The sequence below is a fragment of the Colias eurytheme genome, chromosome 11 (genome assembly GCF_061535395.1).
Source record: "Colias eurytheme isolate Ceu_HAF_F1 chromosome 11, ilColEury1 Martin Lab GWU primary, whole genome shotgun sequence".
Taxonomy (NCBI): Eukaryota; Metazoa; Arthropoda; class Insecta; order Lepidoptera; family Pieridae; genus Colias; species Colias eurytheme.
In genome coordinates, this window is record NC_142990.1 from 10,619,656 (window position 1) to 10,755,654 (window position 135,999).

The window sequence follows — 135,999 nt, forward strand, 5'->3', positions numbered from 1 at the left end:
TAGTTCCCGAGATTAGTGCGTTCAAACACACAAACAAACAAACAAACAAACTCTTCAGCTTTATAATATTAGTATAGATTAAGTGGTCGGGTCACTGATATTACAATTTAAGTATTAATCGCTCGCTCGCGGAGAGCATACCAAAATTATAGAGTTCCATCACAGAGTTCCATTGTTACAATTTTCTACTTAAAACATAAATATAGAGCATCAAAATTATTAAGAAAAACGTACAAATAACCAATAAAAACCAACACGTAATTGAATACATTAGCAAAATATTAAAAACCGCTTCACTGAACATGCTGAAAATGAATTGTAGGCGTACGGGAATCATTGAATTATTCATTATATTTATTCATCAATAGGTAAGATACGCTATCGACTGGAAGCCTATATTCCTTTGACACCGATACGTTTAATATACTGTATTTACATTTTTATAACGCAATATCTTAATATATATACAATTTAGACAAACATTTATATATACATATATAAATGTATATATATATATATATATATATTTATATATATACATTTATATATATATATATATATATATATATATAAATCTCGTGTCACAATGTTTGTCCTCAATAGACTCCTAAACCACTTAACCGATTATAATAAAATTCGCACACCATGTGCAGTTCGATCCAACTTGAGAGATAGGATAGTTTAAACATGTAGGTACCACGGGCGAAGCCGGGGCGGACCGCTAGTTTTAATATAGATATAGTAAAGTTTTATAGAGGCTTGTCATATTTTTCACATGCTACGACTGCTTGCTATTGACGAAAATTATGAGAAAACAAATATTTGGGATAAATTTGGTTGATATCGAAATAAAAACTGAAGCAATTATTTTTATTCCCCTCTATAAAAATTAAATTTCATCCTTGCTTTGTGAATTCTTTGGCATAATCTCACCTTTGTTAATTTTATATATAACTAGCGGTCCGCCCCGGCTTCGCCCGTGGTACATATTTACGTTTTCTCTACATAAGAACCATCCTCATACTTCAAGGAATATAATAAAAAAAGAATTATCTAAATCGGTTCAGCCGTTCTCAAGTTATGCGCTTACCAACACATTTTGGGATTCATTTTTATATTATAGATGTTTATTCAACAACATTCATAGACAACTAATAATAAATTTTTAAGCCGGTTTTTTGCATAATTTTTTAGATTATAAATTACGAATTATTTTGAAAATACACTGCAATCTCTTCTAGTTTCCCTTAGGCAAAGGACTTATAACAAAATAAAATACACATTAAAAGGTAGACGAAAGTTAATTGAAATTCCTCGGGACCTCCTTCAAACTGGCGTTAGAATGACGTGCACTTTATACCATAAAGTTTTTCAATTAATTGTTATTTAAAGTAAAAGGTTATTGTTGTGCGTGTGCTTTATTTTGTTTACAGTATAATTAATTAAATAAAAGAATAATATGTAGGTATTTAACTAATATCTATATTTTAAATATTAGATTTTAAAAGAGCAACTACGAAGTTTCATTTTTGTTCTTCTCTGTAGAAACTGCTTTGCGTATCGGTGGTAAATGGTAAAACTGTGTTATGACGATTCAAAAGTGCTACTAGAAGAAGTTTTATTGAATAATATAAATGTTTGAATTGATTGAGTTTGTATTTAACATCATGTAAAATCATGAGTGATGAGTCTGTGTAAAAGTGCACATTTTGTTTGTAGGCGTGAGTAATATGCATAAACGTTCTATGAAAATTTGCAAAGACTCTGTTATAATATACTTCTCAATTTCTCTATAAGTAATTCTTAAGCTCTTTTATCGATTTTTGAATCTATCGACACTTATAGGTAATATTTTTTGCTTAAACCATAGATTTTTTTCGTCTGACGACATTGTAACGTGATGATTGCTAATAGGACAGATTCCAAATGAATAATGATATGATGTCATTCACCCCTGTTTGTTTCAGGTTCAAGGACCATTAAAATTGTGGCAAATTAATGAGATACCCCGTTGAAATTTATGATGGCATAGTGTCGGTTCGTTTAACATTGTACAATGACGAGACTGTGATTGTAATGGTGTACTGTCTTTTGAATTACAAATTAATTAATGACTTTAACTTTGTGTTTTGATTTTTTGAAGAGAAACTTATTTATCGGGGTTGGAAAAAAATTTAGTGCAACATTTTGTCGTTACGCGTGACATTTTTCCGTTACGCGCCGTCTTTTTCTTACCCCTATCACGCGTGATTCAAAGTGTTTCTGTAAAGTTGCATATAGTAAATTATTTTTTGAAAAATAAGGTCATAAAGAAGTTTCACTTCTTACGTGTGTACACTAGTACACGCACACATTTTTTATGTATATGGTTTTCTAGAAGTCTACGTTATGATTCTGATATAGTCACATTTGTGTTCATAAGAAATCAGGAGCTCTTGAGTTCATGGTAACTAACAGAACATTTATTAATGGATGCCTCAAAAATCTTTTAAATGTATATATATATTATACAATACTTCTAAAAATGTAAGTAGGTAGGTACATTATTGTAGAGAAAAATTGTCTCCTGTGATGTGATGGATCTCAAAATCGGATGAAACTATAATTCAACAATTCTAATGATAATTAAAAATACAATATTAAAATCGTTACACAATCCATACTAATATTATAAATGCGAAAGTAACTCTGTCTGTCTGTCTGTTACTCAATCACGCCTAAACTACTGAACCAATTTGCATGAAATTTGGTATGGAGATATTTTGATACCCGAGAAAGGACATAGGCTACTTTTTATTGCGAAATATGTACCACGGGCGAAGCCGGGGCGGACCACTAGTAAACTATAAATAATTAGTTTACTGACTACCTATTGTTTCATTATTCAAAGAGTTATTTAGTAGGTACTTACAATTTTGTGGTAACTGGTAAAGTCTTTGATTTATATCTATTTAGTCCTTTCTAGGACATTCTCGCAAGTTCTATTAACTGCTACAATAGTTCGTGAGTCCATGAACTACGATAAAGTTATTTGGAGACTTAATAATAAAGATTCTAAACTAAGTACCTATTTAATATTAACTGCGGCCATTTTGAAATCATCTTCAATAAAACAATGAAGTTTTAAAGAAATAAAATGTAAGAAAAATATATACTCAGGTCGACTTTCCAATCAGAATCGTATTAAGAATATAAGGATTTTAATATTTCTACGTTATAATGTTAATACATATATTTCTATAGATATACCACAAGTACCTGGTTAAAATGTGACACAATTTGAAACCGCAAAAGCTTTGGTGGATGCCACGCCCGAAAAATTGAGAGCTTCGCTTTTGTCAATATATTAATTAATGTATCTATCGAAATTTTGTTTTGTATGCTATACCGATTTGATAGAGACGTAGACAATATTCTTCTCTACTTAGCTTGTTTGAAGTTTAAATGAATTAAAATGAAGGAATGAATGAATTAGCTTCTCATATTTGTCGTAGATTTTTCCATCGAGATATTTTAAGTCAAAGACTATCTTATATTCAGGAAATAGCTTAAAGCAATTCCAATTGAAGAAAACCGTGCTGACAGCTCGTATTACTCCACCCCTGGCTATTTTCTTAGTTCAAAACGTGACGATATAGAAAACTTTTTCTAATATTACTTTGATTCCGCAACCAATATGGCTTCGGGCGACAATTTCGGTGGCCGCAAACAAGCCCAAAGAAAGTTTGAGCAAACCCCGATCAAATCAAGTAAAGATTGTTATGGTTTGATTTCATAAATCAAATTTGGTTAAATAAATCAAATTTTGTTTATCTTATGTTATGGGAACTTATAATTATCCTCATTGAGAACTTGTTTGCTTAAAAAGATATATAATTAACAGTTTCAACTTTGAGTTAATAATAGTTTTCATTTTTCTTTTTTCTAGGACATACCTAGAATTCTTAAATTGTACTAGTAAAACTTATTCAGAGGAGTCGTATAATTGTTAAAAGTTACAAAATCTTTCTCTCTCTCTCTACACGAACTCCCCATTTTATATAAACTTAGGCACCCTAAGCCGATAGCGCTGTTGAATGCAAAGTTGTTATCAGCTCTTATTCATAACCTAACTAGCCATCATCCATTCCTTATTCGGTAATGAAACTAAAGAATATTTAGCCAATGTCTATCTAATGATATGATATATATTTATGATTTTATGATCCTACTAATATTATAAATGCGAAAGTTTGTGAGGATGTGTGTGTGTTTGTTACTCTTTCACGCAAATACTAGTGAACCGATTACAATAAAATTTAGCACAAATATAGAGGATAGCTTGGATTAACACATAGGATAGGTTTTATCCTGTTAAATCCTCCATCCATTTGTTTAAAATTATTTGTTCAAAACATTAGAAGCATTAAATGTAACTTATGTGGCCTTATTCCTCTCATTGTGAGGTCTAATGTATCCTGGGATTGTATCATATTAACGGAATGCTGGCTTCTTTCTTCACAAAATACACCTCAATTGGAGGGTTACAAAGCTTTTGCAACCGAAAATAACTTGACCCAAAATGAAGGCGTTGTGGTTTACTGTAAAAATAATCTAATTATATCAGTGGAAGAAAGAATCATCCAGGATGCGAACTGCTTAGTCATCAAAATTAATTCTGATACCGTTGTTTTGGCTATTTATCGCCCACCGGGTTATAAAAACGTTAATAACTTTATTCATTCATTGGATACATTACTACAAGAATATTCTTCAACTACAAATGTATTTATAGTTGGTGACATCAATATTGATATTGCGAAAGAAAGCAGTGATACTAACAAAGATCATTATTTGGATATGTTAGCTTTTCACGGTATTCTCCCAACACATACATTACCTACTCATAATAAAACATGTCTAGATCATGCGTTAGCTAAATCGAAGAAGCTTACTCGATGTCTTGTGATTCACACGACTTTAACCGATCATGACAGTGTCGGGTTATATATTGCATTAAAGTATCAACTTAGGACATCGAAAACAGTTAAACGTTTTGATTATGCTGCATTTGATAGTGACATTAAGAGCAAGGATTTTGAATTTATAGCCAGCATAGATGATGCTAATATTGCTACTGATGTTTTTACCAATATACTTCGTGATTTAATTATGCGACACACTAAAATTATAACTGTTTCTAGTCGAAAAAAAATAATAAAGCCTTGGATTACCCCCGGTATTCTAAAATGTTTGAGAAATCGTGACAAACTTCATAAGAAATTAAAAAAAGATCCCGACAACGTAGTACTGAAAACTACCTACAAAAGATATCGAAATTTTTGCTCAACATTATTAAAAAAACTTAAAAGAGACTATGATACATTACAAATTAAAAATTCTAAAAATAACAACAAAAAGTTATGGAAAACTATAAAAGAACTTACCTTTTCATCAAAACAAAAGGATCCATCTCATGAACTGTTAAATTATCAGAATCCCTTGAAATCTGTTAATGAGGTGAATTGCTTTTTTGCAGACATAGGCAAAAATCTAGCCGACAAAATTCAAATTAGCCCCTTATACACTACATTTAACACCCGTAATATTAATCCACAGTCATTTGTTTTATTACCCACAGATTTCAAAGAAGTAGAAGGACTTATTAATAATCTCAGGACTGATAGTGCCGTAGGCTTGGATATGATTCCAAGCCATGTGCTCAAAACTTATAAAGATATACTAACGCCTACCATAACACATATCTGCAACATTTCTCTGGCTACGGGAGTTTTCCCTACAGCATTTAAAAAATCCCGAATACAGCCTATTTATAAAAGTGGTGACAGAAACTGTGTCAACAACTATAGACCTATCTCTATTTTGCCCTCACTTTCAAAAATTCTGGAAAGGTTGATTAACACAAGATTAGTTAAGTATTTAGAAAGTAATAAATTTTTATCAGCTTCACAATTTGGCTTCAGATCAAATAAATCTACATCGGATGCGGTACATAAAGTCACAAATTTTATTGTAAACAAATTAGATAACAAAAAGAAAGTAATTGCTATATTTTTAGATTTAGCAAAAGCCTTTGACACAGTTTCTGTCCCAATACTGTTAAAAAAATTGGAGGATCTTGGAATAAGAGGGGTTCAGCTTAATCTATTTAAAGATTTTCTAACTAATCGTACACAATTGGTACGGATAGATAATTATACGAGTGAAGAGGCTGCGATTTGTCACGGTGTGCCACAGGGAAGTATATTAGGCCCAACCCTGTTCTTGGCCTATATAAACGATTTGTGCGAGTTAGCTCTGACACAAGGTGAAATAGTAACCTTTGCTGATGACACAGTCCTACTTTTCTGTGGTAACACTTGGCAGGAGGCAGTATCTCACGCTCAGAATGGTTATAACACTGTTTGTAAATGGCTATATAGCCATATACTCACACTAAACACAGATAAGACCAAGTTGATGGCCTTTCATTTGCGAAACAGAAATTTAGGTGCGCAGTCTTTTCTGATAAAATCACATTCTTGTCTCGATTTTAATAGTTCCACCTGTTCTTGTCCAACAGTTCAATTTACTAAATCTATAAAGTATCTCGGTGTTGTGTTGGATGACAAGTTAAACTTTCAAGAACATATTGAATTGTTGTCTGGTAGGGTACGCAAACTCATTTATATATTTAAGTGTCTGAGGGGTGTTGCGGATAAAAATGTTATAAAATCGGTGTATTTTGCGCTCTGCCAATCCCTCCTATCATATTGTATAACTTCTTGGGGAGGAGCACCTAAAACATTTATATTAAAATTAGAAAGAGCCCAGAGAGCTATTCTTAAGGTTGGATCTCACCTACCGTTTTATCATCCAACTACCGCCCTCTACGAAAAATGTGATGTTTTAACAGTTCGTCAACTCTTTGTTCTTCACACAATTCTTAAACAGCACAATTTGCTTGTATATGATTCTCATAAATTTAAAAATATGCGTCGACTAGACAGAATATGTGATCAATTTACCCCTAACACTTCATTCACGCGTCGTTTCTTTTGTTTTCAAGGCAGTCACTTATATAATAAGTTAAACGGTAAATTATGTATTTATCCAATGACGGCAAGTGCTTGTAAATTAATTACCTCAAAATGGCTCAAAAGCCTGGATTATGATTGTACTGAGAACTTAATACGTTGCGCAAATCGCTTTAAGTAATTTTGTAGCAAATTTATATACAAACTAACAAACAGATTCTACACATAAACGTACACACAAACACACGCACACACACAAACACACACACACACACGCACACACAGCCATACACACACACAACCACATCCCTACTCTTATATTCTACACATAGGGTTATATATTGTTAAATTCGTTATTTTAATTTTTTTTTCCTTTTGTTTATTTTTCTCATACATAATTAAATTCTCTTAATTAAGCGGTTCGATTTGGGGAGTGCCTGGCGATCTGCACTACAGGCTACGGCCTATCGCAGACACCAGTCCTCTTGGTCTATGTTTACGTGCAAATTTTGTTAATATAGTTATAAGGTTTTTGAGGAGAATAAATGATTTATTTATTATTTATTTATCCCGGAAATCCCACGGGAACGAGAACTATGCGAGTTTTTCTTTGAAAACGCGGGCGAAGCCGCGGGCGGAAATCTAGTAATAATATATTGTACCATGATGCAGATACGTTGTTAGAATAAATCTAGTAAATGAGTACAGTTTAAGATTTCTTTGAAGAGTTAAAAAGCAAATTATTATGAAGGTAAAATATCTCTATTTTATAATACCGTTGGTTGTACCTATGCCTCTTAAAAAATAAACGTAGGTACGTAGAAGCAATTAGAGCAGGTAGAAGCTAAATAACATTTTAATTAAAATACTAATTGTACATCAACCGCAAGGTTTTGCCTTTGAAACCTTTAGTTTGTATATGACACGTTTCATGTACAAATAGCACAAATTAACAGGCATCAAATACGTCGCAAAGTACGTAGCAATAATATTATGTGAAAATGTTGAATAAATTGCCTATCACATGAAATAAGGAAATGTAAAGATATGCTCTATCTTTTTGTCTGTTTTGTTTCTATAAATTGAGCTTTAACATACATGATTAAAGTCGTATTTTTTTCACTATTTACAAACGCTCGCAGTTTTTAAATAAACCTTGGTATGCTAGGTACATATGCAGAGAATTTGAATCAGAATAGTTTCGGTTAAGTTAGTAAGTTATTTTAAAACTAAACAGAAAAAGATGCCACGCCAATAAATGCTCCGCACAACTGCACTTGACGGACGTTTAGAAAAAGTAAACTGCAAGCATTTGTAATCTGAAAATGACGTTTATAAACTGCGAAATCTTACAATTTGTAGTTTTAGATAAAATTTTACAATATTTATGAGTAGAGTTGATAAATAAAATCACATGATGCTATACCTACTTAGACTGCAAATTCTTTAAATATTTTACTTCGTCTATTGTGAATTTTATGTGTAATTAATTCATTTTATAATAAAGCTTTAATTTATTCATTCATTCACACGTAGAACTAATAATGTATAAACAGATATGTAAAATGTAAATGTACTTATGAAATTTTGATAATACCTACCCAATGAAATGAGTTTTTATTATACAAGATCATATTGTAGCATTTGGAAAATCGATTACTTAAAGACTATAGGGAAATACATATATAGAAGTGAGGAAAAATAAAACATCAGGTTTATGTACACTTGAATAATCTTTTTATTTTATTTCAATAGGTATATTATACAAAAATAATTGTAAACATTTCTTAGACAATATTAAAAATCTACTCACACACGATTATATTTACGTTTTACACATTTATTTTATTTACACACATATTATTAACTAGTAAATAATACTATTATTTGATGTACAAATGTCTGTATAAAATAATAATAACCTAGACGAATATTATTTTATATAGCAATACAACACTAAATACATTAAAAATGGACTAGCCGTTACAATGCTTCTATACTTTGTTCAATAATTATAGACGAATTGTCTGCTTTTTTACTCTATTTGCAGGATTTTATTAAGTTTTGAAAATTGAGGTTTCTCTTTCATAGCCTTATCAAATTTTAAATATTACTAGAACAGTATGTATCCAATTAATTATAAATAACATCTATGTCTCTATAAATGTATGCCTTGAACAAAATATAAAACAAGACAAATAAATATTATGTCTCTTTGGCACTAAATAGGTTAATTCTTACAATAATTTCTACACACGTAAAATAGCCTCATATTTGTTTATGAATAAAGATGACTTAATAAATTCACTTACTTCAAGTATTATATGAATAATATAGTGATTCGTTGCTCTTGCTAATTTTGTTATAACAATTAATACGAACAGTACAATAAAAAAACAGACCCAATATTACAAAAGAAATAAAATATGAATATAAATAACGAAGTTATTCAACAAAAAAATATTTTCTTTGCTCCTTAGTAGATAGAACTAAAAAATAAATGTAATTTAATTTTTTCTTGAAAATAAATAAGAGCATTAAACCAGTTCCAAATAACAATCAAAAAGTTGTCATTCGAAATAAAAATTAAATAAGCAGTCAAGATATTTTAATTTCGGCCAACATGTTTCATTGCTCTTAACACAATCACTTCAAAATTACTCAGTCTAAACAACAAATACATAGAAATACTGAATATTTGACTATTGGTCGCGCCAATATAAAAATATACGTAAATATATTCTCGATATGAAAGTGGACTGTATTTTGATCTACGTGGTGTTAGCAAAGAGGGATAGACAGGATACACACGGCACGTACCTCGTCGGAGGGAGTAGCGTCCAGAACACACGCGCCGCCACGCGGTCAGGGTCCTCCAGCTCGCGGCGGGCAAGAACGGCGTCCAGTCCCGCACTCCACACAAACACACACGCGGCGGTGAGCGCGACCAAGGGCCGGGGCACGGGATACCCCGGTGATGTTACAAGGGCACAATGCCTGATGATCTAGAGAGCCTCGTGGAAGCTCTCCGGCGGTGGCCGAGTCCCGAACCTCGCGAAGGCACGGAGCGAACCCGACTGACTGCAGCGACGCGCACGTCGCGTTCACGTCTTATTGGACGTGTCACGTGGTTAGAGACCACGCGATGATTGGTTGTGCTCGTATGTAGGGAAGGATGAAGGAACACACCACAAACAATAAACGTTTAATTTCTACATTTACTATTTTAATTATATTGGCGTTACCATATCCACCCGCCCTAAATGGGTCACCATTTAAAACCAATCATAAGATACAGCGAAAAACTATGACTCTAGGATCGCATAATGCGCGCGGGTTGATAAAAGTCCTAAGAGCCACGGCGGTAATATAAATAACAAGTTCTATGGCTCTAGGAGCGCAAAATGCGAGCGGGATAATAAAAAATCCTAAAAGTCACGGCGGAAATATAACTAACAAATTCTATGACTCTAGGATCGCATAAAGCGAGCGGGGTATAAAAAATTCCTAAAGTCACGGCGGTATTATAACTAAGAAATTATAAACGAAAGCGGTGCAAAAACTTAAAATTAAACTTAACTAACTGCGGTAATATACTAATGCGGTATAACTATTGTCTTGGAAGCGGACATAAACGAACGACCGGGCGAAGGTAAGTTCCCTTGGCGGTTCTAACTGTACAAACGCGCGCGACGTCGTCCTTTGAAGGATGTACTTTCTCTACGACGGCTAAAGGCCAGGTTAGGGGCGGTGCATTATCATTTATTACAACCACGACCGTTCCAGGAGTAATAGGTGTGGAAGGCGTATTCCATTTCTGCCTAACCTGCAAACCGTGTAAGTATTCCATTCTCCAACGTTTCCAAAACGACTGAACTAACTTGTCCAGTAGCGAATGCCTATCAAGCAAACTGACGTGATCAGATTTGACTTGCGGTGCGGGTAAAGCTAGTAAAAGCGCGGTAATTAAAATAACAAGAAACAAATGTGTTATAATATACATATATTTAATATGATAATAATCAATGATCATGATAATTATGTGATCATTGCGCGGTAATATCACTGGATGCTTATGTGCATATTCCAGGGCGGAATCGCTTAGACGTCCGATGAGGATAAGTCTGTTGCGAATAAAAGGCCTCAAGCGGTTGAGAGCCTGCGAATAAAATTTATAAAAGAGTATATTATAATACTCCTCTGCAAAATAAATATTTTGCAGGGCGGGAATAATTTCATTCTCAGCGAAATTAGGTTCCTCTACGGTCATCATAACACCGCGGCGGGGTAATAATATAAGGAACCTATAAATATAAAATACACGACGCGCCGAGACGCGAAGGGCGGTATCGTATAAAGCGCAATGCTTTATAGGCGGGCACACAGTGTGTGCTATTAATTTTCGTTCGGGAATGTCTGCAATAGACTCACCATTGAGACTCCTAAGAGGCCAATCAGATGGGTCCGAACGAGCCCACTGGGATCCGTGGAACCACAGAGGGTGCGAGAAGAGATTTTGTGGCGTAATGCCACGCGAAAGAATGACAGCGGGAATTTCAATACCAGAAACATGGTAGAAATTATCTGATGGGATGTTATACACGACTGTGGGAGCAACGAAGCCCATCATGTCCCACAGACGGGCGGCAATTGACAAGATGGAGTGCTTAGTGCACATCACATCGGCGGGAGCGGTAATTTTAAAATAAAAACAATCATCAACAGTAGACCAATGCAGACCAAGTAATTTATGTTGCACGGTCTTATCAAACTCCACCGCGGAGGGTAAAAGTTTGTGCGAAGCGGGAAGATTATCTAACACATTTTTGCTATTACTATTCCATTTAATAAGATCCCACTGAGCTCCCTTAAACAAATCGATGAGCTGCTGCGACGCGGAAACTGCTTCACATTCCGTGGGAATAGAGAAGGCGATATCATCCATATACAACGAGGAAGACGCAATGCCACTCGCTAGCGGATATTTCGCGCCGTCATCTTCTACGAGCTGTCTTACCGTGCGCAGTGCATGATAAGGACTAGACTTGATGCCGAAGCAAACTCGATTAAATTGATAAAGAAGCAGCGGATCCTGCGGGCTGAAACGATATAAAAAACATTGAAAACGACGATCAAACTCACGCACGAATATCTGCAGAAACTGTTGGCGGCAATCGGCGGTCATTGCAATCGCGTGGAGACGAAAACCTAAAATTATTGTAAACAAATTGCCTTGTAAATTCGGTCCAACATGCAGAAGGTCATTCAACGAAGGCTGGCTTCCAGAAGTTGGCATGCTAGCATCTAAAACCATGCGCAGCTTAGTCGACGATTTATCCTCGCGCAGAACAGCGTGATGCGGTATAATATAAATAGGTGTAGGGTCACGCGGATCATACGGAGGCGCGGGTGAAATATAATTTTTCGTTAGATAATCTTTTATGACGTCATCATATGCCAACCTTAATTTAGGTGAAGCCTGTAGCTTTCTTTCGAGGCACATGAAACGCTTGCGGGCAATATTAAATGAGTCACCGAGAGTGTAGAAATCATCCTTAAATGGAAGCGAAACAATATATCTACCACTCACGGGATCGCGGGTTGTAGTTAATTTATAATATTCTTCACATTCAACATCATCGGGATGTTGAACGGGCGGTGCGGTAGGAAGCTCCTCGAGCTCCCAGAAACGCCTGACTAATGAGTCAATAGCGGCGGTCTCTTGAACGTGACAACACGTCAAGGGCGGTTTATGTATGTTAGGTATGGTGGGTACTGAACCCATTATTACATAGCCTAACACCGTGCGCAATGCAGCGGGCGCCGACGAGTCACGAGATGCATGAACTACGTCGGGGAGAAGCAGATGAGGGAACAGAGAAGCACCGATTAATAAATCGATTTTATTTGGCGTACCAAAACTCTCATCTGCGAGCGGTAAATGCGAAATATGCGATAAGACAGAAGTGTCTATAACAGCGGTAGGTAGTAAATCCGTAACACGATCAACAACTAGCGGTGAAATATTAAAAGATATGTTGTTGTCAAGACGTGAATAAAATTTTATATTTATAGAATTACTATTTATAATTTTTTCTGAACCACCGAACCCCCTAATAATTGTACGTTCGGTTTTCTGCGGTTTAATACCTAAACGTTCACAACATTCATTCGTAATGAAGTGACTTTGCGAAGCGGAATCTAAAAGCGCGCGAATAACAAGCCGTTCGCCTTTACAATTATAAGATACGACTTCAGCGGTTGATAATAAAATAGTACATTGTTTATTCGCGGGCGCGTTGCATTGAAATGCGTTATCAGTATTAGCTGTATAGCTAGCGGTACATAGCGCAATGTCGGAGCGGACGCACTCGCCCGACGCGGACGGCGCAGGCAACGGCGGTGTGCTGCGCGGCGGGGGGTGAGACGCAGGCGCGGGAATGGACGATTCGCGTTTCAAATGTAACATTGTATGATGTTTTAATTTACAAACGCGACAGCCAGAATACGACGAACAACTAGAAACTCGATGCTTTATACTGAGACAATTTATACACGCGTTTCTATCCTTTACGCATTTCAAACGTTCCTGCGGACTCATTTTATGAAAACTTGAACATTTAAATAAATGTTGATGCGTAATATTTTTACAAAGACAACCATAAGCGGAATCAGCGGTTGTTACGTAAGACTGATACGTCTTAGGCGGTGCGGAAGAAATATTATTTGAACTGCGGTTATAATTATTATACTTTCGAGGCGGTTTATTTATTCCCGAATTTGTGGAAGGATGAATGCGTTCTAATACCTTCGCACGAGTTTGAATAAATTGAACTAAGTTATCAAAAGTAGGCATTTCACTACCAAACTTAGTCTCGAAAGCGCGAACAGTATCTGAATCTAACTTCTTCAACGCGATATGAACAATCATTAAATCTGTAATATTATCTAACTTTATATTCTGTAAGGCGCGCACTGCGCTAATAAAGTTATCAGTAAATAAATCAAAGTTTGTTGCGGACGGAGAAAGCAAAGGTTTAAAATCAAACATTTGATTTAAATACGCGGAAACCAACATACGTTTATCATCATATTTATTTTTTAAAGTTTGTAAAATTAAATTATAATTTTCAGCGGAGGGGGTTATACCAGCTATAACAGTTGTGGCCTTCCCCGTTAATTTACCTAGTAAATAATATAAACGCTCGGCATCTGTAAGGCCGGGATTGTTATGAACAACTGATTCAAAATTCGAAAGAAACAGCGGAAATGAGCGAATATCACCCGAAAATGGTACTAATTCGATAGGCGGTAATTTAGGCCTATTTTTATGCAAATTATTAATATCTCCGTGTGACGGACTTGGTTGCGAATATTGCGATTTAATTCTTTTAATCCTGCTATATAAAGACTCGAATGCAACGAGGCTTTTATAATCAGGTTTCGCGGCGGGAATTAATGATAATAAACGAATATTATATTCGTCTAAACATTGTTTATAATCATCGCGTAATGATTCTACCTGCGCGGACTCGTCAAGGAAACTTTCCATAAGCGCAGCGTTGTTTTGAATGTTCAAAGACAAATCATAAATTCTTTGCACCATTTCGAATATAATTTCGCGTTTAGCTAATAACATGGATAACTGCGAATCATTTATATCTTCCGAATCATTAACATCCGAAGCGTCACTATCAGGTAACTTAGTCATTTTCTTAGGCGGCATTTTTAATAACAAAAGTATATATTCAAACAGAGAATGTTACAATACAAGTTACAATAACAAGTAATACGACTAAATAAAGTAGGTCAGCGACGCAAGCGTAATATGAACCGAGTATGAATTTTCAATATGGTCGGATTATAACAGCGGATCGCGGAATGACCTAGATAACGTTATAAATTTCGAGTGCGGGTAGCGGGTAAATAAATATGATGAAATATGTTCGATTTATAATGATTTTAGCGTTATAACTGCGGATAAACGATATGAATATAGTTTTAATTAACTATTTTAATAATAATATACGCGTAACTTAATGTTACGGGCGGAATAAAATATATTTTAAGCAAAAAATAATAGATGACGCAATGTCGATCTATGCGGTATATTATAGTTATTTCACAATGAATGTACTATTAAATCGCTTATTAGGGCCTACAATGAGTATCCTAATAAGGGCGGGTTTAAAATATATTTTATATGAATAGTAGAAGACGCATTGTCGTTCTATTATATGCGGTATATTAAATAGTATTTCGCATTGAAGATACTACTAATCGCTTATTAGGTCCTACACAATGAGTATCCTAATAAGGGCGGTGGAATCATCAGGTATTATCCGGGATGACCAAACAATGGTTACTATCCGGGTCGAAGGTACCACTCAATGGTTACTATCCGGGTCGAAGGTACCACTCAATGGTCGCGCCAATATAAAAATATACGTAAATATATTCTCGATATGAAAGTGGACTGTATTTTGATCTACGTGGTGTTAGCAAAGAGGGATAGACAGGATACACACGGCACGTACCTCGTCGGAGGGAGTAGCGTCCAGAACACACGCGCCGCCACGCGGTCAGGGTCCTCCAGCTCGCGGCGGGCAAGAACGGCGTCCAGTCCCGCACTCCACACAAACACACACGCGGCGGTGAGCGCGACCAAGGGCCGGGGCACGGGATACCCCGGTGATGTTACAAGGGCACAATGCCTGATGATCTAGAGAGCCTCGTGGAAGCTCTCCGGCGGTGGCCGAGTCCCGAACCTCGCGAAGGCACGGAGCGAACCCGACTGACTGCAGCGACGCGCACGTCGCGTTCACGTCTTATTGGACGTGTCACGTGGTTAGAGACCACGCGATGATTGGTTGTGCTCGTATGTAGGGAAGGATGAAGGAACACACCACAAACAATAAACGTTTAATTTCTACATTTACTATTTTAATTATATTGGCGTTACCAACTATAATTTTAAATAGTTTGGAAAATCCAAAAGTGCACGCCTCATAATTTTTTTTAATAAATATTTATTAATTATTATTTTTGTTTATTTAATAACAATTAAACCACATCGAATCAGACCCTGAAAAATGAAAGGGTTCTATTCCTGAGCATACTCAAGCGTAAGAGAAAAAAAAAGACTCGATTAGTAAAGTATTTCGGTCGCTATCGTGTTAACAAGAAAAAGGATCCGCACATACAGACACACGGACGTCCAAGACAGAACTTTTTTAAACTGTTTTTTAACTAGTTTAAATAACAAAAATGACATCAAAAATATCATGAACGTTAAAAATAGTGTTTTTTCTTAATATGTGTGTGTATGTGTCGTGGCCATATCGTAGATTTGCTCATTTCATGATATGATCGATCATTTCACGAAATGGTCGCATTTCATGAAATGGCCAACATAGTTTGATCAGATCGTTAAATCGTCAACGTTTCACGATTAGGCCATCCACATTTGGCCAGATCGTATAAAATATAAAGAGTTCATAAAATATTAAAATTCAGCATGAGCGCATATTCTATTTAACGCAAGTCAAAAACTCCGCGATCTATTACGATAGATCGCGGCTTGCGCTATCCTTTTACTATGAACAGCATAGGTCCACAGGAGAGCGCCGAGCAACATGTCCTCTCTCTGGAAAGGCTCGCTGCCGACTGATTTTAATCGGGTCGCGCGCAGTGTTTTATAGTACTTTAAAAAAAATTGTAGAAAAATAATAGAGGTACCTTATTTGATTTTTTAAATTTTATCTAATAAGTAAGACATTCTTTTATTGCAATATGTATAAATTATATTCAATAAAGTCAAATATCTTGGTGAAAATAATAATTTTGTCGACTATAATTTCTAAAAAAATTCACATTGTTCGGATTTTAATTTCGTAAGTTAGGAGTCCAAAATAAAAAAATCTTTTAACTAACTATTTTAATAAGGATTTTTGCAGTTAGTTAAAAATAATTGTGTGTTAGATCTGTCAGCAATTTCAGATATTTTTAGCTTCGAAATTGACACTAAAAGTGAAATCAAGTAATCATCGGATCAGTTATCTTGATGGTATTCAGAAATACTGTATTAATTGAAAAAAACTCTTAACTAACTACATAGACAATAAAATTTCCTAAAATTATTAGTAATTCATATGTTTGTAAGATAAGTGGTTAATGGACAATCTGGTTTGAAAAATCACATATTTGAGCCAAACAGCGCACGGACCGCGTACACAGCCTTAATGTCATTTAAGTTAGTGCCGCGGCAGCGGCCGGCGAATGCTAGAAGCGAATCGTTTTTGTAATAAAAAACAGTTAGGTTAGGTTAGGTTAGACTTTGATAAACAACGCACGAGCCGAGCGAGCAAAGCGAGCGTGCCGCGGCAGCGGCCGGCGAGTGCCAGAAGCGGATAGCTTTTTAAAAAACAAACAATTTTTAAAAAATAATATATATCCTAAAAGAAAAATGCGTCTTAAATTATTTTATTTAAGACGCATTTTTTCTTCAATACATATAAGATATCCACATTTTCCATAGTAGGTACTCGAACCGTCGTAAATTCTTTGCTATGACTTTCTTCATATCACTACATAGTATAATTGTTATTAAACGAATTATGAAGTTTTTAACTGCAAATAACTAATTAAATTTTCGCCAGCGGCCGCCATCTTATCACATAAACACAGAGCTTGCAGCGCCTCTACCTTATATTAATGTAACTATTTTACGATATGATCAAATAATTTTGATAATTTCATGAAAAAACCGCGCGTTTAGTTGGCCATATCGTGAAACGATTTCTTATCATTGATCTGCTCAAGCCACATCATGATGTGGCCAAACTAAATTGGCCATTTCACGAAATGCGACCATTTCGTGAAATGGCCAGTCATATCATGAAATGAGCAAATTTACGATATGGCCACGACATATGTATTATCTTACAAGTGCAATGTATGATACATAAAGACATTTTAAGTTTGAAAAATCAGATGTTTTGCGCGAAGTGACAGTAGTACCCACCTCAACGCTTCGCTTATGAGGCGTGCAATACAATTACATAATATTTATTACATCACACACACACTAATATGGACTATATTTACAATCAGTCACATTTAACTATAGTAAATGACTTAGTTATAATTATGAATACTTACTCTAAAATGTAATCAACAAACATCTATTATCTTAATCTATCTATATATATATGAAAACTAGCTTACCGCCCGCGGCTTCGCCCGCTTTGTGTAAAACCTAATAAATTATATACAAAAACCTTCCTCTTGAATCACTTTATCTATTAAAAAAACCGCATCAAAATCCGTTGCGTAGTTTGAAAGATTTAAGGGACATAGGGACAGAGAAAGCGACTTTGTTTTACTATGTAGTGATGAAACCCGTTTCGATTTGTCACGGCATCACGTATGAACGGCTGAACCGATTTCGATAATTCTTTTTTTATTGTATTCCTTGAAGTACGAGGATGGTTCTTATGTAGAGAAAACGTAAATATGTACCACGAGCGAAGCCGGGGCGGACCGCTAGTTCAATAATAAAACCATAATTCACTTTATGAAGATGTGAAGAAACCAATGACAGTAAATATTGTAAAAATTGTAATAAAATAAAATTGAATTTTTAAAATAGGTTTTTTTTTATTATAATTTGAGATACACGATATTAATGAATATTCATTTTTGATTGTCACTTCAGTTGAAGACAGAAACGGACGGAGTATAAAACAAATGTAGACTTTAACCATTTTTTTAATAAAATATTTTTAAAATTAATTTACGATTGAAATAAATGAATGGAATTATAATAATTGTTTGTTTGAACTTTTGTTTTAAGATAATATTGTTTTGTATTATGCCACGCCATCTAGTTAACGTTCCTGGAATTTCTAGATACATATAAACTTTGTGAATACATCAAAAATTAAATTTACCCTTATTACTGAGACTTCACTATCAGTCTGTCTGTCTGTCTGTCACCAACTCACCAGGCTGCATCTCATGAAACGTGATAGTTAAACAATTGAAATTTTCAGAGATGATGTGTTTGTGTTGCCTCTATAATAACAAATAATAATAAAAAAAAAATATTTAGCAGGTACTTCAATCGCCGTGATTCTGTATTTTTTAATTCTTCAGTATTTTGCGTTTCTTTAGCTCAGTTTATATTAGGGATGGAAAAAAGGATTCAGTATTATTTTTTTAAACAAACGGGTGTAAAGATTTATTTTTACTCATAAATTAATTCTGTACTTTATGTTGAGTTTTTATTATGTTGTTTGAATTTTGTATAAGTTTATTCTCTCAGTCTACAAAATGTATAATGTACATGTAATAAAATATATATAAATGTAATAAAAATGTATAATATACAACTATACAGGGTGTAATCGTTAAGTGTGCACAAGCGATTATTCCGTAACTATTGCAGATATCAAAAAACTTTAAACTGATATCGAAAGTACTTAACCTAATGAGTAAAATGGCCATAATAAATTTTTAAAAATAAAACGAGAAATAACCAAAAATGTTACATTAAACGCTCCCATACAATTTATTTCCCATACATTTTGTATTCATAGTAGATTTTCGAAGTGACGTCCTTATTGTGCAATACAATGAGGAGGTCTATTTACAGTTTCTAAATGAACTTCCCTCCAAATTTGTGAAGTAATTAAAGCAGAAAACCAAAAAAACAAAAAAAAAAATCTAAAATCTTTCATATTAAATGTATAGGTTGATCCAAAAGTAATGATAATTGGGTATTTCCTGTGCACATAAAAATATAAAATAAATGTTTTATGCTTGCTCATGTAATCACTAAGTTATCACAAAAAAATTATATCTACAGGCCACGTTTCCAAGTATTAACATTAATTTTAATGTGAACAGTGCGAGCCAGAATGTTTCCCGACGAAAAGAAGAAACAACGATTCGACATTTAGAGGGTGAATTTCTAAATTTTTAATGAGATCAGGATAATTTTTTGTCACGATTTGTGACCATGGGCGTTACCTGGGTTCACCATGTTTATGCTGAAACCAAGAAACAATCAATGGCCTGGATGCGAGCTTCCAAAGTGACGGTGAAGATTTTCAAAGTGAAAATTAGTGGGATAGATTAAAGCCGTAGTTTTTTGGGACGCTGAAGAAATGTGGAATATTTTAAGAAGGTAGCCACTACTACACAGGGCTCTTACTACACAGACCAAATTAAAAGATTGCGGGTAGGTTAGTAAGAAAAAGAGACATGGCAAACTTCGGTCTTGAATGTTGGTTTACCAAGACAACGCACCAGATCACAAAGCGTCAGTTGCGATGGCTGCCAATCAAAAATCGGTATTGAAAATGCTTGAACACCCACCCTGTTTCTAAGATCTAGCTCCTAGTTAATTCTATCTCTTACCTCGGCACAAGAAACACCGTCGATACAAGAAATTTTAAGACGACAGCGAAGTGATGGCCGATTTTGAGGGGTTTTTGTAGATGAAGTCAAAGTTTTTTTTTTTCTAAGTTAAGGAAAAAAAATATCGAAGTATATTATCTAGTTAGAAGACTATCTAGAGAAATACATAATTATTTTAACTGTAATGACCTTGTTTAATATTGATTATCATTACTTTTGGATCAACCCATGTACATGGGATATTCATATCTCATACTAAATGTATGGGAGGGTTTAAAGTTAATTTTTTAGATATTTCTCGTATTATTTTTAAAAATTGATTATGGCCATTTTACTCATTAGGTTAAGTACTTTCGATATCAGTTTAAAGTTTTTTGATATCTGTAATAGTTACGGAATAATCGCCTGTGCACACTTAACGATTACACCCTGTATATAATGTAAATGGAAGAAATAAATAATTTGAATTTAAATACACGTCCATCCTCAAAAAATTTCGCATATTTTATAATATTAAGTAGGATGGCAATGTTCAATTTTAATCAAAATTTATTATTTTCTATTCTATATTATATCCGTATCTGAAATAATATTATGCATTGGTTTGTATTTAAGAATATTGTTATAGATTATAGTGAATTGGTTGAGAGTCGGGACGCTTCGGTTCATAATAAGTCATGTCATTAATTTTTAATGACTAGCTTTCCGCCCGCGGCTTCGCCCGCGCAGTCTAAGAAAAACCTGCATAGTTCCCGTTCCCGTGGGATTTCCGGGATAAAACCTATCCTATGTCCCGGGGTAAAAAGTAGCCTATGTCCTTTCTCGGGTATCAAAATATCTCTATACTAAATTTCATGCAAATTGGTTCAGTTGTTAAGGCGTGATTGAGTAACAGACATACAGACAGAGTTACTTTCGCATTTATAATATTAGTAAGTATGGATTAAATAATATTACATTATGACAATAAGCTACATTACATTTATCCTAAGTAATCTGTGTGCGTTTAAAACATGAGATGAGAGGACACGGTAAAAGATAAGTATCATAATATTGATAATATTATTGTGTGTAATATGATTGGCGATGTATGATACGTTTATGCGTGCGAGTGTAATGGTAAATGTCATACCTACACATTTACGTGAGTGCGAGTTACTCAAACTCAAAACACAGTTACTCAAACTCACATAATATATAGTTATGTGAGTTTGAGTAACTGTGTGTATGTACATGCGTCACTGTGGGCTTGTGGTGGGTGTTTGGCTGGTGTTTATGTCAGCATTTTTATATTAGCGTAACATTCAGCTTTCGTAGAATGTTATGCTGTTACGCTGATATGTGTACTACACGTAATTATGCGTGTACACACGTTGATTCAGTCATCGCGAATGTGAATATTAATCGTTTTCACATTCACATTCGCATTGAATGCGAATAACGTGTGTACACGCATATATTATGTACCTATATGAATGGCAATGTGACTATGCGTGACACAACCACACGGTGTAAGTGCTAGTGCGTTTACAACATGACGTCCTGCGCACAATGCGAATGAGTGTGCGAGTGTGTATGTGAGTATGTGCACACATAGCTATGGGTGTGTGCGTGTGTGTGTGCATGTGTGTGTGTGTGCCGACGTCACTTGTGCATCGCGACGAGCAGTGTGGCGCGGCGCGGGGCGCGGGGGGCGCTGCCGGACTGACTCGCGTTCAGTGCCTGCAAACATAGACATTTTATATTAATCATTTATTATTAGTTCAGGATCCATCGCCCATTTTTGCACTTCAACCATCAAATCAACACATTTTATCCTTGTTACCTCTGTTAGCTACCACCTTTCTCGTTTTATTTTTAAAAATGTATTATGGCCATTTTACTCATTAGGTTAAGTACTTTCGATATCAGTTTAAAGTTTTTTGATATCTGCAATAGTTACGGAATAATCGCCTGTGCATTAACGATTACACCCTGTATATATAATATGTAATATACAAATCCCACTAACAGCAGCATGCGACCTCCTAGTATGTGTAGAACTCAGCAGATCGGAGTGTGCAGTAGAATCGGAGCGGGAGCGGAGCCGCGCGCCGCGGGACCGCCCGCACCACACCCAGCGGTACGGGGGGACGCGCCTGGAATGAGAGAAAAAAAATTGCTTGTCTGTAAAGTCGGTTTACTGACGATAGTTGAACGTGACAACGTCCGATTGTGCTTCTTTGTCGCTCGTTCCGCGCTCTCGCTCGCACTTCAAGCCTTACATGGAACGCCTCAGAGCGAGGTAACGCCGTATGAGTCATGTTTTTTCGTGCGTGCAGCCGGCTCTATCGAATTATAAGACGTTGTCACGTCAAAAGTGTTAAACAACACAATTATTAATGACTACCGTGGTACCTACATATTTACGTTTTTAAGCTATTGCATAGCTTCTATCACGGACCTTGAGCGCGGGGACCAAATCAAGAAATTCCCTCATGTTTTAGAATGAATCATGCTTTAGGAATCACCAACATTACATACGCATTACCCACATTTCAGAAAAAATTGGGCTAGATCGCACCGGAAACTATTTCTACTTACATAATATTTAGTGTAATTTATCGCATACATTGAAAAAATAGAGTGGTTTACCTGAAACTGATCCTATCTCTGAGATCTGATTGAAATGGAGTCTTATGCAAAAAAGTGAATTTGAATAATAACACATTGCTATTATTACCTAAAATAAAATTACCCACAATTTATCAAAAAAAAAATATCAATTTCAACTCATTTTTTTATTTATTTTATTTTTAGTCAATTATTAATGCCTCCAACCTGTCATAAAACAAAACAATTCCTATCCTCACCTCAAGCTGCTATAAATATGCGGCGAGAACATACAGCAAATCAAAGGATTGGCTGCTGAGTTGAGTGGTGCGAGCGACTGGATGAACGTGGCTATGGCCAGGTTGGCCTGCGTTGGCGGGATGTGGTCGTACACTTGGAGGAGATCGAAGAGGATGTAGGGCGACCAGCAGAGGATGAACACTGAAATTTGGAAAATTGGTAATTGGTTATATTGTGGCAAAAAGATAGTAAGGAAATTATGTCTTGTTATTGAACTACGAAGTTTGAAATTATGATAGAACTCATAGAACAATGAAAAATAGGAATAAGTTATTGCTAAAACGTTATTAGACCTTAAATTATTTGATGCTTAAAAATTTAAAGATTCTGGAGCTTAGCTTAAGCTCGAACAAAGTAAAATAGAAAAAAGAAATAAAGATAATTTCAATAAATGTGATACGATAATGAAGTGATGGACATGTGTGAATTTAATGTAATAAATTAATAATACATAAAATTATAGTTGTTAGTGGTCGGCTTATACTTAACTATGAATTGCTAATTGCAATACCTATTGACTGTATAAGTGTATAATAGCGATTCAAAGAAGATAGAAGTTAAAATATCAAATACATTACAATTGAAACAGATACGTAATGCTAATTGATTTATTTATAGGAACTAAAATAACAGCAGACAATTCCTACTGTTCCTGGCATTCTAACAATACAAAACAAACAAGCACCAGTTACTTCCAAACTCTAACCATGTCAAGAACTTACTAATTGATATGTTCTAAGAAATATTTAAAACCAAATGAACTAGAGTCGGAAAACAAAATGAACATCAAACGTTACGGACGTCACTCGTCACGTGTTCCGGAATACATTGGCCAAAGAAAACCATAAAATATGTTATCAAAACACTCTACTGTGTTCAAAGTAAATATAAAGAAGACTATTGACGGATTCGTTTAATACAATATCTGAAAACACATTTTTATGGATCCTTTGAACAATTGGCTGCGTTGGGCGAGTAGAGGCAATCACGATAGTGTAAAATAGTAATAGATAGTGTGGCCTAAATATCCATGACCAGCCGTCGTTGTAGATGTTTTTTTTATAATCACCGTAGGTATTGGCGGCAAATATTGACGATCATTTGTTGGGCCAACGCTGCCCATTGTGTAGAGAGCCCATTTAATAAATTGTAAATATTGTATCAAAATAAAAAAGAAAAAGCTTTACAAGCAAGCGTTACTCATCAACTTTACAAAGATTGAAAGCTTTCCCTTACTTACTACTAGACATAAAAACAAATAGAAAATAATGATGGTATGTTTTAAAGACTTTCAAATAATACCTATCATAAATTGTGAAAAGAATTGAACCTCCTTTGAAGTGACTGAAACAGTGAAAACTAATGTAGATAAATTAGGCAAACGTTTAAAGCGTGGCCTTCAAATTTAAGCTTACTATTCAAATCTTGAAAGAACAACAAACTACAAATTTTTATACAAGAATTACGCGATAAAAAATACCATGTAAAATGAATCACAGTGTGTACACAGCGCTATTTCGGAAGTTGAACCACAGTCTAAATATACATATTGTGATCTTGAACCGTTTCGAGGTGTATAAAATAAACGATACATCTTGCTCTGACTTATAAATGATCTCGTGTTCGTATAGCGTCTTTAGATAATTGCCTTCCGGTATGAGTTAAGATTATTGTTTTGAAGATTATCTGGTAATAGAATTTTTATTATGTAAGAGCTTTTGGAGGTTATGAATTTTATATTAAAAAGCGTAATGCTTTTTGATCGATACACTCATTCAAATATCGAATTTTGGTTTTATTTGAGTTGAATATACCTACTAAAAGTGGTAGGCTTGTATGTAATCATAATTTTTTGAGAATGTTCAATGTACATACCTACTTGAATCTTTAAGCTTTACAAGTAGGTGCCACCAATGTTCAGTATTTATTTAAAATAAATACCCCTACTAATGCATTTTATTTCATTTTTTATATAAATATAAAGACAAATTGATGTCACCTACCATTTAATATTTTAATAAGGAACTAATAACTTTCTTTTAACGGGACGGGAATCAAGTTACATTTACGAGTATGAAAGGAAATACGGACATATGACCCAGTTCCCTCATTCTTAAGAAATATTTTTATTATCTTTGAAACAATTTTAGCGATAAATTCTATTTTTCTTTTTTTCTTTAGGACGTAACTATGGGCAAAAATGTTCGCCCAAATTTTACAATTTCATTGTAATGAGATCACTTTGCGATGGTTTTCAGAGGAACTTTATTTGATATTTATTTTTATAACATTCAAATGCTTTATAAATGATAAATTTTTGATGACAGAAAAAAATCAACCACGATTACTATAATATTATAATATTAGGCATTATTTCATGAACTAATAACTTATATTATTCATTCTAATACTAACAACGAAGGTTTAGTACAAATTTCAGATACTAAAACAACAAACAAGTTATTATGTTAGTATAATATTAACTATAATAAACTAAAAATATACATTCATCAAATCACCAGATTAGTTCAGACAAACGTTATAAGCTTAATCAAAAACGTCTCAAAACTTTTAAGCTCTACACAGAAACTCAAAAATGACCAAACACACGCAAGTATGGACATCTTATACCAAATTATGATTAATCTCTCTATAAGATGTCTTATTCTATAGATTTCAGCCACTCACCCCACTAATTACTAAACCGATGTGTTGAAAAGCTCTTGGAAGTGATCAATCTTAACTGTCAACTACCTTATGTAATAACTGTCCCGTACCTTGGTAATAAAGTTTGATGATCGTCAGGTTTTATATTGGTACTTTAATTAGGTATATAAAATCTCGTGTTTTATTCTATGGCTTCGTACTTTTATCTATAAGATTATATTTATGATTTCTATATTGGTATTGTTGTCCATAAGATTGAATGTATGTTTACATGACAACATATTTATTTGTCCAAAGTGAATAGTTAATTTGATTCAGTGTGCAGACGAATAGTTGCTAGATTAAATCGTGACATCTACTGCAAGTCGTAATGTACCTTTATCGCTATTTACAAAGATAATAAACGTCCAATAGATCCTCAGATTTGATCTCTATCTTTTAAACTAATGACCACGATAAAACCTAATTAGCTCCAAGTAAATAAAGAAACAGTTAAAATCACTGACTGTCCGAGAAATGCGTTGGTTTTCGTGCATTAATTTATACACACAGGCTTTTGCTATCTGACTGAAAATTTGATCATAGATACGTAACGATAAATAAACATACATTGGTACCTAAATAACCTTCTTTTAAATTCGCCAAAAACGTTACAAAATAAAACAACATAAAAAAAGAACACACACAAAGACACTCACCGAAAACAATAACAAACGTCATTTTGACGCTTTTAATCTTCGCTCTTGGAATGAGACCGCGTGAACTGGCGCGACGGGACTCCGGCTCGCTCTCAGCTTGCCCTGGAAAAGTATTGAATCTACTTAATAATAATTAATTGGCCCAAATATCCTTACAAATTACAATAATATATTGTTTATAATCAAGTAAATTGAACAATATAGAACATAATTGTTAACGTATCCAGAGACCAAATGTAGGACTTGAGTAACACGAAGGAAAATAATCTTCAACAATCTGGTCAGTCCATTGACGTGCTATAATTTATAAATAACTAGACTCTCGATCAAACTTAAAAATTGTCGGATCCCAAACTCTGCCTACGCGTGTCTACAGGCAGATTTTTCTAATGAGTTCATTAGACTTCGAAAATTACTACGGTGCAGGTCTTTGGATACGTAAGAAATGCATATTATACAATTATTTAATTTTGTGTATTAAATCATATTGCTCAACCGTTGCATTTTTTGTGCAAATGAAATTTTTAGTACAACAGTAATTATTGGTTTTCTACGTATTACTGTTAATTAATATTACCTACTATGAGATATTAATATAAATCATTGTTTTAGAATTCAAAGTCGTCATAAGAATACCTGGGGAATTTCAGCGTATCTAAATTGAATGCAAGAGGTCTTCATTACTTAGCTGGGTTGTGCACTTAGAGAAATTGGACCTTTTTAAATACTAAGATAGACCTCTATTGACTTTTCTGTTAGAGCAGTGTATTATTATAATCATATTTAATAGTGTACAATATTATGTATGAATATTTTAAACTTATGAACTATCGAAAAATGTTATCGAAGATGTACGGACGGTAGGTAAACCAGAGACTATCTACAATGCAATGGGAGTAGGTAATATAAAATACTAACTCTACGCTTTAAATGCAAAAATATATCCGTGCCAGTTCAAGCATTAGCTAATAAGGTTCCTAATTTAAGACTTTAGGATATTTTCAAACGTTATATCGTCATTTTTACTAACAAATAAAGTAAATAGAACATAACCAGAAGATGTGAATAAAGCTATTTAATCATGGAAATGAAAAGGACACGATCGTATCGCATACTTTCTAACCCAGTATTTTAGTCATTAGTGCATTAAAAAAAAAAAAAAATAAAAATAAAATAAATCTTTATTTCACCTTTAGATTATATGTACAAAATTGAATATGAGGCTCTGGTTCTCTTGCTAGGCATAGCCTGTGTTAAGAGAGCCAGTCCCTTCCCTTGATACATCTTGGTCTTGTTAAAGGTAAAAATGAAAAGAAAATTTATACAAAGGCAAAATTTAAAATAAAAATAAAAATAAAAGGGAGAATAGCCAACTCTGTGAATGTGTGCTGTGTGTGTTTGTGTGTGTGTTTGCGTGTGTGTATGTGTATGTATGTGTGTGAGTGTGGGTGGATGTGTGTGTATGTGTGTGTGTGTTTTATTTATTTGAGTAACGAGTGAACGTGTTGTGTAGTAGGTATAATTGCGGTGAGTTACATTAAGAATAATTTATTTAACTTGTGAGATAAGGAGATTTTCTAAGCCATCGTAATCATATTCGTCTAGCCATGATAAAACTGTTTTCTTAAAGGTGTTCCTATTTAGCTTTTTTACATTAATTTTATTGTTCAATTTATTGTATATACGAGGAGCTAGTACTCTGTATGATTTGTTAGCAAATTTACTTTTAATAGCAGGTACAGGGCATCGATCTATCCGTTTATTCGCTACTTGAAGCGTAGGTACAGTATTAATATGGTATCTCTGGAGAATATTTAAGAAATATAATTTGCGGACACTGAGCACCTGTGCTTCTTTGAGAACTGCAGTGGTAGGACATCTAAATGGAAGTTTCAAGGCAACTTTAATAAGGCAACGTTGTGCTCGTTCCACTTGTATTAAATGCGTTTTTGCCATACCACCCCAAGTGCATATGCAGTAGCGAAGCAAACTTTCGCACAACGCTTTGTAGGCCAGAATCAAGATGTTCTTGTTGGCAACAGCATTAAGTGACTTAAAAATATACACCAGGCGCCGCATTTTAGTCGCTAGGTAATTCGCTTGCGGTATCCATCTTAGGTTATGGTCTATTTGAATGCCTAGATATTTACAGTGCTCTACACGCGTTAAGTTTATACAAGCACAACTACTGGTATAGTGATGATGTCTGTTACACGGATAGGTATGTAATTTAATATTAAAATCACTAGTAGGCAATCCAGTTTTTGTTTTTGCGAAACAGATAAGATTTGATTTTCTTATGTTGAGCGATAGAAGGTTGTCCTCAAGCCATCTAGATGTCGCCGCCAATCCTGCCTCTGTAGCTATTTTGACGTCACGCCAGTTTCTGTGGTGGAATAGGATGACAGTGTCGTCGGCGAACATAGTAATGTCAGCGTTGGGTATCTGCATCATGCACAGTGGGTTAATGTAGATCAAAAATAAGATTGGCGCGATCGTACTTCCTTGAGGGATACCGTACCGAGAGCTAGTTGCCTCGTTGCTAAACTGGCCATCTACTTTAACACGCTGTGATCTGTCAGTAAGATAGTCCTGGAACCAATTCAAGACCACTCCTCTGATTCCAATATTTTGCAATTTAGCAATGAGGATTCTAGACGACACGGTATCAAACGCCTTTTGGAGATCTAAAAATATTCCCAGGCACTTCTCACCACGATCCAGATATGTAGTTATAAGTTCGGTAAGTCTTAGCGTCGCATCCTCAGTTGAGACTCCAGAACGGAAACCAAACTGGTGTCGTGAAATTATATTATTTACATTTAGGAAGTCGATCAGTCTTTTGGTAACAACTTTTTCTAAAATTTTAGAAATACTGGGTAGCAAGGAGATCGGTCGGTAATTGGAAGGTTCTGTAGCAGTACCCGACTTGAAAATTGGTACTATTACTGATTTTTTTAAAGACGAAGGAAAAATTCCAGAGCTCATACTAAGATTGCATAAAAAGGTTATTGGGTCAACTAGAATTTGAGAGAACTTTTGTAGTATATGAGAAGTCAAACCGTCCCACCCCGGCGAACTACTCTTTTTCATTGAGTGAATGATCTTATTAACTTCATATGAGTCTGTTGGTATTAAAGCCATGGAGTGGAGCGGCCCGTCCTTACTTGTCGCGTTTCTGGAAAGTTCGTCCTCTGTTTTATCAATAGAATTTAAAATTTTGTTTGCTAAATCCTGCCCTACCCCAGTGAAGAACTTGTTAACAATATCAAGAGACTCAACCGCATTTGTATTGTTACATAATAAATTATTAGAAGTTGCCGTTTTTTTGTTCATATTGCAAATTTCTTTTATCGTATTCCAAGTGTTTTTGATATTCCGATTATTAGAAAGTAACTGATTTCTATAATATTGATTTTTTTGTGTCTTAATGATTCTGTTGCACGTATTCCTATAGCGTAAATAATTCAAATGCATAATTTCATTCTTCGGTTGTTTTTTAAGTTTTTTATGCATTGCGTCTCTTTTTCTAATAGATCTCAATATTGCAGGTGTGATCCAGGGTTTCAGAATTCGTTTATTTTTAGGTATTGTTTTATTTATAGAGCTTGCAACTATAGAATCTTTAATACAATTTAAAAGTATATTTGTTGCTAGGTTTAAATCCGTCATATCATAAAAGTTAAATTTCAACCAAGGCTTTTCATTTAGTTTATCACCGAGTATTTTCATGTCAATGTTGCACTTACTGTTAGTCAGGATTAGGTTGGATATTTTTGTTTCTTCAATAAAGAGAACTATGGGCTTGTGATCAGTCAATTCAGGCAATACAACAGTTTGAAAAGGTTTTGAGGTTTTTATCATAAAGTGGTCTAAACAGGCATTTTTACGAGTTGGTAAGTTGATTCCTTCAATTAAACCGTGCATTGCAATAATATTCAGATAGTCGTTTGTGTGGTTACTTTTAAGTTCGTTAATTGTGTCAAGGTACATATCCCCGGAGAGTATGATTTCTTTAGATTTAATATTTTGTAGTATTGTGTCTAATGAATGAAGGTAAGGTGAGGCGTTGGAAAAGCTGGGCGGTCTATAGGAACAAACGATGCTGCAGGTACCATTAATAGTTAATACGAGGCAGTTGCCTTCTACCATGTGCGGTTCATGGCACATAGTATTCAAACCTCTCCTTACATAGGCCACAATGCCGTCGTTTTGGTTTAAGCTGTGTTGTGAGTAGAACATATCGTACTGGTCAATTGTCGGTGGCGTACTGTCAGCATTCGTCCAGCACTCGGTGAGCACGATAACGTCCAGTTGCATATCCATAGCGCTAATGTGAGCTATTAATTGGTCGAAGTTACAGTTTATACTTCGTATATTAGCTGTTAGTATGGTGAAGCCTCGCTTGGTATGCCATTTGAGCACATAACGGCATTCTGAATATGTATCGACATTTACACATGTTGGTTTTATATAATTATCCAGATCCGAATTAATATTGTTAACTAAGACATTGAATGTAAAAATAATATAAGATAAATGACTCTAAAGTAAATGAAAACACGTAAGTTTTATTAAGAATAAACGTTTGATATAATTCGTGGAAGAATGAAAAAATTAGAATTTTAAACGCCTGGCACGTTCTTGGAGAAATATATGTGTTTGTACGTATTTGATAAATGATAATTTGTAGGCGCAAGAAATTTAAATAGCAACCTCTAGTAAACTTAATAAATTGAAATTGTGTATAATTAATAAAGTTGTGGTGTGTAGTAATAGTATTGTATAATTTCTGTATGCGTTTAATTTGTGTTTTGTGTGAGTTGGGGTGATAGGAGTTGGCTTTTATTAAATAAATTATAACTATTTTATTGACATGGTGTAACATAAACAATGAAAATGTGAAAGAATTGTTAGCAACAATGAGAACAAACACTAGTCATATATCTCTTTTGATTTGTCTGAGTTGGTCTTCATTTTTTATTAGTATATGCGGTGATCCTTCTTTTTGGCGTAGATAGATTCTTCCATTTGACATCCAACAAAAAGCGTATGATTCAGATTTTGCGAATTCCCTTGCACAGTAGAACATGCGTCTGTCTACTGGGGTCAGATAGTCCGATACAAAGGCTGGAGAAGGCTGCCCCTCGAAGCCGAAATGATTGGTATTAATTTTAGGACTTCCCGTCTTCTTATTGAATATCTTGATAGCATCCAACACTTTGTCCTTGGACTGGGTATCAGTAAACTCCACAATTACAGGTGAGTCATGGGCTTCTTTCCGGCTTGGAAGGCGAAAGACATCGCGTATGTTTGAATACAGAGATTGTAATGAAAGGCTGTTGAGTAAGTGTTCTGCGTTTACAAATAAGTCGTTCTTTCTTTCATTTACCTTTTTAGGCAACTTCCTTATTTCTATGCTTGTTTTTCGGTTGCCTCGCTCCAGATTGTTCATCCTATCTTCTATGGTATTTAGTCTAATATCTATATTCTTTGATTCATTTTTTATCACCTTTATTTGATCATGTAAGTCTTCTATTTTATCAGATAAAAAGTTTATGGACACCTCGATGTCCTTATTAGTATTTTTAACCGATATTATGTTTTTATCTAGTTCGGAAATAGTTTTTTCCAGCTTATCCAGGCGACAATTTTGATTATTTGACAATTTGTTGAACATTTCAAGGAGCATGTCATGCATTTCTGACTTGAATATTGCAAACTCGTTCTTTTCATCGCCTGATAATCGTCTCCTTTTTTCGCATCTTAGCGTAATATTCGAGTCAAAGGCGCCTTCCTCTGAATTCAAATTTAATTGTGGCGCCGAAAGCGTTTTATTTGCATGTGGAGGTGAATGATACATGATATGATAAAATTGTTTTGTCGTTATAGCCGATTCAATGTAGAACGTGAGAAAAACAAAAAACAAATAAATCAGAAGGTAGGAAAGAAATTCTTCGATCAGTACTTCTCTTTCGCTCGCGTTGCGTACAGGCAGTTGTCAAAGCTTCACTGGCACACGTGTTGTTTGCAACTTGAGTGGTGAGTAAATGCTTCGAGTGTTAGCGGGATGTAATGATGATAGTACTCACTGGATAACTGCGGTACCATGGGAACACGTAGCGAGGAGATTATATTGTAAGTTGTTCGAACTTATGCTTCCTTATTATTTACCGTGGAATTGTTTTAATTAAATTCAGAATTGAAAAGTAGTACACACGTCCGTACGTCTCTGCGATCGCCGAGGGAAGGGATTCCGCATTCCGTCACACTTTTGTTTCGTTCACATCCGCGAGTTTCTTGCGCCTTCTTAATCTTATAATCTAGACTGATGGACGATGGTGTTTTAAAATGCACTTTTGAATAAAATAATTTGGGAATACATAATAATTATGTTTATCTTTTGAAGTAAAACTTCTTTAGGCGCGACTAGGGAGTAACTCAGATTTTTTTTCTGACGGAAGTAACGCTTACTATAGTCTGCGTAGTTTCCGCCATTTAAAAATAATAATTCTGATTGGTTGTAAGTATATGTCATATACTACACGCTTCTTGACTTATACGCCAGCTAGTGGCAAATATCATAATCAATTAGGATTATTTATTTTCAAATTTTCAAACGGATCAATTGTGAATAGCAAAGTGAATGAAAAATTCAACAGTTTTAAAAACATTATTTTAAATTGCAAAATTTTTTGAAAATCTCTAAATATACTTGTTTATTTATTACTTTTAAAATAAGTAAATTAAAAATAAAAATAAACATGTTGCGGATTATAATCAATCTATTTTAAATATTGCTGAAGACAAAGTAGTATCCATAGCAACAGATATGTATATAGGTTGTCATTCAGTTGAACAAGAAGCATATGTACGCCAACAATTTCATAAAATGTCAGTTATTGATACAGGAGGATCGCCTTATGAAATCATATTAGTTCTTAACAAATTTTACATTATTACAACCAATATTGATGTAGGTATCTGATGGCTTAGCCAACGGTTGTGTTGGAAAGTTAGTGTATATTGAACGTGATGACAGTGATAACATCATACGCTTATGGCTTGAGTTTCCTGGTAAGATAGGAGAGAAAATTAGGAAAAAAGCTGCCCATCATATTCAAACTCTAAACATTAGTAGAACAGCAGTCCCAATTTTACGAAGATCGTCATCTGTACCAATGAATAGAAATAAGACAATATTTGCAAAGAGAAATCACTTTCCATTAGTACCTATCTGCTTGTGCGCTTACAATACATAAGTCTCAAGGTGGTACTTTTGATCAAATCGTTTATGAATACAATAAAAGTCACAGTCAGCAGCTGTTATATGTAGCATTATCACGAGTAACTGATATAAATGGATTGTTCATTGTCTCAAACACCGATGACAGCAAATTTTATCATGGAAGAAAGCGTCCAGGGGGAATAGTTGATTTACAGTGTGAATTTGAAAGACTTTCAAATTCTCGCCTAATAACACAACAGGAAGAATTATATAACCTTGTAAATGAGAGTAACATTACACTATTTTCCTTCAACTGCCAAAGTTTACGTGCTCATGTTTCTGATCTGAATGATAAAGTATTAAAAAGGTCCACATTGCTGTTATTTTCCGAAACTTGGATGAAAAATGACGAACAAATTCTTATTGAAAATTTTTATTGCGTTACCCAATACAAACGACCCAACTCAACTGCTGGTGGAGTAGCTGTATATCATTCATCTACAGATACACTGAACAATGTAACACCAATTCAAAATATTTCACCAACTATATTATCACAAATTTCCGATGAGGTTTCACAAATTGGTGACATCGCCTTGGTTCGATGTGTTAATACGAATGACCAACCTGTGATTATCGTTGTTATTTATATTTCTACAAATAGTAGCCTGACAAATATCATAAAATTTATTCATCAGCAATTACTTCACTTCACAATTGAAGGTTCTCGACTTTTAAATAGTAATTATCATGAATTACCGATGATTCTAACTGGAGATTTTAATGTTAATTTTCGCTCTCAGGAATCTCAGCCGTTAATTGATTTTTTAGAAGAAAAATTTGATTTATCTATGAATATTTCTCGACTTCATTCAACAACGCGTTTCGGTACAACGATAGATGCTGTATTTTCAAGAAAAGTAGCAAATTTAGAGAGTAAAATTTATGTTTCACATTATAGTTACCACAAACCTATAATTTCGTACGTAAGAAATTATGATGACATTCAATTACCTGTTTCGAATGAATAATATTAATATAACATTTAAATAATCTTTGTAAAGCACATGAATAATAAATATAATTAAATTATAATATAATATTTATTTATTTAAGTTAATATTTAATCATTTCAGTGATATATGTCGTCAACGCCAAAGAAGTTTTACTTCAATCGCGCGTAAAGGTTACACGCACACACTTTTATTTGTTTGTGTAATTAAAGTGAATGTGAAATAGTAATATAGATTACTTTAATCAAGCTTTAAGCAATAATTTTCCAAATATTAAAAACTTCAAACGTCTGACTTACATACCCATGCCACATAAAACAAATTTTAATCAAAATACTTATCTACATCTCAGTGTTTGATATGGAAATCTTATGAGATAAATATTTGTAAGGCACCATCTTCCCTACTAATTAGTACCGAATGTTAATTATATATCTCTATGAATTAATACATTTATATCATTCAGTTCTGAGGTAAATATACGCAGTAGCAAATATATGAAGATAGTCGAGTGTAATTAGTTTAGCTTGATGAAACCTTACCTACACTATAGAGGAATATTCTTCAGATTAAATGTAAAAAACGTTTGATACTAAACATGTGTGATTGATGACTGTAAATTGAGTGATAAGTTTAGAATCCTAACTATTATTTTGGTCCAGATACTCTTACGCGTAATACGCTGCTATGCAAGCAAAAATCTCACAAATACAACAAAACTCACCATTTCTCCAATTCTTGAATCTTCTAGAATTGACCGGTGGGCTCATAACAACAGCCTTGCTTTTGGTCCATATTGTCAGTACTATTATCGAGTAACACGCTGCTACAGCAAGCAACAAACTCACATTTCACAAATACAACAAAACTCACCATTTCTCCAATTCTTGAATCTTCTTGAATTGACCGGCGGGCTCATAACCACAGCCTTGCTTTTGGTCCAAATAGTAAGTACTATTATCGCGTAACAAGCCGCTATAGCAAGTGCGGGGAGCACGAATATCATGACTGCGACTAGAGTGACCCACACTTGCCAGCGCTTTGTTGTGCCGAGGTCTATCCAGCATTGGAGCTGACCTGGGTATGGAAATTTAAGCTTTAATCTTACAAAATTAATTTAAATTGAAAGTCCAAAACAAACATTCATAGGTGTCCATACAGATAACAAAATTTATTTTACAAAGTTAAATGTACCTATTTCTTTTAATATTGCATGCATACAATTAAGTTTTGTTTTGCTCTATGTAGATACGTTGCTAGAAAATTTTGTGTAGGTATTAACAACTCTGTATAGTTCTGTTTTGAGCAGCTCTATATAAATACATAGTTGGAAATATTTTACACTAGGTATTTAGATGTCTATTAACAATATGAAATATTTAATAATTTCCCAAAATATCTACACAATATATCAAGTAATCAATCGAATTAATATTTTTATTCAAAGAATTAATAGGTAAACAAAATTATCACCCACCTTGTACTTCCTTAACTTCATACAGAATAAGAAGCGGTATGGAGAACACAATGCTGATCATCCAGGCGGAAGCGACGAGTGCCCGCGCTCTGTTCCCTGAAATATTGTGAAATACCTCCTAAATTTTCTAAAATTAATATTTTTTAAATTGTACTTAACTATTAATTTAATGGTGTTATCACAAAAAGCAAAGCTTTCATCACTACTAACTATATAATATTATAATAATATGTAGATATTATTATGTTTCAGTGGTTAAGGACTTCACATGAGTTTTGAGACAAGTATGAACAAATGAAATTTATTTTTATATTTTTATGCACATTATCCATACCACCTAGGTAATTAAACGGATGCCCGTCCGAGAAAAAATAATGTAAATGTCAGTAAAGAAATACAATTATAATTAGAAAAGACTTATCTAAGTATGAAGACGTAGGTTCGACATTAAACAATATTTTATAACGAAAGTAATAAAGCATTTAATTTCATCTTAATTGCAGTCTAAATTGGAGAAACATTACATTTACCTTTAACTTTCAATAATGCGTAATAAACCGACTTGAAATTTACCTTTCCATTGCATATTATGAAATATAAATTACCCTTGAGAACAACCATTATAAAGTTATTAGAAGAAACTTCGAGAAGCCACCCAAATGTGTAACGTATGATGTTAGCAACGTTAAATTCATTTCGAAACAAATTTATTGTTCAATTTACAAGAACTCTACAGCAGGTAAGATGAATGAACTTTAAATGGATATTTAATATTCGCATTAAAATGACCTTTAAGCCCACAGCGTAGAGAGCAAAGTCGACTGAAATAAATTAATATGTGTAATTAAACACGAAAAACGAATATACTAGAGTTCAAAATAAACTGTGTATGTTGTGAGTGTCTTGAACATATGGTTTCGTGTTATAAATTAGCTCTGATTCAGTAACTACATCTGCTAGGAATTTATTTTAATCTAGACTTCACCTCACAACAAATTACAATATGCAAAGTGCTGCATTTTATTAAATGCATGGAATTATTCAATACAAATTACTTTTATTAAGAACCGCCATGAAGTGTGCTTTTTTGGGCATGTAATGAAATGCATATAAAAATTAAACGATTTTTCAAAGTGTTCAGTCTTTTGGCCACTCACCTTTTGACATAAAGAAAAGAAACAACAGAAGCATTATGCACATAAATTAAAAAAAGCATTCTTATTTTACACTGTAATAAAATCTCTTTATGAGAGGTTACTCTTTTATTTAGCGAATACAAAAGCAATCATGTTTAAATCCCAAATTATACCAATATCAACAAACACAATCATTAAGCACTTCATAGTATGCAATAGTAAAACACAAGTTAAAGTGCGACGATTCAAGATTACCTCGACGCGGACGTCTTGTAGCAATATTATTTTTCGACAAGCTCATTTTTCCATACTGGAAATAATACTGTTTTAAGACGTGTCATAGTACGGAGGCATAAACTAAATCAGGCTTCCCAAATACGGTTTAGAACCATTATCATACTGAAATCAAAGTAAATACTCACAACTGCCGGAGAAGTTCATGGGATTTGTGATCGCATCGCAGCGGTCTATACTGAGCGCCACTAGAACGTATGTGGATGCATACATTACTACCGCCTGGAAAAGGGATTTAGTGTTAAATTAAATCAATACCTAGCAGAATTTATTAAAAAATATATTAATTGCATTAATGTTGTATAGAAAACTATCAACAACAACCGTCGGTTTCGCCTAAATGTTAAAGGTAAATTCGTATGGGAAAGAGATTTTTAACTGCATTAAAAGGTATCATTTATGTATCACTAACTATACTGTGTAATAAATTACTTAGTTGCCACACGAAAGAGCAACAAACTCACTTTTGCATTAGTATATTTTTTATATATTTTGTATACGAAAACTAAAAGCAATTTAAGGGCAGTTTCACAGTGTTAAGCTTATCTATCAGTTTGAATCACTTACAATTTCAATCAAAATTATCAAATAGGCTTTCAACCAGAGAGTGAAAATGGTGAAATAAATAGACAGAGATATGTCTTTTATTTTATGTATAATCACAGAATACATAATAGTAGCTAAACGCTACAGAACGGACACTCTCCGCCTCCCGCCAAAATTAAACTTACCTCACCCCCGCGCGATCAGACATAAAATGGGCCATATTTTTCTGCAAGGACGATACGCAACGAAGATTGACAACATTAATCAAATTGACTTAAAGTAATTTTATTATTTTGGATTTGTGATTATCGTTTTTCGTAGAAAATGGTTAGATATTGTGCTGTTTACGGATGTATTTCATCAGAAAAACGCGAATTTTTTTTTACGCTAGTCACAAATGTGCCAACCATAAAGCGTTAACACACACATTTGCAGTCTCTACAGTGTGACTGTCAAAACGATCATTTTGTATGGAGTGTCCGGGGTGTGGTATAATGTAAATGGAGTGATATATTATCTGCGTTCTGCATCTTTTGCCAAACACGCCCAATCATTTGAATTTGGCTTACCGATGTTTGTTTCGGGTTTCTAGTGTCTTTTTTTTAAATGGTAACTTTTCATTTCAGTGTTTAAAAATAAATTTTTTCAAAGAGAATTATTTCAAAACCAATAAAAAATGTTATCAAAGATTTAAAAAAATAGAAGGTCTCGTTCAATAATGAGAAAATAATAGGCAGTCGTTCCGGAACAACAAATATAAATGTCGTAAAATTGAAGATCATCAAAACCTTTTCAGTTTGAAATGCCATTGCACTTAAAAAGTGATAAAGACGGTAGCTTTGAAGTCCAATTCGAAAACTTAAAGTAATCAAAAACTCTGATTTCTAATTTAAATGTACAGTTAAACATTCTTATCAATATTGTAATATTCTGTTTTCCGTCCGTCCGTTATTATTTTGATTACACTTTCTTTTTCGCCAAAAACTGTATCTTTTGAAATGTCTAATAGTGTGCGTGTTATTATTTTATTTTATTGCAATTTAGGGCGTATTCAGAAAGAAAGCTTGAAACTTATAAGCGCTTATCGGCGCTTGTCATGTTCATATATTTTCCTGTCAGTGCTGTCAACCCGCGCAGGAAAATATATGAACATGACAAGCGCCGATAAGCGCTTATAAGTTTCAAGCTTTCTTTCTGAATACGCCCTTACATTATACATACTGACGATATTTTGCTATGTCAACGATAACTTTATCTTTCTCTTCAAAGTATCAAGCCAAAAATAAAATGATATTAAACATAGAGCAAAAGTTATTATCTCGATAACAAAACCTATCCGTTATCCATATTTAAGTTTAAAATTAGTAACAAGCCAGGTTTACTAATTTGAATATTTACAATAAAGAGATTTTCTGGATAATAAAGATTAAACTGAGTTATTATCAACTTATTTAAATTAGCAATCAATATAAGTATGGAAATTATATCCATCATTCATTCAAGACAAAGAAGAATGTCTTTTAACAAACCGAAGACAAGTGGATTTTTGTAATAATTGTTCTAGATAATTTTAAATACTTATAATATGCTTTGGTATGTTAATATTTAATGGTTTATATTCTAATTCTAACACTAGAATATAAACCATTACCAACCAACCATAGTGCAGAGGCTTTATCATAAATTTAGGCTTCGTCCGCGAAACATCTTCGTACTTCAAAGAATATAATAAAAAAAGAATTATTGAAATCGGTTCAGCCGTTCTCGAGCTATTCGCTTACCAACACATTATGAGATTCATTTTTATATTATAGATCTAAAAAACTAAAGTGAATTTCAAGGATATACCTAGGGGATACGTATTTTTTGGACAAACTGATTTACTTGGATAACAATTTACATAAAGTAGACATTTCGTTATCTCGTCTATTATGTTGATTTCAAAGTTTATACTCTACGTCTCTTCGTCTTTGACAATTTACTCATAAAAACTTTTCTTGCGAAAGTAAAACATTATTAAGGACTAGGTCGAAAAATACCTACACTAATCATACTTTTCGTTTTGCTCAGAAATTTATTAATATTACATTATAGAAATAAACCTAAATAAATTAAAAAGGGGATATTACAAATTACCTGTAAGAATTTGACAACTTTACACATGAACTCGCCGGCCAACCAGGCTATGGTGATCTTCTGTACGATGTCCACGAACACGTATAAGAGACCAACCATGAGATCTGCGAAAGAAATAAAACTTTTAGAGGTATTATATTATATTCTGTATATTTTATTGAATATTAAATTAACGGTGCGTTTAGTACAAGGTAAAATTTAAAATAAATATAATCTACTGAATTTAGTATCAAATTTTACGATTTTTAATGTTATGACATAGGTTACTAAGAATTATAAAAATCAGGAAGATTGGATAGTAGACACGTCAAATTATTTTTGCAAACATATTAAACTTCATAGTTAGTACAATAATGATTTATTAAAATAACCACAGTAGGTATAAAAGAAACACCGACTAACATTGAAAATTACGCATCGCAGTATTTTTATCGGTTCGCACAAAAATATTCTACCGTTTACATCATCATATTTATATTATGGCTAGTTTACACATAATCGTATACGTTTTATCTTTGGCTAGCTTCATAATATATATTACATTCAAAATTATAATTTAAAAATGTTTATCACGTCTGTTTTTAATAGTGAAAGTAGGGATGTAGAGTCCTTAAATTTAAAAAGTTATCTTCAAATCTCATGTGATCCTATTGAAAGAATAAAAAACAGTACATAGTAATAATAAATCAGTCAAAAATAATAAAATAAATATAAGCATAAGCCGGTTTTAAACCGTATCTCCAGGCTGCTACTCTATAATTTCGCTTGGATACAAAAATAAGAATATTTTTCATATTTTCTTGAGAAATCACACAAAATTTGAAGATATTAAACTAAATATTCAAATACAATAAAGCAATTTTGCTTACGGGCAAAGGAATCATAATAATATTCACGTATTTTTTTTTTTTACAAGAATAAAAGGTATTGGAAATGATAGAAGGAAGTCGAATTCAATTAATCCAAATAGATGTCCAAATATTTCAGTATTTTGCGTTTTGTATATACTGAAATATATTATTATTCAGTAATTCCTTTGGTTTATCGAAGTTTTTTTTCCTACACGAGAAGAAATCAATATTACCAAAGCCAAAATAATTTAAAGAAACTAAATAATATGAAACATTTAACAAAATTATCGTTTTATTTTCGAGACAAATGTAACAATACAGTGTCGATGAAGTTTGCGGTAGGAACATTTTTACAACGTACCTACGCTGCTCAAAATAAACTGCTTCTGTTTACATGCTGAGTGAATCTTCGAACTAGTCATCTGATAATCTTTGATACATTGTAATAAAGCGTAATCTCGTTTGAATTTTATTAATAATCTAGTTTGGACAAGGGTTTTGTAGTGACTGGATATTAATGAAGCGATGAAAGCACGTCAAAGAGAATGCTACAATGTTTACGCGCTGTTTAAAATTATACTTCCGTATGGCAGAAATGTTTTTCAGATTTTGATATGCTTTGAAAACATGAAAGCGTTTTATAATATCACGTTTTAAGTAGCCACGATAGTTAGCTTGTAGTTTATGACGTGTAAATATTTCTCCGCACGATTACTTTTCTCGTACGTAAGATGTCGCTGTCAAGTGTCAAACCGAAGATAAACACAATTTTAATTTCAAGTTCATTACAATTAGTATGGACGACATCCAGTTTCCTGAACCAAACCACCTACGCCAAAAGTTCATGAAATGTCAGTAAGCAGTGAAAATATTAAACGCATGATGGAATTGTATTCGTTAATCGAGATTAAACTGTATTAATCGAATGAGCGATCAAAAGCGATCATACGTTGTGTATGGCGAAGGCATTGAACGCTCAATTTCAGTCACATTGTTGGATATTATATCCAGCTGTCATGTGCTTGCTTTAATCAGAGTCGACTCGATCGATGGTGATTATTGATTTATGCAATAATAGTTAATCAATCCAATTATTTAGCATAAGATTGCTAATATTATCGTGTTTTACCGCTAAAGTAGGTAATGTTTTATGGTCAATAATTACGCAGTAGTGGTTATGTTGGTTACACAAACCTATCTGGCAATATTTTATGATCTAATCTGAAAGTACCTACCTACTTGGTGGACTGGGAAAATAATGTATTTAATATTTATTGATCTTCTAATGAACTAAAAAATTTTAAATAGAAATCTAAAATAAGAAATGTTTGACGGTACGGCAAAATGAAAAAATAAACGGTTTGAATGCGATCTCTACATAGGGAGCACGCACACCTTTTCCCATGTGATATAATTTTAAATATTATTATTCTAGGTGATAATTTATTGATGCCAGCATTTTATAAAATAAATCCCTAAAATTATATTTCGGGATAGTAAATTGGCAAACGCAAACAATTTAAATAAACCTATGTTTTGTAGGGAACGTGAAATGGAACGCAAATTGTTGTTTCCCCCAATTAATATAAATTATTACTCGATGATAAATGCGTTTCCGCATCCCGTTTATAATTAATTTATTGTGATTAAATTAGACAGCCGCGGTTTGTATCTCCGTTATTATTTGTTGTACATAATTTGGCAAAAAATTGACGATGGAGGAACAAAAGAAAATCGTTGTAAAATTATAAATCTGGGAGTTTTTATTAATGGAGATGAGTGGGAACTGTGAAGGTGTTTCTAATTTAAATCTGGCTTGTATTCAAATTTAGTATGTATGAAAAACAGTACCTAAAAATTATTATTCTTCAAATGTTGTATCGTTTCTTTTACCTAGCGATTTATTAATTAATACGATAAGACTAAAGTTTAAGAAAATAATTACGTGTTTTGAAAAAGATAATCTTACCATAAAGCTCTATTTATGTGTTGTCAAATCTATTATTAAAAACAATGTATCCGATTCATAGCCTACACCCATAGAAATTTAAATAACAAGACACTGTTATTTTAGATTTCTATGCCTACACCTAATAACACATTATAATCATGTATAATAATAACTAAATAACCATCTTTGCGAGCAACCACACACCATAAATTTTATTTTCAAACTGCAGAACATTTATTTCACTTAATTTGATGCAGACGACTATAACCAGACTGTAAAATATATCATCCGTCTTTTGGGAACTATAAATCTGTGAAGAATTCGCGTTCACACTTTTATGGTTGCAACTTAAGCGTATAAAAGTAATAAATTTATTTATTCCAGTCCTATTATTATGAGTGTGCAAAACTGTCTAAAAATGTTGATATACACGAGTTGCATATTTTCATTGTAATATGAATTTCATTGCTATTAAAAGATATATTGAGATAGTTTTACCTATTTTTGATATGGTAGGTAGACTACTGTTTCTTTGTCACAAAATTCGTGCCTTTGTCGTTGCAGGGCTAACAGTTGACAATACAGATGTTAATTAAATATTTATAAATAGAAATATGATTTAAAAACGTATCCGACAACTTATAATAATTACTATTGTGTTATAAAAGTATAAACAAAAGAAAAAAAATTCTCCGAAATCCTATTTTTTTTTTCTATTTAACACATTATAATCTTAATGGATGCTACAATTACATGCTTTTAATATCTAGGTGGTCTAACAAAATGGGTGTTATTTTATTAAAGGTCTCTTAATTTGGAAAGTTGTCTGTGACGTTAATTAAGGTGAAAGGACAGAATTACCTTTTGTCGTTTTACGTTTTAGGGGTTATGAAATTGGAGGCTCACTTAAAACTTATATTTGCATATTTATTGGATATGATATGAATGTGCCATATTATTTGACGCTCGCTTGTTTCACTATATTCTGTTAATGGATTCTTGTGTAAATTGTAATATGAGACTTTATTCAAAGCTTAAAGGAATTCTCACAAAATTAAGGAAAGGTTACCGTAAGTCTTAACAATTTTGTTAATTTCTTCAACAAATAATTTAAATATACTTAATAATTTTCGTAAGAACTAAGTTCCTGCGTTATAAAACAACAAGAACATTATCTTTGCTAATAAATTAGATAAATATCAATGTACATACCTACATATTATCATATTAGAGTCCGCTAAAATTACTTACAAAAATCACCAGATACCTAAATATTAGGTACCTACATGGGATTTCTCCCACCATCAATAATCTTAAAATACCATATCAACACTATTTAGTACATGTAATTACTTTAACATTACCACGTACCTGCAATAGCAAGCTGCATTATGAAGAAGTTCATTCTGCTCTTCCTAGCATTAGTGCAGAGTAGAGCTGCTATGACCGATGCATTTAGAAGCACGATCAGGAAAAACAACACCCACATTACAGGAAACTGGATCGACTGGAAAAGAATGAAATGAAATAAAATATTGTTTAGTAGAATAAAGAATGTATAATGTCAGAAGCTGGAAGAAATGACGTAATTTTTAATAAGTACCGAATTGTGTATTATTATTTGTACTGTCTCTGTGGTGCACAATAAAGAATTGTTATTGTTGTTGGTGTAATCTAAAGGAAACATTTAGCCCGTGAATATAGATATTGTAAAACTGTGCCGTGAATCTTTTTATAGTAACGTTGTTCGCATATAATTATATTGTGATTGCCTCATTGATAATGTTTGTATGTCAGGGTGTGAGAATCGACAAATCTTTCGAAGAATGTGATGAATCACTGGATTTACAATTTACTTAAATGAAAAATATGAAATATTTGTACAAGAAATTGACCAGCTTAGACCTATCAGTAGTGTCTAGTTGTAGATACGTAGGTAATTATAATAATTGTAAATCATAATAGTTAATCTTTGTAAAAATAAAAAAACACTTTATAGATAGGTACATTAATCTTGAACACATACATAGAGACAATCTAATAATATAGGTTACTAGTTTAATGTTTAATTCACGACCGAAGCTTCGAGATGGAACTATTATGGTATGGTGTATAGTATGGTGCTTTATGTGTACACTATCTTCCCATATTTGCAACTGTATATTTCATGCTTGGTACTGGTTGCTTGGAAGAAATTGCTGTTTAGCAATAAAGCTGCCAATTGCTTCTGATATCCTTGTATTGTAAAATTAAAAATTTGTGTGCAATAAAGAATATTATATAACTAACTATATAACTATGGTACCCTCAGCTTAATGAGCCTAATCTAATTAGATGAAGCACACTCAACTCCAACTTCACATATCGATTTAAATATACCTGCTTAAACGAATTGGTGTTTAAATTTAGTTTTGCGGAAATAAATTACCTCATATCCAAGTTATGAAGATATGAGGTAACAACTAAAAAGTCATGAAAGCAATTAGTTAAAAAAAGTTTCATTTTTACCTTTGAAATTTGAACGATTAATCACAGTTTAGTGAAAGCTTTGAATAAATTAAACTCGGTTTTCGCTGTTTACCTTGCAGTTTACGTAACGTTCATAACATTTAGCCAAGCACTATTGTCATACTTTAGTAATTAAAACAATTAGTCCGTTGAGTAAGGATCTCAGGGAAAGGTATAGTGGACCATGGAAGTGTGGTTTTGACAACTCACAGTCCGTTTAGATTCATTAATTAGGACCCTTTTTGCTTACTGCTGCTTTTGACAGTGGTTCTTGGAATTATTTACTTCATGTTAGCATATTATGACATTGAATTGAGGTAGTTTTTGGCATTTTAGAGTGCTCTATAAAGCTCATGGATAAATTACTATATCTCATTATTTACGAAACTCGCGTTAATATTTAAATAAAGACTAAATTCCTATATCAAGTCTCTCATTAAAGTCTTATTTATTCGTATAATAAAAATAAAAGTTAAAAGAATAATAGATACAATTTAAAGTCACGACGTTAGAAATCACTTCCTCGAAAACATAAGCCCATGCTTAAAATAATGCAGTCAAATGTCACGTAGAACTAATAATAAACCACTTTATAACAAATTTAATGCGGCTGATTTATTATAATTTGACATTAATAAAATTTACAGCCACTTCTAACTTAATCGCAGACAGTTCGCTGATAGATGTCTTTATGATGCCTTCATAAATTACTGCGACTATGTCTATATCTAAAGCATTTGAATCTATTACACTCACACATAGATCTTCTACTAACAAGGTACACTTGTACCTTCATGCATATAATACGCACACACACAAGGTGTACCTACATATTACGCGTCTGTATGTGTGCGTAATAAATGAATATAGTAAGATTTATTATGTGACATGTAACTGAACGCACTGCTACAGCTTCTATACATTGTCATAATTTACGGTTGTCTTTTGTTTGATTTAACGCGATGATTGTTACATATTCGACCCGACAATTCGAACACTATAGCGAGCGAGGTCACGGCCCACGGGCATAACAATGTCAAAAAATCAACATCATTAAGGGAATTATGTTTATGCGCTAAAAAGCTTTAATGTTTCAGTAAATTATTGAAAACCGCAAGCCAAATGTGTTTAATAAACATGCTATTTAAATTTAAATACGCTATAAAATATTTATTTCCAAATATCAACGTCAATAAAATAGCAAATGCTATTAATCACGGGAAATATATTAAATAGAGTAGGTAACACACCGTGAAGTCAATAACCTTTATTGAATGCCATTTTAAAAATAGCCGGCATACCCGATTTTCAGATATATTTAATTCTGTGTGTACAACTCATTTGACATTTATAATACACGATAAATAATATATTTATTAGGATAATATTTGATCATATTTTTGAAGGGATTATAAGCGCAAGTTACCAAAATGTTCCTTTATATTGAGATCCTGAAAATATAAATAAATAAACTTGAAAAGATCCTGAAAGTATAGACATATTAACAGTTGCGGATATTTGGGTTATATCCGCGATAAAATGTCTACAATTTTAATTATACCATCTAATTGTTGATTGATTTAATTTGAGTAATATTAAAAATCATGCTTTAATTATACCAACTTCAAATTATACTCAAATGCAAACATAAAGTGTGCTTTTACAGAAAAACGCGTAAGAAGTAAATGTTCTTTAAATAGCTCTCATTCCCTTTTTCATTACTTCATACATTTCTTTTCGCATAACCATAATGCATAAACATGACACATTTTAAAATGTAACACTCAATCTCATTATTGAATCATTGAACAAGGTTTACTGTATATTCATTCAAAACAAATAAAATATCGTGTCGTATCGTATAAAGCGTCTCAACGGCGCGCGGTCAACGATAAATTTCAGCGTATTGACAGCTACAAACGCATGAAGAACTGTATACGTGCCAAAAGCCGCGAACCGCTTATTGTTATAGCCATTGTAAACCACTTGTTTGCGACATTGTATTTGTATTCTCGTAAATTATTTGAGAACTATTGTACTATTATATTCGGATACGATGCATCAAACAAGCATGATAGAGCCCTCACGAAATGGGAATCAATTTAAAAAGATTTTTTAGTAATTTAAAATTATCCATATGGTATCTAAACGATAATTATCAAGCAGAAGTATTACTACATTTGTTTCTATTACTTTATTACCCATAATATAAAGATTGCCTAATAATTTTATATAACACAGCGAACCCGCTTACTACGCATTAAGAAAAAATTTCGAAACTTTTTATTCAAACTAACATGAAACAGCCAACCCTATTACCATATTATTAAAACAAAGCACGACCATCCAATCAACTAATAAACAACGTTATCGTACACAGTGAATCTATTAAAAACACTTATCTGCCGTGACGACAGAACGGTAACAGGCGTCCATTACACGATTAAAGCCTTTCAGCCTGTTGATAATCCACCTGAACGCGTGGGCGCGATTTACATTACGATATTGCAAGTATTTGCCTCTAGTAATACTTTGTATTGAGATAAACAGTAGTTGCTAGTCTCCATGGCATAGCTAAGGAGCGGGCGGGCTCCGGGCGACATACGAGAAAGCGCTGATTTTTAATTCGGAAAATGTGAAAAAATAATTTAATTTAAATGAATTTAATGAATTAAAATAATATTTTTATGTAATGACCTGAATACGAATTTAAATATTAACCACATAATATTATATTGTTAATCGTTTTTTGGTCCCGCAGGACAGGCTTCGCCTAGTGCGGGAACCAATGAATTTCATAATAATTATATTAATATCAAATTTAAATAAAAGTGTGAAATACACCATATTGTAATAATCCTGTCTTGTTAAATAAAGGAATTATTTATTTATTTAATACTTAGATATTAGAAACATTATGCTATTGCTTATTAAACATTACATTCCTGGGCATTTCTTATGTGTGATGTATGAACACGTAATTGGTATGACTAACGTTTATATTATTCTAGCTTTCCGCCTGCGGCTTCGCCCCACTCTGCCTAAAACCTAATAAATTATAATATACTAACATCTTCCTCTAGTATCATTATATTATTATCTATTAAAAAAAACCGCATCAAAATCTGCTAAAGTAATCGTTTTAAAGATATCGAAGAGCAACTTTGTTTTATACCTACCATATAGTTTTCATTTTCATTATAGTATGTCACTAATGGTCACTACATACTTGTACATAATATGCACTTTATAAAAGACTAGCGGTCCGCCCCGGCTTTGCCCGTGGTACATATTTCGCAAAAAAAAAGGTAGCCTATGTTCTTTCTCAGGGTCTAAAGATTATCTGTGCCAAATTTCATCAAAATCGGTCCAGTAGTTTATGCGTGAAAACCATACATACATACATACAAACCTTTCCTCTTTATAATATTAGTACTTATAGAAAAACATGAAAAACAAGGCCATATTTCCAGTCGGCCGTAGGCGGCCCCGCGCGACGACGCGTTACGTCCCTGCTGACTTTCTTGGTAAAACTACAAAGATGTTAAACAAATGTCTAACTTTCTTGTTAAACTACGAAAGATGTACGAACTTTGATTGCTTCTAAAATTATGCAATCTAATTACGAGGCAGTTAAAAGTAAAATGTATACTTTCTTAAAAATTAAATAAATGGTCACGTTAATTATATAGTCGAATTAATATACTTATTTATATACGGTAGAAATATTTTTATCAATTAAGATTAAATACTACGAGAAACCATAATATTATTATAATAATACGAAGTGTGTAATGTATGAAAAGCTAGCTTAGACGACCTATAATAAAAACATGATTAAAAGTACTTACGTCATAAAAATAGTACACATTGAGATCATTTGAAGTGTTACTGCTATTGCCTGGATAGATAGTTGTGACCAGGGACCGGGGCGTCGACCCCGGCATCTCTTCGAAGAGGTCTGGCTCCATTACCTGTGAAAGAAAAATATGTATTAAATATTGATAGTAACTAAAAACACTTTTTGTTTGCTTACGTACTGTGAAATTAATAGATTTCTTTGAAAAATTATGTATAAGTGTGTATTGATATTAATTACAAACACAATTTAATTACCTACCATGTAATTGTTAGATAACTTCTATTAAACAATATAGGCCACACCTACATTATATTTCACGTAAAATCAGCTAATTATTTACATTTATTACGAATATTGCAGAAAGTTAATGTGTACAAATTGTTGTGTTTTGTTTTTAATTAATAATTTTTTCATTTGATCTAAATTCAAAATTTAAGAACGCGTATCTTTTTTTTTTTTACTTCCCAGTATCAGTATGTTCGCGCGGCGTTGCGAAATAAATTAACACCATAATATAAAATAATTTGGAAAATCCAAAAGTGCACGCCTCATAATTTTTTTTTAATAAATATTTATTAATTATTATTTTTGTTTATTTAATAACAATTAAACCACATCGAATCAGACCCTGAAAAATGAAAGGGTTCTATTCCTGAGCATACTCAAGCGTAAGAGAAAAAAAAAAGACTCGATTAGTCAAGTATTTCGGTCGCTATCGTGTTAACAAGAAAAAGGATCCGCACATACAGACACACGGACGTCCAAGACAGAACTTTTTTAAACTGTTTTTTAACTAGTTTAAATAACAAAAATGACATCAAAAATATCATGAACGTTAAAAATAGTGTTTTTTCTTAATATGTGTGTGTATGTATTATCTTACAAGTGCAATGTATGATACATAAAGACATTTTAAGGCTGCAGTCTAGCAAAATAGCGTTTTCAACAAGTTATTTGACAATTTTTTCCCGGCTAATGAAATGATAAACTGAATTTTTTTTTCTTGTTTATCAATTAGTGTTATATACGCAATGCGCGTGAATTTTTTCACATTTATAAAGTTACTTTATGTTACCTTAATCAGGCCTTCAAGATAAGTCTCTTTCCCCCAAAATCATTTCGAGCTAAGTTTGTGCACTCACTACGTCGCAACCGATTACAATTTACATAATCTGATCAGCGCATTATTATCCTTATACTAGCTGTGCCCGCGACTTCGTCCGCGTGGAATAGTGACTGCATAGTAGGTGACTACTTAACTTTTATTGAATAAACACGTACTACCATAAATAATTAAAAGAACGGTTAGTAAAATTTATTACTAAACTGAGCTAAAAAATAAAAAATAAATGCCTAGTTAATTTTCTACGTAAAATTTATTTTAAATTATGTCATATTATTTTTAGGCACCAGGAGGGAAGGGAGCAAATTTATTTTTCTTCCTTCCTTGTATGGATGTTTTTGACAATATATCATGCAGCAACTGAGCGCCGAGACAAACTTCAAAACGCAAAGGAATAGAATCCGCTATCGATACTAATTGACATAAGCGTATGATGTTTTGCTAAGGATTTGTTCACCCTACCAACGACGACGACGACCACGAACAAAATTTTCATCCAGTCGCAATTTAACGGTGGCTCCTAGAAAACAATGTACCTATTTGAAGTTTTTTATAGAAAATTTTACCGTTTCTACGAAAAATCTATTTTTTCATTCGTTGATCTCAAAAATAAAAATTCCAATCACCAGAACGACAGGAAATTTTAATAATTTATTTTTAATTGTGTTTAGCACAATTTTGTTAAATTACGACTGGATGAAAATTTTGTTCGTGGTCGTCGTCGTCGTTGGTAAGGTGAACAAATCCTTAGCAAAACATCATACGCTTATGACAATAACTAGCTGTGCCCGCGACTTCGTCCGCGTGGAATAGTGACTGCATAGTAGGTGACTACTTAACTTTTATTGAATAAACACGTACTACCATAAATAATTAAAAGAACGGTTAGTAAAATTTATTACTAAACTGAGCTAAAAAATAAAAAATAAATGCCTAGTTAATTTTCTACGTAAAATTTATTTTAAATTATGTCATATTATTTTTAGGCACCAGGAGGGAAGGGAGCAAATTTATTTTTCTTCCTTCCTTGTATGGATGTTTTTGACAATATATCATGCAGCAACTGAGCGCCGAGACAAACTTCAAAACGCAAAGGAATAGAATCCGCTATCGATACTAATTGACATAAGCGTATGATGTTTTGCTAAGGATTTGTTCACCCTACCAACGACGACGACGACCACGAACAAAATTTTCATCCAGTCGCAATTTAACGGTGGCTCCTAGAAAACAATGTACCTATTTGAAGTTTTTTATAGAAAATTTTACCGTTTCTACGAAAAATCTATTTTTTCATTCGTTGATCTCAAAAATAAAAATTCCAATCACCAGAACGACAGGAAATTTTAATAATTTATTTTTAATTGTGTTTAGCACAATTTTGTTAAATTACGACTGGATGAAAATTTTGTTCGTGGTCGTCGTCGTCGTTGGTAAGGTGAACAAATCCTTAGCAAAACATCATACGCTTATGACAATAATTAGTATCGATAGCGGATTCTATTCCTTTGCGTTTTGACGTTTGTCTCAGCGCTCAGATCTTTCCTGTCTCACGCCTGTAGTAACTAAACCGTTTAGACCGTGCAATAAAAATTAAATTAAAAAAAAAAAACTAACGCAACGAAGAAAAGTGCATAGAAAAAGGAATAAATAATTTTACAAACTTCCCGAAGATCTTTAAAAATAAATACCATTTTAAATATTTATAAAAATAAAAATGTTGTGAAGTTTTATGAAACCACGGTAAAAGTGAAACTTAGGCACAAAATTATCGTATTTGTACGATAATAATTATCGTACGGTTCCGAACACTGCTTTATACCTACTCGGCAGCCGACCGTCACGCGACATGCGCTACACAGACCAAAAAGTTTGAGACGATGTAATAAAAGTTTCACTTTAAAAAAACAAAGTCATCGGGGCTGCCATACCATCATTATCATAATATCATATACAATTATATTTTTTTTATAATGGTACTTAATTTTAAAGATCGTCGGGAAGTTTGTAAAATTATTATTTATTCCTTTTCCTTCGTTGCGTTGGGTTTTTCTTTTTAATTTTTAAATTTTTAACTTCGGTTTCTTATTTTCATGTGATATTTTCAAGTGAGTTTTTGACCTCTACCTCCATATTAGAAAGAAAAAGAAAGAAAGAAAAGAAATTATTATTATTATTGTGTTTGGCTGTGTTTTTTTTTAGCCAAAAAAAAACACAGCCAAACACATTATAAAATTTATCTTACAATTAGGCAAACGGATACAGCCTCAGCAAAATGCTGCACAAAAGCAGCGCTGATTTTCAGGCTGTACCGGCGATTGCGGTTACATTACATTCCTACATCATATTGATATCTATAAGTTTGTTGCTCCTTGACATCTTTTAAGTTGGGCCGTAACCGTGCACAAATTGTAATGGATCACAGTGGCAAAAGAAGTGGTATCTTTAGGAAAAAAAATTGCCAAGAGCCAGGCCTAATGTGGCTTTGAGTAGAATTCAAAATTTCCAGGGTGTGGCTATCCTCCCGCTCCCATATCCCCCTCTTCTTTAACAGACTTTCAACCCTTCTCTTTCCACACCTAGTAAATGGCAGAACCGATTTTGATGTAAACCATATTATCTAATTATACCTATATGTATTATGTACACGTCATATCCTGTCGTTTGATGCTCCATTTGGTTTATTTATCTAACCACTGTCACCCCTAAATGTAATGAACCGATTTCGATAAAACACGTTGCTCTTTTATATTTTGATATGCCGCTTGAGTATATTATTTGATCACATTCGATTATTGTTCATTCCCACTTTTACCGCTGTAATCTAATAAATGGATAAACCGAATTGGATAAAAATATAACTAATATTTTTTCCCACATTCCCACTTTTACCTCTATATACCTAGGTATAATAAATGGATGAACCGATTTTGATACACTTTATCTAAGAACCAGCGTCGGAAAATATGCTGCCTAACACGCATCTAATTCGTATTACCTGTTAGCGAGCTACGGTGGCACAAACAGACACACATAGCGGTCAAACACTTATCACCCATCTTTTTGCGTCGGGGGTTAAAAATATAATACGACATAATTTGAAGGACATTTTATGTATAAAATTTACCTAGAAGTAAGCATAATTCTAATTTGACCCCTTCCCCCCCTACTACCTCAGCTTACCCCCCCACCCTTGGGGACTTTCGATATGATCACCTGGACATTTATAAGGAAAAACTGTAGCGTATAACAGATAACTTACGTTTTATCGTACACTGTATAGTGTACAATAGAATGCCTTAGCAAATGTTCGCCGTGAATACTTAAATGGTCATAACTTTTTTATTTACGAACCGATTAACATGAAATAAACACTAAATGTTAAATGAAGATTACCACAATATATTAATGAAAATCGCATCTAAATCGGATAAGCCGTTTCTGAGATTAGCGTGCACAAACATATAAAACAACAAACAGATAAAAAAATTTATAACTACAGTTTTGGGTTTGGGATCGATTTAATAATAACCCCTGCTATTTTTTTTTTTACATATTTTTATTGTACAGACATCACTTTTCTAGAATTTTATTATATGTATTGATTGACCACGCGCAAGGTTACTAATTTCCACTACATCCTCACGCAAATCGTCAATTTTTATGAACATTGAATCTGTAAATAAAAAAAATAAAAGATAAGTACCTAATTTTATTAAAAAGCTACTAACAAATAAAGTTTTATCAAGAACTAAAGTGACCTTCTTTGGGCGTATAATATAGTCTTGTAAAAGTTATACATAAAAATAAAATTTCATCATTTTCTTATTTTGTCATAACTTTAACTAATTAAAAACATGAGTATAACTATATAATTATAATAAACAATAAATATAAAAGCTACAACTTACCTTTTGTGGGAACGCAAGAAGGCGAAAATTAAAAAATAGCCGAAGATTTTTAAAAATGTAACCAATGAACACAATCACTGTTATCTACTATTACCCAAAGAGAATACAAATACTACGTCTATTACCTTTATAACTGTAATGGTGTCTTGTTTGACATCAAATAATAAACATCTACCCTCACTTATAAAAATTTAGTATATTCACATGAAATATAAGCGCACCTGAAATGGACTCTGGGAAGATATGAATTATTTATTTAACTTTAAAAAAAAAACAACCTCACCAACATCATAATTCATAATATTTAAATTATGAATTTCCAAGGAGCGTTAATATTATGTAAATTGATTTAATTTTAATGAAATCTCATAGATGGCGCTGTTTTAAATTTGTCTTTATACTACTAACATTCATTATACTGTTTCTCTGCCAAAATTACTTAAATGATGTAGTTTTTATAGTGTAAAGGTAGACAATAGCATGGCTTACTCAAAAACAACATTTAAACATGAGTCTTTATATTGTACGCTGTCGTAGTACACGGAATACGTAAGAAAAATAAAGGTTCACAGCTCCTCCCCCGAAGGTGATAGCATGATAATATGTATATAACAGCCTGACCCGACCTGTTAGTAATATTCATGCAAAATTTGAAGTAAATCCGTGCAGTACTTTCTGAGATTAGCCTGGACAAACATACAGACAAACAGACAAACAGACAAACCGACAAACAGACAAACAGACAAAAATTCTAAAAACTATGTTTTTGGCTTCTATATCGATTATAGATCATGGATTATGTATTCTTTTAAAAAAATATTCAATGTACAGTTTTGACTTTCCTACGATTTTATTATATGTATAGATTAGTATCGATAGCGGATTCTATTCCTTTGCGTTTTGACGTTTGTCTCAGCGCTCAGATCTTTCCTGTCTCACGCCTGTAGTAACTAAACCGTTTAGACCGTGCAATAAAAATTAAATTAAAAAAAAAAAACTAACGCAACGAAGAAAAGTGCATAGAAAAAGGAATAAATAATTTTACAAACTTCCCGAAGATCTTTAAAAATAAATACCATTTTAAATATTTATAAAAATAAAAATGTTGTGAAGTTTTATGAAACCACGGTAAAAGTGAAACTTAGGCACAAAATTATCGTATTTGTACGATAATAATTATCGTACGGTTCCGAACACTGCTTTATACCTACTCGGCAGCCGACCGTCACGCGACATGCGCTACACAGACCAAAAAGTTTGAGACGATGTAATAAAAGTTTCACTTTAAAAAAACAAAGTCATCGGGGCTGCCATACCATCATTATCATAATATCATATACAATTATATTTTTTTTATAATGGTACTTAATTTTAAAGATCGTCGGGAAGTTTGTAAAATTATTATTTATTCCTTTTCCTTCGTTGCGTTGGGTTTTTCTTTTTAATTTTTAAATTTTTAACTTCGGTTTCTTATTTTCATGTGATATTTTCAAGTGAGTTTTTGACCTCTACCTCCATATTAGAAAGAAAAAGAAAGAAAGAAAAGAAATTATTATTATTATTGTGTTTGGCTGTGTTTTTTTTTAGCCAAAAAAAAACACAGCCAAACACATTATAAAATTTATCTTACAATTAGGCAAACGGATACAGCCTCAGCAAAATGCTGCACAAAAGCAGCGCTGATTTTCAGGCTGTACCGGCGATTGCGGTTACATTACATTCCTACATCATATTGATATCTATAAGTTTGTTGCTCCTTGACATCTTTTAAGTTGGGCCGTAACCGTGCACAAATTGTAATGGATCACAGTGGCAAAAGAAGTGGTATCTTTAGGAAAAAAAATTGCCAAGAGCCAGGCCTAATGTGGCTTTGAGTAGAATTCAAAATTTCCAGGGTGTGGCTATCCTCCCGCTCCCATATCCCCCTCTTCTTTAACAGACTTTCAACCCTTCTCTTTCCACACCTAGTAAATGGCAGAACCGATTTTGATGTAAACCATATTATCTAATTATACCTATATGTATTATGTACACGTCATATCCTGTCGTTTGATGCTCCATTTGGTTTATTTATCTAACCACTGTCACCCCTAAATGTAATGAACCGATTTCGATAAAACACGTTGCTCTTTTATATTTTGATATGCCGCTTGAGTATATTATTTGATCACATTCGATTATTGTTCATTCCCACTTTTACCGCTGTAATCTAATAAATGGATAAACCGAATTGGATAAAAATATAACTAATATTTTTTCCCACATTCCCACTTTTACCTCTATATACCTAGGTATAATAAATGGATGAACCGATTTTGATACACTTTATCTAAGAACCAGCGTCGGAAAATATGCTGCCTAACACGCATCTAATTCGTATTACCTGTTAGCGAGCTACGGTGGCACAAACAGACACACATAGCGGTCAAACACTTATCACCCATCTTTTTGCGTCGGGGGTTAAAAATATAATACGACATAATTTGAAGGACATTTTATGTATAAAATTTACCTAGAAGTAAGCATAATTCTAATTTGACCCCTTCCCCCCCTACTACCTCAGCTTACCCCCCCACCCTTGGGGACTTTCGATATGATCACCTGGACATTTATAAGGAAAAACTGTAGCGTATAACAGATAACTTACGTTTTATCGTACACTGTATAGTGTACAATAGAATGCCTTAGCAAATGTTCGCCGTGAATACTTAAATGGTCATAACTTTTTTATTTACGAACCGATTAACATGAAATAAACACTAAATGTTAAATGAAGATTACCACAATATATTAATGAAAATCGCATCTAAATCGGATAAGCCGTTTCTGAGATTAGCGTGCACAAACATATAAAACAACAAACAGATAAAAAAATTTATAACTACAGTTTTGGGTTTGGGATCGATTTAATAATAACCCCTGCTATTTTTTTTTTTACATATTTTTATTGTACAGACATCACTTTTCTAGAATTTTATTATATGTATTGATTGACCACGCGCAAGGTTACTAATTTCCACTACATCCTCACGCAAATCGTCAATTTTTATGAACATTGAATCTGTAAATAAAAAAAATAAAAGATAAGTACCTAATTTTATTAAAAAGCTACTAACAAATAAAGTTTTATCAAGAACTAAAGTGACCTTCTTTGGGCGTATAATATAGTCTTGTAAAAGTTATACATAAAAATAAAATTTCATCATTTTCTTATTTTGTCATAACTTTAACTAATTAAAAACATGAGTATAACTATATAATTATAATAAACAATAAATATAAAAGCTACAACTTACCTTTTGTGGGAACGCAAGAAGGCGAAAATTAAAAAATAGCCGAAGATTTTTAAAAATGTAACCAATGAACACAATCACTGTTATCTACTATTACCCAAAGAGAATACAAATACTACGTCTATTACCTTTATAACTGTAATGGTGTCTTGTTTGACATCAAATAATAAACATCTACCCTCACTTATAAAAATTTAGTATATTCACATGAAATATAAGCGCACCTGAAATGGACTCTGGGAAGATATGAATTATTTATTTAACTTTAAAAAAAAAACAACCTCACCAACATCATAATTCATAATATTTAAATTATGAATTTCCAAGGAGCGTTAATATTATGTAAATTGATTTAATTTTAATGAAATCTCATAGATGGCGCTGTTTTAAATTTGTCTTTATACTACTAACATTCATTATACTGTTTCTCTGCCAAAATTACTTAAATGATGTAGTTTTTATAGTGTAAAGGTAGACAATAGCATGGCTTACTCAAAAACAACATTTAAACATGAGTCTTTATATTGTACGCTGTCGTAGTACACGGAATACGTAAGAAAAATAAAGGTTCACAGCTCCTCCCCCGAAGGTGATAGCATGATAATATGTATATAACAGCCTGACCCGACCTGTTAGTAATATTCATGCAAAATTTGAAGTAAATCCGTGCAGTACTTTCTGAGATTAGCCTGGACAAACATACAGACAAACAGACAAACAGACAAACCGACAAACAGACAAACAGACAAAAATTCTAAAAACTATGTTTTTGGCTTCTATATCGATTATAGATCATGGATTATGTATTCTTTTAAAAAAATATTCAATGTACAGTTTTGACTTTCCTACGATTTTATTATATGTATAGATAGTCGTTATTAAAAACTGCTGAATACAATTGCCGAAAAACTTATGATTTTCTTAATTAGAGCGTTATAAATTCATTAAATTTCCCATTTTTTACCTTACAAAATCGATTGATAAATACTGCTAAAAGTTATTTTTTCCATTAATTTATTCGAGTTGGTTGAAGACCAATGTGTATTAATCCTTTAAAAAAATTTTTTTTTGAATTTTGATAATTCTTTAAATATTAAAAAAATATTTAAAATAATAAGGAAAAATCCTAGCGAATTTCTTTAGTCGCGCTCCTTGGGCCGGAGCGTTCTGACGTGTGCTCTACGCTCGATTTTCCTTCATACCGAAGTGAAAGTTGCTCTACTTCATTAAATTTAATATTTTTGTTAATTGATTATTTTTATCTTAGTTTTGTGCAAATATTCGTATTTTTAAACATTTGATTTCGATATGGAGAATAAACGAAAAAAATACGCGTGTAACTACTAGAAAAAAAATTATCTTCGAACATAAAGTTAATGAAACCAAATAGATTGCAAAGGTGATTGGCAACAATTTCTTTATTTTACGGGGTGTCAGTAAAGGGATGTATATTTCTTTAAAACTAAATTAAGCTCATAAATTTTCTTATACTTACCTAATATAATTTTTTTGAAGTTCCAAAAATGTTTATTTTTCGTTTGAGAAATACGAAATATAATATAAACTTGTATTGAGAACTTGAACTTCCCAAGTTCATCCGGGGAAATCCCCATACGGGGAAAATGATTTGTTTACTCCAAAATTGATCCGAGGTGTTTTAATTTTTTCTTCTAGTCATTTTCAACGTAGCGGCATGTTGTTTGATTATTAATTTTTTAACTTAAATACAGGATGTTGGTTTTATATTCTGATCTTACAGACGCGCTGACAAATTTAGTCCACCATTTCTAGTTTAGTCTAACTACAAAACTACCAAAAAACTCTAAGTACCAATATTAAAACGAATGGATTATCATCACATCATCAAAATTCAGTGGGGTTGAGAACTAAACAAACAGAAGTAACAGAGACGCGAAGAATAAAAAAAGAAGACGAAAACGATAATTCGTTGATGCTTTCCCTTTTCGACGTATTGTTAGGGTACATCACCAATCTGCAAAAAACAAAACTGATGATTCCCAATTGCTGATTAAAAATGAAAAACAAATAATCGACAACAGTGGTGAAAATTTGCTGATCACAATGAAACATCCTTCAGTGGTAGCAGATTTACTCATTTAAAATGTATCGGTGAACAGCGTAAAGGAGAGGAGGACAGGAAAACATTATGAATGTGGATGGTGGATTGTATACAGGGTGTAATCGATAAGTATGTGCAGGCGATTATGACGTTATTATTGCAGGTATCAAAAAACTTAAAACTGATATCGAAATTACTTTACCTAATGAGCAAAATGACAATAATAACTTTTTAAAAGTATAACGAGAAATATCTAAAAAATTTACTTTATACACTCCCATATCAAAAAGGGAAAATGGGACTAGTAGAAGTTAAATGTCTAATTCCGGCAAAAGACATGAATGCGGAAGATGCGGTTAAAAAAAATTTAATATTTGAAATACAATGCAAAAAATAACACTTTTGTCATAGATAAGAATCATGACTATTTTTTCCAAATTCAGGGACAACTAAACGTTGCAGAAGCAGAAGTCTGCTTATTTGCTGTTTGGACTGGAGTGAATCATTCGTTAAAAATAGAATATATAAAAAAGTATGTAACGTTTAGGCAAAATAAAATGATGGACCATTATTGGATTTTACATAAATTGCCTACTGTCAGAATTGATTGATTCGAGACTTCAGTATTCGATGCCCATCAAGGACCCACCCTATATCATTCAAGCGATTGAAAAAAAAGAGATAAATCCAGTGCAACCGATAAAGCATCAGAATGCTAGCAAAAGATTTATTAGGTTTATCAATATAAATCTATATATTATACATAATATAATAAATCTGTAGAAGACGCGAAGACTGACATCCGCGCGGACGGAGTCGCGGGCGGAAGCTAGTCAGAAATAAATATCTTTTGTTTTCATTTGCGTATTTTTCTATTTTATAATTTTTTAACACAAACATTACATTTTTTTTATTAAATACAAAATTTGTTTATCCGTTTTATTAGTTAAACTGAACAACTTTCACTAAGAAACTTAGGTCGAAAAAAATGTATAGAGTTATGCATTTTGTATGGAAAGCTTATTTTTTTTATATTTCGTCCAAATTTCTTTGTAAAAGTTGATCAGTTATATAAACATGAAGTTTAAGATATCAATAGAAAGTATTCGCAAATTTTGTGTACTGATAAAAAAAAATCACCCGGTGTAATTTTCACGAAAATTGTTTCAAATTGTCATTTTTTGTACTTTACGAATATTAAATTATGCGAATGATTTAATTTTTAAAAATTAAGTGGAGCAACTTTCCCTTAGTACATTTGTATTATTTACATATAGGATGACAGGATGCATTTGTTTGCACTACTAGACCAAGCCCTTAAGTTTGAAAAATCAGATGTTTTGCGCGAAGTGACAGTAGTACCCACCTCAACGCTTCGCTTATGAGGCGTGCAAAAATCTAATCTAATAATATAAAAAAGTCTATAATATCTAAGCATAAAAATATGTGATCATGTTTTTACTTTTTAGGTTGAAAAAAAAAATTCAACAACGCGCCAATTCCATTTGTCCACAGATTAGGCAACCTTTGCATCAATTGTTTTTTTTTTTGCGAGTTGTGTCTATGGCTGCGTCAATTCCGTGTCAATTCAATTATTTATTGCCTATTAAAAATATAATTTATTACAATGCTTTAATTTCGAAATATGTAGATACAAATTATTAATTGCATTTTAGTGTAAATAATATAAATACAAATAATTTTATTTTTATTGACGTTATTTTTTGTGGAAGCGCGCTATTTTTGGCCGCGCTTTTTTTAAGCGCGCAGTAGCCAGGTTTTCCTATCAAATATGAATATAAACTATAGAATAGGTACGTGATATAAAAATTACTTTAAATATTAAACAAATAATTTATTCTACAAACTTTAACATCCTGAACATGGGTGAGTAAATTTTTAGAATCTGACTGACGTTCAATCAACTTTGTTGAATGTTTCATACTAATATTATAAATGCGAAAGTAACTCTGTCTGTCTGTCTGTTACTCAATCACGCCTAAACTACTGAACCAATTTTCATGAAATTTGGTATGGAGATATTTTGATACCCGAGAAAGGACATATGCTACTTTTTATCTCGGGAAAATGACGCAATCCCGGAAATCCCACGGGAACGGGAACTATGCGGGTTTTTCTTTGACTGCGCGGGCGAAGTCGCGTGCGGAAACCTAGTATACATATAAGTAGACAACATGATTAAATATTTTAATTTATAAAAATTGTCTATCGATAATTATTGCATCTTTTTTATATTAAAAGTAATATTCAACGGTAAACGTCCAGCCCGCGGCGAATTTCAGCAACTAATAAGGGAAGAATTCCAATAAATCCAGACTTAGTTCACGCTTGAGGAAATATTTGCCCCAAATTTTAAATCCCTGGGTCTACGGTTTCGGACTATACGTTACCTTATATATGAGACGTTAATGTTTTTACTGTTGTAATAAATTTACGTTTACGTTTTAATCAGAGAATTTAATGGATGAATCAATGAAAACACTACATTTGGGCCTAATGAAAAGAAACTATGCAAAAGTTTGTTCTTTTGACACTTATGAAGTTATGACCTAACATAGTTACATACCTACAGACAGGCAGCCTTATCTCTAAAACAGCGATCTCTTCCAGGCAACCTTAGAGAATTACGTTTTACGAAGCGGTTGATGATGCACAACACTAGACATAATAATATATTATGCACACTTAAAAATATCTTATTGATTGAGATTCACAGAAAATCTTAAAAAATGTTTCATTACAACTTTTTCGTAATAGATCCCATAAAAATTCCCCCACAACGGTAATTTTTATTGTTTCCCGAAAATATCGTAAAATATACTTTGATTAAGATTGAAATCGTTTCATTGTTCATGTTGCAAGAGATACGTTGGTTGAAACATCTCGAAAACACGTCGTAAAATACGCAATCCGTAAAATAAGTATTAGATTTTATCGATAATTATAATTTTTGTGGGACTTCCTCAAGCTATGGATATAATCGGGTTTCTATCTTGTATCTTATTGGTGAATATAGATAAGAAAGAAAGATCATACAAACAGATGCGGGGTATAATATTATAACTCGAACATTATTTTATAAAAAAATATATTCTAATTTAAAAATTATTCTTAATTTCAAATAATTCATCTCTTGGTCTATGGCACGTTTTTCATTTGTGTAGTGTTTGTGTTCTTAGTTAAAATGTTGATACATGTGCCAAAATATGCCTGATTTTACAGTACAAAATTTCTGTTAAATACCAATTCGCTAGAAAACCATTGGTAGAAAAAGTTTTAAATTCTGCTTAATTCGAAAACAGAAGTTCTCTGGTAAAAATCTGAATATTTACCTCTATGCTTGAAAGTTTCAAACATCTGGCAATATTTTTTCAATACCTACTATTTAGTTAACGATTCCAAACTTTAAATCTGTTGCTCAGACAAACATGAAGTATAAAATTAAACTGAATTCCATGATTCCATCCCAGTTTTTCATACTATTTGCAAACTAAAATATTTCCAAGAATAATTGGAAAACTTTCAGTTGAAAAGTAGTTCCCTATTTATATGTCAGTGACAATAATTTCTTATGAAAAATGTTAATGTCCTTTTTGAAATACGGTAATGCTCGTGGAGGAACTTAAATCAAAACTTCTTTGAGTTAATATTTGAGTTCAATATTCTTACGAATATCGCGATTATATTAAATGGTAAACGATAGTTGTTATTAATTTAGATTATTATATTAGCTTTGAAGAATGTTATTTTAAAAATCAATAATTGATTCGATTAAACAACAATGATATTTTAATAAGTGCCGATGGGACGCGTGTATGACACAGGTTATTGCGTTTTAGCATGGTTTTAATCTTGTTTTAATCAACTGAAAATGATAGGATTTATTTTTATGTGAAAACATTGTCTGTGCTTTTTTATAAACATGACATTTTAATATTAAAAAAAACATGATAAGTATAGTATTCATATTTGTCTATTTTTCATTCTTTTTTTTTTTTACAGTACAATAGGGGAGCGCTTGGCCACGATCTCGCCTGATGGTAAGCTGAGATGTGGCCTAAGATGGAGCGCGCTGCCCTAGAATGTACCTGTTCACTCTCCTCTTGAAGACCTCCATATTGTACTCATCGGGGAACACAGATTCAGGAAGCATGTTCCAGTCCCTAGCGGTTCGAATAAAGAATGACGATCCGAACCGCTTTGTCCGGGTACATGGAACGTCAACCATGTGGCGATGCCTAGAATCTGTGCGCCTCGACGAACGATGGAAAAACGGGGATGGCGGAATTAGGTCGTGCAATTCCGCAGCGCACTCACCAAAGTGTATCCGGTAGAAAACCTATAAACTTGCCACTCTGCGGCGATGAGCGAGGCTCTGGAGTTTTTTGCCTACTAGCTCATCGTCGTTTATGAGCCTCTTGGCGCGCCTCTCTATCGCCTCAAGCATCTCCAGCTGGTACTTGGCAGATCCATCCCAGAGGTGAGAGCAGTATTCCATGCACGATCGGACTTGTGCTTGATAAAGATTGAGCAACTGTCCCGGACTGAAATACTGCCTCACCTTCGCCAGTATACCGAGCTTTTTTATTCTAGATAAGGAGAGTGTGTGTGTGTAATATTCATATAGAAATATTCATTTAAAATATAGGAGATTCAAATATTGTTCGCTCAATCGACGATACGATATAGATTTTATCATACGATACTCGTTAACGTAACATAAAATTTTATTATAAAAAGGGCCAAAGATGTAAGTTCTTTCTCCCTTAGGACCTTCTTATTTGTTAATTTATCAAAGTCAAACCTGCGTATAATAGTGGTATTACTCTTAATGAGACCAAAAAAAGCTAAAACTATCTAGATAATCCACTACCATTAAGTAACAATGGACAATGGACCACGCATTTTCTTTTTATGCGAAGGCCAGCAAAAAACAATCGTTAGTTCCTCTGAAATTTATGTTAGCGACATACAAATTACAAGGGTCTTTTCGTATCATGTAGCAGTAAATTTTTCATAAAAAATATATGATTATTAGATTATGATGTCCATATAATTAGATTTTGGAACAACCTTTCTGTTACATTTTTCTCGTTTCGCGTTAAATAAAAATGGATTATAAAAGTAAGTTTTTAAATCATTAGCTACAAATTTTTTAGGTCCATTGTTGTACCCCTTTCAATATTACAACGTATTAAAACACAGAATAACAATAGTAATTACAAATTCAACTTAACTCAATTTACCTTATTTTTTTATAAATCTATTTGCTGTTATACTCTTAGTTCAAGATAAAGTAATTTACACTATACATTACTCAACAATAAACCAACTAGAGTGCTTTCATTACTCACATTGAACTAGCCTTGTTTACTTTCTTTTGCTAATAAATTATATCCCTAACAAGGATCAATGTCATTCAATACAAAAACCTTTATCCAACCACAGATCTATTTATTACAATACTAGGCTTTCCACCCGCGGCTTTGCCCGCGCAGTGGGATTTCCGAGATAAAACCTATCCTATGTCCCATTGTAAAAAGTAGCCTATGTCCTTTCTCGGGTATCAAAATATCTCCATACCAAACATGAAAATTGGTTCAGTAGTTTAGGCGTGATTGAGTAACAGACAGACAGACAGAGTTACTTTCGCATTTATAATATTAGTATGGATTGTATCTTACAATACTGTATAATAACAGCTACACATATTCTATAGATACAATACAGTAATCATGTAGATTTGGAAGCCTTATAGCGATATCCTTTCATTCAATACTTGCTTCTTCAACTAATACGATAAATACAAAAGTTTTGACGTTCAAAAATATCGATATTTTCGAAACATAAAATACTTTTCTTGAAATACTTATTCTAATGTACATAAAAAAAACTTCTAGGAATTGCTATAACGTACATTTTATTTGGAAGAAAAATGTCTGGGAAAAATGTAAAGAAAAGCAGTACCTACCATTGATAAAAAATATACATAAAAAAATTCTTTGGAAGCCTTGTTCTTTGTGTGGTTTTATGAAAATAATTGATTCACACGTGTATAATATTGAATATTGTACAGATATTTATTTCTTGGTTTTATGTATGAATTTACATGTATATAATTTTATTTAAACATGAACTATCTTTCCGCCCGTGATTTCGCCCGAGTTTTCAAAGAAAAACTCACATAGTTCCCGGTCCTGTGCGATTTCCGGGATAAAACCTATCCTATGTGTTAATCCAAGTTACCCTTTATGTGTGTGCCAAATTTCATTGTAATCGATACAATAGTATTTGCTTGAAAGAGTAACAAACATCCATACATACATACAAACTTTCGCATTTATAAAATTAGTTGGAAATGGGATGATGGAACGCAGCTGCATAAACGTGTGCATGATATCAAAAGATGATCGAAATGCGAACTACAAATCCTTTGGTAAGCTGCGGGTTATAAATATTTTACAAGTGTTTCAATTATTGATTTTCCTAAACATGTATCTATAACATACCAGAAAATGTATCATACATTTATTAATGTTATACAAACTAAATTTTATATTTTACAGCTTAATAAATACATATTGGTACTGTAATAATGAATGAAATTAATAAATATAAATAAATATAAATATAAATATTATAGGACATTATTACACAAATCAACCTAGTCCCACAGTAAGCTCAATTAAGGCTTGTGTTGTGGGTACTAGGCGACGATAAATATAATATTTTATAAATACATATATAGATAATAACACCCAGACCCAAGAACAAATAATTGAGTTCATCACACAAATATTTGCCCTGACCGGGGATCGAACCCGGGACCGTCGGCTCAGTAGGCAGTTACTTTACCACTGCGCCAACCGCGTCGTCAATAAACAATATAATGTCAATTAATAAATAGGGAAAATAAGTTCCAATGAACTTCCCTAATTCATTCAAAGCCTTTCCATTAATTATTCGCTGTAGAGTATTATTACAAACAATAAATGAGTTATCGTCTTAAACAGTGCCGGATAAAAGTTAAGTTCATAAATCCATAGGCCTTTATTCAGACAAATTAAACAAAGCAATAAGGACCATCAATGACAGATTTATTGAATCTCTTCGCTTCGTTACCAAATAAATTCTCTTTACTTGGGACCTTCATTGTTTGTTCGATGGAATATTGAGTTTCGTGTAGTTTTCTACTTTCAATCAGTTAAAATTTGAATGTATGCTATGTATAGGCTGTTTCGATTGTTGAAATATTGGTCACACTTTAAAATGTGCCCTTTGTTGTTCCATTACTGATAAGGAAAAGGTACTTACAATACATAATATGGGAATAAACATATATATAGATATAGATTGCTTCAAAACATAGTTATTTGTACGATCATAATACATACAATCACATAACTAAGTTATCCCCATACCACAATTTAAAATATGATCCTCAAGCAACATATTTTAACTTCCCTTTAGAAATCACATTTTTTACTAAACGAAAACCCCATAATTTATGTAACAAATCACTCCACTGAACCTCTAAGTGGATGATCAAGGCCGCATTCATTACAAAACGTTCAACTTTATTTACATAAAAGGTAATGGATTTCGTCATTTTATTAAAAAAGGTTGGCAAGGTAATTGCCAAAGTTATTGTTTCCTAAAACCCTTCTTTGCTTTAATTGACTCACCGGGCGTGTAACTCGTAGAATACATTAACTCTAAAGAGCTTTTTGTGTGCTTTTTGCACCAGAGTTAATTTTCCTGTTAACAGTGCAGTTGAGAGTATAAAAGATCCACTTTGCGTCGTGAATTAACTCTTTCAAAATCTCTACAAAAGTGCAAGTACTACTTAGAAATTTACACGTGAATCATTGCTAATTTTTCTGTGGTAATTAAATACAAAAGTGTTTTTTTTTCATTGCTCCAGAACATTATTCACTAATATCTAAAGACATTTGTCCCTAAATAATATTATACTATGTTATAACCAAACCTATTTAAACTCAGCCTTTCTCTTCCAAAATAAATAAAATCTACGAAAAATCAGAAAATATAAGATGCAAAATGAAACTTCAATTTGCGTATTCCACTTGAGAACATTCGTTATCGTAAAATAAACACAATACACCTCTGTGATACAGTTTCTACTCCGTAGTTTCCAATACAAATAACAATTGAATATCTGATATCTCTGAATTACGACAGCAAACATAGAGCGATGAGATATCCGCTAAGTCCACGTAATAACTTCCCAAAATTATTCAATAGACGGGTTCACACAGAGCGAGCATCCTCGCGAAGCCGTGTGAAGCAGCTCTGTCAGTGTGGACGTGGCTAGGCTAAAGAAATGAAATGAATACTCTTTATTGTACATGTGAAGTAGATTAAACTTAGATTACATATATTTTTCAATTATATATTATCTGTTATCACTTTGACAGTTTGTCCTATTGTGCACATGAATAATAAGTAGTAGTAATTAAAACTCGTAGTAATTTCTTACATCTTATATTTATCATCATCATGTTACATGCATAGAACTATAGTTTGTAACATATTTGATATAGCTACTTATAATAGAGATGTACAAAGAGCTTTATCACTCGTGAACGATTCCTTCCAAGAAACTCGATATAGATAGTGAGCAAGAATTAAAATGACAACCAACGCGCATCCTACACCGAGGTTCGTCCACACGCACTGATCGGGCTGCATTTGTTTCGCGAGGCTGCTCGCTCTGTGTGGTCGGTGTAATGGTTCGGTCAGATAATACGAAACTCTGACAAGGCCGGGATTTATTTACTTTATAACCTTCGTAATGAACTTGAACAAATCCTGATTGAGACGCTCGAGTACCGAGAAATATCTTTGTGCGAATTTTGTAACCCAGCTTGAGATTATTTACACTATTTTTGCGGGAACGTGGTGAAAATATTATGATTGGATAAAGGAGTTTTATTTAAAAATAGTTCTGTAATTTCAGTCTTTAACATTCGTCACGAAATGAGAAGTGGAATAGTAATTTATGTATTTACCCCGTTTGCTAATTTTAAAATATTTAACGAGTAAAATAAGCTTTAAATATAAATTACATTCATCTCTATATTCTTATTACTCCACCAAAAATTGAAAAAGGTAATAAGCCTTACAATTACTTAAAATCTAATTCAATGTATGATGAAGATGAAATTTGCTACATATATTTTATAACCAGTATTAACACATAGGGTATAATCCCGGATCAAGCCAGACAAAGCCGGGATGAGCAATAATTTAATCCTTCCCCGTCATCACATTTACTCAAAGTTCATAATATTCCTCCTCTTCTTAGAACACGCGAATTAAATTCGAGCTTTCATATAAATATACTTCATAAAACTTATAACATTATTTACGTTGGTATGTAAATTTCATTTCAAGCTTAGAATATTACATAAGTCGTAAAAATGGACGAAGTTTTTAGTACTTTTGTTAAATCTGTGAAAATGTACATGTTTGCTTGATGTACCTTAATGATACTTTTCATTACATGGCTCTATATCATAGTCGGAATGCTGTCTGTGCCTGCTTTGAACGGGAATAAATAAATACCTATAAAAAAGTTAATACAATAGCAAAACTTTATTCAAATCTATTCCAGTGCTTCTGTGTATGAGTTTGAATTATCATGTATAATCTAAGATTATCATATTAAGAGCATCACCCTTTACAAGTTTAAAAAAAATACGTGTGGCACTCGCGGACTGCCGCGGTAAAGCTATTGCATATTATAGCATCGCATCCTGTGATCGCATCGCTGTGCCGGTTGGAGTGGGGGGGTGTTAGGTTGTTCATTACGGAATTTTTACATTCGGTCGAGGCGCGCAGTCTGAGATAAAAGCTATGCAATAGCTTAAAAACTATTGTAATGTAATCAGCATTTTAATTACAAACAAATCATGCATATTAGTAACAAATGATGAAATCGATTTTCCTTCATATGTATCTCAATAAACATTATTGTGATAGAAAAAGAACATGTTTCTATACGTAGTAGTAGTTACATAATATTTACTTCTAGCGATAAAGCAAAGCCACGGGTGAAATTAAGTTTACATTATTAATAATTTGTCTGAAACCAATCCCAGTCAATCAATATTATAATAGACCATGATTGCTTATTATGAATTGCCGTACCTTTCGCCTAAATAAATTCATTTTTATCCTACAATGGGAAAAGAATTGAATGAACAAAATGACTCTCACAATCCGCTGTTCAGAGAAATCCTTTTTTTAATAAACATAAATTTAGACGTAAGGTAACTTTTGAAATGCTCTTTTAGCATTATATTCATTGCTTTTGATTCGAACGGGTTTACAAATAGTGTTTTTTTAATACCAACTTTGACTAGATTTCAAGGACTACAGATTAAAAATATATAATAATGACTGCGTGAATAATACTTTACCTGTAGGCAAGTGTAAGGCAAGTAGTTCTATTACATGTGTTATTCTGGTACATAAACTACCTTACTACCAAGTCTCATTAAAATCAGTTCATCGGTTTTCCAGTCAAAGAGTAACAAACATCCATCCTCATAAATTTTCAATTTTCATATTAGTAGGAGGATTTCTATGTGAATAATTCTCTTATTTACAGTAGGACTCCAATTATCCGAACTCCGACTATCCGAATCGCCGATTATCCGAATCACAAAAAATTGTCCAAAAAAAGTCTAAGTGCGCTATTATTCTTACCCTAACCCATATGGAGAGGATGATGATGATAAAGATGCGTTGTCACTAGAGGAAATAAGAAAAATGATTGCAAAAATATTTAAAACATGTGAAAATTTCATGTTTCTTTCATTTAATTCAATAAAAAATAGTGCAATATCAAAACGTAGCTTTTATTCTCTCCAATGGCAATTTTTTTTAAATCCGATTATCCGAATATTTGATTATCCGAATGGGTCCCGGTCCCCATTAATTCGGATAATTGGAGTTCTACTGTAGTAGGATAACAATGTAAATAATACCCTTGTATAGAAAGTATATTTGGCCCAATATATACCAATATCCTGAAACCGATAGTTACGCAATACCATTGGAAGGATATTAGGAGTGATAGCAAACACTGCCTTTGATTTGATGTATGGAGCAAACAATTCAACGAACTAGTGGCTTCATTATATCATCAAGTGATTTTGGGATCTTATTGCTTTGGGACTTCGATATTTTATTTAACGGCTGTAACGTACAAAATGTACTATTTTTATAATGCTATTCGTTTTGTAGTCCGTCAGACTTCAGTCGTTTGCAGTTGTTTTTGAGCTATTAATAAATTTGCTAAATTAAACTATCTCGTCGATCGACGATCGTTTAAATCCAAATTAGGTACAATCAACTTCGTTGACTACGACGTAGTCACAACGTAGTCGCAGTAAGTAGCATTAGGTATTCACAAACAATTTTAAACTGTATCACATTATTAATTATAATACATATAACATAATATAAAATGTTATTCAGAGGAATATAGACCTATTCAGGATTCTGTTTTGTCTAATAGAGATATCCGTAGCACTTCTTCCAACCACTAGACATATCACATATCGAACTTCAAGCCAGCAACATTGACCACTCAGAAAATACAGGATAGGTCATTCATTCCTAAAAAAAGAAGATACAATAACACACAGAAGTGTCAGTCAATAAGAACTATAAAAAGCCCAATACTAGAAGCTACAATAACATAAAATAGAGTCATAATAAACATAAACATTGTTTACAGTCACAGGTGGTGTTTCTCACCATCGATCATATCAACGATTACTGGGGACCATTAATTTCTTATTAATTGATTATCTAAATATAAGTGATTTTACTTAGAAAGTAATCACTAAAACAAATTCACAAACACACCTTATGTCGTGTCGTGTCGTATGTATTATATTAGTACATATAGAATTATAGAAAATACACTACCTACTGCTTTCCTTAGTCATCAACATTTAGAATAGAATATGTACCTATCGTTAAAAGCATAGGAATACTCTAAAACGAAATACATGCTTGGATATTATCATTATCTTTTTAAATCCGAAACGATTTAGACCCACAAAATGCAGTCTTATTATAACAGCATTTAATTTGTTTTTCAGTAATAAGTATAATATAATAATAGTACGTATATTTTATGAATAATTTATATGATATTCAACGGCTGAAATGATGATTTCAGTTCGCCAATTATAAAATCATCGCTTTAAATTAAATTTCCATTAGATGCGTGACTGAACAATATTTAAATGTAATTTAAATTTTGGAAATATTAAATATACTATCTGTGTTGTCCTTTAAATAAGTACTGAATTTAATTAAGAAGTTTTAGTCTTATCAGTAAAAGGCTCTCTTTATTTTAAAGACAATACAGAGCTTAATGTCATCATACCACAGAAATAAACGAAAACTTAATAGTGTCATCATCCAGATAATTATAACTCTAATCATAATTGAAAACACGTTTAGTTTTTCTTAATATTCTTTACATTATATCATTGAAATTACAATTAATTAATGTTTTAAACAAAGGCATTTATTAAAAAGCAACAACTCTTTCATAAATTAACTTCATATAAAAGCACAACAGATAATTAAATACCCAATTATAAAATTTCAGTAAGCAATATTACCAATTTACAACAGAAATAATTGGGTCGTTGCTTATTCGGCTTTTCCGACCTTTATATGGCTTTGTATTGTATTGTAATTAATTTTCAATATAAATGATACAACTTTTCAATAAACTTTCTGTATTTGTAACCTTTTTATTATTAGTATAGACTTTCCCAACTTTTGACAAAGTATTGGTCATATTTTACCTATATTATGGACGCCATAACTTTTTGTGCTTTAACTATTATAATTAAAAGTTCTTGGTAATTGTTATAATATGGGAAATATTAAAGCAATAATAAACATACTGATGACAGAGTTATTGTATCGCTCATAATAATAAGTCCATTAAAAGTTACATTGAGGGTTCAGAAGACGCAATATTTTTTTATGTGAAAGTGCCAATACTTAAAAATGTAACAATGGACTATTGTCTATAATTATCTACTCTGTACTAGCAATAAAAGAATGAAAAAAATAATAAGTTATTTGATGCAATCAATTTCCTAATAACCAAAATTCCTATATGTTCCTATGGAAGCCTGTGATTTTCTATCGAAAAATATTACTGAGAAAAATGTTTCATAAAACCTGGTAGAGCCCATATTTTCGAGTTCATTTAACTTAAGGTAAAGTTAAGGTGCTTGAAATAAAGAGTCATTATTTTTATAAACCACCAAACTAATAGCATTAACTATCTTTGTAGATTACATTAATTGAATCCGTTGAATGTATTAAGTACAAAAACGTTATAGTACTGAACAATAATAATAAACAACAAACTTGTTTGAAATAATATCACTAAAGTCTAAACTTCGAGTAAAGATACCCTTTGAGATCCAGGAGCTAAAGAAAAAGTAAAAAGGTTAAAATTGAGTAACAATAAATAAACTGCAGCTAGCTTTTCGCCCGTGGCTTCGCCCGCGTTGTAGGTATGGAAATCTCGAATCGTTCTCAATTTGAAATTTCAACAACGTCGTAAATGTGCATTCAATGTATTTCTTTTATAATTTATAGGAAGTATTCTTTTTTTATTTATTGTCAGAAACAACAAGATTAACAAGCATATAAGCCACATAATACTTAATAGTAGCTAGATATAAGTGTACAGCTGTGATTAAAAAGAAGAGTAAAACACCACCGAGATTTAATTATAATCTCATATTATTAGCCTACATATTGTCACAAAATATTACCTATGTTAAGAATTTTATATTCTTTGTTTCTAAAGAATTTGTTATTCAATTTAATCAATAAACGTTCATGTCTTTGTGACTGCGTAAAAAGAATTTGCAATCTTCAATCTAAAAACACAAGGGAAATAGGACACAACGCTCAAGAATGTTCTCGAAACAAATCCTATGGGCACAATGTATTGCATTGATGTGATCAATATAAACGGAATTGGTACGCATATTTTTGCAAGACGTATGACTCGATAAATTTATGTTTTTAAATGTGTTTTATGCGTAAAGTGGGTTGTAATAAGTGCGTTATTTATGAGGTTGAACGATTGAATAATAGATTTAATGTTCCCAATTGAAATGAAATGTTGTGTTATTAACTTTCTTTCATGTCGGTCTTTTCGATGAATGCATACTTACAGGACTGGATAAATAAAGAGTACGCATTACTTGCACGTATTTATTTATTATATTTCATTGTACAAACATAAATGGACAAAGCAGAAAAAAAAGAACAATATCACAAAAGGGCATCATTTGTACAAAAGGCGGCCTTATTGCTGAACAGCAATCTCTACCAGGCAACCTGGTAGGAAAGGTAATGTATGAAGGTCGAAGGTATAGGTATATTTACATATTTTAAAAAGAAGTCTATTAGATTAGGAAAATGTCTAAGTACTTAATTATATACCTACTGCAAGAAGTATTATGTTTTCAGTATTTTTATTAGTTTACTTTACTTTAAGAACCAGAAATAGGCTAACTCGATCGTATCATATTATCTAACACTCACAAAGCTCAAAATAAATTCCCCTTAGCCGACAAAATCCACTCCCAATAAAGTCAAATCAAACAAAAAACAGTTAGCCAGCGAAAGGGATAATAAAAGAAACATTAAGGGCCTTCACGAGTCCATGTAAGTACGGTTTATACTCTGACCCTGACACCTCGTTACAGTAAGTGATCAATTTGGAACCGTCCCGCTGTTAACTCGTAAAACCTTAAACTGTTTGAGACTGCTGACGCTAATCGCCTTTGAATATCAAATATGGAGCGTTGTGATGTGATGGATCGATTTTTTAATCGCTAATGGAAGTTTTCAGTTACTTAGTAAGTACCTACTTAGTGGTTACTATTCATCAGTCAGGATCATTTATTTGTGGTACAGACAGACGAGGCAACTTAGAGCATTAAACCCACTGCTCTAAGCGGAGTAAAGAATCAATTGTGTCGTCTTAAATTGTAGTGGCAATTATTGGTACCTACTTACGAAATAATATTCAATGGTAAATATAAGAAGATGGAAAAGTTGATAATATTATCATTATCGATTTTCTCCGGGATAACAGCATACAACGAGTAGTAAAGGATCATTACGGATTTTTAGAAAAATACTAGGAATATAAACAAGAAAACTTCTTGGTTTAGCAGAGATGAAGTAAAGCGAAGTTTTTTAATAATAGTTTCAAACTTAAAATATTGGAACAGTAGGGTCAAGAATAATTGAAGACTATAGCTCATAACATTACGTTATTTTCATAACCTAATCTAAATTTTGTTAGGTCTTAGGAGACTTTTTACTAATTAATCCCGCTTACGTCTTCCCCGAGAAATATAATTTAAATCTATTCTCTATAATCAATCTCTACCTAGACAGGCATGGCCTTTCATAGATTGCATCACTATTTACCATCAGGTAGTAGTGCAGTCAAATGCCTGGCTATTCTATATAAAAAAAAGACGGGTTGCACTCCGGGAGTGCCGGCAGAAGTGAAAACTTGATTATTAACGTTGAGCATGTTTGATATTTTGGAATGGTATCCGTCTTACGCTTTTTCGATCAGGTCACGTGTCCTGACGCGAGTTTAAGATTTTATACCCATTACAGAAAAAGTGCTCAACGCCGCTAAAGAAGTTTTCACTTCAAAAATGTGATTCGTGATTGAATGAATGGAACATTAACATTTTATTACGATTACATTACTTTTGTGATAACATTATTTTACTTTTATACCCAGTTTTTGCCAAGCAGAGTAGGACAGCTCTGTAAGTCTGAAACCAAATAGGTTTCTAAATCCAAAAACAAGGTATTGAATTTGTCATTCACAAATAATATCCTATCAGGGGACGTTCAAATGAAGCAAACAATTTGTGAGATCAACCTTGGACCTTTACATGAGATTGGAGTAACTTCACTATATTTTGTAGACAGTTCAATTTCCAGGCGGGTTACGATAAGGACTTTTATCAAGAATAATATAATAAAAAGAAGGATTTTTTGTACATGCTCCAACACGTAAATAAAAACCGGCCAAGTGCGAGTCGGACTCGCGCACCGAGGGTTCCGTACAAATAAGTTTAAAATTATTAAAAAAATATATATTATGTGATGTAACTAAAAATTTGTGGTTTTCGTAATTTTTCCTTTATCTATGCTATAAGACGTTGCTTCGTACCAAATTTCAAGATTCTGAGTTCACGGGAAGCACCCTGTAGGTTTTGATTCCCTTGCAAGTGTCGAAAATTTGCGGCATAAACGGCTGTATCTTTTGATTGCGTTGGCTTAAAAGTTTGATTTTTTCACAGCTTCAAGGGACAGTAGATTTGAGCAATTGATATAAATTTCAGCTTCATACCTCCACGCGTTCCTGAGAAAAAGGGTCTTGACAGACGGACGGACGGACAACAAAGTGATCCTATAAGGGTTCCGTTTTTTCCTTTTGAGGTACGGAACCCTAAAAACAGCTCTGAGAGAGAATATAAAAAATTGGCCTAGAAGAAATTATTTCTTTACAAGTATACAAGTGACATCACGAGTGCAGCCAGGGAAAGTAGCTAAAACACATATTGTAACAAATAAATAATATTTTATAAGACACTAGCTCCGCGCGGTTTCACCCCCGTGGCTCCACTCCTGTTGGTCGTAGCATGATGATACAATATACCCTATTATAGCCTTCCTCGATTAATGAGCTATCTAACACCGAAAGAATTTTTTAAATCGGACCAGTAGTTCCCGAGATTAGCGCGTTCAAACAAACAAACACACAAACTCTTCAGCTTTATAATATTAGTATAGATTTAAATCGTTATTTCCGTAACCTACATTAATATATGTTTCTCTGTTCCATAATACTCGGGTACCACCAGAAGGACGGTACCCGGATCTTTGGAAGGCTTACGTGGGGACACGGATCCAACACGCAGAGGCCCTTTCGAGAATTTTAATGTGTTGTGGGACACCAGCCGCAGCCTGCCCATGACTGCACTATAGAGATACAGCCCTAGGCAGTCCGCGGCCGATGTAGGACTATTGCAAGATAAGGGAATAAAATAAACTGGGCTATGGAATGGGATGTTAATGGACCGGAATTAAGGACTATGGAAGACTATGGCACCTGCCTTTCTACTAAGATATAGCAAAAAATTGTTGGCAGGTGGTGACTCGCCCTCTCACTGTATGGGCCCCCGAAATAAGTCGCTGCAATAGTGCGACAAGGGGGCAACATATTGTGAGCAGCTAAGGGTGGAGAGGCGTCCCTGGACTTTAAACTACGATCACGCGCTCCCTGAGGGTCCAGCATCACGTGCCCACTCGCCACTTACGCTTCGCATCCACCCTTGGAGCTAAAAGCTCTCGCGACTCCACTCTGGCCGGCCGGTTAAGGCAAGCCAGAGGTGGGGGTCCTGTCCTCGTCAGGCTTCACTCCGACCGGCCGGTGAAAGCGAGCCGGAGATGAAGACAGGGGCCTCCCCCGGGAGCACTCGGTTCCCGCGGGGTCGCTACTCCCCGACACCCCGCCACAAGGTGTCCTGCGGGTTGACTGATTGCACGGGTGGAATATCTATTGTCACGTAGACAATAGATATTCCAACCGTGGGCGATGGGGTCGTCACATCCCTACGCCCTTAATATATTATTATTAACGCACATTGATATTGGATGAAGATTTTCTCTTTGACCAGCTATTAACTTCAAAACAATATAATGTAAATTTATACTAGAATAATCAGCTTATTGTGTACATAATAGATGTATCATTTATTCATTAGTTTAAGGTGCCAAATGATTTATTGTTGCACGCGGTGAAAACTAAATTGGTATTCAGTAGTTCAGTAGCTCCAAATATTTCCGCAAATAACTGTTTATCTAGATCATAACAACTTATAAAATAACTAGAGGTCCGCCCTGGCTTCGCCCGTGGTACATATTTCGCAATAAAAGGTAGCCTATGTCCTTTCTCGGGTATCAAAATATGTATCTCCATACCAAGTTTCATGCAAATTGATTCAGTAGTTAAGGCGTGATTGAGTAACAGACAGACAGACAGAGTTACTTTCGCATTTATAATATTAAGTATGGATTCCACTGAATTGAAAATAGTTTTTAAAACACCTTATGAACGTAGAAAGGCGCTCATATAAGCTTCCAAACGATATTCGCGAACAATAACACGACGAAATGTTCAATTTAAATAACGCATAATTCATAAGCCCATAAAATAAAAACAATTTACTAAGAGCCCGAAGCACCTACCCTTATTAAGAATTCATTAAGCCATAATCTCTTTTATAGCTTTTATAGCGTCGTTGTAAAATTTATAGATTCATTGGACAATATCAGAAGTAATTAACATTGAATTGTATTGCTGTATAACAATGAGGCATCGATGAAAATATATCTAATACTAGTTTCACACGTGGCTTTGTTCATGTAATTTATAGTGGGAAAATACTTTTCCATGCACAGTTGTATTCTCTTACTTAGTAGCCCATGTCAGATGCCAGATTTTTAACTTCGTAGGTTAATATATCAAGATTTTCATAGATAGAAGATTTTCATCAAACAAACACTAAGCAGATTTTCTCATTCACTAGCTCACATTTTCACTGGAAAAAGTAAGCGTTTTATGAAAATTAAAGTTCTGGTTTTATGAAATTTACATTCTTCATTATAATTACATTACCTAATTCTTTTATGAACCAAATAAAAAATACTTTATAATCTCAATAATATAATCTTTATAGAATACACGTTAAAAATGACAGAACAAAATTTCAACATCATTTATTAGCATGAACAAGCATTATTCATCAACATGCATCTTAAAGGCGCCAGTAAAATACTGTTTTATACGTTTTTAAACATTCATTAGTCGTATAAAACATTTGTATACAATGTGAGTTATTATAAAAACCCAACAAAACACCGTGATTTATCAAAAAGTGCTGCTGCTGAGATATTCTTAAGTCTTGATCTTAGCTCATTCCCACGATATACAATTACAGTTTGCACATTAAAAATATTAGTAACTAGCGGTCCGCTCCGGCTTCGCCCGTGCTACATATTTCGCAATAAAAGGTAGCCTATGTTCTTTCTCAGGGTCTAAAGATTATCTGTGCCAAATTTCATTAAAATCGGTCCAGTAGTTTATGCGTGAAAACCATTCATACATACATACAAACCTTTCCTCTTTATAATATTAGTATAGATGGACACAAAAACTATCTTTGTCCTTGTTTAGAAATAGTGAAATAAAATATCCATTTGTTTTCTGAGACTTTTTTAATCTTAAAACAACTTTAACTTAAGGTTAGATTCAGCGCAAAATATTTCCCTTATATATAATTTTCCCACTAATATTAATAAATAACCTTGCCAAGGTACCTTATCTCTCGATCAAAATACAGGTTGTTTTTCCCATCTCACCTACGCAATATAAATTTCCCATGGAAAACATCACGCTGTGCTTAGTTCGACACCAAAAATAGATTTCGCGAAATTGGAAAAGGTCACTATACTTAATTGAAGAATTACCAGGGTTTCCCTACTGACGTCATTCTGTCTACAAATCATTAGTATTTAGTTTTAGCGTAAGAAGTAATTGTAATATATTGACATACTAGCTTCCGCCCGCGACTCCGTCCGCGCGGATGTCGGTCTTCGCGTGGATGGTTTATTTCTCCATTTTGAGTAACTCTGACAATGACATCTTATAAATATCTATTGGACCCAAATACGGCTAGGCCTATAATAATACGCAACGTGTGTTCGCGGTTCTACAGAACAACGTCTATGGATAAAACTGAAAAATTAAGATTAATTTTTTTTTTACGTATTTTTCCAGGATAAAAAGTATCCTATTTTACGCCCAGGATAATAAGGTATAATTATACCAAGTTTCATCGAAATCGAACCGTTAGTTTTTACGTGATGCCTGAACATACAGACAGACAGACAGACAGACAGACAGACAAAAATTTTTTTAATCACATATTTGGGTTTGGTATCGATCCAGTAACACCCCCTGCTATTTATTTTTTCAATATTTTCAATGTACAGAATTGACCCTTCTACAGATTTATTATATGTATAGATTATAAAATCTTAGGAATGTCAAAACTGTACATTGAATATTTTTTTATATCGAAACAAAAAATATAGTTTTTAGAATTTTTGTATGTGTATACAGGTTCAAGTAAGTGTTAAATTTAGTACAGAGATAGCTTGAGACCTGCAAAAGAACATGGGATATGTTTTATCCCGGAAATCCCATGGGAAAGGGAACTATGCGGGTTTTATTTTGACTATGCGGGCGAAGCCGCTGGCGTTAAGCTAGTTCATAATAAAGTAGGTAATTATTAAACTTACAAACATTCTATTGAGCGTTTAAATAAGACTTTTTGTTGAATTGACAGCTCTTAATTTAATCTGTGGATTCGTTAATTTTATTCCGTAAATAAAATTTATCGGATGATTGAAATCTATCTTGAGCCAGTCTGATTTCTGATTAAATCGTTGATTTGACTTTATGGTACAGTTTTTTCACGCTATAAAAAACAGATTATAGTATATAAACAAAATAAGTCCGCTCCTGTTGGTCTTAGCGTGATGATATTTAGCCTATAGCCTTCATCGATGGCTATCTAACACTGAAAGATTTTTTCAAATCGGGCCAGTAGTTCCTGAGTGCGCGTTCAAACAAACAAACAAACTTTTTTTCGATTGTTTTCGATCCAGTTTTTAAACGGTTTACGACGAACTTTGTAACCCAGTATAGAAATTAACAATATCAAAACGGTTTAATTAAGCCTCTTTAGATCTTACGAAGTTCATTAACAATAACCCGAAATTCCACATCAAATGGTATGATTTTCCATACAACAGCATCTCATTATAAAATTTTGATTACTTTCAACCGAGTAATTAATTCGTTGGTCAGTAATTACTCGTGTACTATAATTAGCTTGAAATTTGAAACTCAATTATTTTTTCACAAGGTTCACGGATCTAAGTGTAATTATTTTATAAATCGAGATGGTTTACAATACTGATTTTCCCAGAATTTTTATAATAAAGAAGGCTATTTTTATTTTGCACTTAATAAAAGACACATAAGTTTGTGTTGCTATCCAAATATAGTGAAAAAATATAAAAAAATGATGTATTTTAATAAAGAATTAAGTTAAGTGAAAAACACATTATCACATTGTAAAGAAAATGCGTTTTCATAGAAAGTTGGTTGTAGAAATTATAATAATTACGGTCGGTACCCATGGTTTGATTTACTGCAAAAAAAAATAAAGAAAATAACTAATTTCAGCCATTATAACAATACCAACATCACAATACAGTTAGTTACTACATATCGACAACTTGTTACATTATTTTAATTCTGAACATAGTCTAGTTACCAGACTAGAGGTTTGTCAAACACAACATTAGTTACAGACTACTTTAGGGTCTCTTTGAAATAAGGGTCAAAGTTTTCCAATCACTCAATGTAACTAACCAAATTAAATTATTAACAACTTGGTGTTACTATTCAAAAACGTACGTTTGTTAAAGACTTGTTGTAAAATACATACTACCTACCTACTATCAATTAATATTTATTATTTCTCAATTAAAGTTGAATAGTTTTTTTCTTACATTTATAACAAACATCCTTCCAAACATTTTCGTTAGGTTTCAAACTTTACTTTATAGGGCGTCGAGTCGAGTCGTAAATTTTTTCTTGCTTAGCTATTGTGCTATGGAACCTAAATCTGAAATTTCATTTGTAGGAAACTTTTAGTTTTTGAGTTACGAATTTTTGAAAATCGGTAAATTACTATAGAAAGTTACCAACTAAAACAAGAAAGTTTTCGCCTGAAATAAATATCTAAGTACCTACCCGTAATCATTGCTACTTATAAACGTCATAATATACAAAAGAATCTCAACTTTCTGATTAATAGATTAGAATAGTGCAGTAGATTACTATTTTTTATTTCGAATACTACATAGTATAAAACAAAGTCGCTTTCTCTGTCCCTATGTCCCTATGTATGCTTAAATCTTTAAAACTACGCAACGGATTTTGATGCGGTTTTTTTTTAATAGATAGAGTTATTCAAGAGGAAGGTTTTAGTATATAATTTATTATGTTTTAGACAAAGTGGGCGAAGCCGCGGGCGGAAAGCTAGTACTAAATAACTCATACTTGAGGTAGACATAAAAATATTTCAAGCTTATTTCGCTAAATTGCTTGAAAACTTCAAACACAACAACATAAAATCCAATATTATTAATCTCTTTCAACCTACGCAAACTGTAAAACCAATAAAGTTATATGTTTTAATTGCCCCTAAAGCGTAATTTACACAATATCACGTAATTCAAATACCTACTAATAACATTGTGCAATAGCTTTCAGCCATTATTAAGCTCTATATAGTTTAGTATATTTTCTAATGTTTGATTTTACGCGAGTATACAGGGTGTCCCAAAAAGTAGTGATATACTGAAGCTGGGAGGTAGAGGACTTAGAGGGCTATCCGAATCACCCCCATGTGTGTTATGCGATTTTTCGTATTTTCGGAGTTATTACATTTTTTTCAATTTTTCATCTATCGCCGAGTACGATGAGATTTTTATTTATGGTGACGTGAATTATTGCGCTAGATGCTTGTTTTTTTTTGTGTGCTAAGCTGAAAGACAGGCCAATTCAGTATGGTAACATTTACTATCGTTAGATCTTCGAATGGAATAAAAAAAGAATTAAATGCTATGAAAGATAAAATTACCCAGTATGTTCATAACTTCAAGGGCCCATAAAAAAATAAAATCACATAAAAAAGGTTTTCCATTTGGCTTTTAAAAACTTGCTCTATCGATCAGGTAGCTACCCTAAAAATTTCATTTTATTATTCTGAAGGCTTCAATCGAAAAATTGAAATCTAAATGTGGTAAGTGCAAAATTTTTATTAACATGATGATTATTAAAACCAATAAATAGGTGTTTAAAAATGATTTTTTTTTAAATAGCCCCGCTGTTGCTCAATGCAAGTGCGACATCACCGTAAAAAGTTGTCTTTTTAATGTCTGAATGCTCTTTTATCATTTTTAATGGTTTCTTCTGCTACTATGAATTTCCGGGTTATTTCGTCCAAATTGTGGCAGTCTCTCGTCTTTGTAGTATCCCCACGGAAAAAATTCAATAGGGTTTATGTCCGGAGACCGTGGAGGCCAGGCTAAAGGGCAAAAATACCCTGAAAGATGGATTGGTCGTTGCAGCCTGCGCATGCGCCGGTGACGCCTGCTTTAAAGCCTGGCCTCCACGGTCCCTCGAATAAACCCCATTGATTTTTTTTCAATGGGGATACTAAAAAGACCTCGGCTACTTGAGAGAATGCCCCAATTTGGACGAAATAACCCGGAAATTCATAGTAGCAGAAGAAACCATTAAAAATGATAAAAAAGCATTCAGACATTTAAAAGACAACTTTTTACGGTGATGTCGCACTTGCACTGAGCAACAGCGGGGCTATTTAAAAAAATTCTGGTAATTAAACACCTATTTATTGGTTTTAATTATCATCATGTTAATAAAAATTTTGCACTTACCACATTTAGATTTCAATTTTTCGATTGAAGCCTTCAGAATAATAAAATGAAATTTTTATGGTGGCTACCTGATCGATAGAGCAAGTTTTTAAAAGCCAAATGGAAAACCTTTTTTATGTGATTTTATTTTTTTATGGGCCCTTGAAGTTATGAACATACTGGGTAATTTTATCTTTCTTGGCATTTAATTCTTTTTTTTATTCCATTCGAAGATCTAACGATAGTAAATGTTACCATACTGAATTGGCCTATCTTTCAGCTTAGCACACAAAAAAAATCAAGCATCTAGCGCAATAATTCACGTCACCATAAATAAAAATCTCATCGTACTCGGCGATAGATGAAAAATTGAAAAAAATGTAATAACTCCGAAAATACGAAAAATCGCATAACACACATGGGGGTGATTCGGATAGCCCGCTAGGTCCTCTACCTCCCAGCTTCCGTTCATCACTACTTTTTGGGACACCCTGTATATTTAGAAATTAAAGATCTTTTAACGGATTTTAAACGCGATTTATTCATTATATTATTTCCTATAATGAAATATTTAGTTTTACATGTTACATTTATATCTTATATATAAAATTCTCGTGTCACAATGTTAGTCTGCATACTCCTCCGAAACGGGTGGACCGATTCTCATGAAATTTTCTGTGCATATCGGGTAAGTCTGAGAATCGGCCAACATCTATTTTTCATATGTACCACGGGCGAAGCCGGGGCGGACCGCTAGTATAATATAAAGATACGTAAGTAGGTTTCATTTCGTTGAAGATCACAATTTTTATATTATCTCCCAATTATTTAACAATCAAACTTTTACCTTCACATACAGAAACTCAACAGCAATATTTTTTAATTTCATTCATTTGATTTGAAAAGATAATTTACAATGATTCCCACATAATATGTGTAGGTATATATGCCTCCCACACTTGATGAGAAGCCAAAAAAAGGTTCAAATATTAAAATGTAGCACAATGATTTCTGCCACCTTTCTGCCACTTACATATAAAATTTAAACTAAACGAAAGAAATTAAATTCGTAAAAAAGAAATAATATGAAAATATTTATAACTTTTATCTATTATTTTACTCCCTACTAGCATTAGCTACTATTAAGTATTCTGTGCTCGTACTTTTGCATATATTACCCGTTTAACTGAACGAGTTTCTTTGCTTAAAAGGATGATCTATTATTTGTTTCAAAAAGTACTTACGAGTATAAAAAGTACTAGCGTAACTGAATATCTACTCAAATCACCTACTCCCGTTATAATTGAGTATTTGAATTAAATTTTTTTTTGTGATAAATGGAAAGATTATATATTAGTTTTATAACAAAACTGTTTTTATTTTTATTTTTTTTGCAATAATTCAAAAGTTATTTCAAAATAAAAATTAGTCTTTGAATCCAGTACCGAAGACACGCCGACAACTCCCGAAGCGTCACCCGAGCGCGTGTGACGTCATAATGTTAGTTTTCACTCATTGCAGTTGATAGAAAATTAAATATAGTTTGAAAAACTAAACAGGATAAAAAGATAAATTCATGAAATTTTTGTATTGTTACCGGGTTTTTATAAGTAAGTATACAAAATTTAAATTAAATCCGTCGGTTTATAGTGGGTCTAAATCGAATCGAAAGGAGAATTGGTTACATACAAACATATGTTTTAAGCTGATCCTGGCGATCCTTATCAGGATAAATTTATGATATTATTGTATTGTCATTGGACCTTGATAAGTGTTCAAAATTTGAACAAAATCCGTCGGTTTTAAGTGGGTCAAAATCGAGTCGAAACTTCGAAAGGAGTCGGTTACATACAAACATACAGGTGAAGCTAATAAAAGCGTGTTAATAATAAATACAGTGTTTTGATCTATTTAATTTTGTTGTAATTATTAAATTACATACTAATTATATTAATTGTTAATTATATTATTTAAATTTATATTAAAAATGGCGAACCTCAAAAGTTATCGTTTTGTACCATTATGTACGAATACTAGAAAGGCAACTCCTGACAAAAATAGGTGATCATAAATATATCAACATCAAGAATATTATTCGTAACTAACTAACTAATTCGGAACCAACTAACAAATCGTATGTAAACGATATGTACTGCAGTTAATAATAGCTATAACATTATGACGTCACAACTGTGGTGACCAGTCATGGCGCGTTTTTAGTCACGTGATTCTAACTTAAATTTCATCAATTTTTAATTGCTTATAATTAACGGAAAAATTTTTTTTTGTAAGTTATTTGCATTAAATATCAATATTATTAATAATAAAGTTTCAAAATACATAAAAAAAATCAATAATTTTTTTTTATTCAAATACTCAATTACCGTACCCAAGTAAAAAAAACCATTTACTCCAAACACCTAAACAGTAAAAGTACCTATTATCAATACATAAGAAGCATTAGCTAAATTCCTTACCATTGCTCTTTCCACAAACATAGTCCATAACTACGACGTACCATGTCGGCAGTAAACACACATATTCAGCAAAGATGTAAATCAACTCAATTTACGCAGTGGTTACCTCGTTACAGGCACGTAACCGTAACCGTGGTACAAACGGAACCGTAACCGCGGTTAACGTACACAAATTATATTTACCCATTCTAAATATCTTGCGCTTTGAGCAATCAATCGAGTTTTCTTCAATCTGCTTTACTGCGAACATGACTCGTTTATAGCTTCCGGAAAATGAATAAAGTTTGCATAAGTAATTTTTACCTGATTGAAAAATTAGAGCTTTTAACTGAATTTGTTAATATTGATAGAATAAAGTTATAATAAGCCTATACAATCACCAAGCTTATAGTTAACTAGCTGTGCCCCGCGGATTAAATAAACCTCGTCAAAAATTTCCTCATAACCCACTTTCAGAGCAATTGTTTAACATAATTAAAATTAAGCGACCAATATTTTCACATAAACAAGTTTTTATGAGATCATAAAATTATAAATAATTTTTGTGTTGTAAGTCTTCACGGTTGTAAGTCATATCGTAAATATATCATAGTATGAACGTTTTTATTTCTGAATGAAAATTATTACGTCCTGGACATCTTGAGGGCACTGAAAAACTATTAAGTTATACTGGATCTCATTTAATAGATTATGGGCTAAAACAATTCTGTAGTTATTTCATATACCGAATAAAACGAAATAAATAAAAGCCAAAAGTGCTCTTTTTCTGGTTTTTGCCTCGAGTCAAATAGGTATTAGTTAAGTAAATTATTTCATAAACAATGTCACCGATAATAGGAAAATTATAAATTGTGATCGTAAAAATTCATAACGAATTTATTTTTCTCATTTTTCTCTACTGACAAAGATACGAGAAACCTTTAAAGAACAATATGTCCTGTCTGGGATTTTATGGTCTTCATTTAATGTGATCAATACAGGGAAAACCTTGTGTAATATTTAGATAAATTTCTTTATTTCTCAAACAACATAGACAGAAAGAGAACGCATTCAAAACAATAAGTCCTAAATACATTCAATCACTACATAGTATAAAACAAAGTCTTTTTCTCTGTCCCTATGTCCCTTTGTATGCTTAAATATTTAAAACTACGCAACGGATTTTGACGCGATTTTTTTAATAGATAGAGTGATTCAAGAGGAAGGTTTTAGTATATAATTTATTAGGTTTTAGACAAAGCGGGCGAAGCCGCGGGCGGTAAGCTAGTTACATATAAAACCTTCACACATCTGGAGTTGAGAATACTGTCTCGAAAAATGTTGTCGTATGTAATTCACATCTTTACGCAACGATAAACAAACCCAATTATATCAGCCAATAAATGCCAAAGCAAAAAATATAACCGAAAGAGGACTTAATAAATTCAATGATCGTCCCTTTGAATTCTTGTATATTTCTTGTATTTGCTCCACGTTTTGAGTGAAAAAATCTAGCCACGTTTTGCGCTCGAATTGTTACTTATTCCATCTGTTGTACAAAACGAGTTAGGAGAATCTACCTTTATTATCTAAAAAAGAATAGGATTCTTGTAAATTTTAGCTGGATATAAATGAAGTTTCTTGAGACGGATTTTAACTTTAAAGTAATCAATGTAATTCTACGAAACGATCTTTTAAAACGTCTCAAAAAGAATCAAAATACGTAATTTTAAAGCAATAATCCGAGTCCATTTATTCCATTATAGATTCTATAGCTCTCAATAGGTGTATTGAAATATAAGGAAGAGAAACTGTAATATAGATAATATTTAGATATTATATCACTTGAAAATTCACACAGAATATGTAGGTTTATATCAGAATATGTTCTAGTTTGAAATATGTATACTTTTTGTAATAAAAAATCAACAAAATAAAGATATGACTAGTTAAATCTATATTTGACGAAGACAATTTGTTTTTCCTGAAGCCACGCGAATACTGTCCGCTAGTAATAGAAAAAACATTTGGACAGCCTTTGAATAAATTGAGGAAAAATTCGCTTCAAAACTAGTGTGTTTTTTTTTTTGTAAAAAAAACTTATTTATATGAAACATTCCTGCTTTAATTTATTGCATACAAAGAATTTCTACGCAATAGTTATAGCAATGTTTAAACATCAAAGATTTTATTTGAGATTTTTGAGTGATTATCTTATTTTAATACGCTATAGAAGTATTTTTAATCAGGTTTTTCATATTGTTTTAGCTCAGTTTGACGGTCGTTGAAAATCGTATGCTTTGAGAATTTGCCATAAATATTCTTTGATTGCTAATGCAATTATGTTTTCAGCGAATCTAAAATTTAATCGCCTACGAATTATTTTAAAATTACATGGATTTTAACACCTAAAAGTATAACAGTGATGCTTAGATAAGAATAAACCAAATTAAATTTAAAAACATAATGCACACTAAGGTACAGGTTGACGTTACAGATAATAAATATTCATACAATTCGTTTTAATGTCTATAAAATATCTATTACTCCTCTCCATAAAAGTGGGAATGTTCTCGATTTTACAACAGGTTTTATTAAGTAACATAAAAAGAGTCTCGGCATCTCGAATTGTAAGAAAAAGGTCGTTAAATCTGCGAAATGCGAAACAAGTATTGCAAGCACGTGGCCTGATATCATTTTTTGTGTAACGATATTGAGAATGGAGGCTATTTATCATGAAGCTAATATATCTGGTTGTTATGACGTCTGCCTGTTTTCGCTGTATTTTACTTAGTGTTTTAATATACGATAGTAGTGTTTGTATAAATAAATTGGGTGGGAATCGTTTATGGTTTGTTGATTATATATTGTGTGTTTAGTTTTTTTGATCTGTGTTAATTATTTTCTTTATGACAATTATTAACTGTTTATAATCGTCATTACCTAGCCTAACCTTCACCATCATTTTAAGTATCATTTTTTATTTTTCAAGTTATTTTGCTTACTAAGCTGAGCTTTCATTACAAGTACTACTGAAACATTATTTTCTTTCATTAATATTATCTCGGTTTTAGATCACACTGTCACAATACTTTCCAATAATTAGAGTTTGATTCATACAGTTTGTAAAGAACCTCTGTTTGAAATTAATTCATTACAAACAACGTTCAAACACTAACCCAATCAAACCGTTTGCTTTAAAACTTTACGATAACGCGCTACATAAAACTATCCAGAACACATAAGTTATTAGGCGTTAGCCAATTTACTGCACCATAATCACCTCTTTTGATATACATAAGGTCGAAAATCGCGTGAACTTTCAGGTACTTACCATTCATAGTCTGGAAATTTCAGAAATAGATGCAGAGAGTACGTTCCAGTAAAATAAAGGTGAGAACTTGTTCTTTGGGTTAAATGACTCATAAAATGTTGAATGCGCTTTACATTTTTATTCCGAGTACGTGAAAAGTACAGCGCAGTTCGTGTACATTTATTTTGTTAAGCTCTTCGCAACTAATACAAACAAATGTTTTGGCTCAAATGTGTTTAGATGGCATGTGTTACGGCAAAGTTGGATTCAACACTTGTTAATGGTAAACACTTTTATCTGTTAACTTTGAGAATTAGAAATTGTTACATATTGCTGGGATATATTGAATCACTTGTTTTCCGCACTTGCACTTTATCTAAACATATTTCAAAGCCAAATATTATAACGAGTAATATAGGTAATAAATAATAATTTTATAAATAATTTCCATAATTTCCATATCCTATTTCTACCTATACAGCATTGATGCTACGAAAACAATATATCTATATCTCTTATATATAAAATTCTCGTGTCACAATGTTAGTCTGCATACTCCTCCGAAACGGGTGGACCGATTCTCATGAAATTTTCTGTGCATATCGGGTAAGTCTGAGAATCGGCCAACATCTATTTTTCATATGTACCACGGGCGAAGCCGGGGCGGACCGCTAGTCTTATATATAAAATTCTCGTGTCACAATGTTAGTCTGCATACTCCTCCGAAACGGGTGGACCGATTCTCATGAAATTTTCTGTGCATATCGGGTAAGTCTGAGAATCGGCCAACATCTATTTTTCATATGTACCACGGGCGAAGCCGGGGCGGACCGCTAGTCTATATATATAAAAGAAAGTCGTGTTAGTAACTCCACTTATAACTCAAGAACGGCTAAACCGATTTAGCTGAAAATTGGCAGGGAGGTAGTTTAGAGCCAGGAGAAGGACATGATTACTAAATATGTACCACGGGCGAAGCCGGGGCGGACCACTAGTTAAATATAATTTGTCTTCTCAATACATCCATCCATGTAGCCACCTATCTGTCTATATACCCAAATATTTAACATCTTAAACTATCGAAAAATGGACAACAAATTCACACAAGAATATAGAACTCAGGTATAACATAAATATAAGCATAAGAATAACAGGAAACTATTGGTACAACAGCTTTTAGCCGAGCCCTTCTTAAGAGCCCTTCTAGCCATGGGCAGGATATTTTCTCTGGTATTTTTATTTCGTTAATGTCTTTAGGTTTAATGGAGTTTCCCGCTAAAGGCATTTTTGTGTCTCATTTAGAAAGCCGTGCAAATTAATCAATTTGATTAATACTAAGAGAATTCAAGGTAGTATATTTTTCATTGAATATGTAAAAAATAATGTAATTCACCCAAAAATACAATTCACTTACGAACGTTGTTAACGTAAAAAGATGAGGTCAATAAAATAAACTGCAGCTTACTAAATCGGTATGTAAGAGACAATAGACATAAAAAAGCACAACACAAATAATTGAAACATATCTGAAGTTTCTGAGTTAAAATATAAATCTATTCATCTCATATAAATACTCTATATACGTGGACTAATTTTTACTCTGATATTACTCGAAAATCTTCATGACAACCCCCTTAATATTATATGTATAGGTAAGTAGTAACTGATGTAGACATCACGAAGATTTTCAATCAAACCCCATACACGCCAATCTAATTTCAACAATCCCAAATCATTGTCACGGACAGTACTTCACTTCGACACCCGTCAGAGGTCATCAGCCGATACTCATCGACACTGAGTCCAAAAGCAAACACATGTAAAAGCTAAATCAGATAAGCTTCTGCTTTGTTTTAATGCTATCAGATAGTAGAGATAGCAACGAAATTTTCAGGAAACATGCGTAACAATCTTTATCATTATTTGCCAGAAGTACTTGAAACTGTTACCAAATATTGATTATATTATAAAGAGGATTTACAGGTGAAACATTTATAAATAAGAGTGTTTCAATATTCGCGTATCATTAAATATAAAGAAGCATTCAATTTTATACAATAGATATTCTATTAATAGGTCAACATGCTTGGTAAAAATAATTCATGCTAAATTAAACAAATATTGTAATTGTGATTATTAACTCATCTGAACACTCATCAAAATCAATCCAAATAAATCTTCAGAAATATCTCAAACTAACCTTAATAGGTAACGAATATAATTATTCGCTTACGAGGATATACAGAATACTGGATTTAAAGCAATCACCACTTTTTTAATAATATTTATTCTTATAAACTACTAGCGGTCCGCCCCGGCTTCGCCCGTGGTACATATTTCGCAGTTAAAGGTAGCCTATGTTCTTTCTCAGGGTCTAAAGATTGTCTGTGCCAAATTTCATCAAAATCGGTTGAAAGGTTTAAGCGGGAAAGCGTAACAGACAGACAGACAGACAGACAGAGTTACTTTCGCATTTATAATATTAGTAGGGATTACACACTGCAAAATCTATATAATATAAGTACGGTTACGTCTAGATAAAACAAATCCGTTGACAGTGCTTAACATAAAGATATCCAGAAAACCATACACCACAAAAACCTCTGATTTACACCGCACCTAATTTCAATAATCACTTTATTCAGCACATAAATAAAAATAATGTCCCACTTTAACGGCCCCGATAATGTCCCATTTCTGACCAATGTCCCGTTATATTTGGGCCATGGGGCAATTCGGGTTGAGACAGACGAATGCTTTTTACAGGCGATCTTATAAAAAGTAATGCCTTTCTTATATCACATGGCAGTTTGTAAGACCTTTTCCTTCATTTACATAAAATTTATATAACCAGGATTATTTACATGAATATCTAATGCTTTATAGGTATTGAAAATGGGTGCAAATCTTTCTAAAATTTTTAAAAGCTTGGTTTTTACATTTTGCCTTATGAAAGATAAATAAAACTGACTTATATTCATATCATTTCAAGATAATACACAGAGCTATTCGTCTGAAGAAGATGTAATCAGTAGAATCCCATTTGAATATCACATAAAAAATAATTTAATAAATAAATATTAACATATGTAACAAAAAAGTACTTATTTATAATATTTTGTATTTTATTTATATCGTTGTTTGTGTTCTTGTTAAATAAATTGTATTGTTTTAATAAAACTTGTATCTGTGTCAATTTGCGGCGGATAACTTCGAAATGTCTAGGCGGCTTTGTCTGGTAGATAGCTGTTGTTATAAAAACTAAATTAGGGTTTTCTTTTTCGGAAAAAAAATTGAGCTGCCTGAAAAAATGTCGCATTTAATCTGAGTGAAATCGCAAGACTTATGAATTTTAAACTTTCTAACTTTTTGTTTATTTTACAGTACAAGTTACAACCGAGCCCATATCTTGGTTCTGTTTTCTAGCATAAAAAATTTAGCCTATGATGTTCAATAAATCCATTTAGTTCCATTTAGTAGCCCCCTACTTAATGGAAAAATAATGTTTAACACAAAACAGTAGTTTTTCAATTAAATCTCAAGAAACAAACAAACGAAAATAAACTATTTAATATTTTCACTTTATAATATTAGTACCTAGGTATATATTATATACTAACTAGCGGTCCGCCCCGGCTTCGCCCGTGGTACATATTTCGCAATAAAAAGTGGCCTATGTCCTTTCTCGGGTATAAAAATATCTCTATACCAAATTTCATGCAAATTGGTTCAGTAGTTAAGGCGTGATTGAGTAACAGACAGACAGACAGAGTTACTTTCGCATTTATAATATTAAGTATGGATGTGCTATTTATTAAATAGGTTTGAAGTTGGTGCCGAACATTAAGCACTTAGTATTAAGCCCGTGCACCGACATCAAACCTTTTTAATAAATAGCACATATAAATAATATGTAGTAAATAATAATGTCAAATCTTTTTTATTTCTTACTTTTCCGTTTTTGAAGTCGGTTGTTTTTAACGCAGTTATTTTTATTAGTGAATATTAAGCTTTCCGTGCGATTAGAGCTTTTTATGAAAATTAAGCTCTCCGTGTGATTAGAGCTTCTTGTGAAAATTAAGCTCTCCGTGCGATAAGAGCCTTTAATGAAAATTAAGCTCTGCGTGCGATTAGAGATTTTTGTGAAAATTAAGCTCTCCGTGCGATTAGAGCTTTTGGTGAAAATTAAGCTTTCCGTTCGATTAGAGCTTTTAATGAAAATTAAGCTCTCCGTGCGATTTTTTGAAAATTAAGACTCCGTGCGATTAGAGCTTTTTGTGAAAATTAAGCTCTCCATGCGATTAGAGCTTTTTGTGAAAATTAAGCTCTCCATGCGATTAGAGCTTTTGTGAAAACTAAACTCTCCGTGCGATTAAGAGCTTTTTTGTGAAAATTTAGCTTTCCGTGTGAATAGAGTTTTTTTGTGAAAATCAAGCTCTCCTTGCGATTAGAGCTTTTTGTGAAAATTAAGCTCACCGTGCGATTAGAGCTTTTTGTGAAAATTAAGCTTTCCGTGTGATTAGTTTTTTGTGAAAATTAAGCTCTCCGTGCGATTAGAGCTTTTTGTGAAAATTAAGCTTTCCGTGCGAATAGAGCTTTTTGTGAAAATTAAGCTCTCCGTGCGATTAGAGCTTTTTGTGAAAATTAAGCTCTCCGTGCCATTAGTTTCTTTTGAAAATTAAGCTCTCCGTGCGATTAGAGCTTTTTTGTGAAAATTTAGCTTTCCGTGCGAATAGAGCTTTTTGTGAAAATTAAGCTCTCCGTGCGATTAGAGCTTTTTTTGAAAATTAAGCTCTCCATGCGATTAGAGCTTTTTGTGAAAATTAAGCTCTCCGTGCGATTAGAGCTTTTTGTGAAAATTAAGCTCTCCGTGCGATTAGAGCTTTTTATGAAAATTAAGCTTTCCGTGCGATTAGTTTTTTGTGAAAATTAAGCTCTCCGTGCGATGAGAGCTTTTTGTGAAAATTAAGCTCTCCGTGCGATGAGTTTTTTGTGAAAATTAAGCTCTCCATGCGATTAGAGCTTTTTATGAAAATTAAACTCTCCATGCGATTAGAGCTTTTTGTGAAAATTAAGCTCTCCGTGCGATTAGAGCTATTTGTGAAAATTAAGCTTTCCGTGCGATTAGAGCTTAGTGACAAAAATTAGGCTCTCCGTGCGATGAGAGTTTTTTGTGAAAATAAAGCTCCGTGCGATTAGTTTTTTTGTGAAAATTAAGCTCTCCATGGGATTAGAGCTCTTTGTGAAAATGAAGCTTTCCGTGCGATATGAGCTTTTTGTGAAAATTAAGCTTTTTGTGAAAATTAAGCTCTCCGTGCGATTAGAGCTTTTTGTGAAAATTAAGCTCTCCGTGCGATTAGAGATTTTTGTGAAAATTAAGCTCCGTGCGATTAGAGCCTTTAATGAAAATTAAGCTCTCCATGCGATTAGTTTTTAGTGAATATTAAGCTTTCCGTGCGATTAGAGCTTTTAATGAAAATTAAGCTCTCCGTGTGATAAGAGCTTCTTGTGAAAATTAAGCTCTCTGTGTGATTAGAGCTTCTTGTGAAAATTAAGCTTTCTGTGTGATTAGAGCTTTTTGTGAAAATTAAGCTCTCCATGCGATTAGAGCTTTTTTGTGAAAATAAAGCTTTCCGTGCGAATAGAGCTTTTTGTGAATATAGGGCTTTCCGCGCGATTAGAGCTTTTTATGATCCTCCATCCTCCATGCGATTTTATACGGTTATCAATTCGGCCGGTATATTGTATGTATGTACACCGTACACCGTATGTTTTTTCGGATAGGCCCAGTAGTTTTTATTAATTTATGAGCATTTTTGTCTGTACTCGATGACTAAGTTGATATACAATGTAGCAAGTAACTTTGATTCACTTCCCGGTAACCGATTGACGTGAAATTTTGTATACGTATGTAAATTTGATAGCGATGAAACATTTTCATGACATGAAGCTGATTTGATGATGGAATCGGAAGGTGGCCATAGGAACTCAGTAGTATATTGACTCAACTTTATCGAGTTTGGGCTCGTTTGATTCGTGTTGAAAAATACACTAAAAAGTATTAAATAAAAATAACTGCGTTAAAAACAACCGACTTCAAAAACGGAAAAGTAAGAAATAAAAAAGATTTGATATTATTAACTACTACATTTTTATTGTACATATTTCGCAATAAAAAGTGGCCTATGTCCTTTCTCGGGTATCAAAATATCTCTATACCAAATTTCATGCAAATTGGTTCAGTAGTTAAGGCGTGATTGAGTAACAGACAGACAGACAGAGTTACTTTCGCATTTATAGTATTAGTATGGATTTTAACTAAATCTATTTGCATATAAATATAATAGTATACAAGCAGTAGAACACATTTATTAAACAATGGCTCTCCTAACTGAATTTAAATTGTATAGTTAGCAATATGTGCGCAGAATGTGTCACGTAATCGCTTCTGAAATATATTATTTGTTTAATATAAAATAATTTAATTTTCAGGAATAGGAAAATCTAACACGCTTTAATTATTATGTTATTTGCGTTTCAAAACCTACTGAATAATCATGGTATTTTTCACTTTAGCAATATATTTTAAGCATGCAATATTATCTACCTATTGTTTTTTTTTCTTTTAAGTCTGTAGGTATTTGTTTAAAAAGGGTAAATGACACAAAATATATAAATTGGTTATAGCAAAAAATTATTGACGGAATATAAGTAAATAATACTTGCATAGATTTTCCACACATCGTTTTAGTTAAAAATGATTCATACAAAATATTTTTTCAGAACAATTTAAAAGTTTAAGTAAACTTTTAAAAAGTTCCTTATAAATAAAGCAATAGAAAATTTAAAAATATATTATTGTTTTTTAAATCATGCTCTACCAAAAATTAAAAAGACCATCCATATTATTGCTATGATATTCTCCTTTGAAATACGTTTCTAAGCATCTTTTATTAAAGGATATAATTCAGGCTCGGATGGACACAGAAACCTCAATAGTATCTAGTTGCAAGAACAGCTGATGTTTCCATACGAGTAAATACATTTAAAAAACTCGTCCCGAATATTTTGATGTTTCCTAAACCTTATTGTGAAGAATCTTCGTGAAATATTCTTTTTACATACGATTTACTTCGTAAAAAGTTGTGAATGTTTTTATTTTTGTAATTGAAAAATATATCTGATACAAGTATACGTGGTATATTATGTTGTTTTAATTTCAGTTTCAATTTATATTTGGGAATAATTATAAAGTTACTGTAACTAATTATTTTATTTCAATATTTCAAAATGATAATAAAAAGATGAAAACTAAACAACCCAAAAGTGAAAAAGTGTATATGTATTAATAATTTCATTTTCATCAGAACTTATCCAATTTTAATTAATTTTCCATTTGCAAATACAAATTGAAAAGTTTATTTAATCTAATGACGAGGTATACAAATAATAGTTTTAATTAGAGCAACATATTATGTTGTTGATATGTTACAAGATGGTTACTAACATAATTATATGTGTGTTACATCAGGTTAGAAAGCAAAATTTAACATATAAATACATTTTATTTGTACTTGTATATATTATAAAGTTTTATTTTTTTATGATATTATCGTTTCAAAGCTTCACAGTCTTCAAATTCAAATCCAAATTCTTTACCTAGATCCACCATTTTGCAACAATTTTACACGATTTTCACCACATGCAATATCATTCGACGGAACTCAAGCATCCACAATATGTTAACAGTAAATAATATTTTACGACGCTGTCCGGTCGCGGATTATTTGTGTAACATTAATCTATTTATAAACATCCGCTTCAAAAGTGGACCTCTCGAAATTCTTTCAGCCTGTTGTAGGCGAGCAATGTCAAGATCAAATGATTGATGATTATATTTATTCATACTAAATGGTGCACCCGCTACTATCGATCCCTCTCAATACCCTTTATGATTCTCGTAATCACGCGTGCGTGTGTGCGTGAGCCATTTCGAACGTTTTGTATGAAGTTTCCTTACTGTATGTATCTGTATATTGTGCTAAATGCGAAAGTCTGATAACGAACCTCTTCTGCGGCTTTGAAGGATTTTTTGTATACCTAAGAACCTATAGTAAAAGAGCATTTTTATTATAATGTTTTAAAAAACACGAAACCACTTTCAAACTGTTTGAAAACAAACATAACTTATTATATTCCATATATTTTTAAATGGAAACACAAGGGAGGAACCAGCTTCCAATTATGAAATATTATCGAAATCGTTTTACCCATTCGTAAGTTCTGAAATGCAAACCCAAACCAAAACAGTCGAATAAGAGAACTGCCTTTCCGAAGCAAATTTAAAACACATTTTATAATTAAAAGAAATCATAACGAGTCGCAATTAAAACACGCTATCTTCAAAGAATAGGAATGTAGAGCTTGCTGGTCCACAACATTCTGAGCCTGAGTTTATTTGCAGCCACATACACATTACTAGAAAAGTTTATTAAACCTATATATTATAAAAAGAGCTGTTCTATATTCTCGTTTTAGTTTGTTGCATGTCGTGTTTTCGCTAATCTGTTCTCTTTTAATTATCTAATACTAGATTTCCGCCCGCGGCTTCGCCTGCGTTTTCAAAGGAAAACCCGCATAGTTCCCGTTCCCGTGGGATTTCCGGGATAAAACATATCCTATGTGCTAATCCAAGTTAACATCTATATGTGTAATTTCATTGTAATCGGTTCAGTAGTTTTTGCGTGAAAGAGTAACAAACACACACGCACACACACATCCTCACAAACTTTCGCATTTATAATATTAGTAGGATAGGATGTAAATATCAAGTCATCTTCTTGAGGATATAAAATTAAAAATCAATTGCTCTGTAACTATCGCACGAGCAAATAGCAAAATTGTAAGTCATTGGGAAATATTCGCTATATAAGGAAGACTAGTGGTTTCAATTACTGTCAAAAGGGACGATGCCTTCAGTTACCCAACCCAAGAATTTGAAATCTACTAACTGGAAACTTGGATGCATCGACTCATTTGTAATAATCAGCTATTTCTTTTGTAATAATATTTCACAAATTTATCACAATGATTCATATCTTTATATCTCAGTTTTATTTACGACTCATAATAATTTCATCACATTCTAAACAAAACAATAGTCATAAAAATTAAAAGAATGACAACAGTATCTAAATTAAAATCTCCATTGAAATCTGTGATTTGTTTCAGTAGACCATTGGAGCAGGAACTTCTTTTATCCGTCCCCAAAAGATTCCCTTTCGAGATATTTTGAAACAATGCTTTTTTGTATTGAAGCCAATATATTAAACATAAATAACATCGCGAAAGCAGATAACACTTGAAAATAAACAGTTGTACTCGATAAACAGTTATTTATAGAACGTAATGATATATCTAAAGAAAATAATAGTCTTTCGTTTTAAAACATCGCAAACTTTTGTGCGAAACAGATAACTGATTTAAAGGACAAATAAATATTTTATACAAAGGCCTCGTGAAATATTTTTAATCTTCTTTGAATTTTAAATTAAATAACAGCAAATGCCAAAACAAAAATGAAGAGAATACACAAAGCTGACTTGTAATTTTACTTTAAAGTGATTATCTTTTATTTCAATAAAGATAGAAGACACTGATGTAGTTTAATATTTTTGAGGGTTTATAAAAATGATATTAGGTTGTTACATAGAAATCGTTGTCTCTTACTTGACTAATTACTAATATTAAAAATATGCTTAAATATGTATAACGCTGATGGAATTAGAATGAAATTTGGCATTACATAAGAGAAACTACTAAACACTACGTAGTATAAAAAAAGTCGCTTTTTCTGTCCCTATGTCTCTATTTATGCTTAAATCTACGCAACGGATTTTGATGCGGGTTTTTATATAAGATAGTCGAGTAATTCAAGAGGAAGGTTTTAGTATATAATTTATCAGGTTTTAAACAAATCGGGCGAACCCGCGAGCGGATAGCTAGTAATATAATACTTTAAAAACTAGCATACAGTACCTACCTCGGTGATTTTTTTGAAATAAAATGCACTGAAACAAACAAACTCTTCAGCTCTATATTGTAAGTAGGTATACAGAATACAGATATCGATTGGTATATAGAGGTACTATGTTTAATACGGTTTGAAGTATTGCAATACTATCTATTAGTGCGCCCATCCAAATGCTCTCTAGAAATCTGAAGAGATACATTTTAGACAATCATCTAGATTGGACTTATGCTGTAGTTATATATTTTGCTCTTCAAAGCAATGTATGTAGCTTGCACACAAGTATCCTATATATTATTATGTTTTCTTGTATTTAATTTTACGTTTTGCTATAAAATATTAAAAACTCTTATTAAAATCGTATTGTTTTTCAATTTAAATTTTACTGAAAAGCAATAAATATACTAATATTATAAAGCTGAAGAGTTTGTTTGTTTGTTTGTTTGTTTGAACGCGCTAATCTCGGGAACTACTGGTCCGATTTGAAAAATTCTTTCGGTGTTAGATAGCCCATTTATCGAGGAAGGTTATAGGCTATATATCATCACGCTACGACCAACAGGGGAGGAGCCACGGGGGTGAAACCGCGCGGAGCAGCTAGTTGATGATAATGACTGGCAAAAAACAACGCAGAAGACAAAAAAAAATTACAAGTGCTGGTCGGTCTTGAAAATGTCATACAGGGTGTGCCAAGCAGCAGTGGTAGGTATACTGAAGCACTCTGGGAGCGCTCTAGGTCCTCTACCTCCCAGCTTCAGTATATCACTACTTCTTGGGACACCCTGTATAACATTTCTATTAATTGCACTGTTGGAATTTTGCACCTACATTATTCAGCAACACCACAGATAATATAATACTACTAGCGGTCCGCCCCGGCTTCACCCGTGGTACATATGAAAAATAGATGTTGGCCGATTCTCAGACTTACCCGATATGCACAGAAAATTTCATGAGAATCGGTCCACCCGTTTCGGAGGAGTATGCAGACTAACATTGTGACACGAGAATTTTATATATAAGATAGAAATACTAATATTACGTACGTAGTCAATAAACTTTGCCTAGCAAATGCAGAGCTTCTTTGTTAATTTTCCTTCTCACATTATAATACGATGTAAGATAATGACGAATTAATTCTAGAGAAACGAAAACCAGTATTGAGAAAATACGCTGCTTCTACGTACATACGAGATTTCACACGAAATTACAAGTTTATTTATATCTTTGTTGATCAGTTAGGAACTTTTTCCTTAGAATATATTTTTCATCCTGTAATATTTATAGAACATGACTTTCAGGTATAAAAATATATTCACGACAACACATGTTTTGTGTGGGTAGTACGAACATGTTATAAATATTAATCGGCAGGATTATCCAACTTTATTCATATGTTACGGAATTTTTAGAGAGTAACAAATAAAAATGCCTAAACAGTGAAATGTTTTCAAATGAATATTTTCTTTTACAGAACAACTGGTGTTAATTGAAGAAAATAACAGAGTAAAGCATTTTGATTGCTATAGAATTCAGAAGATAAAATCTAAGAAACTGTTAAAATTTATATATCTCAAAAATCTAAACAACAAAAAATCTCATCATTCAATCATTTTTGCTCAAAATGATGTGTACGACTCTATATTTAAAGCTGATATTGGTAGCTGGCATTCTAGTCGTTAATACTTTATGAATAATTTGGCTTTAATATTATTATCAAACAATCAATGAAACTTCTATACATTAATAAGATTAAAATACTTTATAACAGCCTTGTTTACTTACCAGTCTTGAATAGAATATTAGCGTTGTTTTTTTTCCGTTGTTTTTTTTAAACTAACTATTAATTAACTTTGTAAAGTGCTGTGTATTTACAAAATCAGTAGTCTGATACTCTGATGCATTTCAGCGGATAGTCCTCTGCCTTGAGGAATGAAGAAATCTACGTATAAATTCAGTTGGAGCAACAATAGATCAAGATAATTAAGTCTAAATCTTAACCATAGTACTAATTACTTTACTATCTAACTAACCGCTCGTCCCGGGTTCACCCGGGCTGAACCAGGATAACTACGAAATAAAATATAACCTCCTTAATAATGTAGCTTTTTATTAGCGAAATCATTAAAATCGGTCCAGTAGTTTGGAGCCTATTCAATAAAAACAAACAAAAATATTTCGTCTTTATAATATGTATTAGTGTAGATGTTATCTAACAGGTACAATGTACATGGAGATTGTACATATTGTTTTTTATTACCTATACAATTTTGAGATATTCTCGCAGTATTCTCTTGTCTGTGTATACTAATATTACATGGATATTACAATGTTGTTTGCAAGTATTTTTGTTTCAAACAGTTTTATGGCTACATTACATAGAAATGATCCTTTTTTTTAAGTGATCTTCCAGAGATACCCACGGCTCCTTCCCCGGGTCCGTGGATCACTTATGTCGGATTCTTACCGACTAAAATCCCACTGTGTTCCGTCAAGCCGATAGAAATGAACCTATAAAATTGCCACAAATAAAGAGAAAAAGCGTAATGGGAAGCGAAAAGTAGACATATTTAGATATGAAATTCATCTTCATTCGTCATGTCGAAGATGAAGATCTCGTATACTTCTGTAATTAATAATTATTATTATTGATAGAAGACATCATAATATCATCATAACCATTATCATTATTGATGCGCAGTATTCAGTGCTTTACGCTTAAACTAAGATTCTAAGACATTAGAACAGACATACATACAGGTTCATTACTAAATTAAGTGCATGTGGGCTTTGATATAATATAATTAAGTACTCTTTTAAAGCTGCAATCAACGACAAAAAGTCGGTGACAAACAACTTTATTTCCCATCAAATGAATCTTGATTAAAAGTTATACGTTTTATCCCCGCTAGCCTCAATACCATGATATCATATGGCAGTTTCCAGTGTGGGAAAGTGATGGCACTAGACGACCTATATAGCTATCTCTTTTCCACACTGGATTTAATACTGCTTTCTGACGTCATGGTACGGGAGCAGTCAGTTTAACTTCAGTAATAATAAAGTTCCTGCAAAAACAAATACGCCTCACGGAGCATTATTCTCTAGGGTTTACAATATCGTTCTTTCAGTCATTTTATTGTGTATATTCTTTTATCTGTGCACGAACGGTCCTTGAACTTTTTAATAAGCTGATTTGAATAAATTAAACAGAATTGAATGACCTTCAAAAATGCGGCAAGCAAAATTTTGGGACTAGATACGACTTTATTCATATACTTAGACAAATTATTTTAAATACTATCGCCATTTTACATTGAGATTTTTTACCTAATAAAAGGGACTTAAATGTTATCTTTGCGCGTTTATTCTTATCATATTTGCCAAATGTTAGGTATTCTTTTTTTTAATAATTATAAACTATATTTTCGAATTCACAGAGTATTCATATTCATAAAACCTCACAATTTACTGACAACATTATAAGCAATAAACTTTTGTATCGTTTTATCTTTCCTCGTCATCATAAAATTGTTCTTGTAAATATTTAGCGCGATATTTCCCAAAGGGAACTTTCGAATTCCTTTTTGTTTGTTGCTGCGTGTGTTAACAAAGTGAATTCAAATTGGTACTTTATATGCTGACAGAAATGACAAACTACAATAAAAATAATAATGTTAATGAACAAAATAAATAATTTGGAAAATCCAAAAGTGCACGCCTCATAATTTTTTTTTAATAATTATTTATTAATTATTATTTTTGTTTATTTATTAACAATTAAACCACATCGAATCAGACCCTGAAAAATGAAAGGGTTCTATTCCTGAGCATACTCAAGCGTAAGAGAAAAAAAAAGACTCGATTAGTAAAGTATTTCGGTCGCTATCGTGTTAACAAGAAAATCCTCCGCACATACAGACACACGGACGTCCAAGACATAACTTTTTTAAACTGTTTTTTAACTAGTTTAAATAACAAAAATGACATCAAAAATATCATGAATGTTAAAAATAGTGTTTTTTCTTAATATGTGTGTGTATGTATTATCTTACAAGTGATACATAAAGACATTTTAAGTTTGAAAAATCAGATGTTTTGCGCGAAGTGACAGTAGTACCCACCTCAACGCTTCGCTTATGAGGCGTGCAAAAAACGAATTTAAGTGTAGTTGCATTGCCTTTCAAATAAGGTGAACATTTTTAAAATATTGCTTTCAATTGAAAATTAAACCAAGAGATTACCATCGTGGTAACTATTATTAATTCAATTTGTATTAAAACGAGTATGACTATAATTATTATATACTACTAGTGGTCCGCCCCGGCTTCGCCCGTGGTACCGACATGTTTAAACTATCCTATCTCTCAAGTTGGATCGAACTGCACATTGTGTGCGAATTTTATTATAATCGGTTAAGTGGTTGGAGTCCATTGAGGACAAACATTGTGACACGAGATTTATATATATTAAGATGTATAATGTAACTAATATCGTATTATTCTTTTAAGAAAAGTTATGTATTTAAAACCTAAAAACGTTTTAAATGTAATGTTACATTAATCGTCATAGCACCATCACTACATGACTAAAAATACGGCTTCATAAGTTCATACACGAACTTGATATACATATTGCCAGCTTTAAAAACGTTAATCCTCAAAATTTTCCCTCTTAAATATGTAGGGCAAAAAAGGACATCATATGCACCCCAAGTGTTCCTATAATGGTGATATTATACGAAGTGGGTTTGAGAAAACTCTCTGTAACAGTGTATTTACATCAAACGAACATAGAGCTAGAGCTAGAGCAAGAGCATTCTTTCGTGATATTTTAGTGTAAACGAAAACTCGTATTCATTGCTGTTCAGTATTAGAACATTGTATAGAATATTTCGGAACGCACTAAGAACAACGAAAGAATGTTCTATTCCTGTTTACACTAAAATAATTTGACTTAGGGCCGATTTTTCAATGCTTGGATAAAACTTATCCGTCCAATAAAGTATTACACAATAATATTAAAATGTCACGTAAACTGTCACACGGGCAATTAGAATACGTTTTTAAAATGGTAGTTTTATACATTATTCTACGAATAAGTTTTATCCAAGCATTGAAAAATCGGCCCATAGTGGGGTTAGAATGAGAATTCGCTCGTTTGATGTAAATGCACCGTGGATGTTAACAGTATCCAGCTGATTTTAAATTGTTGGCACAAGCGATCTTAAGACGCTTTTGTGATAACATTTTAGTAATAATGCTTGTTTGCGTTTTATGGCTTGCAGATTGGCGAGAAATATGAAGTTAGAAGTAGGCTATAAATAACATGATGAAGTATACAAATTTAAAGATTAATAGGGTATGGAAGTAAAGGCTAATTTCGATTGTATTTTAAAGATATTTATTAACTTATCATACAATTTTATTACCGTTAATATCTATAGATGTAGTTCGTCTAAGTTCGGACACGCTATGCTAAGATGAAAGCCAGGTTCGAAACTTCGTGTGTAGTTCGTACTACCAAAATCAGTTTGATCTTTTTTGGGTAATCGAAATATTTAAAGATACTCGTAGGCGTAGAGACTACTTTAAAAAGTAAAACACAATAGGTACAGACTTAATAGTCACTACATAGTATAAAACAAAGTCGCTTTCTCTGTCCCTATGTCCCTTTGTATGCTTAAATCTTTGAAACTACGCAACGGATTTTGATGCGGTTTTTTTTAATAGATAGAGTGATTCAAGAGGAAGGTTTTAGTATACAATTTATTAGGTTTTAGAAAAAGCGGGCGAAGCCGCGGGCGGTAAGCTAGTATACTATAATACCTAAGGCTGAAATTTTTCAAATTGAATGAGCCGTTTTAGCTTCATACACATATGAAGCTATCTATCTTTTCTTTCTTCATAATACTGTAAGAAAGATTAGATCACATTAATTTATATTCAAGGCATTTTCAAAGTTTTACGAAATAAATAAACTGAAAAAAACTTATTTAATTTATAAAGTCATGGGCGAAGAGTGGCTTCAGACTAGAAATAACTAAAAATAAAGAAACAAGAAACAGTTAAAGTAATGGAATCCATTTAATACGTGTTTTGGATACTAAGAGAAACAAGACCCATTGTATTAGATAGACTTTCTCATAATCTGTATAAAGTAGAGTAGATTGTGATGATTATTATAACAAGTCATTTTATTAGATACTCAAACATTGAATTTAGTTTTAAAATGTCTTGAAAAATACAATTTAGATCTTAAGATCTTTAAACTTAACTTTATATCTATACTAATATTATAAAGCTGAAGAGTTTGTTTGTTTGTTTAATTGCCCTAATCACAAGAACTGCTGGTCCGATTTGAAAAATTCTTTCGGTGTTTGATAGCCCATTTAACAAAAAGGCTATAGGCACGCTAACACCAACAGGAGCGGAGCAATGCAGGTAAAACCGCGGGGCACAGCTAGTTCAGTATAATTTAATCTCCAAGATATTTCGCATTTATATTTGAGCAAAAGGGTAGGCAATAGGTATATAATGTAAAATTAAGATGTTTGTTTAAATTATCCAAAAAATGTCATGTTAGTTTTGTATATCTAAATGATAATATATTCTCAGTTGAAGTTTCTTAGTATGAAACAATACAACACAACTTATCATTGAAAATTGACAGAAATAAAAACCAAATTCAATCCATAAAAACAAAAGTATGTCAAAATAATACATCAATGTTAATTAAAAGATTTTAATTGACAGAACAATCGGCAGCTTTTGTCGATCGTTATAGTACAATACGACGAGGGCATAATAAAAACGATATTCATATAAGGGCCGATTTTTCAATGCTTGGATAAAACTTATCCGTCCAATAAAGTATTACACGATAATATTAAAATGTCACGTAAACTGTCAAATACGGGCAATTAGAATACGTTTTTAAAATGATAGTTTTATACATTATTCGACGAATAAGTTTTAACCAAGGATTGAAAAATCAGCCCTAAGTTCATAGGTACTTATTCCTTGACATAAATTGAGCTCTTGTGTGGGTTTACGTAGGACTCTCATAATAACATTGTGTTTGTAATTACTAGCTGAAAAGCATCTGCAATCTATGTATCTGTGTTATGACGACTCAAAGGTGCAAGAAGTTCTCTAGAATACATTAAATGTTTGAGATTGTATGATCGAAACTTGCTATTGTATAAGTAAAGGCGATAAATATAAAGTTATTTTTTTTTTTTTATTTATTTATTTCTTTGTAATCATACAGCATTACAATAAGTAACAATTTTTAATATATTAGTACAGAAATATTCTTTTAAGGGCTGATTTTTCAATCATTGGTTAAAACTTATTCATCGAATATCGTATTAAACTACCATTTCAAAAATGTATTCTAATTGTCCGTATTTGACAGTTTACAGGTGACATTTTAAAATGTTCGTGTAATACTTTATTGGATGGATAAATTTTAACCAAGGATTGTAAGGGCTGATTTTTCAATGCTTGGATAAAACTTATCCGTCCAATAAAGTATTACACGATAATATTAAAATGTCACGTAAACTGTCAAATACGGGCAATTACAATACGTTTTTAAAATGGTAGTTTTGTACATTATTCGACGAATAAGTTTTAACCAAGGATTGAAAAATCAGCCCTAAATCAAGCACGCAGATGAAACTGTGTGAAAAATAAACATTTTCAAATCCACACAAACAGATTGTAACTCTTTTTTTAAAGGATACAACGTTATTTATGTAGATAAGCATTGAAATAAATTTTCATTCAGGATTTTTTAACGACCAGAGGATGTCTGTAATAATAATATTATACTGTCGTGTTTGACGTCCGTTAGTTATTTCAATGCTAATAAAATCACACAAAAATATAACAGAAATGTTGTTGGATAATATTTAATTTCTTTCGTTCATCAGTTTCGTGTTAAAGCTACATCAAGAAACTAAAATTAAAACTTTAATTTTATTGAACATTTAATAAAAACAAACACTGCACATTATATTGCCTGGTAGAAATCGCTTAATAGCGATAAGGCCGCCTTTTTAGCTTTATAACATACATTTTTTACATGTATTTACTTGGTGCTGAATAAAATGTATTTTTTTATATTATATTAATTGTATTATTCTGAAAATAACAGTCCATTTTATTTTATGGCAATGGCTTAATTATTGTAGACAACAAAATTTAACGTCTTCGTAAATAAACAGTAAGTTTGCTTATTTGCAATTTTTTCTTGGTCAATACATTTCCATAATTCTCACACTATGAAAGTAAAACTGAATGAAGAACTACCTCTCTCATTATTTTGCTCAAAATTACTTAACTGTGGGAATCAGATTATGTGATAATCGTTTACTTAATAAGCGGATTTAATTCATTGAGATAATATTAATATGGAGACGACACCGCCTACATCACTTATGTTCCACTCAACATACGTCATGTGACGTATGTTGAGCGGTATTTTTTAATGGTTTTAAAGTGAAACGCATCAAACATGCCTTCGTGTGTGTTACGATATTGCACAAATAATACAAATAATACGGAAAAGTGCAAAGGAATAACTTTCATCGTTAAGTACCTAACTAGATAATAATTTTTAAAACTTAGTTAGAGCAAAAAAATGGCGCACAGATTTTGTTCGTGGTGTCTCCTCCATACGTAGTAATATTATCTCAATGATTTAATTAGTTTTTTTATTTATTAAGTACTAGCTGCCCCGGCAGATGCATTTCTGTACTATTGCCTCTATTACATGTTTTCTCTCCATAATATGAACCAAAACGTTCAAAAAATCAACCGAAGTACCTAGTGGTTCTAGAGTTTTGGGCTTAGCAACAAAGAAAGAAAGAAACATTTGGCGATTAAATTTTATTACATAGATATTAATTTCTTATTCGTAAACTATTAAGAAAACTTTATGCCTGAAATGCTATGACTGTGTAAATGGAACACAATTTACTTTAGAGTAACTAAGTTAAGCATCAGAAGCTATTTAACAGGACTGAAATATCTTCTGCTAAATATAAGAAATACTCCGACATTTAGACTGTTCTAAACAATCGTTAATTATAACTCAGTTGCAAGTATCATGTATCTATTTATTTTATTGTTTGTTTCTTACAATTGAGTGAATTGTATATTGGCCAATAATATTCTATTTATGTACACAATAAAGGCATATTTTATATATGTTCAATTTTATATAACAATTAAGGTAACTTTACATTTAGCATCACATAATATTCTATGTATTTACAAGTTTACAACTATAATATCTTTTTGGAATTTTCATCTTTGTGAGGATGAATGGATGTATGTATATTTTTGTTCCTCTTTCATCCCAAAGCACTGAACGGATTTTGATGATACTTAACAGTGATGTAGCTTATGTGTACCATATTAACACTGTCTTCAGCTAATACTTACTACTTTAAGAAATACTTTATTTTTGCCCGCGCGGAGGAAACTGCACAACACAGCACAGCATCTGATATGTACCATAAATTCCAATAATTCATCCTTCAATTAAACCACACAAAACATTGTTTCCAATCCACTCCCAATCTTCTCGAAGCTTGTCGTAATCTTGATTGAATATCAAAAAGTTTTATTGATTTGTTTGTAAAGCCAATCCTGTAGATTATTACTGCCATCCATCATACCAGAGTGTCAAGCTGAAGTACCCTAAGTGTGTTTTAACTTTTATTCGGCAATTCTTATCTTTACTGTGACCGCTTCTAGAAAGTGCTATGTAATAATTGAGATGCTAAATTCTTTGAATATCTAGTTTTAGATAAACGCTTAAGAATATTTTATATCTCTAGTCAGTTCCTTGTTTGTTTTTCTTCTCTTAAAGCTTTTCAGCTTTTTTAAATTATGCAATTAGTTTACGAGTTATTTTATAAGGTCTATTTTTTATTGTTAATTTTTTCCTCGCTTATCATTTATATAAGGGCCGATTTTTCAATCCATGGTTAAAAATTATCTGCCCAATAAAGTATTACACGATAATATTAAAATGTCACCCCTAAACTGTCAAAGACGGGCAAAGAATACATTTTTGAAATGGTAGTTTAATACGTTATTCGACGAATAAGTAGGTATTAACCAAGGATTGAAAAATCAGCCCTTAATGATATTAAAATTTATCATATCAATTTGTAAATGACCCTTTATTCTACAAGATAATCTAAAATTATTAAAGTGAAACTTTTATTACATCGTCTCAAACTTTTTGGTCTGTGTAGCGCATGTCGCGTGTATCGCGGCTGCCGAGTAGGTATACCTACTCGGCAGCCGACCGTCACGCGACATGCGCTACACAAAGCAGTGTTCGGAACCGTTCGAATAGTTTCACTTTTACCGTGGTTTCATAAAACCACACAACATTTTTTTCCTTTCAATACAAAAAAAACAAGTTTAGACAGTGTTCCTGACAACTCCCTTAAATTAAATACGTTTCGTACAATGATTAACTTTCAATTTAACTTCTTAACCCGAGTCACGTTAAAAATCAAGGATCCAACCTTGATTTTGAAGAATGTAAGGCCAAATTAAATACGGTTTAAGAGTGAATGAAATTGAGATAAAGTAAATTTGGTAATTTGGAAGCAAACATTCGAATTGGAATGAAATAATTATTATCGTCAACAATTATTGAAATTAATGGAATAGCGTGGACAATATTGTTAAGCTTTTTTAGGGTTCCGTAGCCAAAATGGCAAAAACGGAACCCTTATAGTTTCGTCATGTCCGTCTGTCCGTCTGTCCGTCTGTCCGTCTGTCACAGCCGATTTACTCGGAAACTATAAGTACTACAGTGATGAAATTTGATGGGAATATGTGTTGTATGAACCGCTACAAAAATATGACACTAAATAGTAAAAAAAAGAATTGGGGGTGGGGCCCCCCATACATGTAACTGAGGGATGAAATTTTTTTTTTCGATGTACATACCCGTGTGGGGTATCAATGGAAAGGTCTTTTAAAATGATATAAAGTTTTCTAAAAAACATTTTTCTTAAAGTGAACGGTTTTTGAGATATCAGCTCTCAAAGTCGTAAAAAGTATGTCCCCCCCCCTCTATTTTTATAACTACGGGGTATAAAATTCTAAAAAAAATAGAGGTGATGCATGCTAATTAACTCTTTCAACGATTTTTGGTTTGATCAAAGTATCTCTTATAGTTTTTGAGATAGGTTGATTTAACTGTAATTTATTATATTTGCTGCTACGGAACCCTTTGTGCGCGAGCCCGACTCGCACTTGGCCGGTTTTTTAAAGTTTGCTTATCATGATCATTTTTTTTTATCCTTCCTTTTATAGAATACTAGAGGTCCGCCCCGGCTTCGCCTGTGGTACATATTTCACAATAAAAGGTAGCCTATGTCCTTTCTCGGGTATCAAAATATCTCCATACCAAATTTCATGCAAATTGGTTCAGTAGTTTAGGTGTGATTGAGTAACAGACAGACAGACAGAGTTACTTTCGCATTTATAATATTAGTATGGATATCCTCCTTACCTTTTTTAGGCTATGATTATTATCAGACTGGTCTATTGCGGTTTGAAAATAAATTTATTGTTAAGCACTGTCACACAATTATTATTTTTTTTTTTTTTGGAAAATGTTCGTAATGCGTTAAGCTGCAAAATGCAATTGTAAATGATTTAATACGAAAAGATGATTTATGTTTCAATGAATAAAAATTAAGGTAAATCATCCTCGAATCCCACGTACAAAAATCTTAATGCCCTCTTCACAATGGGCAGCGTTGGGCGAGTAGAGGCAATCACGATAGTGTAGAGGCAGTATTTAATCTGTGGTAGAGGCTAGCTGTTTATTCATGCCGTAATAGCGGCAAACATCGACGATCATTTATTGGGCCAACGCTGCCCATTGTGTAGAGGCCCCATTACACATTAATCACATCTCAACAAATCAAACCGCACACGGCAGAGCGTAATGGGCCAATTTTGCGTTCGATTATATTGAATAAAGTTCAATTTACGAGTGCGAGTTTGTTCCCCGACGGAAATTCGAGCACGCAATGTTGCGGGAATCTTTATACGTATCTCGTTTGAAATTTATGTTTCCTTTCATAAGAATAATATTGCTTAATTCGATCCGTTTTTAAAAACAATCCGCGCTTTGATGTGGAATTGCGTGGTAGGAAACCGTAAAGAAATGACATATTAATAGACGTTTGTGTTACATTTGCATTGTTATTTTGAGTGTGTGTGCTTTTGCACGCCTCATAAGCGAAGCGTTGAGGTGGGTACTACTGTCACTTCGCGCAAAACATCTGATTTTTCAAACTTAAAATGTCTTTATGTATCATACATTGCACTTGTAAGATAATACATACACACACATATTAAGAAAAAACACTATTTTTAACGTTCATGATATTTTTGATGTCATTTTTGTTATTTAAACTAGTTAAAAAACAGTTTAAAAAAGTTCTGTCTTGGACGTCCGTGTGTCTGTATGTGCGGATCCTTTTTCTTGTTAACACGATAGCGACCGAAATACTTTACTAATCGAGTCTTTTTTTTTCTCTTACGCTTGAGTATGCTCAGGAATAGAACCCTTTCATTTTTCAGGGTCTGATTGGATGTGGTTTAATTGTTATTAAATAAACAAAAATAATAATTAATAAATATTTATTAAAAAAAAATTATGAGGCGTGCACTTTTGGATTTTCCAAATTATTTTATTTTTGTTTCACTAGCTTCCGCCCGCGACTTCCTTGTTGTTTTCTTGCTGAAAAGATTTCGGCTAACAATGTATTTCTCCCGCCAAATCGGTCTGTCCTCTTCGAAGTTCAGCCGTATGAAATGGACCAGGAAAACTTTTTATTCATTATTACCTCGTTGAATCTACATAATATTTTCGGAACTGTAAAGAAGCAGTTAATTGTAACATGGGCATAGATCTATTTAAAAACTAATGACACACTTAAATATTTGAATAGATACAGTTAGTTCAACGGGACTACCTAAGTGATAAAAATCTATACAGGTATAGGTAGTACTACTAAGCTCAGCTTACGACCTTGCCCGCATGGTAATTGAATAAAAATAATCCATTATTCTGATCATAATCTACTTGCATAATAAATTTTAGCGTAACGAGTTCAGCAGTTTTGCCGTGAAATAGTAACTAACTGACACATCCATTTAGAGTTATTATTATGTGTTTATAGGATTTTTTACTTGTACTCGTTTGTCACAGTTATTCTTTTACGTAATTTAGGAAATAGACCGGTCGTATTGCGAAAGTTGTTATAGAACTCTATTAAAATCATGTTTGACTTCTTATTTCATTTTAAACTAAAGTTGTCACCCGGCTTCGTGTGAAATGTGACTCTATACATTGTTAGGCGCGGGTCAAACACAAGCGGCGCGGACGCGGGCGTTGCATAAGCGCACCTCTTGAATCTGTTTTGCACCACGTCCATCTTATACATTTTGTACCTATGAAAGAATTTTGGACAGGCGTCGAGACGGCACGCCACGGTTGTGCCAAGGTTGCGCCGCCTTTCCAAAATTATTTGATACAAAATGCCAATAGCGCACCCGATGCACGCCGGCAGCGCGCCCGATGCGCGCCGCGCCGCTTGTATATGTCCCGCGCCTATATTTTATTACTAGCAGTGCATTCCGGCTTCACCTGAGTTACTGTCGAAAATTGGTTGTAACTTGTTGCAACTTAGAAATCATCCTGGGCTCATGTACAATACTTTGCTGAAAATCAACACATGATCAAATCCGTAGTCAATACAGACAACAGAATACAGACATTCAGACAAACATTCATTTTTATATATTTATAAGAGGTATATTGAATTCACTAATTGACTTCATACAATAAAGTTCAATGTCGGTTTTATGTTTCATTGATGAAACTAAAATAAATTTATATATTTGAAATATCGCAGCAAATAAAGGTAGCTGTAGTTTCCGCTGAGAGCAATGAATAAATGAAAATCATGGCATTGTAGATAATGTTAATTTATTGATATCCTGAAAATTAAATGTATATTAAAATTTCCCTGGTTTCAATGGAGTCGTAAAATAATTCTTAATTTAAATTATAACACTTATTATGTTAGTTTATCTATAAGTACTTATTTATATTCTTTTATCAGCAAAGCAATTACAATGTTTTAAAAAATTTAAGATTTATTGAATGAAATTTCCCTGTGATATGTAGTCGTAGTCGTCGTCGTCGTTTCAGCCGTGGGATAGATAGGTAGTACATATTATTATTTGAAATTTTTATTGCAGATTATAATATAAATTGCTATATAGTATAGTAAATAGTAGGTATAGTAAGTATTATAATATCTGTGCCATAGTTCAATGCGAGACGTAGAGCCAATTCAAGCACGACGTAAGATTGATGAATGAATTAGTAAGATCTGAAATTCCGCCCCATATTCCACAAAGGGACAAACAGACAAATGTTTACATGAATCATTAAACATAACCGTTGCATTCCCAAATCCCTCTCCAATAATTTAGAGTCAAAACACAGACAGATAATATGACTACTATTATAATATTATATTCACTGTGGTATTATATTGGACTGACCGGTTGGCTTGGCTTGGAAGACAGGTCTTCCAAGCCAGAGGTCGTGGGTCCGATTCCCACCCGGGGCAAATATTTGTGAGATGAACATAGATGTTTGCTCTATGTCTGGGTGTTAATTATCTATGTAAGAATTTATTTAAAATTATATATGTATGTTTATCAGCTATCTGGTTTCCATAACACAAGCGAAAGCTTAGTATCGGATTAGATCGTGCCGTGTGTGAAAATTATCCTGAAATATTTTTTTATTTATTTATTTGTATTATCTGTGGTATGACGCACTAGTTTTATAGATTCTTAAATGAAATAACGATTAATAAAGTATGGGAACCCACGTATATCTTGTTTTGTAAGGAATATTTATACAATATATCGTCTTTGTAGTCACGTGCTATGCTTTACTACTAATTTACGATGTTTTGAGTTTATAAAACACTACATAATATATTTTCATATTATCTTAACCTTATATTTCACCTTTAACAGTTTTATTTCATAACAATAATTATCCTTTATCTCGAAAGGTGGAGGGACGATATACGCAGGGTTGCTGGTTCTCAATGGCGGCGAAAAGCTGTAGTCCGAGCTCTATGGCGTGCCTTAGGAGAGGCCTATGTCCAACAGTGGACGGAAAAAGGCTGAAGAGAGAGAGAGAGAGATATGTTCCTTTCTTTCGTTTTGTTAAATTCAGAGATATAATCATAACTGCATACAAATAAAGTCTATATAGTATATATCTATCTACTGCTATAAAAATATAGGAACTGTAATGACTCAGCAGTTCATAACTCCGTCCTCAATCAAAAAGCCAGGGGTTCTTGAATAGTCCTCTATTAAGTCCTTATACTTACAATAAATTTTAATAGAAAAATTCAATTTATCTGCATGCTAGCCTGATCCCGCGGTGTCACTCGCGTGGCAAGAATAAATGAAGCATATTATGTACTGATGCAAACTTTTATCTATCTCTGTAGCAAACTTCATACACATCCGATCAGTTTTTTGCGTAAGAAAGTAACAAACATCCATCCTTACAAATTATTTATTTATTTATTTATTTATTTATTCTTCACTATATAGGAAATACAAGATTAAGACGACACAAAATAAAAGATACAATCGGCATACAGTGGGCGGCCTTATGGCTATAAGCCATTTCTTCCAGACAACCGTCGGGTAGAGGATAAAAATATAATAACTTCGGTAGTGTGAGCCAATAATTAACATGAGTTATAAATATTTGAATAATAAAATATATAGTAACACATATACATAAATTAATAATTGAATGTTAGGATTGTTTTCAATCGACTTCACCACTAGAGTATAAAAAATCGTGACGTTCTTCACGATTTATTAAAACAATTTTAGCCATCAGAAAAACTTTACCAACATTCATGTCCTAAACCGTTATACATATAACTGAGAGGAATCTGCAGAGATACAATGGAAACAAAATAGGTTAACGATACTATTAACAATTTCGTTCAAACTGTTCCAGTAGTTTTTGCGTGATGAAACATCAAACACACAAACAGACTTTCGCATTTTAAATACGTATATAATATTTTCTTTACGATACCGGAAGTTTAAGGGTAAGCGTACATTTTAAGGCAATAACCTTCAAATCAACAAACGAGAATTAAAAACTAGAGCAACCGACCTACACTCATGAATATTTAAATATACATAACATAATTTTATTCGCAATTTATCAGTATTTCACCACAGTTTATAGTTTTGTATTTAAACGCGATTTTGGACGGGTATAGTTTGGGTTAAGTTAATCGCCAAATAGGGTATTCAAATATCCCAACGTTTCTGCCCCGAATAATAATTAGATCTGATAATCATGAATTCTATACCAGTATTATTATGAAGTGTTGAGTTATTTATTAATTTTTACTGAAGAGTTTGTTTTCTTGCTTGTACGCGCTTATCACAGGAACCACTGGTAGCGTTAACTACGGTACTAATAAGTATTCTGTGCCACTGGTCATAGTCCATTGGTCATAGTAGTTTATCGAGAAAGACTATAGGATATTTTATATCTAATCACGCTAAGACCAATAGGTGCAATGAGGGTAAAATCGCGGGGCATAGCTAGTTCCAATATATATTGTGGAAACTAGTCAACATAATATAATAGAGACTTTATAAAAATATTGAATTAAATTACGAATACATAATAAGAATTAAATACCTTCCGCCGTTTTTGGGAATAGCGGGAAAGCATTCCTTTCGATATCTCTTCGCGTCGGCATGTGTAATAAATTAAACAATAATTAATGAACTACACGTAATTAATTTTTTTTCACACACTCAATTACAAACATAAAATAAAAAGAATTATAAAAATGCATCATATTAAATTTGTTGTTCTATATGTTTCTATCTTTAACCCATTTTTTAAATTATTTTACGATCTTCTATTTAGTTGATACAATTTAGAATTTCACTACATAGTATAAAACAAAGTCGCTTTCCCTGTCCCTATGTCCCTATGTCCCTTTGTACGCTTAAATCTTTGAAACTACGCAATTAATGAACTACACGTAATTAATTTTTTTTCACACACTCAATTACAAACATAAAATAAAAAGAATTATAAAAATGCATCATATTAAATTTGTTGTTCTATATGTTTCTATCTTTAACCCATTTTTTAAATTATTTTACGATCTTCTATTTAGTTGATACAATTTAGAATTTATAATGATAACTGCAAAACCATCTCTATCATAAAGTCTCATTTCAATAAAACACCCTAATTTTTTGGCTTAATTTTTAATTAAGTTTTTTGCTTATAAATCCAAATACATTAATAAATTAAAATTCGCATAAATTAATAACAGGAAAAAATATTTGTAAAAACTCCACTGGCCTAGTGCATCGTTTAATTGACCTTTAGGTGTTATATGAGTAATAATAAGATAATGTTTTTATTGTTCCATAAAAGAAATGTTTATAACATGCAATTGTATTAATATATAAATAAAACAAACAATATCAGAATCACAATTTTAACACTTAGATATAAAAAAGTTCGCTAATGTAAAAAAGATAAACTGCTAAAAATATAGTGCTCTCTTTCTCTTATTTTCAACCTCATATCATTCTTCTCGCTCTTGTACCGAAATTTTCCTAAAACATAACACTTTTGCATTTAGCCATATCCACTTATCGATTCCTTAATTGCCATCTAACCACTAAGAATATCTTAAATAACTTCATTATAGACACTATAAAAAAGGCTACATAAATAATTTACATAAATTATTCAACGAATTTTTAAGCGGTTTTTTTAATAGATAGAGTTATTATAGATATATGTTAATATTTATTAGGTTTTAGACAAAGCGGGTGAAGCCGCGGCTGGAAAGCTAGTATACATATAAATTGAATTTATATCACTCTTACTTTTCACCAAATTGAGTGACATTCTAGAGACAAAAAAGTTTATTGAAATAACTAGCTTCCGCCCACGACTTTGTACGTGCATCCCCGTTTTTCCCCGTTCCCGCAAGAATTTCGGGAAATCCTTTCTTAGCGGATGCCTACGTCCTAACATCTACCTGCATGACAAATTTCAGCCCGATACGTCCAGTGATTTGGGCTGTGCGTTGATAGATCACTATATCAGTCACCTTTGAGTTTATAGACATGTAAATGAAACAAATAGATTCGAAGACATTTACACCATTTAGCTATTATGTAGAGCTTTGCTTCTGTATTTTATATCTCATAATGTCAAGATATTATAAGATTCTAGGTGTGCCCCGCGGTTTTGTCCGCATTGCTCCGCTGCTTTTGGTCTTAGCGTGATGGTATGATATATAGCCTTCCACGATAAATAGGCTATCTAAAACCGAAAAAATTTTTCAAAACGGACCAGTAGCTCCCGAGATTAGCGCGTTCGAACAAACAAACTCTTCTGCTTTATTATCATATCATACAATTGAATCATTTTATATAAAACCTAGGTAACTATAATAAAGCCATAAAATAACTAAAAATTTCAAATATTTTGTCACTTAAGACTGAACAACTGAACAATATGTTGTTTTACGACGATCATATACGAGAATTCTATAGTAGGTCAAAGTTCATACGTGCTTAGTGTTACTAAGAAATTGCTTTCTTTTAATAACATCTTATCAAAATTTCAATTTCATTTAGAATTTTATATCTTTCTTACGAATTTACAGCTCTCAGGAGATAGACAAGGAACAACAGAGTATAAATGTTTACAAATATTCATAGAATGTTTGTTACAAAATGAAAAAACTTTTTTAATTTTCCGTGTCAGTCATTTAATAATTGATAGTCAATACTTTTGAAGAGAAACGATGATTTATCTCATACTTTTTGATATTATTAGTAAAATATTAAAAAAGCAAATAATTAATTTGTACATACCTAAATTACATATACCTACATACTAACTAGCGGTCCGCCCCGGCTTCGCCCGTGGTACATATGAAAAATAGATGTTGGCCGATTCTCAGACTTACCCGATATGCAAAGAAAATTTCATGAGAATCGGTCCACCCGTTTGGGAGGAGTATGCAGACTAACATTGTGACACGAGAATTTTATATATAAGATTATATCTGTTAGAAAAAATCATTTAAAGATAAGGAAAGGAAAATGAAGGAAGTATTTTAATAAATAACTGCATCAAATATCCGGAAATCAGAACTTAATATTAAATTGTATGTAATTTCTGTAACTCTACATTTGTAGACACATCGCTTATGCTAACATCAATAATTAAATCATACGCATAAATGACCTAACCAATGATAACGTAATTCACAAACCCTTTCGACATAATTGCTTGCTCACGCAAAAATATAATCAAATCCGAATGTCAGCCTATTATTATGAGCTTTAAAATTATATTTTATTACATAAAACCTATTTATATTCGACCGGAGTAATCGAAGGAGTTCAACCCACAAATTATCTTTTATAATTAGGTAAATTACACCCAGTTGACACTTAAATACTATTAAGTATAATTACTCACGAGTTTCGCAATCCTTGACTCGAAATTCGGCAACTTCCAATTCACTTTTCAACTGAAATAGTCATTGTCATTGCGCGCCAAAACTTTTAAATTTAAATTAAAAAATAAAACTGTCAATCACATCGTTGACACGTTTATAAATTTAAATTTGGAATCATTAACACGCAATTATTACGTCACATCATTGACACTGTTACTTTTTAAAGTTATTTTTTTATTTCGCGACGGGCGAAAGTACGGATGCCAGCTGGCGGGCGCACGCAACAGAGTTTAGTCTCAAAGTGAAAAGAGCAAGGAACGTTCCCGCGTCAGTTTATCCGAGTTAGCCCGTGATGTTTTTGCAACACCGTGATTCGTGTCAGTCAATTAAGGAAGATTCTCTCAGATTGAACATTGCCAATTTAATAAATCTCTTAAGATATGGGTTCGTTTTACACAATTTCTTGACAAATCTACGAGCTACGCGGATTTATTCTCGACAGTTTGACATATTGTAGAACGATAAATTCTCTGATTAAGAAGTCTGTTGGACTTTGTAACTTTTTAGGGGGATTATAGGAAAGTTTTTGCATTTTCTATCTGTATGCGTCCCTTCGGAGCCACAATGATGACCGCGATTTTTTATTCGTGTACGTGCTCAGCTTCTTTGCCTTACTGCGGGAAACTTGATGCAAGTTTTGTGTAGTTGGGAAAAAGATTTCCCGAACTTCGAGTATCGTCAATGGCAGTTTTTTATTTGTATTGAAGATGCGGGTTTATTTCATCGAATTTCATCGATACTAAGAAAAACTGAAAAGTCAAAGTACAAAAGTAAAAAATTATACAGCTCTCTTTTGTTTTCTTATTTTTGCAGTTACTTTTAAAATATCGTTTATTAACATTTTAAAAGGTTTAGTGAAATTACCAAACAAGTATGGTTGCCTTTGTATAGTAGAGCTCTCTTTTAAAGTCTCTTATTTATGTATAAAACAATATCCTACAATTTACATTCATATGCATTAAAAATAACACTTTTACTAGTGCATTTTTAATAAAACTCATCCAAGGATAACTCATGAAATTAATTATTCACCTAGTTATAGATACGCTGTGACGTATACGATAAGTGAATGACCTCGTGATACATTTACGAAAACATTACGACTTTAATAGAAAATTCGATATGAATGAAACAATTAAAAAACATTTCTAAAAACATAAATAAAATTAATCTAAGGAAATCGATTTTATCGTCAAAGCAATTTAATTGAATTGTTTAATGTAATGCAATCATCTAAAATTTATATTTCTCGATTAATGAAATATATATATATATACTACCTTTCCGCCCGCGGCTTCGCCCGCTTTGTCTAAAACCTAATAAATTATATACTAAAACCTTTCTCTTGAATCACTCTATCTATTACAAAAAACCGCATCAAAATCCGTTGCGTAGTTTTAAAGATTTAAGCATACATAGGGACATAGGGACAGAAAAAGCGACTTTGTTTTATACTATGTAGTGATATATTTAATATTATAATATATAGTAAAAACTGAGACAAAATTATAATACGCAAAACAGAACATAAATAAAAATAAATAGCTTAACGTGTGAAATCACGAAAATAGCATGCGATTTAAAACAATCTATTTTCAGAATGAATAATTGCTCTACATTAGTTTTCTCGGTATAAAATAAATCTGCATCGAACAAATATGCTAAATAAAAATGTATTATTTTGGACAATACGGTCAGTTTGATTTATATTTTACATTCTGAATCGAGATGGACAAGGCATAAACAATTTATTAAAATAATCACATTTATAATAAACTAGCTTACCGCCCGCGGCTTCGCCCTCTTTGTCTAAAACCTAATAAATTATATACTAAAACCTTCCTCTTGAATCACTCTATCTATTAAAAAAAATCCGTTGCGTAGTTTTAAAGATTTAAGCATACAAAGGGACATAGGGACAGAGAAAGCGACTTTGTTTTATACTATGTAGTGATGTTGTTAAGTTTGATAAAGTAGAGCGGATAAAGCGTTGGTAAAATATACCAGTAACTCAATTTAATATATTAAATTAATTCCTTTTTTAAATACATCAAATTAATTTCAATACAAATTTAACACACTATTGTTATCAAGTAATAAAAATAGGTATTCCAGCTTCACGCAAAGTTGAAGATACATCTATTTCCCTGTAAACCACATTTTGATAATCTGTGGCTTATTTTCAATATTCATGTACACAGGACCTTTTTACCAAGGATACTATTGTACCAGTCCGTACTACGCGAGATTATTTTACAAAATCGAAGGAAATATGTTAAAAATTTACCAGGACAATCTTGGTATTCGATAATACGCGTTTGGGAACTATAAATCAATCAGAGGTTAATTCATTTTTACCCTCGCCTTGAAGTTTGAAGATCTTGGTAGAAACTGATGAATTGTTATTAAGATGTGAAGTTTAATAATTTTTTATTTAATAATCGTAAGTTAATGATCGTTATCTATTACGCCTGGTAGGGTTTTTATAAGTTTTAAACTTTACAGTTAATTTTCCTAAACTAAACAGAGACAAACCAAAAGTCAATAAAATCCATTCGAATCTTTTTGAGTTATTAAAGTATTATAAAAATATATAAGTGTTTAAGTTATCAGAATCAATGGCAACCCATCTTTTCACTTAAATTATTTTCACTTAAGTTTTATATAGGTAACAATAAAAAAGGTATAATACTCGATTCCTTATTAATCCGAAGATACTAAACCATAATAATTCAATGAACCATATCGTAAACACGTAAGAGCGTCTTGATTACCATTAATGAATGGTTCCTAATTGCTTGTGGATTGCACTAAGAACCGATATTGAATAAACATGTGGGTAGATGATTCTTACCCTTTAATTATAGTAGTAAACTAACTTTATATTGTGACTCCTATCACTCGTTTGCTGTGTGCCCATTTCAACAACCTATATATTGTGATCAACCCTTTTATATGTTACTAGCGGTCCGCCCCGGCTTCGCCCGTGGTAAATATTTCGCAATTAAAGGTAGCCTATGTTCTTTCTCAGGGTCTAAAGATTGTCTGTGCTAAATTTCATCAAAATCGGTTGAGAGGTTTAAGCGGAAAAGCGTAACAGACAGACAGACATAGAGTTACTTTCGCATTTATATCTAATATTAAGTAGGGATTACAACTTTACTTTTAAATAACAAACTTTAGTCATCGATTAATTATTTTGTTGAACTGTACCTTTAATATATTTTACAGCAAGCGTGGGCGGACGGATACAATAATTTTCATTACTTACTATCTTCGCAAGTATGCCATAAAATGTAATGAACTCATAACTGGATCAAGATAATTGCACTTTTTATAAAACGTTCTTATATGTCTGAGAATTTACGAATCATGCAAATAAATTTTAATGTATTGCACAGTTATTAAAACAAACTTAAGTTATTAAATTATACTAATTTTAAACAATTAATCATATGGATGATTGGAACCTATTTTATATTTATATGCAGATAAATTAACATGCACTTACTACTTACTACTGTTATAAATATGTATTTACTATTTCACGCGAAAACCATGACAGACTTAAGGTAGTAAAAATAAAAGAGAGTAAAAGAAAACAAAATATATTTATTGGCACATTTGCAATCAGTCATAATAATATTATTATCCACCGAACTAGTGACACACTGTTTTTATTGCGCGTAGATGCGCTCTTTACCAATGTGTGTAATATAGTAGATAAAAATATTAAAGTATTCAATATTTTATTGTATTACATATCACTGCATAGTAGCTGTAAAACAAAGTCGCTTCCTGCTGTCTGCAGTCTGTGCCTATTTATGCTGAAATCTTAAAACTACGCAAGATAATATTTTGATGCGATTTTTTTAAGATAGAGTTTATCTCAAGAAAGGTTTTAATATACATTTATTAAGTTACCGCCAACACAGGCGATTCCCTGGGGGGAAATTGGGGGAATGGGGGAAAATAATTATAATACATATGGGTGATTATACAAAAATGGGGTAACTTTTGAGGATATTTTGTTTACTATATTTTACAAATTAGGGTGTATATGATAGCTAATCTAATGAATATATTGTACCAAATCGGGCCAGTCACTTTTTTAAGTAGATTGTGAGATATTTTAAATTTTCTGGATTTGGCCTCCAGGGGACTGACGAGGCTAACATGGTACTGATAAAAAACACAATTTTGTAATATTCTTACAGGAATTCAATGAAAATTACTACAAATCTCTCAGTTTTAATAATGGCGCATGTCTTTTAAGTATTAAAATCACTTAGTTACGTTTAAAAATGATAATTAATAATATGTGAAAAACACACTGAGAAATATCTTGGTTTCAGGCGGCTGATATCTCCGGAATTAGGTCGACAATTACAGAAGCAATCTTCACACAGCATCCAGAAGTCAATCAGAATTAATTCTGCGAACATTGAAATACATATTCTAGCCTAGTATTAGTAGATTAGTAGGAATGTCCTTGGTTAAGAATAGGTACTATATACAATGATACCTACAGTTGAATAGTGTTCCAAATTTTCCCTTTTCAAAACTATTAATATAGAGTTGTTTAGAATTTAATAAATCTTAATTGTAAGAAAGTATTGTGTATACATATTATAGGTTGCATTAATATCCAATGTAATAGGTATATGATAAAATTGTGTTTGAGTGAATAAGGCGTGAATATCGCTAGTGGCTTTCATTATAACCGTTATCAAATCATTCGTTCTTTTAAATATATATAGAAAACTAGCGGTCCGCCCCGGCTTCGCCCGTGGTACATGTTTACGTTTTCTGTACATAAGAACCATCCTCGTACTTCAAGGAATATAATAAAAAAAGAATTATCGAAATCGGTTCAGCCGTTCTCGAGTTATGCGCTTACCAATACATTTTACGATTCATTTTTATATATAAGAAGATATATTATATATGAAAAAAATGTGTTTGCGTGAATAAGGCGTGAATATCGCTAGTGGCTTTCATTGTAATCGTTATATGAAATCATTCGTTCTTTTAAATATATATGGAAAATATAAAAGCTCTTTACAAACTAAAACATTAAACACTCTGTATATTGAAATAAATTTATTATCTAGATATTCATCATGAAACTAGTAATACAAACTATTTGTATTCATATATGGTAATAGTTATGAATTTAAATTAAAGGTGACTATTCAAACCTTATCAATTAAATCTAGCAATGTTTGCTTTCAAAATTAGTTCACATTATCAAATAAACAATGAATTATTTATCTTAAGGTTTATTACTTATGAAATATTGAGTTAACGAAGTTAAAAGTACGATATTTGTAGCTTTTCTTTACAGAGTGTAGTATTGAGTAGAAGGATTTCCCAGATTTACCGATTTATTTTTATATACGGTTCTAAAACATATTTATTACCTAGTTTTATTTCTGAGCTCTAGTCTTGACACATAATATGGTGGTATGATTCCGATTTCAGAGATTGTATAAATCTGAACTATGGTGAAATAATCGTATATATTATAGAGCCTTCATCCCTTATTTAATCTGAGTAAAAACACAAACAAATATAGTTTTTGTCACTTAGCAATAATATATCTTTCATAAATAGAAGGAACTTTCAAATAATTTGAGATCAGAATTTACTATACCTACATTTTCGAACAGTGAAATCCCTCTGACAATAGTAAAATACTTAAATAACAAAAAACTATAGTTCATTTTTGTATGATAATAAATGATTAAATTCTTGAGACAATTATGAATACAGTGAAGAGGTTTCAGAGGGCAACGAACAGATAAAACAGAAATACATTGAGATCTGTTTCGATTGATATCCACTAAGCATCAAATTTAATATCTGCCTGATCGATATATCTCCCATAAATTCTAAATAATTATATTTTAGATCCAAATACATTTTACCGTCGTTTTCTTGTAATGCATTAACTTATTGTAAAAGATAATTTAAGTAATATTGTCTAACGACAAAATGTGTATAAGTAGAGTACCTACTATTGTTATTTATTTGATGATATGTAAATTTTTATTATGTTAATAAATTTATTTAAAAATATCAGCGTACTTATTAGGTTCTTTGATCATTTTAAAACTACATAATAATCGAAAATTATGGCGAGATTCATAACCATTAAAATAATATAATACATATATGTAATAACAATAGTAATTCTGATGCCAAACCATTACACATACCATAATATTATTATGTTATGTACCTACTACCTACTATTGTAAAATAACAATATCTAAAACAAAATAACAAAATCTGTTCTTTCCTTCTTCCACGCGCTTCGCAATCCGCACTAACTCATGTCGAACAAATGTCGAGGGAGTTCCAATAGTTTCCACTCGGAACACAGAACTTACTGCTTTATGGCCGTAAGTGGGGAATGCACTCGCTAATAAAGTTTATTTAGCGTATAATTTTGCGAGCGAAAATACACGATTGCTGTTAAAGCATGTAGTAAATCGCTTAATACACTATGCTTATATTTTTACAAAATTATTAATTGGGAATAAAAATTATGGAATCGTCGATAAGATTTTTATTTACCTATTCCTTAATCATAAGATATTATATTATGTATATTAAGACTACATCACCTTTATCATTAAAATAATACCACGAGACATTTTGACACATAAAATTTATTTTCATTGCATTTTATTTTAAGCTATTGCATAGCTTCTATCGCGGGCCTTGAGCGCGGGGACCGAATCGAGAAATTCCGTAACGAAAAACACCTCACGCTCCCCACTCCGACGGGCACGGAGGTGTGGCTTGAAGGAATGCTATGCAATAGCTTTACCGCGGCAGTCCCCGAGTGCCACACGTTTTTTTTTACTTTAACTTTATTTCAACCCTTTAGGCTAATTTAATGTGATTTTCATGTTTCTTTGTGTAACTTATACCTTTCACCAGACATTCAATGAGTCTTACCAAAAACGATTCTTACTTAACGTATATATTTGCATTACATTATAAGATAACACGAACCGGCACTTTCGTTCTTCAAAAGAATACACAAAATCTTCATATAACCTTTTCCTCACATTAGCTGTATCAAATGTCACTCGAGAGTAATGTACTAGTAATAGGTACGATACATTTGTATACGTCACTGTGTTAAATAAAAGCTGTCTCAGAAATATATTTATATATATAAAAGAAAGTCGTGTTAGTTACTCCACTTACTTACAAAGAAGAGGTAGTTTAGAGCCAGGAGAAGGACATAGGATACTAAATATGTACCACGGGCGAAGCCGGGGCGGACCACTATCTATATATATAAAAGGAAGTCGTGTTAGTTACTCCACTTATAACTCAAGAACGGCTGAACCGATTTAGCTGAAAATTGGCAGGGACCACTAGTACCGTATAAAACAGTGTTAAATATTGTACAGTGATCCGACATTAGTTTTCAAGCTGAATTTGCATACCTACCACATAGAGGTGTAAAATGTGATTTTATATATCATGATGTTCCATCTCAGTGTTCAATATTGATATTATATTGGAAAACCACAGTAGAGTCGTATCCCGAGTTAAAAAAAATCATGTAGCACTCGCCCCGTCACGTTGAATACGGTTTTTCTATGTAGATTACATCTACAGTTGAACCTCGATAACTTAAACCTCGATAACATAAAAACCTCTGTAACTTCAAAAAATAATGTGTTCCCTTCCCATCAGAGCCCAAAACCTCTTTAACTTAAAATACGCAACCTCTATAACTTAAATAAATAATCTCTGTATTGGCCCTCAGTAACTTCAAGAAATGTTTCCACAACCTCTATAACATAAAATTGTTTGTCAATGAGTCATTTTGAAAGAGTGTCAAAACAAAAGGTTTCGGTATTTATTGCTTGCACGTGTTTACTATGTATTGTTAACGTAAACAATACATTACCTATTGTTTGCTTTATCGAAATTCTTCAAAGCTTTGCGGCGGTTAGCTTTATGACAACGACTTACTTGCATCATAAGTTTTTGATTGTTGTCCTGGAAACATCACTTTACTTACTGTGTGATAAAACTGGCTTAAAATGAGTCCAAAAAGAAAACTAACAACCCTCACCTACGCTTATAAAATAAAAGCTATAGAAGCAGTGAAAAATGGATAGACCCTTGATAACTTAAAACCTCTATAACTTAAAATATTTTGTGTTTCCCTTGGACTTTAACTTATCAAGGTTCTACTGTATATATTGAAAAATAGGTAATTTCATACTCTAAGTATATGAACTAAACTATCCAATTAAATTAAATTATCTAGTATCAAACTAAACCACTCTCATAAGGATCTACAGCAAATGTGCTACGAAGTTCAGAAAAAAGGAAGAAAATCGATTATGAAACCCGGCTCCCACACACAAATAGATAATACTATAAATAATTATGTTACTTCAACGACCTTTTTTTACATTTTGATATAGTATCTATCTGTAAGTATCTCAACTTTTCCCATAGAAAAACGATTGAAAAGACTTCATAAAAAATAAGTGCGTAAGTACATGAGCTTGTAATAATATAAAAACGTATTAAAAATACGTGAAAGCTTTGCGAATGTTATCAAATAGTAAAACCGTTATCAGCGACCGACACGCGCTCGAAAAATCTTTCAATAACACGTATAGGACAGCATGTTTTGGTCGTAAAAACATACCATGTTTCAGTAAATATACCTTTGAAATAGCTTTTTATATAATGCTTGAAACGAGTTTATTATTTCAAGAGAACCATGAATGAAAAATATGTTTTGATATCAGCTGCACGTTGTTTTAAACAGGATAAGAATAACCTGGGATTGTATTAGTTTTAAATAACCTTATCACATCTATCTAACATTGAATTTTATGTTTTTGGTTTTAAGACATTCAAATGCTTAATAAATATTTTATAAAGAATAGAAAAAATTCAATCACGAGGCGGCACTCGAACAGATTGGATGCGGGTTCGAGTCCCGCCTCGTGAGTGATTTTTTTCTATTATTAATACTACTTGGAAATTGGAAAAGTGATCACAGGTAACTCCATCTAGATTTTGTATCAGACATGGTATAGGTAATTTGTACCAGAATTAAAATTGTGCTCCGTAATATTCTGTTCAAATTGAAAGTAAGACATTTTGGAAAAAGCTCCTATAATGTTACAGATGATGAATACTTGAGAGTTGTCACGTTGCTTCTCGGAAACATATTTCTCACCAGTAGGAGTCGATTATAATCCTGAACAATTTTCCTCTAGATTTGTCAAAAGCCCACGCAGGAATCCCTTCAAGAAGCCCTTTGGGAATACGAGCGTGATGTTATGAAATGGTTTACTAGCTACCCTTTCTATGTATCATTCTAGTTTTAAAACCGTACGTGGCAAGACTGTAAAAACTCATAGCTTATGTACTTCCTTTATATGAGTAAGTGCAGCGTTGTTGAAGCTATATTTATGTCGCGGCTTCTTTTGAGTTTAGATTAGTTTTCCTTGTAGATCCTTCTTCATTTTATCTATTTATATCGAGAAGATGGAAAACAGAGGAGGAAAGTTTTGTAGACCTTTGCTTGCAGTTAGTCGAGTTTTTCATTTTAGTATAAACCTCTGATCTGTTGAATAATAGGTGCGGATAATGTTTGATATACCTAGGTAGTTTTAGGTTGGGTATTTTTTCTTGACAATTTTGAAATTATATAATATATCATAGTATGTTTTTTTCTTTTCCTTGGTCTATCTTTCAGGTAATAACTTACAAAGCTTAGATTAAGGATTGGTCTCCGCGCGCGCGCTATCCCGCGCTAAGTTACAAAGTTTATTAGAAGGCTCATTCAAAAGCTTTTCGTTTAGTCGGTAAATAATAAAGAAAATGCAAAGCTGATGTCTATGAATTAAAATCGTATTATACCCTTACTATAATGTACAAAGGGTTGATTATTTATAACGGGTTTTCTATTGATAAATGAACTTTAATAGCTACACGTCACGTCATATCCATCAACCAATCAGGGTTAGGGATTTCAAGCGTGAAGCTGCGTGTAGAAGATAAACACTTTTCTTTGGGACTTACCCTTTGTATTTTAATAGAGAAAATATAGGGCAATAACCTTTTTGGTTGTGTTTTAATGTGTTGTGGTTTAATATAAAATAGGTATTAAAAATCATGTCTTAAAATAAACGTGAAAATGCGACGTAAAATAAAGACAACAGACCAACACTCTTTCGCATTTATATATTAGTAACAACTTACATTTTTTGTAGAATAAACTATGCTTTTTTAACACATAACCACGAAGATTTAATTTATATATGGTCAGACAAAGGAGCAAACATGTCGGCTCTTGGCAGCTGCAGCTAACCCAACATTAAGATTTACGATATGATGTAATGCCAAATTAAACTGGAATTTATGCTTCAGCTGATATATTATAGTTTAAGACTAGGAAGAGATGTTATTTAGGACCTCTCAATACTTAGTATTGGAAAGCAGGTAAATAATGGAAAGTCTAAAAATATGACGTTTTTGAGCCAGAAATCCGCATTCTCTTTTTTCGTGTAGGTACCCCGTGAAATTTCAGAACTATACATCTATCCTACGAGCTAAAATCTTTCCGTTTGAACTACATAAGGAAGGTATCTGCAAAATAACTAAATCTTTTCGAATAATATACCTCGAGACGTGCAGCAAAAGTTCAGGGGTTAAATTCCCTTCGATCCGGCCATCCAATAACTTACAGGAAATCTCTGAATATTTCAAATATAACCTACATGCGTCATATCAATTTGAGCGTTGCAAGTCAGTGAACAAGGCAATAACTATTACTATATGTGCTCGAAACATTCTGCCATTCTGAATCCCTTAAGCCGATTTAGCTTAATATAGAACTGAATATGATTCGACTTATCGCATGTTGCATAGTATTTATAAAATTGCATATCTCTTGACGTAAACATCCTAAATCCTGGTATAATCCCACACTAGGAAGCTATGGAAATTGCATTAAATTAAGCTCTATCTATTAAACTCTAGTTTATATCCTTACCAAAATGCATGAGAAAATGTATTTTGTTTGCCTTTCTTCACAACACAACGGAGCTATATTATTTGTTTTTCAAGAGGCAATTAAGAGACTAGGATCGATATAATAATGATAGGCTCCTTTTATACCTCAATCCCGTGGTAATTTCAAAGCAAAGCCGCGGGCGAACAGCTTGTGTTTTTATATTTACATTTAGGTATGCTAGTTAGATGATAAATGAAAATAAATGCCTGTTTATCTGAATATTACCGAGAATATCTGAAAACAATTTATTACGATAAATACGCGTAAAAATAAAAGAGTGAAGCCAAATAAAAATATGATATAACTTTTTATAACGAAATTACATAATCATTGACTTCAAATGAAATACGTGACTACGCATTAATGAGTATTTATATGTTATACAGACTTCATAAAAATCGTAAATGTATGTATCAACAATGTGTTTGTATGTTTCAATAGTACATAATATATTCTGTGATTTCAATAGAAATTTGGATATTTAATTGTTTTCTCAAGATTTTTCATAGATAAGCATGGGTAAAACTTTAGTTACCTTTTAAATTCAATTGTAAATGTTAAAATGTCCAAGTATTACAGCATGTACAATAAATGATATTTTAGAAGCAATTTCATAAACGCCTGTAGAAATAAAATAGCAATTGTGTCAGTCAGAGTAAAAGTACTTTGTAAATACAATATGTACACGAAAATTCGTCTTCATATCCATTTATTACTGAAATGGTTTCCATATCTTCGTTTTTATATAAATTGAAAGGCTTAAGGATAAGGTTCAAATACCTATTAGTAAATGTAATTTCTGGGAAGATTCTCAAAGGGTTGCAAAGGGTTGTAAGTAAATCTTTCATAGAAATTACTCACAAAATTAAAGTGTATGTATCGATTTCTTAAATCGGTAAAATATATATATCTAAGTATTTGTACAAATATTATTAAAATTGTCAAAAAATCCGATTTTTTTTCCTTTGGTGAATTTTTTTAACATTTGGTCCTTAAAATTTTTCAATAAAGGGAATATGTTTCTCATTTCCCGAATTTAACCTGACATTTCATATGCCTAGAGATTCATTAATTAATAGAGAAAAATAGAGCACTACCTCTCCATAATTTTAGATTATGATAAATACGAATAACATTTCTTTTCATTCAATTAAATTTTCATACAATGTTAATACTTTTTTGAATACCACCAAAATTCATAGATATTTTATCTTCTATAATGAGAGTACCTTCCTAACATAATATACCCACGAATTCATACGAAACTTTCAAGTGTGCTTTCGAGCATAATATATTTACCTACTGAGATCGCAATTTTGGCGGTATTTCGAAATTATTACTCGACTTCATGTCACTGTGTCAACTGTCAACATGAGATTTTATTACCATAAGTTATAAATATAATTCTCAGTCTAAAATAAAGGAACATACGTAAATCATTTTCATCAATCTATTACAATTCTATTTAATATAGTGCAATAAATAAGATAGATAATTATTAAATGTTCTGTAATAAAAATGTACTTAAATTGTATGAATAGGTAATTAATTTAAGGAGATGTAGGGCTATAAACGTGGCCTGTAACTGTAAGAGCAAAACCATGGGTAGAAACCTAGTATTTTTAGAGCTAGCGCGCAAGAGCAATTTTTGTCTCCGCAACTATTTTGTCTCACCCATCAACTCTATGGGCTTGTAAGAAAGTGCGCGCATGATGGGAGAGACAAAATAGTTGCGGAGACAAAAGTTGCTCTTGCGCGCTAGCTCTTAGTATGTTTAACCCATAATTGAGCCCCGAACGGCCCGATCGGTCCACGACACAATAGATTTTCTATTGTGTCTGTGATTCCGGGGCCTGAGTTATTAAACACGCTACTATTAAACAACTTGATAAATCGCTGGCAACCAATGCTGGCAACCAGTATCAAAAAAAAGAAAATATTCAATACGACGAAGGTTTTAAGAGTGAATAGAAGAGTTAGGATATATGAATTATGAACCTCTTAATTTATATTAGAACCTCAATGACAAGGAGAAATGAAATATCTCCTGAAAGCAGCTAAGTTGGCTAAGTGCATTTTAGATTATTAGTGAAGATGCTGTCGGGTCAGGGATTAAGCTTATGATTGGATATATCGAAACTTAGATCAAAGGGTTTCAAACTGTATTTACTTGACATAATATCATTATATTGTCATGTGATTTTTTACGTATGCAATATTTTCAATACATCTTAAAATTGTGAGTACGTACATCTTTTAATATATATAAATCTCGTGTCACAATGTTTGTCCTCAATGGACTCCTAAACCACTTAACCGATTATAATAAAATTCGCACACCATGTGCAGTTCGATCCAACTTGAGATAGGATAGTTTAAACATGTAGGTACCACGGGCGAAGTCGGGGTGGACCGCTACTTAGTAAATAATAAATATGTAACTCCAACATAACATAGTTCACCGCTATTTTTTACACCCATGACCGAGTAATAGTATAAAATACAAATGCCATGACAACAATAAATTAATTTATTTATTCAATCTGAAACGTGGAAATTCGTTTTATTTTTCAATACACAATCCTTTTGATGTACACTTTCGATTTACATGTGCAATGTAATGTTACATTACTCAAGTATTAACTAATCAAATTCATACGACACGCCTTTGTCTTGTAAGGGTTGAAATTAGAGATAAATACGAGGCAATTAATTGTGTTTAAATATATTCCACATAATATTATAATGTACTTGAGTTGGAATGATGAATGGAATCCACGACCTACTTAATTGGTTTTATCCTCCTAATTTTAGTACAGTAGGATAAATTAAAATCGAATTATATTTATTTATAATATAACGTTTCAATAATCAATACTTATTATACAAGCAGTCTGATAAGAAAATAAAGAAATTATAGGAAAGAAAATCTTTTGTAAAAACTATGTGTAGCTTGAAAGCTTAGTTTGAAAGAATTAAAATTGCGGTTGAAATCACATTACATCGCAGTTACTTAATTTTATAATGTTCTATAGAATGCATCACTTTCTGTAGGTACTTGAAATTATTCTGGAGCCGTGTATTTAAGCCCACAGATAATATAAAATTGTAATAATAAAATGCCTAGTTCGTAAATAAATAGGATCTTTTCATACCTATAATATTTATATAAATTAAATATTTATATAGTTTGTTTCTGAATTTAAATGGAAAAAAGCAGAGTAAAATCTTATATTACTTATAATTAATTATCCTAATTTTTGATGAAGAACCAAATAGACTTGTATCATTTCCACAGATTTTACTGTAAAGAAGCTGTTATGTCACTTGCCAATGTCAAAAACATAAAAGCGCGCTTCTTCGTAATTCGTATTTGTTTTTTTTCTGCGAAGTAAAGTAAACAAAATAAAAAAAATGTGTTGTTGAAAATCAAATAATTTTTATTAATCCTAAAATAATAAAGTGAAATGACAAAGGGTCGACAATATCAATACAGCTACACTCAACTCAATACTGAAACCGGGTAAGTTATTAATTTAGTTTTACATATTATTTATGTTTTGGTACATAGGTACACATAAAAGTAAACGATTTGATAAAATTTATCTTCTTTATTTAAGTTTAATATATTATTTTGGATTCATTAGGTACCTATTTTTATCTCAATTTTTGTATATGATTGAAGACTTATTTCATGTATAATCATAGCATTCATTATATGTATTATTAAGCATTCAATCACTCTAAAAGGACATACATATTATTCAATAAAATTAAATATGACGTATTCCTTTGCCATAGCAATAAGTCTAAGAAAAAATACACAATATGCCTGTAGTTGTGATGAAAATTACTTCTTATTGGAATTAAGAGTAGAGTTTATTAGAGTTAGTAATTGCAATACAAATAATTATTTAACCATACAATGTAATATTATTGTTGAAAAGTTACACCTTCTGTTATACTTTAATAGTCACTTTAACCATCAGGTTTTAATTACTTAGATTTTAAAGAAATTCAAACATAATGTATGTGTACCGTTCATTTTCCCGTCCGACTAGGGCCCTTCCGGCCTCCTCCACTCAAGCGACAGCTCAAGCCGAGGTTCGAGATCCCCGTGGCGGGGGGACGCCCGCCCGCATGTCACTGCCACCGTGAACCTTCAGTTCACCCACGCGTCCGCGTTAAAATGTAGTAGCCCTTCTGGTTAACATTGAGGAACACCACACAAAAAAAAAGTTCATTTTTTTTTATACCTAAAGAGTTGATTATTTTGTTCTTATTAGTGTTTAGTATGAAAGTACTAGTAGTATACTATACGGACAAAACTGTGGGCCAGAAGTTTTCACAATTACAGCGCTATGCTTGAATATGGGCCTACTTTTTTAAACTAGCTTTTTTAAATAATGTCTACCCGGTCAAATACTTCATTATTATATAATACTTCATATTTAGATATAATTTATTTGACATTTTGATGATGTTTCATTTGATTATTATTAATAAATTTAGAAATTAAAGTTTTTAACATGATTTATTTATTATTTTATTATTCCGATGTTTCACACACTTTGCAGCGAGCATGGTCACAAGGAGATTGAGATGTTATATGTCTTAACGGCCATTCAAAAATATATCGTTCATCATCGTTCATACCTTCCCTGGACTATGATACACATTTCAAAACCAAAATCAGATAAATTGGCTCAACCAATCTCGAGATTTAGCGTGACTAACGAACAGTAAATGATTTTTATACATTTTATGAAATTTTCTAAGTTCATTATCTAGCATTATTACCATTACAAGACCTATATAACTGTGCCTATAACGTCACGCTATCGCCCGGCGCCTACATCATTGATCCTTCGATACAGACGTCATAAAATTCGAGTGGGCGATATTTAACCAATATCACAGAATACATAATAGTAGCTAAACGCTACAGAACGGACACTCTCCGCCTCCCGCCAAAATTAAACTTTCCTCACCCCCGCGCGATCAGACATAAAATGGGCCATATTTTTCTGCAAGGACGATACGCAACGAAGATTGACAACATTAATCAAATTGACTTAAAGTAATTTTATTATTTCGGATTTGTGATTATCGTTTTTCGTAGAAAATGGTTAGATATTGTGCTGTTTACGGATGTATTTCATCAGAAAAACGCGAATTTTTTTTTACGCTAGTCACAAATGTGCCAACCATAAAGCGTTAACACACACATTTGCAGTCTCTACAGTGTGACTGTCAAAACGATAATTTTGTATGGAGTGTCCGGGGTGTGCCAATATATTCTCAGTAATGCTAGTGGGAGTTCACTGTTATCTGTGAAACTAATAGAACCGTTAGGTATTTCGATTATTTTTTTTATCAAAGTTGTCATGATCGCGAATATATTTTGGTGTTACAGAATAATAGATTTTAATCATTTGCGATCGTCGCGGTCGACGCGCGTCGGTACCAACTAGAGTTGAGGAAAATTTTAATTTTTCGTTTGTATGCGGTATTTTTTTAGACTTTGGTATAGTGGTTATATCTGGGCGTTCATTGGAAAGGGTTCGATTCGGGTTAGCTGATTTCTTAT

The 135,999-nt window shown here is 32.4% G+C and overlaps 3 protein-coding genes across 3 annotated transcripts; all 3 read right to left on the reverse strand.

Moving 5' to 3' along the window:
* Positions 1 to 9,912: 9,912 nt before the first annotated feature.
* On the reverse strand, positions 9,913 to 14,673 carry LOC149904854 (uncharacterized). Its single transcript, XM_090107092.1, has one exon. The coding sequence runs from the start codon at positions 14,653 to 14,655 to the stop codon at positions 10,627 to 10,629; it is 4,029 nt and encodes a 1,342-aa protein (XP_089963218.1). The 5' UTR covers positions 14,656 to 14,673; the 3' UTR covers positions 9,913 to 10,626.
* A 7,042-nt stretch (positions 14,674 to 21,715) lies between these two features.
* Positions 21,716 to 119,582, reverse strand: LOC149904855 (cardioacceleratory peptide receptor-like). The gene is made up of 11 exons (XM_090106845.1): positions 119,293 to 119,582; positions 49,687 to 49,809; positions 44,699 to 44,834; positions 40,526 to 40,629; positions 37,972 to 38,065; positions 36,414 to 36,509; positions 35,810 to 36,013; positions 26,696 to 26,797; positions 23,291 to 23,471; positions 22,450 to 22,576; positions 21,716 to 22,160 (listed from the first exon to the last, which is right to left on the reverse strand). Exons 2-11 carry the CDS (start codon positions 49,804 to 49,806, stop codon positions 22,083 to 22,085), a joined length of 1,242 nt encoding a protein of 413 aa, XP_089962971.1. The 5' UTR covers positions 49,807 to 49,809; positions 119,293 to 119,582; the 3' UTR covers positions 21,716 to 22,082.
* LOC149904856 (uncharacterized) lies at positions 31,486 to 32,558 on the reverse strand. The gene has a single exon (XM_090106844.1). The coding sequence runs from the start codon at positions 32,556 to 32,558 to the stop codon at positions 31,635 to 31,637; it is 924 nt and encodes a 307-aa protein (XP_089962970.1). The 3' UTR covers positions 31,486 to 31,634.
* Positions 119,583 to 135,999: the final 16,417 nt, after the last annotated feature.

Bases quoted from the DNA above. Each gene is read 5' to 3' on its own strand.
- LOC149904856 (XM_090106844.1), bottom strand. From the start codon at position 32,558: ATGTATCATTCACCTCCACATGCAAATAAAACGCTTTCGGCGCCACAA.
- LOC149904854 (XM_090107092.1), bottom strand. From the start codon at position 14,655: ATGTTATTAGCTAAACGCGAAATTATATTCGAAATGGTGCAAAGAATT.
- LOC149904855 (XM_090106845.1), bottom strand. From the start codon at position 49,806: ATGGAGCCAGACCTCTTCGAAGAGATGCCGGGGTCGACGCCCCGGTCC. The intron at 36,510-37,971 runs GTGAGTATTTAC...ACAATATTTCAG, and splicing joins CATGAACTTCTCCGGCAGTT to GGAACAGAGCGCGGGCACTC. The intron at 36,014-36,413 runs GTGGGTGATAAT...TTCCATACCCAG, and splicing joins TGAAGTTAAGGAAGTACAAG to GTCAGCTCCAATGCTGGATA.